Raw genomic sequence first — 144179 nt, 5'->3', positions numbered from 1 at the left:
TCGATTCTTCCAATTGAATCGTCAAGAAATACATTCTTTGAATTTTAACAAAATTACCATTATTTTTAAACAACATGTTGATACTTCTAATGGAATCGTACAGGAATATCCTTTAATGTTAATCTATATCGTCTTAATATTAATTTGAATTTCTTTTGTCCGTAATCCCATTTTATTTCACAACGACACAGTCTGGTATGATAATGTTGGTTCAGTGAGTTTTATCTTCATCCCCCGAAATCTCGTCGAACATCTCGCTTTTCGAGTCCAGTTGAGAAAATTTCCGTCATGGCCAGATGAATCGAAGGACCATGGAAGGGCGATCAAACGAAAAAAGCACGTGGACTGATCGAACGGTGTATTTGGGACAGAAAATCCGATCAATTGCAATTTGCTCGTTCATTTCCCGTTGGCGATCCTCCTCGCGGCGAGGGTCAAAGGCCAGACGATAGGGGTAGGTGGCAGCACGCGTAACTGTTGCTCGAATCAAACAAGAAAAACAGAGACCTCGTACGTCCAGAACGTGAAAAAAAAACAGGAAAACTAAACGTCGATCAGGTAAAACGCTTTTCTCTGGAATTTCTAGAATAGGTAAATCTTTGGAAGATCGAAACCATCTCCATGTCCTGATAGTTCAGAGTTTTCCATTCCTCTCGAACGCGTCGGGGACGACGATTTACCAAAACGGATTCCAAGACTGAGAAATGGAGTTCTATTTGCAGGTAAAATGCTAGATTGTATTACCTCCGGCATTTACGACACAACTATTGCTATTCGAGATAAATATTAGCTGGATAAGAATTTGTAATTTGTGTCTCATAGATCCAGTAATAACAAGTAATACACCGTTTCTTTAATAAACAGGTAACACACTTTAAACCTCATCCGTTCCTTGTGTCAATTCGACACATCTTTCGCCAAAGAAATGATGTTATTCTGTCCGGTATAGGTAAATTTAGCTGAAGTTCCGTGATTTTTATTTTAAAGAATGTGCAAATTTTATCTATGTATCTCTTCATTATATTAATTATTTACCACTGTGGCAATTTGAATGAAGGTTAACACAGTCGTGTCGGATGGAATCACCTTCGAAACAAGATTCTTATTATCGTATCTTATTTCGTACGTATCGCGATCGTAAAAGGGGTAATACGACTCTTCTCCACTGATTTCTGTAGAATCAATATCTGTCCCCTATATCAGAAACATCGTTCAACGTTCTCCAAGAGAATGAAGGGGAGGAAAACGCGAGAAGAAAGGGCGCCAGGATTCGAAATGCGTGTTCGTGTTCCCGTTCCGCCGCGTCGTTATTTAATATTCATAATTCTCGGCCCGGGGCGGGCGTTTCTCCGATCCATGAAAATGCAAAGGAACGTTGTACCCGTGCGGTCGGGACTCGTAAAGCAACTTTTAGACTCGACCACGATAAAATCGTGGTGACTCACCCTCGAACTATTTTCCGAGCGGTCGGCGGTTGTAACGTTTCGAAAGTCCCGCGGACGACCTCGATTTCACGCGTTTCACAGCGACGAACGGCCGACGACTCCAGAAAAAATAAATCGTACCGATCTGTCGCCGCTTTCGTGACCGAAAAACCGGGCACGGACGACTAAAAAGAAACCCCTGCAAGACGAATGTGTCGGTGTGATTGATTTTCTGTGAACAAACTTCTATGGACCGTGGTCTAATGTAATAGGGGGGATGAATACGAGAAACGAAGTAGAAATTGTTGTTCGAGCCTTTCTGATTTAACCCTCCATTGGAAGATGTTGCGTCACGGTTACTCTCGATAATGCGATGTATTGATATTCTTTAACACGTTGACTGTCACAGTGAAAAATGCCGTTCGTAGTCAGACACACTTTATTTCGTTTCTTAAGTCATAAACCATCGAAAATGTATGCGTTTAGTTAATAGATGCTATTGGTCTTATTTTATATTAAACGGCGATATTAATTTTACATGAAAATTTTCTGACGGTATTTAAATAATGCAGCCACTTCGTAATTAACATGTCACCCATATTTAGTTGACGAGGCAGTCAAAGTGATCAATGAAAATCTGTAGATCATCGAAGATTTTCATACCAACACTGCCGACGTAAATGATATTGCACGGTTGAAAGAATACACCAGGAAGTTCAATCGGTCCCGTTTATTAATCATTAATTTAACGAAACAGAACGTCGCGGAGACGTAGTCGGGGTCGGAGCGCTCGGCCAAATTGGCAACGTTCCCGATTTCACGCCGAAAAAGGGGACCGCGGCGCTCGTAGACGGGCCGGTAATTAAAACAGCGTATTAATAACCGCGAATTAAACGCAAAAGAAAAATAACAAAACCGTAATATCGAGCGTGGCGAAGAGGACTGGATCAAAGGTTGTCCGAGGCACCGTGTGAATCGAGTCGATTAATTCGCGTCGAGATGAAATCCGAGCGAAAGCGTCAGGGACGCGCATACACACGCGTGTCCTGTCACTTGTCGTTGACACAGATTTCTGCGAGTCGCGTCGACGATCAGGATACCCCGTATCGTTCAATCTGCTCCTGACAGCTTTATCCCTCCCACATGAAATTGCATGCCAACTCGAGCTATTACATCCTTGAACAGGTTTGTATTATTTCGCAGTTTTATCGTATTGTCTTCGAGCCCGTTCCTCTCTCGGCCCGCAGGAGATTGTGTCCGTATCTGGTCAGACACAGAAGCTATTGTTCAAACAAGCGTCGATTTCTCGACGTACGGTTTTACGACTACTATGTAAGTATTCTATAGGAAGACGATTCCAGTTTTTTTCAAGGGTAATCCTTCTGTTTGTATTTACTGTCTTTGGTCTCGCGAATGGAGCTGTATAACTGTTTAATCTTTCAAAAAATATTCTGTTACTCGATTGGTAAATCATATCAATATCCCTATCTGTTTCCTCTCTATCGTTTGAAGATATTCATGTAGATTGATTAATCCTCGGAAGGCGGATGGTCGGGGACAGACATGGCAGACGAATGCAAGGTCATTTTGACCCACGATAGAATTTCGATTGTACATAAGTTTGAAGAGGGAATTATGCACAAAATTTGATGTACATCTTCAAGTTCATATACTACATTTACATATAATTGTAAAAAATATAGCAATAGCTACAGATGGGTCAAAATGACCCTGCAATCACTGTACAAGGGTTAAATGTTTCTTATAAAGAGGATTAATCCCCAAGGTAAACAAGCAAATTAACCTTTTGACATAAAGTAGAGCAACCAACTTTTCTGCTGGTACTAATGGATCTAGCATGAAAAGTGTTAAGGGCAGCGAACAAACGCGAAGGGACGATATTCGTAAATATTTAAAAAGCAAGACTCACCACTGTCGGCGTACGTCTCCGAGCCGTAGCCATCCTGAAGACCGCTCGCCCACGTGCCCTCGTACCTCGCAGTGGACGTTGTCGATAGTCTGACACCGTAGCGACCTTTGAAACCCTGTGTCCATTCCCCGCGGTAAATCCATCGTCCACGGGTTTCCATGCCCAGACCGTGCCGCTTCCCATTCTGCCACTGGCCCTCGTAAGCCGACCCACTGAAATCGAATATCCACGGTGACAGTGGGAAACGAATCACGCGAAGGTAGCTTCCAACCCCTATTCCAGAGGGTACTTAAAAGAATCGGATCTATTTCGAACACTTGTTGCGTTCGTCGATTCGATCCTTTCCTTTGCTTTGTTTCTTTTTCTTTTTCAAAGATAATCTTTTAACGCGATGGTTCTTGATTGTGAAAAGATCATTATTTGTCATATTTCATAGATAGTTAAGTTTTAGGAGACCTCTAACTGATCTTAATTAATTTATAACTTGACTTCTAAGAGATCTCTAATTGACCTTTACTTAACTTCTAACTGAACTTCTAAGAAGCCTTCACTTGACTGTTAACTTAACTTCTAAGAGACCTCTGACCTGAACTTAACTTCTTACTGAACTTCTTGAAAGCCTCTAACTAACTTTAACATATCTTCTAAGAGACCTCTAAGTGACTTTAATTTATCCTCTAACTTAACTTCTAAGAGGCCTAAACTAATCTTAGCTGAACTTCTAATTTAATTCCTAAGAGACCTCTAACTGCCCTACCATATTAACGAACAAAAAAGTCTACTATACTTCAATTACAAATTCTTACTGTGCGTGACAGTTAAAATTATTCTTCGAAAGTTTCAGTCCTCAGATTTGTTAGGGATCAAGCGAACGAATGTTTTGACAATTTCATTTGTCGAATCCTGGGGTTTCATTGGATAGCGTTTCACTGAACTCATTACAGACGGTCATACAGACGGTCCTCGTTATTTTTTTCAAATAAGTCGTACGATTCGAGGTCCGAGACAGCTTCGTTCTAGACGCAACCTCCTCCCTTGACCCGCGGATAAATCCTTGAACCTGAAGGAGTAATAATTTTCCTTTCTACGTTCCAGGGACCGCTGGTAATACACTTTTCTTCCGTGGATATTGCGTTTTCCCGGGGAAAATGCCCGGGAATTCGTGTACTTTCTGCTTAGAACTGTATAAAAATGGCGTAACTTACATTACGTTGTTACTTTGTACCAGAAAATATAACAATAACTTACACTTAATTTTCTCTGCTGATATTTGTCTTCACGACAGATTGACTATCACCGCAGAATCTACTTTTTCTCTGTTATAAAATGTACTTAGTGTCGTTAGCACGTTCCACCTTTAAAACTTCTTTTACGACCACCACTGTGAACGGTGGATAAAAGTTTGTCGTTAATGAAATACGTTACTACGATGTTCGTACTCTCACGAGATATTCTCTAGACGTTACATTCAGAGGTGCTCCTTTTCTCTCGCTTTTTCCTTCTCGTCGCGTCGTTAATAGTTCACCGGATATTATTTCCCCGGGAAATAACGGTTGAACAATCACGACGATGTTCACGCGCCAATGCCGTCTGTAAACAACACCGCCGGCAGCTTGTTTTAATTAATAAGAATCGTAATTGAAAGTTCCCCGTCGACATCGACGAAGGAAAACTCCGCCACCTAACTCTCCCCGCCTACCAGGATGTATGGACAGGTGGATCGATCGAAACGGAGGGCGAACGATTCTGCTCTTACGAGGAAAGTTTCGAAATTTCTGCTCGATACGTCGTTCTCGAAACGCGAAGATGTGACGTGGAGAAGTTCGAGAAAAAAAGCTATCAATTAAAGCGACGAACGAACGATAGAAACCTGAATGTAATTGTAGAAAATTGTGAATGTTCGAGATAATTGTAGAGAAGTTAAGTTTCGAACGAAATTGAATTAGGGTCTTGATTTTTCAGAAATTATTCCAATTGAATATTATTTTGTATAATTCTGGACATGTTAATGTGTACCGTACTTTAAACACTATGGAGCACATTCGATTCTTCAAGAGAATAATATCTTTTAAATAGACTGCGGATTTTGATGCAAAATGATATTTTCTAAAGTAATTCATAAAGAAGCCAGACTTTGTTTACTTTTCAAGTATCATATTTTATTGGGTTAAGAATAAAATAGAGAATTCTTCAAAACTTTTTTCTTTAATTGTATTCCTCAGAGCCCTACAGATTATAAATGCATAAAGTCTGCAGTCTACTCGTAAATAAAAAAGCTTTCCCTTCGATTCTAATATAAATTCGTAATTTCAGTTGACCAGTCTGATCCACGAAATCATATCCAAATCTACTAAACGATTATGAAAACAAAATCACACGTGTATACCTTATACATTAAATTCGCGATAATTATCCGGATTTTGGGCTCTAAGAGAGTTAATACTGTGGAAACATCCCACGCAGGATAGTCGATGTACTTCGTTAAGTGTTCCACAAACACGAAGAAAATATTACAACACATTAAACGCGATACAAATGCAGCGAAGTGTACAGAAGTACGGCAGAAATTTACGGCACGTCGAACGCGATGCAAATTCAGCGAAGTGTGTAATTTGATTTTCCACTATCCGAGGAATTAAACGATTTGAGAAAGACGAACAAAAAAATGGAATCATGACGGTACGAAGCTAGTGTTTGATCGTGATTCTCGTGCATCAACAAGGAACTGATCCTATAATCCCCGGAATCACCCGACTCTCTTCCCTTGTTTGCGTTCCTCCCATCGACGAGCGTTCGGAGTTCCCGCGATTCATCGGGTCGTCCCTAGGAAAACGTGACTTGACGAAGACCTTGCTCCAGTTTGGACGGGAACGGAACGATGAAATCTCTCTCTCTCTCTCTCTCTCTCTCGGCCCAGATACGTGGGTCGCGAGGAACACAAGTTCCCCATCTACCTCCTCCTTTTCCTCCCCCTCCCACCGTGTTCCCTCTTTCTATTTTCTTTCCACGGGTATTTCCACCCTTCCGGCCTCGGGAACCCGCTCACTTCGATCCGCAGAATCCGTCAAAAGGGAATATTAAAAAGGCTGTCGATCGTGATCATGAACCATCGAATTGTTAACCGGTTAACTGAGTAAAACGAGTTTTCACGTCGCCGGAAAAGGACTTCGTACACTGATGGGATGAGTTAAATCTTCGTGGAGGTCCATTCTGAGCATTGGGACGTTGTATTTTTTGCTACTATAATATTTATAATTCTTGTTATTCTTGTCGTGTGTAATTGAGAAGGTAAAATAGGAATTCTGCGATGGTAATCGTAATATTTCGCAGATGTGCAGTTTGTTTGTTAATGTGAGAAGAGCAGTCCTGAATTTTGTATGATGTTCGTAATTAATGGAGAGAGTTTTCGTTGACTGTCGACAGGACGAGATAATTCGACAGTGGAGATTTATAACTGCACGTATAGGGATCGTCTTTGGTCGACTAATGGCCTAGTTAACAGGTTAAATGCGCGTGCTAGTAGACTGATAAGGATTAACGATGCATCTTCCCTTGATGAATGTCGGGCTAATTGTGATCCATGCTTCGAGATTCTTCGATGACACTAGTAATAATTTATAGAAATATTATAGCATATAATGCCTGCGATGTACTACGCTTATAAATGTTTATCAGGATATTTTCTTGTTGACTGGAAATAATTAAAAATTTCTAGTTGTGTCAGAAATATAAAACAACCTACGTGAACTTGTCAAATTTGTTAGAAAAATTATTGCTTTCAATATCTTTCCCTTTAGATGTACTTATCACGTTGGATCAAATTTGTGAAAATATTAAATACCTTCGCTCCGATTAGATATTAATGCTGATTTGTAAGTGAATTATAAATATGAAACAGAGTGTTTTCAACCAATTACAAACTCGTTTTAAAATCGTCTAATTTCAAGAAAACTCTCACGACCAAGGTTCTCTTTTCCATAAAAGAACGGATTTAGAAAATTCGGTTTCTAACCTGTTATCAAATTTCCAACCCTCCATCCCTAAAACCGTCGAGGCAGTTTACGCGAAATCGACTGGCCTGGGGAGAACGTATTATTACGTCTCAATTAGAGGCTCGTTCGGGCTGCGTGACTTTCGACCACGATACGATCCACGCCTCGATCCCAGTCGGCTACAATTTTTTGTTTTATCACGGAATCCACCGAGTGTTCGCGTAATTGTTACATGGCTGTTTGATGTCGTTGCCGAATCGATACGCACAGAACGCACGAGAGACTCTCGTGCCTTCACGCCAAACTGGAAATTTAACAGCGAAAGAATCGGAATAGGTCATCGTGACACACCTGTACTTGTTCTAAAAAATTCCATTCTACATTATTTTCTTTTTTACTAAATTGAGTATTTTTGGGGAATTAAGTCCCGCAAGAAGAATTGGCGAACTTGAAATTGCGGTGGGCAATGTTTGTCGTGTAACGGCTGTCCCAGAAAGCAGTTTGCGATTACCAGAGTCAACGTGTTTCCAGACAAAATTGACCTACTTCTAAGTTTCCGCGATTTGACGGAACGTTCGACAAAATGAAAGACGTAGCGATGCTCGAGAAGAAATATAAGATCGACAGACACTTCAGACAAAACTTTTTTAATAAACAGATTCTTGTTGCTTCATCAATGACTTGTAATAAACTTTCTTCAAAAATCTGTAATATAGAAATCAGGTCCATCGATCGTTAAACGTGGAGGATCCTCGAGTATTTCGAATTGGTTAGGCATTCCAATCTCTGCGACATTCGGTAATTCTGGAGCATTCTCGAAGAATTTGAGTCATCCACGTGACCTATTATCCGAGTATTCGAGTCTCGATGATTCGAAGAAATTCTTTCGTGAACGCCCTTCAACATTCTCCAGACCGTAATTAGGGATATATCGTAGAATTTATTACGCCTAGGAGAATTCCAAGTAATTCATTCTTTATTCATGGGATCGTCGGAGTGGGTTGGGTTCCATTGATGAAACACGACTAAAAATATGGAAAAATGTAGGTCAGTTCCCGTATTCGCAGGAACGCGTGTGTCAGCGGATGTTAATAACAATTATATTTACGAGCTCTGGTTGCACGGGGACTATTTAAAGTCGCGTGACAGAATTTTCTTCCGGAACGATCGACGACTCAAATATAGTCGCCCGCGAAGCCGCCTGGTTTCGTAGGAAGAACACCATGTGGATTTTCCCGTTCAAGTGCAGGTGCACTCAGAAATACGAAAAAAGGGTTACCAAACAGCTAACGGAATTAAAAATATTTCCTTGATTGATATACCTTGTTTAAAGTGAACACAGAAGACTAAAAATTTTCTCACCGATAATAAAAAGTTTTTTATATTGTTCCAGTATCATTGTGAAAAAATGTTTTGATAAATTCTTTTTCGTGTATTAACGTATTCATACGAGAAAATGACTTAAATCAAGAATTGTTTTTTTTTTCTTGTTCGTATAATTAAATATTCTGGAATTTCCTTGCCCTGTAATAATCGTATGAGTGTTAAGTATATTATGCTCGCGTTTATAGCAGATCTAGATCCTATCAGCTCCCATATTTCAACGTTTATACGTTTCTACGACCATTTATAATCGAAAAATCACTCGTCTATCATACTCGTGAATACTACTTAATTTCCAAATTACACTGATTGCCCACCAACGCCGACCGCCGATATCCATAATCCATCGGAATTGTGCAACAAATCCTGGGTTCGTTAACGCGTAATCATCCTATTCCCTTGAATTCCAATTATATCACGTACCAAAATATCGACAAGTCATTGCGTTTCCCGCAACCGCAACGACCCATCCGTCATCTCGAAATTAAACAACAGTACCCACGTTTCGTCCATGGATATCGATACTTCGAACACTATTCCAAACTTCTCTGGACAGAAAAAACAAAATACACTATCACCCTTAAAAAATCATATTCTCTGAACCCTTCACAAACTTTTTTTTTTCGAACGAAAATTCCTTACAATACCGATCGTCATATAAATCTAATCGAACATAAACAATTTTATGAAAATGAACCTCTAACATTTACAGACCAATCGATCGATAGCTTCGATTCTTCCTCGATTCACGCGATATAGTCTTCGAAGATAAAGATTCGCGTGGAACGTTCGTCGTTTTGGTATCTTCTAAACTTTCCTATCCGTACTCTGTACAACGAGGGTTGGGTACGAACAAGCAGGAAGAGGAAAATTATTTTTTCACGCGAACCACCACCGCCTCAGGGCGTCCTGGATCCTGAGTAGATTTGGGGAAGCGATTGTCTGGCCGTTTCCATGAACTAGCTCCTAAACGCTCGGATCCCAGTGACCCGGACTCGTTGTCCTTGCACTCGGTGACCCACTTTCAGGATCGGGAGATTCCCGCCCGGCCCCGCCAGGTATACAGCCGGGAATATACGTGTCAAGGTCCCTCCGTTCATCTCGAATTGACGCCGTTAGAGGTGGTCCGCGGCGATAGAAGCGAAATCGGCCGCTATTTCGGGACCTCCTACTCCTCTTTCTCCGACTCCCGCGAGAAAGAAAAAAAAAGAAGAAGCTCTTCCCCCCCCTGTTCGAGCTTACGACCCCGGTTCGATGAACGTTTCTACCGGAGAATTCGAACTGACACTGATGTCTGAGGATTAGACGGGAATAGAAGGCCTGATTTGAGGATCTTCTGGGTATTTTTTACTAACTGGTAGATCGTGAGACTAGGATGCGTTTATAATATATGGAAATATGCGGTATACTAGATCAAGTGTGACTGAATTGCCATAACTGTAAAGATGACCGTGTGGACATATGATATAAGTGACACATGTATTCGTTCAAACTTCTGAAATAACAATTAGGCGTGAAAGCTTTATGCAATTTGTATTTATATATTCTTCTTGTTACTTTTATCACCCTCTCGTGATACATTTTTCATTTTGAAATAAAATTTGCATTTTGGTAAACAATTTGGTCAATAGAAGTGACAGCCCTCGGTGGACGAACTTGTTAGTCACTGTATATGTGTTTGGAAAGTAAACTTGCAGAACAAATCATGATAATTGTAGTCGATTTTAAAATGGTTATGGGATGAAAAGTGAGAGCCAATCTGGAAACTGAAATGGAAGAAATTTAACGAGTTCTAATGAAGATGGACAGTTTATTGGTAGGTTTTAAAGAACATTTTACGATGGAGATGTTCTGTTCGTTGTTAATCTACCGTTTAGATTAATTTGGCGACGAGAGTAATGCAAGTCGATTTCATTTTGGAGATTACTAGAATCTAGATGGAAGTAATTGTTCCGATGACATTCATTTCTGTTCTCTGCTAAACCATCAAAAGATTTAGATTCGTCTCAGTATCGCTGTCATTCCTCGACTAATTGTGTATATCCTCTTAGGGTCAAGTCGTGAGCAGGTTTAGTTCCCTAGATAAACGTTTGAGAACGATGGATAGTTCGACGAAGCTTACGCTTATCCCTAAGACGTACGTGATTAGTATAGTATTAATGATGTAGAGCATCGTTAACGTCAATCTAGATCACTATTAATTACCATAGAAAAGCTCTTATTGCTGTTAACGAAGTTAACTAAGAACAAAGCGAATATTTCTTCGTAGATCACAAGAGAACAAGATAAAAAAAGTTTGTAGAAGTTAATTAAATTTACGATCCATCGAAATATCCAATATTAACGCGATGTTAATGGGACAAGAGCTATTTACTCGTGGAATTAACAATGTATACAGAATCTGGTTCAGGCGAGATCTACCTTCATCCGCAACAAAACGGAGAGGTTTTGTGTAAATCGCGAAAAAGCCGCCTGGACTAGAGAATTCCCACGTTATGATTTCAGGATCACTCGTTACCCCTGTAATCTTATAACTCGTGACCTGCATATTGTAACGTTTGAATACATTTCACCTAAAAATCATCGTTGAATAATATATTGAAAAGTTAAATTTTAAAAAATAATTAGAAAAAGCTCCCATATAAGACCTTGGAAAGCTACCGAAGATCTTCCAAGTAGATCAATTATACACATATTTTGATTTCCCCTCGTGCACCGTTCAATAAATTGTTGCATTACTATTCCTTGAATTAAACTTGGATAAGCTAAACCCCAGTCAATAAAATATCTTTAGTACTGGTGTCTAATTAATTCATAAGTTTCTTTAACAACGAATATAATGAAAAATTAAAGTCTGAGTTTGAGTCAAACATGGCTCGAACAGTGCACATGGGTTAAACTGGAACAAGACTAACAGACCAAGAACCATCGTTATAAGTTTGCTTTATCCAGCGCAAGTATGGAAAGCATGCCACTGAATTAATCCTAGATTAGTCAACTATCCTGTGACTTACGTTATTACTAATCATTCGTAACAATTACGACAACAAGAAAATACGTAACATTTTCGAAAAATATTATTTGCGTTGTGATAGAATCTTACGATGTAAGTATTTATGATAATCGACCTAAAAAGTAATGAAAACTTTAACCCTCATCCATCCCTTGTGTCAATCTGACACATTTTTCTCTTAAGAAATGACGTTATTCTGTCATATGTAAGTAAATTAAGTTGAGTCTTCGTGATTTTTACTTGAAAGAATTTGCAAATTTAACTATTTATCACTTCGTTATATTAATTTTTGCGACTCGGTGAATTTAACACCAAAGTAACAAATTAAGTTGGAAAAACTCAGGACGGATGAGGGTTAAACAGTGTCGATATCTGAGAATCGGGAATTCGAAGTCGTAATTCTTACAATTATTAATAATTCAGTAATCCAGGATCAATAAGAAAAAAACAGAACGTCTTATCTCACCTAGGCCAGGTGTAGACACCGGATACCTCGAACCCATAATGCCAGCTACCGGAGTAAGCGCCTTGGCCTTTGGGTCCTGTACAGACCCCGTGGCCGTGTGCCTTTCCATCCTCCCAACCGCCGCAGTAGGTGCCGCCATCGTCGAAATCGAATCGGCCGCCGTTAACCTGGGCACGATTTGACGCCGCCGTGGCGGTACCTGTCGCTCCAGGTTGAGCGGAGCTTATGCCACCTGTTTGCGGCAATTGGGCACCACCTGCCACCCCGTTCGGTGCCCCGGACTGTTGGCCAGACTGTGGCTGTTGCTGCATTTCTTTGCACCGTTGCACCGCCACCTCCTCCTCCTCCTCCTCCACCACCACCACCGCCGCCGCGACAGCCTCCTTCTCGTCTCCCCACCGCCCACGTCGTCGTCGTAATCCTCGTCTTTTTCCTCCTTCTCCTCGTTGTCGTCGTCGTCGTCGTCGTCGTCGTCTTCGTCGTTATTGTCGTCGTCGTCGTGTTGGCCCGTTAGCAAAAATCGCACGCGCGTACCCCTGGACGTTGCTCCATCCTTCCTGTCCGCCTCCACGTTTCTCGTCTTACGCGTCGTCCCACCAACGGACCTCTGCAAGACCACCGAACACACCCTCTGTGTTGATCACCTGTGTTTCACCCGGTACGAAGTCGAGCTTGCCACGATTATATTCGATCACGAAATATCCTCGCTGGTCCACGTTCGCGGATAAGCCTGTCGATCGTAGGATCGTGTCGAGGCCCGGTACGTCGCCGTGGCTCTGTATCTAGAAACACGACCACCCAATTTCGAGCAGACGTCGTAACCACTTTTATCGTGTCGATCCCGCCACACGGGGAGGACCCGGTGTCAAGGACGCCGGATTTTTCTCTCTCTCTCTCTCTCTGTCTCTCTGGCGGCTCCCCCCGCCTCGTGTCACCGGCTAAAAATACGAAATTCAGGCTGAACCGAAGCTAGATGAAACTTTCTAGGATTCGACACGGGTTAATTTTAGTCCCCCTCCGAGTCGGTCGGTCGGTCGAGGCGACCGGACCGGAGGAGCGTGTGAACCGTCCTGCCTGGCTCACGGCGACGGGCCGAGTCTCGTCACGAACGATCGTTGTACGTCTTGTCCGAATCTTGGGAAGCGTCGACGGTCGGCCTTGAAACGCCAACGGACCACGCGGAGCAATCGATACAACCGTAAGATTTCCCTGGGAACACCTTGTGTCTTGTCCACGATCCCGTCCCTCCCTTTCTATCGCGTTCTCCACCACCTACTCCACCTCCTTCGACCGTCAATCGCCCCACCTCTAGCTCACTCACACTCTGACCCGCACGCACGTGTGTACCGTGTTTCGATTCGATCCTCGGGAACGGTCGTATCGCGGCACTTGGATCCTCGCGAACGTACCTGCGAGGTAACATTCGATTGCGTGTGTGTAGATCGAGCACCTGTATATATAGACAGATATATATATGTGTGTATATATATATACGTGTCGACGGCACAGAACGAAGATACACACACACACAAAGGAGCACACAGAATCCTTCCCCCGGGGATCAGGAGAGTATCCGTCTCCAGGCGTTCGTTGATCGTCTCGACACCAGAAGAGGACGACGCGACGACGGTAGCAACGGCAGTAGCTTTCCCGTCGAACTTATCGAAACTCGACGGCCGAACAGCCGCGGTTTCGCCGTCCGTCTGACGCCGTTACGCAACGCTTCTATAAGCATCCGTGATCCGCTCGGAATGTGGCTCTCTCTCTCTCTCTCTCTCTCTCCCTCTGTCTCTCTCCCTCCCCCGTTGTGCTTCTTCGATAAATATCCGTTGGAACACGAAGGGCGCAAAAGCTTGGTCGAATAAGGATCCACCAGGATATTATCTAGATCTCCCTTTCGAGAAGCACCAGTTTACACACCCTCTGAATAGGACAGCATTATCTTAAGAGACGTACGTTCCCGGACAGATCCACCTACGTACGAGAGAGAGGACCAAGTGAATCAGCCCGTCTCTTCCTACATGCGGACTCTCTCTTGTCGGTCTTAAAATATTCACTAGACTTCACAACGAGAGAGAAAGAGAGAGAGAGAGAGAGAGAGCGGGAGAAAGAGAGATCGAGTAGCTTCACGGGCTGCCGGTGGTGCCGTTCGGGCCGGGTACGTAGAAACAGATTCACTGGTGGACCCCCTAAGTCTTCTCCTAGCCCGAGCAGCACCCAGGTTTCACTGAACCGAATCCAGGGATCGGATCGAAGTAGAGACAGTCCAAGAAGATCAATGAAGAAGAAGACGAAGAGAAGCGATTTGGATCGACACATACACACACACACATAAGCGAGCACTGGTTTATTTGTATCACGGGCGACGAGGACCAGTCCCGGAGGCAACGAAACTGCTGCTATCAACGAACACCAACATTCACCGTGATCGTCGTCGTCGTCATGATCGTGTTGTCGATGCCTGTACCGCCGGTTCCGTTGATCGTGTTCCGTTTACCATTCCCCTAAGCTTCACACACATACACACACACACACACACACACATGCACGCTCTAACGCGTGCACCGTCCGTACCTACGTCCGTCCGCTCTAGCGATGCTAGAGCGGTGCTTCAGCTCGTTCGCGCACTCGTAGCTCTAGCCTCGAGCTTCGGCTAGCTGGCTAGGAGCTTCTATTTTTACCAATGGGGTGGCGAATTGTTCCCCACGCCGACCACGACGACGACGACGACGGCGGCTGCCCACGAGGCGGCAGCTCGAGCGGACCCGAGAGGTTCGCCAATGCGACCGACCGGGTTCAAACCATTTATAAATAGTAGGGAGTTGTTCGCGCCGCGAGCCGCGGAAAATCGGCGAGGATTTTACGGAATTACGGGGATAGAAGTCGCGGCCGAGTTCGTATTCCTAACTGAGACTCACCACTAGATGTATAGACGTACGATGATATGGGGGGAGGTGGTGGTTCAGGGGATTTTTATTTGGAATTTTAAACCACCGTGATACAATGTGGTTGTTGACGATGACGTTAATATGGACTTGTGGAATGGAGTGTTCGTGGGGATCGTCGGATGCACGATCTTGACGATTAACCCCTGATGTTGACCCCTGACAACGCTTATTATGCAGTATAATCTTTACGAAACTTAAGATTTTCTTTACACGGACCAGCTGTTTTTATACCTATAAAGAATAGTGTACGTATGGTCTTGGTCGCTCAAAAGAACCTTCTGCTCGATAGGTACACTCCCGCTCATAAGTATTAGGACGTTTATCCAAAGAAATTACTGAAAGTCTAAAACAAACGTAGGGGATATTAAATCTTGATAGATAACGCTCATGCTACTATAAAGTAATAAGAGTGGCCTAATATATATTATTTTTACGAAACACCACATTTTTACACGGGATCGACTATGTATCTCAATTACTCTAAGTACTTTGTTGCCAAAGGGTGTAGATCCATAAATAAATTATTATTATTATTTTCTTCATATAGACCAGTTCTAATATTTATGACTGCTAGTGTATATCGACTTCGCACTGAACCTGTTAACACCGTGCATGTTGATCCACAGGTTCTCTGGCAGGTCGAGAACATTAGGGGATGATATTTCATGGAACTCCAGGTGAATAGATTCACTCGGAAAGACGACGATGTTTGATGTAATACGTCTATATATGTGGTAAAAGTAATGAGCATCTACTACTGAGGTCCCAGAATGGTAATTAATTCTGGAAACTCGATCTCATTAATTATTACACGATTTGCGGAACTAACCTGTAGAATCAATGAACGAACGCGAAATGGATGGTTATCGATTGTATGATTGATGAAGCCAGGTGTACGGACATTGATGTATTTCGGATAGTTCGCTGGGTTTGGCACGTATCTAATATATGAACGCGGTTCGTGTGTCTAATTAACCTGAGGTGTCCCGTAGAACCTATCTAATCGAACGCGATATCCAGTCCCCTACTATTGATATTAAAAACCAAAAACTACGAACACCCAATTACTGATTCGAAACCCCTTATTGTTCCCACTCGATATAGAATAAAAACGGAAACTCGAATTTCCACGTACTTTACAAAGGATCCAACAAACGTGTCTGGTGAACGTTATTTTAAATGCACGCTATAAAAATGCGGGACACGCACACACTCCAGTCATAACAACGCTCAAGAATAACCGTAAACAACGCATCAATTCCAAAGCGGTCGAGGGAAAAAATAAATCCCACCTCGAACAATCAAGGATGAAGAAAAAAACACACGGAATCGAGAGTCTCTCTGTCAGTGTATTTTCCCGTTGAATCCAATCGAAGCGTCGTCGTCGTCGACGGAACGCTCTGTGCGATGGTGAGTTCGATCGACGAAAAGGAGGGAGAAAAGACACAGAAGAGGGGAATCGCTGGCCGCGTCTATAGACGGCGTGCACGCCGGGGGCTGCATTTTTGATGCTGCACATGCGGGCCACTGCCGATGTCGGTCAGTTACACTGTCTCTCCCGGCGGCGGTTAACTAGGCTTTGCTCTACCTTTGGCACAACGGTGAAACGCATTCGACGACAGGCTCACGGTGTCAACGATCCACGGGGGAACAGAATAAATACGAGCGTTCTCTCTTGTGGAAGAGGAAGAAGAAGAGAAGGTGGAGGAAGAAGAAAAGAAGATGGAGTAGGAGGTGGAGGAAGAAGAAAAGGTGGAAACAGAATCGAGCCGTGAACGCAATGAGGAGTCTGCGCGCGTCTTCTGCTTTTTTTTTATATAACAACAATCAATTAATCGATATCGTTTGCACGCAACAACGAGAAATAATCCACGCGGTACGCGCACGATGATGCGACACCGACGTGTCGGGCGCGAGCGCGCGGCGAGGAGGAAAAGAAAAGAGAGGAGGGCTATACAAAGCGCCGGTACACCCTCATTATTAAAATAACTCCTATGAGGATGTTCGGTCTTGAAACCCCGCGCGCTTCGGTTTCGAGTGCCAGGTCTGGGTTAGCTAGCGGCGGCCCCGAAAAACCACTCGATTCCGAGGGATCCAGTTTCTTCTCGATTCTACCGCGTATGGACCGATTTTCTTGGGTACCTTGGCGGGGTTTCGAATGACGAATAAATTGATTATCAGGTTGAATTGGAGATCGAGGATTTTAGAGATGAGAACAGAGAAGTTGCGTTTTAAAAAATTGTTTGTCCGAGCGATGTTTGCGCTATGAATGGCGAGGGCTCTTTTCTTAACGAGATAACGAGACGAATGGATTGTGTCCACGTGGAAAACAATGTCAAAAATGTGAAATAGTATTCTCAAATTTGAAGCTTCGTTGTCGATTAAATGGATTGCACAAGTTTGATCTGTACCAGAGTTGTACATTTGTAGCTAAAGAATTAATTTACGTTGATGTTTGGAAACGTTGTTGTAGTATGTCATCAATTTTCTATTAATAGGTGGAAGACAGCGAAATAAATGGTGTTCAGACACGACCGTTCCGTCGTGAATGCTTACCGTAAGTAAAAACAGTGGGCAATAGTCGGACAAATTACTAGCCATGTTCGGAAGCACACGCCTGCTCGACCAATTTCAAACTTGACTCCTTCGAAGACTCACTACGACCTGAACTCTTTCTTCAGTAGAGTAAAAAGAAGTTATTATTTTGAACTTATATTTTTGCTTATTTATATAATAAGGAATAATAATTGAGCTATATAACATACAATAATATGAGTACTAAACGTTTACTAATCAATCAAAAATATTTTAAAACGAGAATAATATAAAAAATAGAATGGGAACAACACAAGAGGAATTTGGGGCAAATACGATCCAGACTTTACCATTATAGGGTTCAAAATATTATTCCATAATCTCAATTTATCTTTTAATGTAAATTCACCCTTATCCATTAATTCGGCGATAACTTACAGAAGTTATTAAACTGTAATACATGCTTCATAATAAATGGGTAACACCGAACGAAGACCAAGACATAATTTTTCAAATGTAAATCAGAATTTACCAGTGGAGGGGTAGAATCGTATAGTCTATACGATTCTATAGTATGGATAATCTTAAAATGGAAATACGTTTGCACGTATCGACGAACTAATCGGAGAATATTTCCTCTTGCGACGGTCCCTTTGCGACTTGCGAATATTTCCTCTGTTCGACTCTGCGTCGAACATTAGAAGCTAGAGCGACGCCCTCGTTTCACGCATGCCTCTTGCACCTGCATCGTTCGGCCGCATCGTGGCCGCGAATCTTGCACTTCGGCGAGATACGTTGTGTCACCGGAGCCCGACCATGCCGATCGACGCGATCACGAGATCGTACGAAGAAACCGTGGATTATAATGATCGCAGGTGCTGCTCCCTGAGTCACTTGCCGCGTACGTTCGATGAGTAACTCGGAGAAAATAGGAATCATTCGGAACGATTTAACGCCGGGGAAAATTCGACACCTTAAGTAGTCGCGTATGAAATTCTTCTTCGAGTTGGCTGGTGAAGACACACCGATTTTTCAAGCATTTTTCCTCGTATATAATTAGTTGAGTTTTGAATTTTATATTAGAGGCTTTACTACATTAATGATAACATATGAATAGTATTAAGCTTCGCTAAAATCGTAATTTGATTGCATTTTCCAAATTAAGGATATTTATTCCTTTTTTAATCACGATCACCAAATTTGAACATTCAAATTGAACATTTAGTCCATATAACAATGAAATTCAGATACGCATCAGTTTAAGAGAAAACTGGAACAGATCGGGAAGTTGTAAAATGTAGCTACGATGATAGAATTTACGTCTCAAAATTGAATTTCTTCAGGAGCATTTATCACAAAGAAAAAGTCAGAATTGTATGAGTAGATATCCACGTTTCAATATCCCCTGAAACGTACTACCATCGATTGAATCTACAGTCGTAGATTCGAAATCCCTTAGGAGCAGCCCATTACAAAGAAGAATATAGATCCTCAATTTCAATATCCAAGTACAGTTCCATCCTACGAATCCACGTCGTCGAGGGAAAATTCTTCAGAGCCATTTATCACAAAGAAAAATCATACCCCATAGCAAAATCTTGAAATGTTAAATCTCTGAACCACCTTTTTCTCCATCGCAAGGAAACCTGTGTACACTACGAGCTAAAATTATGGGGCCAGGTCTGATAGTTAGAGAAACCGAAAAATATTATTCTATAAAGATGTGATAAAACTATTTTTGTTAGAACTGATTGGAAATGATTTGTGTATATACTGATTCCGCAAATTTTATCATATCGCAACAGAATACTGTTCCAACCAGAAAAATTTAAAATTTCACTATCCCCTAAAAGATACATTATCATCATCCAACTCTACAATTATCGAGCCCAAATCTTCCACGCGACTCCATCACGCACCAAGAACCTAGATCCGTAGTTACCATGGCGCCGCACAACCCGTTCGAACTCACATGTCCTCCGAGCCCATCGAGTTCACCGAAAAAACCCTATCGAAATCCATCCATCGGATACTACTTCTTCATATACTTGCCGATTGCAGGCATCGCGAACGAAAGAGACACGGAAATAGAGATCGAACACTGGATCCCACGGTGCTCACGATGGCCGTTGTCACTAGACAAAGAAGGAAAGCTCTTGCAAAAAAAAAAAAAAAAGAACCAAAGGATCCATATAGTACATATATCAGGATCTTTCTGCCGGAGGACACACACACATGCACACGCGCTCCGCCTAGAGCCGACGTTTTAGAGGCCTCCCGGTTCACACTTCCGGCGGATCGATCGCGTGGGCACGTGCGACTCGGGACAACACTCCGGCCGTGCCGCCGCGCGCATTACCGCACTGCTCCAGGAGGAACGAAGAGACGAATATAATGGGAACACGCGTTTTTCCGCACACGTGCATCTGGGCCACACGACACACTTGTCGATGCACTGTTCCGCAGCTGCGCCGCGACGGTCGAATCCTCCTAGAGACCAGGCCACCGCATTCACGCATTCATCCCCCTGCACCAGCCACGTCACACACGCACATTCAACCGTACATTCATCGATAGCCACTCTCACCACGTTCTCTCTATCCCTCTTTCATTCTCCATCTCTCTCCCTTGCACTCGATCCGAACACATCGATTCGATGAGTTAGCGACGTTCGATGTCTAACGATCAGGCTGTACCGTTGTTTCACGGTGGCGTCCCGACGCTCCGGCATCGATGGGCCACCGTGGACGCCGTCGATCGAGTTCCTCTTGGTCCTCGAGCAACCTATCACCGGTTTACCACACACACAATACACATACACACGCGTCTCCCGAGATTGTACCCACGTTCTTCGTATTTTATCGTTCCGTTGACACCCTATTGTGTATTCTTTTCTCACGGTTCTGTTAATTATATAATTCGTTTCTTTTCGATCGTTCCGTTCTACGATCGGCGTATTCGGTTCGTTTTACTCGCGCGCGAGACCACCAACTACTACTCGTTTCGCCCGTTTGCGTCGTCGTCGAATGTCGTACACGCAACCGTTGATACGGGAACGCGCGCGTGTGTCAGGGTGGAGGCATGATTGCGACTATTCCACCTCGCCGTACGTCGACGTCGGCGCTGCCCTCGACGCCGTGCGACGCCGGCGTCGTGGCGCCCCTCGACGACCGCCGCCACGGCTGACATGCGCTGTTCGATACCGATGGCCGCGATTACGTCGCTCGCGCCGCGTCGTTCCGTCTTCGGCGGGATTCCCTCGAGCGCGCGGTGTGTGGAATGTAGTAGTGTAGGTATCTGTAATCTTGGGCGTAGCGTAAGGTTTTATGGTTGGTTAAATAAATTTTTTATTTATATCACACTTCACCGCTTGATTCACGAAGCACATTGGAATTTCACCACTACCGTCACGGACCAGGTCCTGATCACTTAAGGAGCTATGTGACGGCTATTTTTTAATTTTTTAAAGAAAAACTATTGTACTTATCAATTTGAATAATGTATATATGTACTAAATAATATTTTTAAAGTATGCTATATTTTTATAAAGTAAAAACAATGTACTTTGTAAAAGTTACAGTTCATTTGTGAGAGCGTCTTAACGAAATTTCCTTTCCATGGCGGCCTTAGTATAGACTCTTGTGGTTGTGTGAAATAAAAAAAAACAAATATTTTCTTAATTTGTATGTGTGTGCCTATAGCCCGTACCAGAATAATTTAAAAAATTTGAGAAATAAAAGAATGGCGCCTTCCCAAACAAAAGGTTTAATTTATTTGCATAAAAATCAAAAGAATATCTGGATACAAATTGTGAGCCTCGAGAGAAGGTTCTGAGAATAAATTGGAGAATTTCTGTTATAGAGACATTGATAGAGAGGATAGAATAAATCGTTTGCCTTGTATTAAGGGCAATGGTCAAATATATTTCACGTGTCAGGAAAGGAAATTTTGTTATCGATGAAGGAGCAATTTCTTGTATTACATTTTTAAAAAGGGAAACATTGAACAACAGAAGCGAGTATGCTTAAATATTCTTCGACACTCGAAGTTTGCATCGTTTAAAATTTAAGTCTGAAGTTTAAACACACCCGAAGTATGAAGTTCTCGCGTTAAGTAATCACAGGCTCCGGACTGTCTGAAATAAAATACTTCACGAAGATACCATTAGAAGAGACTCAGAAATCCTGTTTAAAATGCTCGAAGGGTGTTTCTCCGGGGAATATTTTGTCATTGTGTCCCCGTCGTTTTCCCCGTGATAAAGCAAGATTTCAGATTGAAGAAAGTTATCTCCCCTAAGTAACGTATTGTGTATAAATAAGAATATAAAATAGGGGGAAGACCGTTCGTACGCATTTACGTGCTCGTCGTCGTAACCCATGTAGTACATATTTCGAATGTAGGGTAGAATATGTGCGCAACGGTCGGAAAATCGAGGCGTGCGCGGGGCATTTACCGGAAAATCGAAGGCGACCACTTCTCTAATGTGCTTCGTGAAATTCAATAGATTTTATTGTCGACAAGGGAAACGGGTCACTCGTCACCCCCGTACGTCTAGTTTATATAACAATTTCTCAATTCGAGTAGATCCATCACCAGAAATAAATTAAACATCTCCCTAACATCGCATTTAAAATAATAATTCCAGAAGATGTTATTCTCAATCGTGTAACTTCTTTATTTATAATTTATATTTCTTCTCTTTTGATTCTTTTCTCTTTATTATGGAAAAGGAAAATTCTACTATTTATTGTCCTTTGAGATTTACGCGTCGATTTTAGAAATTACGAGTTATTAGATTTTATCGTCAGAGTGTTTTTTGAATTGTATACGAAAGGATTATTCTACTAATTGCATGGAAATGAGAATAATTCTTTCCGAATGATACCGTTTTATTGGTTGCTGTTAAATATTGCCGCCTGTTGGCAAGATGTCAGCACGAGGCGACGTGGAACATCGTCTGTATCGACGGACAGTTACGTATCGACGTTGTTGCAATTACCACAGACAAGATATAAATCTCGTCTGTGGTTATAGAGGGCTAAATTTCCCGGTATACTGCATTAAGCGAGCTCTAATTACGTAGACTACGTCTTCGACGTAGCTATATACAGAGTGGGCTGGATATACACACTGTTCAATTGTTCGTTATTAGTTATCTAAACAGACAAACTTATAACAATGTCTACGTTAGTCATAACCTCTCTGGGCATAAGAATGATAAATATCTTTAGGGTGGTTAATCATAGAATTGAAAAGCTGCAAAAAGCTAAAAATACATATGTAGTTTATAAATGAGATGAGTACCTATTTAAAAAAATGTGTCTAGGCTGTGATAATACATAACTTATTAAAATAATACAAAGTAAAACTAAACCAATAATAGAATTTCAAATGATTATTCCTATAAATATTACATATCTATATGAAATAATTAAAAAACTCAATCTGTATACAATTGTACAACTTTACATAGGAATCCTAATACGCACAATCAATTACCTTTTGGCAATTGGTGAATTTTTATATACAACTTTATTCACACATCATTTATTTACAATAATTTTATTTATTGCGAGTAAGTAAATAATAAAATTCGATCCAACAAGAGCTCTACTAGCCAACCTTCTACAGGATATTACTTCAGTTTTATTTCAATTGTAAGGTATGAATTTATTAAAATAGTCGAATATATACGTGACAGCTTCACGTATTCATATAATTAACAAAGATTTTCTACCTCACATTTAGTCTTAAAATAATCTAAGTTTCATGTACGATGGAACATTTATCAAAAATATTCGATCTTACATTTATTCTTCTAATTAGAGAAATTAATTTTAAGTTCGCAGCCATTAGCTCGGTATTACCTTCAGTTTACAATACTTTACCGAAGATAATACCAATTGCCCGGGTCTCACCACGAGGAGGTTGCTGCGAGTGGAGACCCAAAGAAAGCTAGATGGAACCCAATCCCATCTATGTAACCGTAGTTACATCGATGGAATCATTAGTTTCATCTACCTCCCTTTTTACAAAGTCTTACAAATAACTTAAAGGTAACTGAAATTTAGACGCTTTAATGTTGATTTCCCTCGGCGGATGGCTTCTTTCTTGAGTCTACCTGAAAATAAAATGAAGATCCCACGGCGGATGATCGATGTCTTCTTTCTTCAACTTATACTAGTCTTACAATCGACTTAACTTAACTTACAACTATCCCATTTAGCTGTATACCGAGCAATTATTACAGACAAAAGGAGTGCATATTCTCTGAAGGAGAATATGTTTCGGAGAGTCGATGCTCTCGGAAGGAGAGCACCGATTCTCTCTGAGGCAAAGTGTGACTCGAATCGACGCGTACCGTGAGTAAAGCCCCTAGTGGTCGGCCCCGTCACCAGCTACCCCCTGTCAGAGGGGTCGTATCTCGCGCTCCTCCGTACGGGTCCCCATTTCTCCCAACGTACTGCCTCCAGGCGACTGCCGGGCCAGTCGAGGAGACTCGGTACGGATGACAAAGAGAGGGACCCGGTACGGAGGCATGCCGCGAGACGGCCGTGCAAGCACTGACACCGCCTCGCGGTGCGAGACATAGACCCATGATTAGGATAGCTAGTTAGGGAATCCGATTTTCGGGGCCTACAACACGGCCGATCACCTGCACATTACAGAGTGACCGGAAATAGCGGACCACGCGAGAAAAATAATAAGTACTCGGTATACATTACAATTATTTTGCAATGGGTTTGCAGCCATTGGCTCGGTATTATCCTCGATTTACAAAACTATCGAGGATAACACCGATTACCAGGTCTCACCACGTGGAGGTTGCTGCAAGTGGAGACCCAAGGAAGATAGATGGAAACACAAGTTCCATCTATCCACCTTTCACATTAATCTTACAACCAACTTAGATATCTACATACGCTTATACTATAAATATCGAAATCCCACGGAGGATGGCTTCTTTCTTGAGTTTACTGAATTAAAATAAATCAAAATAAAACATAGTTAATTAAAATAACTTAAAATAAAGCATATGTAATTAAATTGAATTATATTAAACACAATTAATTAAAATAAATTAAAATGAAACAATTAAAATGAATTAAAATAAAACACAAGTACCTAATTATAATAAATTAAAATAAAACTCAATTAATTAAAATAAATCAGAATAAATACATATAATTAAAATAAATAAAAATAAAACACATATAATTAAAATAAATCAAAATCAAACACAAGTACCTAATTATAGTAAATTAAAATAAAACACAAGTACCTAATTAAAATAAATTAAAATATAACCCAATCAATTAAAATAAATCACAATAAAAAAAAAATAAAAAAAAAACGAACCCCTGAGTCGAGTTCGGATAATAGAGAGGACCCCTTGAACCCCCCTTGACTAGTGTCCACCAGTGGTCAGCAATCGTGGGAAGACCTCGTCGAGTTCGGATAATAGAGAGGACCCTTTGAACCCTCATTGATCAGTGTCCACCAGTGGTCAGCAATCGAAAGACCTCGACGAGGTCCGCGGACGCGAGTGAACTGAGGATTTTTCATTGCGCGCTCGTATTTATGGGCTCGCGGCGACCGTGAATTTGCGCGCAGTGGTGCGCGGTTAGGTGCGCGAACATTGAGTGCACTGGAAACTCGAGCACACCAAAAATTATTTCTCGATTAATTTATTATTTCTAATAAGGTAATTGTTATAACAATTACCTCTCTGAGAAATATTGTTAAACATTCTGTCAGCTGTCTTGTAATGCAAATTGTTATTGTTTATAACAAATATAAATCGAAATATACAGAAACTTTCAAGATATGAACCGTGTAATGAACTTTTACGTGTAATAAATTTTACTTTATTGCAAACTATTAAACAATGACTATGTCTTAATGTTTATGACGATTGTTAACTAAATATTATTTAATGAAAATGTGCCTTGATAGCGTTTTGAACAAGGAATTCATAAAAATTTGTAGAACAATAGGAATTCTTTGATCGACATTTGTCTTATTGCTTTTGACTTATTTCATTTAACTTATTTCACAATAAGTTTAATATTATAATGTTTATAACAATCACATCTTCGGTGGAAGATGTTCAACATTATATCATCCCTTTTACAATGCGAATTGTTAATAATTATAACAGATAGAAATCGAGATATACAGAAACTTGCAAGATGGATCGTTTTATGAAATTTCACGTGGAATAAATTTTATTTTATTGTAAATTATTAGACAATGACTATGTGTTAATGTTCGTGGTGGTTGTTAACTAAAAATTATTTAATTTAAATATACCCTAGTATAGTTTTGTGCGAGAAATTCGTTGAAATTTTTATATTTTTATATAGATTCTTCAAGGAGTTTGTTAAGTGTTACATTCGGCTTTTAAACTCGAGTCGTGCACATGTTTTTTCCCGCCAAGTCGATTAGGCGGGAAGCTACCGCTCTGCCTGACCAATCAGCTACTCGCAATCACCCGAAGATAGCCGAATGAACTGCTCGAGACCGGCCGAGTGTGACCGAAGTGTCATTCGTCTCGGAGAAGTGACGCAGTAAGACGTAGGAGCCGTTTGCTTGTGCTAAAGTGAGTCTTTGACATTTACTTTTCATCTTTATTCATATATATTGATTACTAGTACCTTCATTAGCTCTCTATCGTTACTGTCCTTCAATATTTATTCAATATAGACTAAATAATCCCAAATTAATTCGATTACTTGTTGGTTTCACTGTGTACCAATAAATATAATGTTTACGTATTTCTGACTCAATTTGAAATCTTTGCGATACACCATGAGTTCAATAATTGTTCATTTGTAACGTAACTATTCTTAACGTAGTGTAATTACTTAATGTTTGTGTTTATTTTCTGTTTCAGAGTTTCGGTTTGAAAGTACGCATTACCGTCCTGAGCATCGCTGACTGCCTTCAAACGGAATTCGGCGGGAAATTGGTGAATTCTGGTAAGATATTATAATATTTATTATAACATTTATTATGACAGCAAAGTGACACTTCATTACGTATTTTTATATTGTTTTTAACCGTAAGTGAAATAATCGTGATTTCGTGGTTTGTACTAAGATCAAATGAGATTTTGTTTGAGTAATTTTTTCAATACATGTAGTTATGTAGGTGTAGCATTCAAAATGGCTTCCTTGAAAGTTACAAAATTTGAACTACAATACTTTGACACATTCAAATTGGAAATGTTTGTGATTTACGTATCTCGGTCATGAAATTGTATTAAAATAGATTATAGATAATTTCTTGTGTCTTTCCATATGAGATTATTGTATTTTCATTTATATACAGTTTTTGGTGTAAATTTGATTAATACAATCTGCATAGTTTATCATGCCTTTTATCAAAGCATGCATGATAATGCAACTTTGGTACTTGTAATGATTTTGTGAATATGTAGAAAAGCGAAACATTGATTAAATAAAAAAACAAACATGATAGCAGCATAGTTATGTATTATGCTACAATGTAATTCATAAACATTATAAACTGAAGAATTGTCGTTTTATATTTATCAGTAATAATGTGTGAAATTCCACCAGCAAAGAGTGTAAAGCCTTCTATCATCGGGTGAGTCCTTGCATGCCTTTTTTATTACTCCAGTACCCAATTATGCCATAGGACGATTAGTCCAATGTGGCACAGGCAACTGGTTGTATATATGCTAAATTTGACGAGTACAGTGAACGTGGGTATGCTATCATACCTTTGAGTAGTAGGGTAGGGTCTTCGTATGCATAGCATTTTCTACTACTGATACAATTAATAAACATTTTATAATTGGACAAAGCAGTATTAATACTCTTAATATTCAATGCGTATTCTCGAGTGCAATGTATATATGAATCTCTGTAGGCTAGAATATATTGAACACATATATGATGAATGAAATATTAGTGGAGGAATGTAACCTCAGACTTCTTCCTTGCATATACCAAATAATCACACAATGATAATACAAAATGGTATCCAATGAGAATATCATTGAATAGCTTGATCTAATTTCATATTTTGCATGATTGAAAAATTTGATACTTTGCATTAAAAAAAAGTGTTCGATACACACATTATATTAGAGATCATGTATAAGAAGATATTTTGCGATGGGTAGGTTTTTTAGTCAAAGTGACATGTTTGCTAGACTTATGTTATGTGTCTTGCAATGGCTTTGACAATGGAATCACCCATGGGTTGTTGAATATGTAGAGTCAAATATCTTATTAAAGAATCATGATTAGTCTTTTTGTCTTTAAAAATGAATTTCCAGTAGGGTCTTTTTCTTAATGACTGAATTCTATTAAATTAATAAGTATCCAATCTTTGCTTTTCAATTGTTATTAATACAAATTTGAATCATTTTAATTACAAATTAAATGAGAAAGAATCAAAGAATATTAACCTGTTAAAAGAGTAGCAACTAATAATTTTTTTCGTTGGATTTTCAGGATAATGTCGTCCAGCAAAGCTCACATTCATCACTGAGTACTCAATAAGATGTCCTCGGGCAAAGCTCCACTTGATTCAACATTCTTGTCTTATACGCAGCCCTTCTATCATCGGGTGAGTCGCATGCTTTTTTATTCCTCTGGTCCCCAATCATGCCGTAGGACGATAGGTCCGAAGCGGCACGGGAGACTGGTTGTATACGTGCTAAATTTGGCGAGTACAGTGAACGCGGATATGCAATCATATCCGCGAGTAGTAACATTGATCTGTTGTGTTCCTTAGCTAGGCTAGGGTCTTCTTGTATGCCATGTTTACAATTAGTAATGCAATTCATAAATATTTTATATTAAAAGTATATTTATGAGTTCAACTTTAAAAGTTTGATATAGAGGTGAATGTGATGCGAACGAAGTCACATTGCTTACTTATAATTTCAATGTCGTCGTCTGGTATCATTTATGAATGTAGAATGAAATACGATTTACATAAGGAAATTTACAGAATATAGAAAATACAATAAATTCACAATAGTCTACAACTACAGTCAGCTGGTACAAAAATAGTATTGAATTCATTAATGTGTAAAAGAAATTTAGATAATAGATTTGAATATAGAGTAGAAAGAACGGAACCATACCGGTATGTTTAAAATAAAGGGGAAAACATAGTGGTGCCTTCTTAGATGAGCATGTTGTAGCAGTTAGCGCAATACCACGAGACGCGACAGCACGTTTCAAAAACCGGAACCAGTGTCGCAAGACACAAAGGTATCATTCGTATTTGCAAGTTCCATGAATAGTGGAACACGTGTACTGGGAATCGCAATAAAGTATCGGTGCATAAAAAGAAGACGTATTAAGTTATGTCACCTGTGCATCGATATGCACGCCCTAGTGAAAAACCGCGTGTTATGGAACAATTTAACACGTTGTGCATGTATGACCATTGAAAAGTGCATTGCGATTTCCAGTTATCGTGGCCGGTGTTTTCGTTGCCACTGGCAAAGAACGCATACGGTTACGTACACGGGTAGACTACCGAGACGTACTGGCGTGTACTCACGACCACTTTAATGGAGTGTGAGCGTTAAATGCAGGGAAGGTACTACTGTGTTTCACCAGCATGTATTGTGTCCCACAAACATATTTGTATGGTAGACGTATATACTCAGAAGGAATGAGTATTCTGTCTTTTATAAAGGGCAGAGCAGAGGTGTCCATCTATTGCTTATGAGCAGCATTCTTTCCCTCCGGAGGTACCCTCATTATGGGTCTTAGTTTGACTCGTTCGAGTCAATCTGAGGTCGGTAGTGGAGGAAACCCACGAGGGGAGGCTCGAACAGCTTGTGGCTTGTGAGCGACATTTGGACACCTGTGTTATAAATTATATTTTTATGATAGTTACTTGTTGCATATCAAGAAAATTTGATTTTACCCATTAGTGTGTTAATTATTATTTTCAACAGTTGTATTGTCACTTGTAGATAAATAAGAAAATGAATGGGAGTTGAATGTATTTACTAATGTAATTAGTAATACTATTTCTTACTACTTACTATTTTATAATTTGATTAATAAATGCAGGATTTAATATGATACCAGACTACTGGAAAGAAGTTTAAGATTAATACTTGTGAAGAATATATATTATCAGATTAACTATGCGTATTGAAATATATCAGAAATACGTACTCTCACGTTTCTCAAAGACAGTTATAAAAATTAAATAGTGCATTTTGATACACATAGATTGAGTTAGAACGTAACGTTCTGGACAAATGTGATATTACAGACCATGTACAAGAAGGCATTTCGCGACGGGTAGATTTCTGAGTCAAAGTGACATGATTTGTTACGCTTATGTTATCTGTCTTACATTGACTTTGACGACGGAATCGCCCGAGGGTTGTTCAATGTATAGAGTCAAATATCTTTTTATATAATCATGATGTAGAGTCTTTTTGTCGTTAAAAATGAATTTACATTAGGATCTTCTTACTTGCTAATACAAAGTCGAGTCATGGTTGTTGCAAATAAAGTGAGAACCAATGAGAACATATTAGACCGTTAGAAGAGCAGAAACTAATAATTATTTTAGTCAGGATTTTCAGGATAATTATTCCGTGTTCGTTGCTCAAACCCTTTCACGTGCCCAGGTGCTACTTGATTGGGCGAGAGCAGCGGGAAACGATGATTTGATTTCATATATAATAACAATAACATGTGTATGCGACTGGCAATGCGTTAACATACCGTGCACGACGTACTTTCCACTTGTGTGTGTGGTTATTAGGCAGTGGAATTGCGTCGGTTAGATTTCTATTCATTAACATTTCATGTGTAGTTGTTCCTTGGAACAATTTCTCACAACTCCGGTATCGGTCGTACATATACCTTTGCTTTATATAATGCGTAAAATAAAATTTCCATGGAATATGTACTGGTTTCGTGTCTCTCGCTATCAGACGAGAAAATTAACACATAATCGATATAAAATATACCAAGTATACGTATATTGTTTAAACAATTTTTCTATTTTCGCAATGGATGCTAGCCTTTGCCAGTTGATTTCAGGAAAAACGGTACGTACCTATTAGAGTGTGCATGTTGAAAGTCGCGCTCGGGTGTCGGAGACGTCCCGGGACGTTCTCCCTAGGTCTTTGATTGATTTGCACCCTGGCGTATGCTTGAGAACCGTGGAGTGTTGTGTGTTGGTGAGAATCTGTCTTTTGCCATTTCTTTTTAAATATAGGGCTACGTAGGCAGGTAGCATACTTTCTTCTGTGTGAATGTCTACGATTTGACTGTAAGTAGGTAGGGGCCGGGGCAGGCTATCACATTCTCTGATCGAGTAAGCTCGCGTAGATTTCGCGTGATAGTCCTGCTACCGGGATAATTTGTAGCGTCGATTCGAAACTGGTCCAGACGGAGCATGCTGTCTGCTTCCGATTTCGATTTCGATTCTTCAAATTCGACGAACCCCAAGGGGGTCGTCGTCGCGGTCGCGGTCGGAAGGATAGGATTGTCGAAACGAACGACCTGCTCGATTGCACTCGTGGTACGATCATACAGACTCTTGGAGTTGTTGGTCGTCCACAACCGAGCAGCTTGAGGGTTTCAGGTGGGTGGACTGCCGAAGAAAAGAAGAGGCTATATGCCGAAGAGGCCCGGCACAAATTGTGTCATTGAAAAGGGCAACTACTAATGGCTCTGCATCTTCGGATGGGGAGTCATTCTGTTACTACTTTGTCACTGTTTATAGCAATTGTTAACTTAATATTGTTTAATTTAAATGTGCCTTCGTAGAGTTTTATTCGAATAATTCATAAAAATTTGTAGGACAAGAGGAATTCTTCGGTCGACGTTTGATTGATATTGTCCTTGAAAATGACTGTTACTTATTTCAGAATAGAAACGGACATTTTTACCTTATGTTTATCGAATGGAAGTCTAAATTTGTTTCTTATTTTATTGAATTTAACAATGCCAAAAGTGTTTACTTGTTACTATTCTGGGACACAAATTGGTATTTTTATCGTGATCTCATTAGACTCGATTTCATGGCGCAAATAGTAATGGATTTTTAAAAGAAAAACATTCAGAATTGAAACATTCTTGTTTGAACGATACAACAAATATTCGCATCGAAATTATTATTAAAATTTCTTAATGGACGAGATTCAGTGAAACGTAGATAAATGTTTTCCTCGTGAAATTCTCACGCAACGATTTACGTTTCAGTTGTCATCAAACCGATCCTCGTTACATTACGGTTACATCAGAGCAGATACCATCGAGTTTTGCAATCAATAACGTTAATCGATCACCGCAACGTGTTACCTTGACCCTCGAAAACATCGTCTTACGATCGTGAAATCGTGAATTGCGTATCATGTTCGTGGAGTGTGTTGACACGTGTTACGCGGTTTGTAATCTGCTTTATATAGAAAGCTGAAAAAAATGTTCTACTAATGACTTGCCGTTTGTTGCCACAAACTGCCAATAAACTATGAGCGATAATGAACGCGAAAGCGACCAACAAAAACATCGACCGAGAGTATTAACAAGTTTAGTCGAAGATTCATCTCAGTGCCGCTTTAATTCTCCTTGGATACGTGTCATCCATTGAGACAAAAACGCAATGTAATTGAAGTTTAATAGAAGATTCATTGTTAGACGCATTTTCTGTTAAATATCGTTTCTTGTACCAGTGAATTATCCATTTTGAGAGAGAACACCTGCATTCCTATTTGACTTTTCGTAAGTAGTTAACGCTGATCGACAACATACACAGTAAAATAAAATTTGCTCTTGGCAAAACATTTGTTAGACTCTATTTAGACATTTTGTTGATACCAGTCTTATACTTCACTAACTTTCGACATCACATGGTACTCCATTTCACAAAGAAATGTATAATCTTTATTACATTTCAATGACACCTCATTGGGGTCTATCTTTGAGCGTGTATAACAGTATGTAAATTATTATCCCACGTACGCGTTCCAACGTAAGCATGCGTAAATCAAGCTTATCGTAAGAACGGTAATTAATAAATCACTAACGTCGCAACAATGTTCGTGTTGCCAGTCACGCAATATGATAAATAATCAATAAATGCGTCTTTTCGAACATATAATTCTTCGAATTCGTTAAAAATGACACGGATGTAAAATTTAAACTCAATTATTTCAAATATTTTCGTCATATTCTTTCACATTGAATCACTATTTTTTCGGTTCTACCACTAGTCCAATTGAATTTCACAATGTGTTAAATAACTAAAAAGAATTACAAAAGGGTGAAGTGTCCAGTTGCATTTTTTCCAACTAAAGAGGTCGAATTCCCATTATCATCGAACATTTTTCAAATGATAGCACATGCCTGACCAGCAAAAATTTTCCGTTCGAACAGGTAACTCGGTACAAGAAACAGATCAATTTTTCGAATTTTAATTGGATTAGCGAGATACTCCACGACATTGGGAGAATGTCCACGGACAAAAGTCGAGGTTAAAGCGACGATGCAACGATTCCAAGCCCGCGACAGCGTTGGATTACCGAGATAGTGCGTGAGCAGGGAACACCTTGCACGCACGCATCGGGTTTCAACCGGTAATAGAATTATTTTCCGTTCCCCCAGCTGCGGTTGAATTGATTTCTCGATGGTTGTTCGTTCGCGATGTTTCTTCAGTGAGATCGCGGATAGGTAGCCGAGGGCTCGTTGTAAAATGGAGGAGAATCGCGAAGACGAACAGAAGTAATCGTCACCTGATTTTTATAATCGTAATTTCTGTGTCTCGGTGAACATGATCCAGTGAGACAGAGTGAGACAAACGGTTCGATAGTGTCGATAGAAAAAAGCACAACATAACAGAGTCCTCGAAACAAACATAGTTAAATTGTGATGACTAGACTGCGAATTTTATGCATTTAAGTACAAACTTTTCGAATTTTTTTGACCCTTTAACGCCCAGTGTTGCTGGGCTACTTGTTTTAAAAGTACGTCAAATTTTTGTAGTTTCACTGATGTGAAGTAAATCTACACGTTTTCAACGGTTTATGATTCGACTTTAACGGAAATTCGACTTTAATAGTTACAAAATCTCCTAAGTGTTCGTTCATTGGTGTATTTACTTTGTATGCCTATTCCACTGTTTCTCGATCGGTATCGTGATTATGAATCGATTGCATGTACCACAAAATTATTGACTGTACAATACAAATACGTTTTAGTGGTTCGATCACTGCGAAAAGGAAGTCGCTAGTCAATATATCCGGGGATTCGATACAACTGCTCGGTACCGTAGATGTAATTTCAATTACAAAATGATGCGTACACGAACGTCTCACCACTGAATAACCTCGAGCGTATCAATGTTCGATTGTTCGCGTATATTTTCGTAAACAAACTTATCCAGTTCTAATCTGATGCACCAGGACTTGCGCAATCTTTCGCGATTCCTTTAAAGACGAGACCAAGAAGCTCTCGAAACCCAGTCGAATTTTTACTTCGGATAATTTAGTATTGACCGTGTCGAAGGTTAGTCTCGGTGATCAGAATACGGTTTCTTTTTACAAACGCCTGATTGACCGTCGTTCGGTTAGGTAATCGTCCACGATCGATCGCCGTGGAAGACAATGCTCGGTCGCGAGTTTAGAAACTGGATCATGAAGTTAGTTTAACCTATCGAGACCCATACTTTCCTTATCTACTTCCCAATGGACTTTCCCGCCGACGTTCTGACGGAATTCCGAGTGCGGGTGTCACCCACGATCGACGATTATTCAAACGGTCGACATTCGCAATTTCCTCCGCGAGCCTTATCGCGGCGACTGTCACAATTTCTGTCGCGTCACGACACTCCGGATCGATGTAATCGATGTAACGCTTCGCGACTCGACACCAGTCGAAAATCTCACGAACAGATGAAACGAGCACGATGGCACAAAACGCCGCTATTTTGAACGATATCATGGATATATCTGTGGTTGTCAAGAAAAATGCTGCATGTCACATTGTTTCACTTTTTAGATATTGTTGTTTGAAGTTCCGAACACCAATTCTTCTTACTAACAATGTTTACTTGATTTCTTTTTTTCTGATATGAATGAGTATTTCCTTCAGTGTGCATAATATTATTCTGTGCATTGCATTGTTTTTTTGTTAAATACAAGTTACATACGTATTTATCACTCGTATATAATAGCGTGCTATTTCTGGTAAGGCAAAAATATGGAATATAACTTTGTTCCTTTTATTTCGTACAATACAAGTTATCGTATAAGCAGATTAAGGGATCATGCTGAATTAAAAAAAAAAGTATGGAACGAAAAAAAAAATCCTTCGTTCAAGGACAAGTTTTTCTGATTTGAAATAAAGCACAAAAGGTTTCATGTAAATCGACAGAGTAGTTTTCTTTTAAAGTTCAAAGTCAAGCTTACACTTATATAAAATGTTCAATTTTTAACGCCTGTAACTCTGTCATTTTTAATTGGATTACCTTGAAACTTGCACAGAATATTCTCGAGATATTGTACTTAAAAAAATGTAGAAAGTGAAAAATCGATTTTTTATTATTTCTGACTGAGCATGACCCCTTAAGTTAATGCGACGGTTTTCCTTACATCCACAGATATACACAAGAGATAAATAAAAAGAATTTACTTTTCATTCGACGCCGTATTTTCATTTTTAGACCAAGCGACGTCGAGTCGAAAGACAGCATGGATCTTCTCAGTCTGACCCTCCGATCCATCGATCTGAGAGATTCGATACTGCAGAACGACGATTTTCTTGATTCGAACAGGGAGGTTGGTGCAGTTGAAAGATTACCGAAACAGATCAAAGAGGAGCCCAAAACCTCGATCAAAGAGGAATCGAAAGAATTAAAGACTATCAGCCTGGACGAGGTCGCTTGGCATGACACTGTCGATAATTGTTGGGTCGTGATCTACGATTTCGTCTACGATTGCACCGATTTATTAACGGAACATCCCGGTGGTTCGGATGTAATCCTTGAATACGCTGGCAGGGACGCCACTCTGGCGTTCATAGGCACTGGACACTCCAGGGCAGCTAGATCTAACCTGGAAAGGTATCTAATCGGCGAACTTCCGCCGGAAGAGAGGATCTTCCGCGTTCCCGATGGCCTAAAAATCGATGGGTTTTAATCCTTCAAGAAAAACTGTTTATTATAGATCCTGCGAAATAAGACTGGTTTTCTCCAGTGATTCGTGAATGAACTTTCGAAATTTTTTTTTATCGTTCCAGTAAAGTTTGTTAAACTTTCGTGGAACACGACGGATTCCCTCTGTCCAAGTGCCGTCCTTCGATCCTAAGATCTCTTATCTATAAATAATTTAGAATATCGACGAAATAGTCTTGTTTTAAAATACTTTTATTTCGAAGATACTTATTTATTCTATACGGTGTTTCATTCGCTTGTGTCGACTGTGTATTATCATTTAATGTGATTATGTTTTTTCTGGCGATTAATTGTTGCTGACAGACGTGATTATGTTATCTGGAGTTTAATATAAGAGAAACTGCGAAGCAAATAATAAAGAATTTTTCCATGAAAGATTACTCAAAATCTCGCTTGACCGTTTCTGTGCTTTATAGAATTAAGATTTAACCGTTAGAATAATTATGTAGATTTGTGCTTTGATTTGATATGGGCAGGGTTTAATCTGCTTGTGTATTTTGTTATAAAATACACACTGCATAATATAATTCGTTTTGTTGTAACGATGTTAAATTTCTTTTCGGGAGCATTGTCCTAATCGGACCGACACGTGTGTGTCGTGAACCATCTGGGTTATCGCGACGCTACCAGACCGTCATTCCTTAATTAGACACCGCGAAATTAGATACATTTCGGTGTCTGCGGTCACAAGCTGAGGTATTTGAGTCACGCCTTCGTGATCACTTTACACTATTCCGCCTGCTTGTCCTTTTGTACTCGTTTCGCAAATCAGTCCTGTGTATAATTTAATCTTCAACTTACCCTCTCGAATCCAGATCGCTTGAGTAAAATAAAAGGAAATTTTTCATTTTCTTAAGAATTGTATTAATACTTACCTTCGTGGTCTGATATTCAAATTTTCTATTATTCTAAATTTTGTACACAATCCACTCGGATAATCGAAATGTCATAGTGAATGACATTTTCCTTGCTCGAACAAAACAGAGGAAAAACAGGGGAATGAGAGGAACATTATCGGAGTAAACGATCAATCTTTAGCAACTCAACGCAAGAAGGGAGATCAAAGGAGCAATCACGTGACTCGTTTTTACACCGGTACAGTATATTTCTTGGTCCTCTAAACATTCATAATATACACAACATACAATATGACATAGCAATTCAGCTTTTTTTTTTAGTTCCTCGTTTAATGCGGTACCGACAGATCGTTAATAATTATCTTCGCGTTGCTCGCGAACGTTTGTTCCTTGTTTAATCCCCGTTTCTCTCGTAAATATCTAGAACATGTCATTGTGCTCGACGGCAGGAAATAGTTATCGACATCCACGGTAATTAACACGAGGTACACGACGATGAGAAAAATATTTCTATGTCATAGTAATGCATCTACAAGATACAATCGTAGTTTTCTGTTTTTTTTTTATTATTATTATTATTAACTTTACTTACATCGCTACGCCTTTCGTTCAATCTTTCAATATGGAAAACACTTTTCCACCGGGACATTTCCATTGCATCCTCGTCGAATAATTATATCGCCTTTCCATTGAACGCAGTTTCAAAATTTAACGATCGATCTTGTTAAAACGGAAAAGACATTACAAACAATACGTGTGTATATATATATATCGGTTGTTTCATTTTGTAAAGTAAATACGAATCTATTCGTATCGACTTTCAAGGTAACCTACAAAGTTTTAGAAATTTCGCGCTCTTTGGCAGTCCTGGATCCCGCTTCCATGCGATCATTAACGGTGGAAACCGACATACGATCCTCCTCGATCCAACGAATTCATATACATTATACATCTTTTATATTTATTATCCGTATCGTTTAAACGATCGCCCGTGTGCGCTTAGACGTACGTCAGCTCGCAAAGTGATTTTCCTGTCGCTGTGATTCTTGTAACAATAATAAAAAATAAAAACAATTTTGCATTTGAATGACGAGGAAACGGACCAGGCCATACGATCGAGTAACATTTTTATACTTCATACTTTTAGAGTACATACACCGAAAAATCGATAAAATATACACTGATAAACATTGTCAATGTCAATGACCATTGAAAGTCGTGTAGAGTTATAGAAATACCGATAACATAGTCTAACAATCTACAAATATATTTCACGGACGCGTCGTATTATTTACAATCATTCAAGGGACTTCGAGGTGATCTTTCGCGACAGGTATAAATGTTCCTTTTCACTTTTTTTTGTCCTTCCTGCGCAGACTGTATTTCCCTACCACTTGAAATCATCAGAGTTTTCTTCGCAGTTGGTGTTGCGATTTCGTGGAGGACAGATCGGAGTGTTTCGTGTACGGTTTTTCTCTTTGACTCGTAATTTAGTGTCACCTTCGTGGCGAAATGTGTAAGCGAGTTCTCAAGTTAACACTGAAATCGACAGCGGACAGGAGAATCACGTGTGTGTTGCATCGGCTTGAAACTCGGCTTCAGATTCTTAGCTCGGCTTGATCCTTACTCTTTAGATAATTTAACGCTTTCATGATTCACGGTGTGTGTGTGTATGTGTGGATTAAGTGTGCCTATATCGTGAATCGATTCGAACAATAACAATTCCTCGACTCAAGAGACACGTATACGAACCTTATTGGATCAATTAAACGTGCCTTATACATTATAATAATATCTATCACGAAAAACATCAGATTACCACATATTTTTATCTCTTGTCGAGGAATTATTATAATTTGTAGAAAATTGTTAAAACCACCAACAATACGAGAAAATTATAAGAAATCGTTTAGAGGAAAGTATCGGCCAACGAATCGTAGACGTTCATTCTACAGCGCCATTTTACCATTCTTATAATTTACAGTTACACAAATAACGATTCTCTGCAAACAGAATGCGATATCACCCATTACGAAACTATCGAAATTTCTTCCGTAGCTTCGAAATCGAGTTCAATTGTTCGTGTCGCCATTACTTCCCATCGTGGCGTACTTTTAAATAGGAAAATCTTTGCGTTCCATGGTATTCGCTGTTTACGACTGAAATATCCGTTATATTCTCCACGAAATGATGATAATCGTTATATACAATAATGACTTTTCACGGATCCTTAACGAGTATGGGTGTATCCATCTCGCACGAACAAACGATTCGAAGCGATTTTTATATAAATAGAGACTCCATTTACTATTCACAGAATGCTGTTTTGAAATTTTCAATAATGGTTACTTTTCCAATCGAAGAAAGTCCCGATGAGAATTACTTTAAAAGCTGGCGTCCTTCCAGGTGCTGGGAGACTTCAACGTCTGTATAGGCGAGCACTGCGCTCGGAAAGCATGTACTGGATACAAAATATTGAAATATTTTCTTTCTCTTTTTACAATTATCAATTATACAATTATCGAAAAGAAAAGTTCATCCGTGGGCATAGAAACTCTAGGTAATAAATTCATTCAGGATCAAGATCCCTTCTCTCGAGAATCCCGAAAACTTCGCGAACAGCATTCTGTGGTTCGACGAACAATATTCGATATTTACAGTTACGCGTTAATTTTCGATGCGGAACATTCGATTGAAGGACAATGGTGAGAGGGGAAACGCTTACGTTCTAATCGACAGGCTCTCTCGGCCACTCTAAATTACAGTTAAATCGGAACAGTGTTTCAACGTCTAGTTCTACACGCTTACGACACTTTTGTTTGCTTTCTTTAATGCTCTTTTTTTAAAACACCAACATTACACGCTACTTTCTGTTTTGTATGTCATTAGGACAGCCTATTACCTAGTCGTTACTTAATTAATCCTACCCCTATCGTCTAGTACGGTAGGTCGAGTGGCTCGATAATTGTACACTGTTAATTGTCGTACACGGTGACCATTAAGTGTCACGGTTTACGGTCCACGGCGGTGTATCTCTTTCCGGTTTTAAGGGGGGGGCGGCGATTTCGTCGGTGGTTTTCGCTGTGGAGAGGTTGGAGGATGAGAAACACGAGAAGCGATTCATGTAGAAAAATTGATGACTGGACTCTTAATTGAACCGGTGATGCGGCTCGTTCGTCTGAGGTATCTGGATAATGAGTGTCTCGTTAATTTACGAATGCGCCGGAACGCCAGTTACGACGGGCATCGATCGATCCCCTCGCGGTCTAATTAGAAGTTCTCGTTCCTCTGGCACGAGGGGAATCTAAGTAAGTTTGGTGAAATTCAACCGAACGTTGCGACCTCGACGCGGTAATAATAACGGTACGACTTTATTTCTGACAGCAGAAATAGAGAAAGAAATTATAAGATTTTATACATTGTCTTATGTTCGACTTGTCTTTCTCGAATTAGGTTTATTTGTAAAAACTGAATTGAAGTTTGATTGTTTTGAATGCATGAAATAACAGACTGGTCGTAATAATGAAATTTTCTAGAAATAGAAGAATTTCAGTTGCAACTCAGTAGTTGATTCAATCGAAAACTCTACTAACTGGTCTCACTTGAATGTTTCTGATGGTTAAGTTTCATTTTTGTAGCAATTTTTTCCCATCTGCCGTTCCAACACATTCTTCTGCGAACAAAAAACAATTTCTTGATGAATTGGACATATTTATATGTATTCTACCGCGTTTTCTTTCGTTACTACTAAGAAAATAAACGAGTGATTTCTTCTCCAAGAAGTTTGAACGAACAAAATTCAGTGAAAATTTGTAAATTTACGAACCCAGTGAAAAATCTTCGAGATTCTGTGTAATTTCATACTTAACTAATATACGCGAAGAACCTACTTCCCATAGCGTCATTATTAAAGAAATAATTCATCGTTTGAAATCGATGAACTTTACAGATATAGTCTACACAATGCCAACTCCCCCGTAGGTTCTCGTCTTCTATAATTATTTATATTTATATACAGTAGGACAGTAAAGTTTTAACTCGTATCCCTACTCGCTATAGAAACGTCTATCTCTCCGCATATCCTCGTTAAAACACCCATAATCCTCTTAGATCGTACGATAGCTAGAATAAACTACGACATTCGTTCGTATGAAACGTTTACAGTGACAAAAATAAGAATTTCATACCGGCGCTTCTACGCAATTAAATCCGCTTATCTCGTTTCGATCGCTAGAAACCATACACGATCGTAATAATACCTGAACGAATGTAAAACAAGTCCCTTAAAGAGGAATAATTTCAAACATTTTCGAAGTAGAGGAACAAAATATTCGACAGAAGTGGTTCAAGAAGGTTTGATCGCGTTTTAATCATTTAATTATTCGAAAACTTAGCGTGGCGACGATGAGTATATTCGTAGTGAACACAGAGCATGGCCTTAATTATTCCCTTTTTGGCTTTATTTATTAATAAACGAATCTTCCATAATGAACACGAACGTTGAATCCCGTTTCGAGACAATCGGTGATCACGATGATCGTCGTTTATCATCGTGTTAATTATTTTTTTCAATAAATTTGATCGATTCGCGAGTCGAAGTAGGGTTTCGCGATATTTTCGAATTCATTTTGCCAGCAAAATATTGTTCGTGTTTGATTGTCTTGTTAAATAAACGGTGAATTTTCAATGAAAACTACATTACATTCATTTTGAAATGAATATAATAGTAAATTATTAAACACAGGAAACATGCTATTGAAAGGAGTACAGCAATCGAGAACAATGAAATATTTTACGATGAATTATACACCTCTATTTGCGTAAACAATTCGATGCAACACCATATACTCGTCAGCGGAATATTACATCTGTCACACATATGTCAGAGGATTGGACGTTGAAATTGCTGTTAAATTACGCGAGACATTTATGCAGAATTGTAATACGAACAGTTCGATTGTACAAAAAGCTGCGAGTCTATCAAGCTCTTTTAACTATCAACAGCGAAAAAATACAAATATTCTATGCACTCAGAAAATTAGGCCAAAACAATCATTCCATGTATTTGAGTCATTATATATCCTTTCTTCACGGGGTTGATACAAATAAATTATCGTCGTAAATAATTCGGAAATAGATGAAAACTAAACGAAATCTGTGTCTTGTTTTGTTATTTGAATTAGGCGTGCAACACCTGGACCAGCCAGGATAGACGATGACTATTCATCTACGAATCGTCATTAACCAATAAAATTCTCGTAGTTAAGTATTTGTAAGCCTAGAAACATGCTCGATCGCTCGGAGCATTTCGATTATCATTGGAATTAAAAAATCATATTCGGATAATAGAATCGTTCGAGACAGCGTTTCATTTAATTTGACGAAAGATTTGTGCGAATGACGATGATCATTCGAGGATCGACGGTTTTGGAAATTACCAGAAATGGATCGAAGCGTTTCCAAAACCGTCGAGAAATCGTCGATATTCGTGATTCGAGGACCGTCGGAGAGCCCGACGAATCGAATTCTTGTAAACTTCTTCTTTGCCTGTTCTCGGAACTTTTCGCGGCCGAGCTTGGGAAAAGCTCGAGAAATATCCAGCGGCTTTCCCGTCTGGAAAGTTTCCGAATTCCCGGGGAGCTTTGAAAATTTCGAACGTCTCCGAACATATCTACCATTTGTCGTCGATATACGACGATTTTTCAAACGAGACTCCGATTAAATCGAAATATTCCTTTATTGTTGCACACGAAACGTGTATTATAATTTCATTTACTTTTCAAATACTATTATTGCAAAAGTTTTTATCTCCGATATTAATCAACCGTTCAATTCTATCATGAACTATATTACTCTTCTTGAGAGATTGGCAAATTCATTATCTACATAAAAAGTTTCGAGTAACGAATAAAAGATAAAAAGTACTTCGTCATTTTTAATCATTAAAATGTGAAAATTTCACTTTTTACAATCAAACAACACTTCTTGAATGAATCCCTTCAGATACTGCAGCGTTTCACTATATATTACTCGAATAAAATTCTGCCCAACTCTGCTTTTCCCTAAATAGTGTCATTTGCCGGAAATTAAACTCGCGTTCAATTTCGTTCAGAATTTATCTCGATCGTCTTCGTCCTTTCGCCCACTTTAGAATACTTCACTTTCGATGATTTTCATTCCCATCGAACGAAATCGAATATTTCGAATACATGGGTCCGCCATTTTGTGTGCAACAATCGAGCACGGATCATCCGAACAAGATAACCGTGCCCGTTCGAGATCGCTCGCGTCCTAATTCCGTCGAGTACGATCAAAGAAGCAAGAAAAAGGATGAGATCGATCGTATCAAAGTCGATTGGGGGATTTGTCCGGAACTTTGATCGGCTTCGTTGCGCCCGCAATGGAATTCTTCTTTTCGATGGGCGGGTTTGGGGGTTGCGTCGATCGCGAAAAAGGGAGCCGTTCTCTCGAATACAATTTCCTCGAGGTGTTCGGACGAATCCATCCATCGCTCCCTCCCGTTCGTCGATCTATCGCACCAACGATCTTACATCAGACTGCACAACGCGATCCCGTTCTCGAACGCAGATTGCAACGCGGTCGTCTCCATGCAAAACGCCCCGTCTTCGTACATGGTCGCGAGTCGTTGCTGCTGCACCCGACTCTCGCTTTGCGATCTGAAATTTTATAGGTTAATTAATTACACACCTGTGTCCAGCTTCGTTCCATAAGGACAGGTTGCCTGAACGTTTCCTCGTTTAATTCCCTGGAGAACATAGGATGTGACCGCTAGAGTGTATCGGATCTAACAAAGATTTACTTTAAAGATCGGAACATCTAGAACTTTGTTAATCTACTTTGAAAGTTTGAAAAAAGTGTCGCGTTTAAATTACATGGCCGTGGAGTTTTAGACGTACTTCCCGGAAGCTGTAATGGATCTATCCTTCTTTTAAGGACCGTAAGATTCACGATTGGAAAAGTATTTTAATTCTCTAACAAATGAACTTTCGCGGCACAGTCCTTTTCGAATTAACCTTCTTATAGCCCGAACTTTTTACGTGATTATAAAAAAATTTAATTATTACACGAATATAAATTAGCAATGAATTTACAATGTTTATCTCAAGTTGGAGTTGATAATCACTACAAAGAATCTTATCGGTTACCAAAGAGAGAAAAAAATTAAATTAGGTCTAAAAGAATAACGATATTGTATCGGTATGTGACTTGAAAGTCACACGGGGCTATAAACGATGAACATAGCTAAACCAAAAATGGTAAATATTTATAAAAAGGTACCACCCTCCGATGTCAATAATTTTTTAATATGTTGTGAAGGTGTTTATCAACAACATATTAAAAAATCCTCGACATCGGAAGGTGGTACCTTTTCACAGAGATTTACCAAAAAAAAAAATAGCAGCTTTTACTTTGAATAAAAGGAGGCACATAAATCGTCAAGATTTCCTCTGTAAGCGGCCACGAAACAAATCTCATCTCCCCGTTTGAGAAACGCTATCTCGCCTGATTGTACTCTAGACAGTTCTCTATCTCTCCACCCTTTACTGGTCCCAAAGGTGTCGTGGACACGTGGTCGCCCAGAGACGACCGTCTAAATTATTTCGTGGCTAGGAAGAATACGGTTTCTCCTGGTTATGCCGGGATCATGGGTGCTCACCTGGGAGGCATCGCCCTCGCGCGTTGTTGCGATCTGATCTGCTGCTCCCTGGAGGCCTGTTGGTTCGACAGGTAGCTGCTGTCTCTCAGCACCGCTCCTTGCTGGTGGTGATGATGATGGTGACCAGCGGAACGTTCGTTATTCTGCGAGTGTGACAATTGCGTGAGATACTCTCTGAGCTCCGGTTGGCTGGCGAGCAGCTCGCGACGCGTTTGAGCGTTTAACGCCATCGGCGTCGTTGTCGCCGTCGTGGAGTCCGACCATGGGGGCGGTGGTGTGTGCGATCGGGACAGCATAGCGTACTTGTGGCATAGGTATTCTTCGTAGGTTGGCGGTAGACCGGACTGAAATCAGAGATCGATCGATTGTTTGAGAAAAGAAAATCTTTTGGATTGTTTCTGGTACGTTGTTATGTAATTTTTTGAGTGGCTTGTGTAGAGGAATATTGAGAGTGTCTGTCTTTATGGTAAATAAGTTGACGACAAATCGTATACTTCGACAATTGTAATTTATAAAGTGTGTTCTGTGGAAAAATGTTTTATTTAGAAATTGCAGGGTATCGAAGGGAACGTATTTAATTGGCTTATTTGGTTAGGATACATCGTAATAAAATGTAGAGACTACTTCTAGTTAAAATAGTTAAAGGGAGTTTTAACTTACTTTCCGAAAATCCGTATGTACTTTAGAAATCCTTTCTTCATTCGTCGTAAATAGAGAGATGTTAGAAAAATGGTTTTTACAATTCCTATTATTCTTTATTCGTACTCTTCCTTGCATTCTTTAGACGTCTATCTCTTCTGTACAATATTAGTAACAAGTGGATTCGAATTCATGCATAAGCACAAGTTTAGGAAACTATTAGGCAACCCTCTCTCTCAACTCGGAACCACTCAGAATTCCCTGAACACACAGGAACCATCCACGATATCGCAAATTACTAGTGCTGGTAGTCGTCTTTTTCGTCGACCCTACGGAAATCCTGTACAGGATACATCGTCCATTCTCTGTTGTCGAAGGCTTTGCCCGGAATTTCTACCCGAGCATCGCGAACTACCGAGAGAAATAATTCGATAACGGTTTTAATCTTTCGATCCGGAGGAACGCTGCCCTCTCGCCCGGCTTTGCCGTTGTAATTTACCTAATTACGCTCGGCGAAAGTTTTAATCCCGCTACGGGAACACGATCCGGATTTTAATGCATTTGGTGCGGTCAGATATAAATCACATTCTTCCGTTCCAAATCTACTCTTTTCCGTGACAGTTTACGATTAATGTCAGTCGAACTAAATACATGTTTCATTAATCATTAGCGAATATTTAAGCATTTATAGCATTCCTTAACTTAGAAAATACAATAAAACAAAGATTTTAATGAAGTTCAATACTATTTAATTATCATTACAAATGTAGTGAAGCTTCTAGTACAGAATTTAGGATTATGTCCCACTGTAATTTTTAAATATTCCTACCTAATATTGTGAATTTGCATAAACTTCCGCAGTCTACTTATCAATCACGGAATAGATTTCATTTATTTTTCACTGTTAACTTCTACAATTAAATTCTAAATAAAGAACATAGTCTTCCATCGATTTCTGGAATAAGAAATATTTAACGTAGGAAATTATAGTTGGAAATTGAGCGTTGCAGAAGTACAGAAGTGTTTGTTTGAGTCGAAAACCACGGATAAATCGGAGTTCCATCGTTCGAAGATATGCAAGCTTTCGGTCAGAGTCTACGGTTTCAGGGGGTGGAGGGATGGAAGGGGAGGAAGGCTGCGCTGTTTACCGGGTGACAAATTGCGGAAAACTTCTGAGGGCAGATTTGAACTCGAGCCAATTGTTTGAAGAGCAAAAACGCTGCACGGTGCGACGCCGAGACGCCGGGAGCGTTCTTTTTTCCTTTTCTGGCGTTCTCTTTCTCCCCTCGCGTACAGCTGATGTAGCCACCATTGAAATTCTGATTCGCCGGTGGTTCTCTTTTTTGGAAGTCGAACGTAATGTTTTGCAGCGAAACTTCAGCGGCGTGTTCTTATCTCTCTCTACTCTAGTCCATTCTTTTTCTTGATTTGGGTCAAGTTCTTTTCGTTTTCTTTTCTCTGATTGCTAGACTATGGATTTTATTATGCATTTACAGCTTATAGTGCTCTGTGAAATCTAATAAAAGACGAAACTTCCATCAGACGAGACGGGTTTCCTACTTTATTCTGAACCCAATAGAAGATAACTCGAGAGGAGGCAAAAATTCCTACATTGACCCTATTTTTTTATAAATTACTTTAGAATATGTTATTTTGATTAACCTTCTTGGACTCGCTTGGTTTCTCAGTGTATAGTGACTCTCGCTGGTCACCCACAATGGCGTCAATTGTTTCTAAAAAAACTACAAAAATCCACAGTCCACTGATTTGATAACAGAACGATTTATTTCGTGCTCAGTTTTTTTTTTAATAAAGATTTAACAGTGCTAAGATTACATCGCTAATTTTTTAATCATTTAGACTAAACGTTTTGCGTAAGAATTTATAAGTCATCACCACGACGTAAATTGGAATAATTCGAGAGCGAATAGTATTCATATTCACGCGATCGATCGGCAACGAATTAAACGATTCTTCCGACGCACGCAAGCCGATCGAATTCAATCAACCCCGATAATATCGCACGCTCAAAGAACGCCGATCGCCGATGTCCGTCACGATTATCGGTAAAATTTTTCGGGGTGGGGGGAGAAGTACCGTCCGTAGGGACGATCGATGCCGATAATAAATGAATTGCACGGTTTAATTAAACCCGCGAAGGGACCGAGGGAAAGGGGGCCTAGTAATTGATTTCGCTGCTCGGGAAACTAGAACAGAAATCAACTCCCATGTGACGTTTAATTTCACGATCAGATTTCGATGCAGTCAATTGAATTCATAGCCGGTTTACTCGCTTACGAAACCCTCACCGGGTGGGCAAGCTTGTGCATCAAGGACTCGAATCCAGCGACATCCTTGTATCGTATTTCTTTCGATTTCACAGGCTTCCTTTATCGAATTCTTCATTATCGTAAATGAATTGGATCGGTACTAGTATGATTAACCCTTTCGTTACCAAGAGTGACTATATTCACCCCCACCTAAACTCTTCTTCTATCCTAAAGTTGACTACATTAAGATTTGTGTAGACGGGATCTACCAAACCTTCGGGGGCTACCTTGGTTGAAAAGCGGGGGCAAAAATTGGTTGAAATAAAACATACAATAAAGTACATGAATCTGCAAAAATTAAAAGTTATTCTAAATAAAGTTACCTAACATTTAATCCTATGAATTTCTAAATTCACTGCGATTTCTAATTATTTCAAAAGGGAAAAAATAAACAAAAATTCATAAATGGACTGTTTAGATTGTGGTCCCCTGTAAAGTGGGGCTGCAGTCCCCCGTAGTCCCCCTGATCCTCTACTGACTACATCAACCAATTAAAATTTCACGTTAGTTAAGAACTCACGTAAATTTAATTAATCCCATTAATTACATGCATCAATTAAACCGATGTTGCACCGTTCGCAGCATAAAATGTAGTCTCGCGACTCAACTATCCCCGTAAATTGGTCTAGCATACTTGCAGCCAATTCCGCCATAGCGAAAGGGATAAACTTCTAAAAGCCGACTAGAACAAGTTCCCTCTGGATCTGGGATCTTTTCGAGCAATTTTCCCCGCGAATTCGAAACTCCATCGCGTCGACCGAAACGTTGAAAGTCTGAGAGGTCTCTGAGGGGGTGGTGTGGGGGCTCTTTTCACCTGCGCTCAGGTAACGCGTGTGTCGGCGAATCAATTCGAAAAAGGAAGCACTCGCGTTCGAGCGGCCGCGCGTCGAAAGTAACGTTACCGTTTCCGCGTTAATTAAGAGCTCGACCCCTCTCCCCCCCCCCTTCACCCCACCATTTCTCGGTAATCGGATAAAGCGATCTGAATGAGCGGAAAACGTCGGCGTCAAGCGCTCATTACTCCCGGCGTCGGCTTTCCGCCGGCTCGCGATACTTTGCCCGCCTTTGACGGCGACTCGTTCCGCGGTCTGGGACCCTGAAACCGTCGCTAATTCGATCCCCGGCTGGAAAAACCGATGACTGACGTATTTATTCGGGTTTATTTCGTGTGACAGAGCTAGCGAAAAATGAATGTGGTCGATGACTATTTTATGCGTGATCGGAAGGCTGCGGATTTTATGCAATTATCGTGAATGCCTCTGTGCAAACGAAAATATAGTAAAAATCGTTGCGAAGATTAGTATGAAGTTTACTTTGGACCCAAGAAAAATCTTTAACCCTCTGTGATATCCCTGGGTCTTTTATGGCATATACGAAATGTCGAGCTCAGATTTCTCCGAAACGAAGGGATTGTTAAAAAACAATATTTTGACATTTAAATTTGAAAACTATTTGATCGTGCACTAGAGACTCTGGGAAGTATCACTGAATTTTTTCAGACTTTTGGAAATGTATAAGATACAAGAACTAGGTCTGGACATAGAAGGTTAATAAAGGAAACAGATCTTTGACGTAATTATAGTTCTGTAAATTGATCTTTAAGAATCTGAATTTGCATAATGAAGCGCAGTCCAGTGATCAGAGATCAATCAACTATGATTAGATCGTGTTCGAAGTAAATATTTCACAGAGTCGATATATTCGAGATATACATTATTCGATATAGGTGCCTCGATATTTACAAACAGTCGATTCGATGATGGCCGGTTACGAAAGAACCCGAAGAAATCGTATAATATCGGTGAACCTTCGGACACAGACACAGACATTTTTATCAATCGGAGAGGTGATCGAAGTGGAATCAGAAATCCATTAGAAGTCGACGATCGCTCAACGTTCTATCGAAATACAGGAATCGTAAAGTGCTCGGAGCTCTTTTATCGATATTTCCATCGAAGCCTTCTCGATCGCGAGGAGAACACCGAAGATCCCCGGAGCTTTTGACCAACGGCGGCGCTCGGTTATTGCCCCATTTTTGTCGGTTTCCATCCGAGGAGAAATCGACGAAGAGAAAAGGGATATGGAAGGAGGGGGAGAAAATCGAGTTTGAAGATCATTATCCTGGCCGATTCGATTTTCAACGCGACACGAGTCAGCCTCCGGGAAACTGTTCCCCTTCTATTTTCTGTAATTTTAACGAGATCGCGTGGAAGCGGTTACATGATCGTTGGCTCGCGAACGAAAGTTGTTCACCAAACGAGAAACTCGAGCGAGAACCGGTCATTCCGAGCGATCGAAGAGATATTTCAACGGTTAAACGACAGTTCTTATCCTGTTTATGATACTAGGAGTTAGTTTTATGGACTATACAGGGTGAGCCTGGGGTTATTTTACACAGAATAAAATTTAGCCCAAACACAATACATCTTAGATGAACTTTCAGAATTAATTATCCTAAAAACAAATCACCAGACAAACAAAATTTATTCCACATTTTCGACTTACTTTTCCATGTAGAATAACCCAATGCCAGCTTCTACCACCCAGTGTAAACCTCGTAGCAGTAAACCGAATGTAAACCAAATCTCCTGTTAAACCGATACGCGCAACACGCTTCGGAGATTGATCAAAGGGATCTTCTGGCGGGTCTTCTCGATGACAAAGCAACGGAGAAGGTCTTAACGGTATCCAAAAACACGGGGGCTGGAATACAGCCAACGTGTAACCGCTTCCGGTCTCCGTCCACGACCCTCAAGACCCGCTTTAATCGTATCTTCTTTCCCTCCCAGCCGACATCTTAATCCGCTCTCGGTTGGCCGTCGTAATTCCAGAAAAATATGGCGAACCACTTGGTAAACATTGTAATATAACGAACGGGACCAAGAACACTGTTTCATTCCAGTCCCGGAATATGTCGGCTTGCCTTGTGGGAGGGGTTCGGAAACTTTTTAAAAAATTATTACCACCCCCTTTGATGAATACGCGCCTGCTTTTGTTTCGCGGCAACAACGGCGGGGTAATTTAATCCACTGCGCCAGTGAAGCATTGTTATTTATATTCCGTGGTCCTTTGTGGCTCATTGACGCGTTATTCGGACGTATCGATTATTGCAAACCAGCCGGTGGGTGTATAAACTAAGCAAGCGATTCAGTAACGTTCCATTATTGTCAGAGCTTATTAATTTTTTTCTCTATTTGTCGAAGTATTAGCAATGCACTTTATAAACGTTCTTCTTTTTAACACTAGAATTACCGACGATAAACGTTGTATTTGTGTCTATCGGATTGATAAAGATAACCAAAGAATAGAAGAATATAAGAATGTCTGACTAACCAGTCATTTTGCCTGCGTGGATAGTTCTACTATTAAAAAACCTAAATCGAAGGCTCTTTCAAATTATTATTTCATCTACACCTTCTTAATGCTCTCAATCGAAGAAACAAATTTCTCCCTGAATTTGTTACAAAATTCGCCTGAAAATGTGTGATTGCTCATAAAACATAGCCGTAATCTAACGATAACAATGAAGATTATATTTTTCCATCGTTCCATCGTGTTTGCTCGAAATGCCTCCGAAAATAGGTACACGGGGCCAGAGAAACGAAATTGTTGCGCGGGTGCCTCGTTAAAATCCACAGAAACAGTTGTCTCAACTTTCGAACGGGAACGCGGGCAACATTTCGCAGCGAGTGTTGTCGGAATTTACCAGGGAGAAAGTTTCCGTATCAATCCGTTCGGGGAGGTGGAAAAGTTTCGCGACTGGTGCAATTTATATTGTTTCATTCATGCGCACCGACAACATTAATCTCCGATGAAGATTGTCGCTCGCCCCCACGGTTCACGCGATATTAAGACGCGGTCGCGAGAACTTTCGGACTTAAATCACCGTGAATCGTGTCGCTTTCGGTCGTTATTCGTCGCTTAAACTTCCGTCGAGCGTGTTCCGACGATTTTAAAGACCGGAGACACCGACAAGGCGTTGGTGTCACGGATGAACAGCACATATTTCTAAGAATACTCATTTTTTATCGAATAATTTCCAACTTTCTTCAACAATAGTTGATTATACAGGGTATCTCACCCGATTTTGACATCTTGATTTTCTCGCTATTGTTACTCGTAGCAAAAAATGTTTCAGCGGAGACTTGAATGGTATCGAATATATAATATAAATATTATAATATTATAACAGTTATATATAAATATTAGTTTTTTCGTGAGTGGACCCGTAAAGGTCATATAAAGGTCAACTTTGTTTTTTTAAATGGAATTAGGTATTTTTTATTACATCAATCGATGCAGCTGGACATTCGTTATAAAAAAGTACTAACCTATGTATGTCGAAAAGTTCAGGAGATATTTCCATTTAAATAATTCTAAATTACCATTACTGTCGTACTTTGCCACCATTCCTGTAAATAAACGCTAACGTCTTAAGTAATAACATTGTCCCCTCACATTTTTTTGTATCTTCAAAAACAAGTAAGATATTACAGATGCTCACGTTAGGTGGGACACCCTGTACACATTCAAGTGGATTAAATTGTGCAGTCTCCTATAAAAAGGACGTAATTATTCACACAGCCACTCGTACTCGTTTATTCAACAGAAAGATCCATGGTTTACTCGAATCGCCTGGCGGTTCCAAACGGGCCTGGATGAAACGCTTTGGGAATAGAACGACGCGAGCTCAGCGAATTTCGAAGAGTCCTGGCATCGTTACCCGGGGACTTTGAAGTGGGTCGCCAGCAGGGGTAACAGTGTTTTTCGTCCGTGGGGGTGGTGGACGACGACGCGATGTGCCACGAAAATTTATGTGCTGCTCGGCGCCGCAAAACTATGCGAAACGGCGAGCCAGAGGCAAAGTGGTTCTCGGAGCTTGGCGGGTGACTCGAATTTGCCTGTTCTTCTCGCCCCCTCCCCACCCCCTCTCCCTCTCTTTCACCCACGAGGACGCAGAATATTTTCTTTTTCCTGTATGCAGCCATTTTTCTATTATCCACGACACTCTTCCCTATTAAATGGAAATTTTTTCTATTAAACCGTAGATGCACTATACATGGTTGGACAATTTTCAGCATCTACAATGCTTGTTGGTCGTTTTCACCCTCCTTTCTCGTGGAAGATGAGTATTTTCCTTTTTCTATATCGAATCATCTACTCTTATTTTGTGTAAGATTCTTTCCTGTTTACCATTTTCCATTCTGAACCAGAATACATAATATATGTGAATTATAGTATATACAGTGCTCATGTCGTCGTCGCTCTGACTCTCTCTTTGACCCTCGCGAAGGAAAAATATTTTTCTCTTTCCCCTATTCAGATATTCGTTCACTTTATATGAAATTCTTCTTGGGAAATGCTAGGTCCTATATTATACTTTGAGGAGACACGTTGTGTAGATATTTGAATAACATTCGAAGTTCACTTTGTCTATTGGTCATTGTTTTCACCCCTTTATTGTTCTTCATGGTTCTGGAAATTATTCTTCCATCGACGTTCAGCTTCGTACCTCGATTTATGATCAGTTTATTCTTTAGAACCGTAGATTTTCTTTTGTATCCTGTATAACTTTGACAAATATTCATATAAATATTCAATGTTCGCAGTTACTCGTTTGTCCAATGTCTTATCACTCGTTTTAATAGATTCTTACACGAAGAATATCTTTAATCTCTTTATACCGAGACAAGTATCGTATCTATTGTAACGTTTCTCTTGAATACAAATTTATGTGAATCTTCGACCTCTGAAATTGATCAAGCGTTCAATGTTCCTAGTGATTAGTTCCTCCTCGTTCCAATCTCCACTTCAAGCACAATGAATCTTCCCAGGGACAAAGACGGAGTCAAAATATTCATAACAATTCTTACCTTTCAACGAAGTTTGAATAAATATTCAATTTTTAAACGACATCAATGGAAACACACCTTTCCTCGAGATCATTTCGTATTACACTGAATACATGTATATATCTCATTAGTTGCACGATTCTCGATTATTTCTAACTTTACCTTGAACCCCCTCGGAGGCGAAGAATTTTTTGTCGGTAGCTGGCGGGATCCTGAGGATCGAAGGATCACCGAAGGGTAAAACGAATCGCGAGATTATTGTGGAAAAAAGTTCGGCTCGCAATTATCGAAGAATTAGGACGGCCACGGGATTGCCGGAACATCGATATTTCACGGATTCCATTGCTCCTCCCCGCGGTTATTTTAATTCGGTACACTGAACTCGGTTACCAGGAGCCTTGATTTCTCAGCCCTCGTTAACAATCACCCGTTTTATCTCGCGTAATCTTCGTTTGCTTGACTTCATCGACGAGTAAATATTCTTTCTAACAAACAATTTCATTATCTTCGATAATTTTATATTCCGCAGAAATAATATAACACGTTGAACGTGTTACGTTAAAAAATCTAAACGAAACATAACATTTATTCGTGAAATTTATCTCGCGTACGGGAAGAAAATTAAAATTCATCCGATAAACAATTTTCATATCTGAAATTCCAGCACGAGAATTAAATTGCGAATAAATCACGATGCTCGAGATAGACAGAAATGAAAGCCGACGGACGATTTATCAAATATTTTGTACGCGTAAAAATTTGTGTTTGTTCATCGTGTAAACGTAGAATTAACGTTTCAATAATTTGTTTGTTCTTCGTTTCGAAATCTGTAATTGTGATTCTAAATTGGATTTTCTTAGAATGATCGCACGATTAATAGAAGTATCCACTCACCTGCCACGTTTTCGAGATCGCCACGTCGTAGGTGGGCGGCGGCGATACCATAGAGGGGATGGCGTAAACGGGTTGCGATCTACTTTGCGCGTTTAATTGACTATTTCCGGTTTCGTTGGCGCTCGCGTTCGGCGTGTCTGGAATGGTGGCGTACAGGGCCTCCGGTATAGCGTTCTCGCGGATCCCTCCGCCGAGTATACTGGATCCCGAATCTGCGCAATTTTTTCAGGCAAATTCACCAATCAATATCTCTCTGATATTAATCCTTAATCCGAGAACAAGATTAAAATGTAACAGAATGACGGATGTAATGTTGAAACTGCGAATTTTTATGCAAAATAGCATCTTCTAAAGTAGCTCAAAAAAAGAATAGCAAACGTAGGAATTTCTTTCTTCTCCTAAGTATCTTATTGTGTTCAGAATAAAATAGAAACTCGTTGCATGTGATGACTGTTCAATTCTTTATTGTGTTTCACTGAACTCTGTAAGCTATAGATGCATAAAACTCACAGTCTGGTAATCATAAATGTTAACGTACGAGGAAAGAAGACAAGGAAATTAATATACAGTGGTTCACTTTGTATAGTGAGTATTATACGAACCGATGTAAGTGTAATGCGATTCTGCTCGGTCAGCGCTTCGGGTCCTCCTCGAGTGATTCAGTCGTTTCTCGTATTTGCTACTCTTCGTGGCTGCATTTGCCTGATCCGTGACCGAGCTACTGCTTCCAGTCTCGGAGTCCCTGTTCTTCGAACGTGCTTCATCTTGCTGTTGTTGTTTCTTCGCGGATCGTCCCTCGGATTTGCTGCTCTTCGTTTTTGGCAGTCTCAGTAGCACCTTTCTCGTGCCCAGAGCGCCATTTCGTGATTTCGGAAGATCGACCACCACCCCGCAGCCGCAGATTGGCGCGTTCTCGTTAGGCATTCTGGAAACAAACGATAAAAGACCACGTTGTATTCGTTTATCTAGGTTATTCTTTACTTATTAGAACATTTTAACGATGAATCAGCAATAGTTGAAGGAACTATACTCTTGTTGTTTATGCATTCTGCTCGGATATACGGTAGAAATTTTGATTCGTTTATACAGAGAACCTTGAGAAAGTTACAGTAATTGGATCTAGTGTTCTTTCTGTTTGTTAATTATAATAGGAATCAGGCGGGGGTAAACTTTGTACGGTAAACTCTGCAGTAGAATCCTGAGTGGGCAAGGTTTAACAATTTGTGTAAGTTTGATTAAAAGTAAACAGTATAGATTGTCTGCCAGTAGAACGGAACTGCATACTGTCGGACAAGGAGGTAAATTCGGTGGAGTACAATAGAACTGTGGTTCGAGTTGTACAACAAGACTGTAAATATGGCGGAGAATTCCAATAGGGGTAGTAATTTTCTGTTCGAGAAATACACCTACATGTATCCAGACAAACCGAAACAGTATGAAAGTAATAGAATAGAAACATGCAGTCAATTTTATTAATCAGATTGACTTTCTACTTGTAAATCATTGACGTAGACTACAGTGGAATAAACCTGTGTGTAGTCAGACAATTTAGTACAGACACCTGCGATTCAATAAAACAGAATTCTACGCAATATGACGAACAATGGAGGGAATATAAACCAGCAAACAAATTCAGAGAATCAGTAGGAAACATATTTTCGATCCAGAAAATTAATTCTGCGGGTCTGCCGTTTGATGTTATTCGGAACTTCGTAGGAACGGAACACGCAAATCGAGATAGCTATCTGCCGGAAACTCGAACGAATGCATGATATCAAGACACGTCTCCTCCCTGATAATGGCGTTCTATAATCTACCCGAGTAACACAACGCGTTTCATGCAATCACGTTATCCATCCCACGGATCGAGCGCGCCCCATTACTAACCAGGCCATAATGGCCTTTAATTAGAGTCACTTCGAAACGTTTACCCTCGAGCACGAGACCAGGTGTGCACCGTTCGATTCTCAGTGAATCTGATTAAACGAGGCTCGAGATAAGAAAAGTTCGATGAAATCTAATCGAAAAACGGTGTACCTGACACGGATAGACAACACTTTACAAGCACTTAATATCTGCAGTGTAGTCGATCGCTATTATCGAAGTTCGCAATCTGACGTGGGATAAAATACCAGGACGATTGATCAAAAGTAAAGTTTCCAACTGGAAACAAAATATCCGTGTGACAAAATTGGTGTCTCGATGGCTACCTGGAACGTCGTCGGACGAGATCGATAAATCGATAATCGCCGATAAAGATCGCGAAGCCAGAGAGCACGGTTGGCCTCCTCTGCTGTCCCTGTTCGGTTAATTATTCGATTCCCGGGAAAGCCCAGGGTTCCCTCTTTTTCATCGCGCGACGAGTAACGCTGGGAATCAAACGGAGTCACTTTGATCGGAGATTTAAAGGCGTGATTTACTGGAATTTCGAAAGGAATGGATTTCTTTCTTCTACCTTTGCCCGCGCTACTTTTCCTGGAACAATGGCTTCGATCCCTTTACATTGCTTCGGGTGCTTTCTTCCCTCTTTCGTTAATTTCTCTTTGAACGGGGGAACTCGGCGCAGCGTTGGACCGTTATCGTGTCTCGCAGTCCACCATATCGGAATTCTGGTGGTATTCTTGTGTTCTCGAGTCGGTCGAACATTTTATAGACAGAGCAGTAAAAATTCTGATAATGTAAAAAGTTCGGCTCAAAGGAGTCAATTCGCTGTAACAGTTTGAGCACCGAGGTGAAGCGAACGAACAACAGTCAGATCGTAATTCCACGCTCTAACAAGTCCGTTAAATCGAAGGTAAATGTCTGAAAGGAAGCATCCAGTCGATCCCGCGGTCCCGAAGGCAACGAACCGTAGACCTCGAGATTTCTCGAAGAAGCTACATTTTCTCTCTTTCACGTGAGAATTTCATTCCCTTCCGTCCCATCCTCCCACCCCACCAGTATATACACATGTATTCAAGTTTCTACGCGGGAAAACGTTTCGGTTGCCGCGACATCGAGCACATCCTCCGCTGGTAGCACAATCCAATTTTCGTATCGTCGTCGAAGCGAAAGGGGATACCTATTTCTCCCTCGTACATCACCTTTTCCTTCTTTCTCCCTCTCGTACGTCACGTGTCCTTCTTTCTCCCACGAGAGATTAAAAGGAAGTTACTCGGCTCGTCTTTAGTGCCCCTTCAACCATCCCCCAACCCCTATTTCGTATCCCCTTTTTCGTGCGAAAACTGAATTCTATGCTCATTGATTGATGGCTTCACCTGCTTCTACGCCGTTACAGGAAAATTGTACGGGCTTATAAAGTCTGCAGAGTGGACCACGAAACACGATCAACTTAGATTATTCTACTGTCAGCTGTTCGATCGAAATTTTTTTGGATACTTGACCATCAGTAGAGACGTCATGTAAATAGAACTAAGCAGTCGTATTGCAGCTGGACCCCATTTTGAACATCGTTTTAATTAAGGTAAACGACATTTTCGTAATGTTTCTTCGGTTAGGAAAAAAAAAATTTGGTATCATACTTACCAAATTCGTCTCAGTATCCACTAAAAGAAGATCGTGAAAAAATTGTAGGTTTATCTATAAAAAACTACAGGTGACCTTGAAAACTGCCAAAAAAGGGTTGACAAGAAATTTGGTCCAATCATCTTGAAGCTCTCCTCGAATCATGTTATATTATCCAAAAAAAATGTTCCATCGAACGGCTAGCAGTAGAATTCCTGGTCCACCCTGTATATTCCAAGTACCCTTGGGCGTGTGTTCTCTTTCTGAGAAATTTATCCCGTCATATTTCCCCGCTGATAATGCTGCACATGTAATTTTAACGATGTAACAGGTAGAAGTATCTCCTTTCTCGAGGTAAAGACGAGGAAATCCCAGAACGTCTGAGAACCGAACGGAACCAATACCAGGGGCTGATCGATGAAATTAATTTTACCGAGCGAGAACGCGATGTGCCGCCGCTTGCCCCGGGTATAATATTTCCGTGTGTATCTGGTTCCGATACAACGGCGGTAAGATGTGTTGTAGTTTCAGAGACGACGGGGGAGATGAGGAGAAATCGCTGCACGGAAATTAAATTACGCGGCGCGCTGCGAAATGAGCTCCTGGAGACCCTAGTTAGCTACGACGACAAACTACTCGCTACGGCCCCGTTATTATTCATTCCGGAGCTGCGCGGCAGCCTCCCGGGGCGAACTTCCGGTCCCGTGCCCCGGCCACGGGATGGAACGCCTTCCGTCGTTTCGACGACTTTGACCGAGTGGCGACTATCCATCAAAGGGAAGCCGGACAGCGTGCTAATCCCTCTGTTTGTTGCCCCGTTTCCCACCACCCCCCGTCGATTCTTCTTCTTCAGGTTCGTAATTTTGTTGCTATGTGAAAAATGAGTTCCCTAGTATGGTATCGCGAGTGGTCCTTCGAAGAGAAGGTCATCGATTGTCCGACTTCGATTTTAACCGAGTTTTGTGAGATGATATGAGAGATATCTCGCGTTGCAATAAAAAGGAATGCGAGATATTCCGTACATAGCATCGCATGAAAGACATTGCGTTTCAAGATATCTCGTCCAAAGCATATCACAAACGAAATCACGTGGCGAGATATCTCGTCCTCCGATGCTAAGGGGTTAAGTGATTCACTTACAATCGAAGTTAGTATTTTCCACCAGAATTTTCGTGAATAATAGTACAAGAAGTCGTCTATCATTTAAGAATATATGAGAAATACGAATCTTCTCTGAAAATTAAACTCGAGAATTCTCGATGCAAAGCTGGATCACGTGGAGCTTAATTAAAGCGGGGACCGCGTATGTCGCGTGTCAGTGGGGTATCGACACGCTTTTTCGACGACGTTCGCCCGCTTGAATTTCAATTAATTCCGAATTGGTCCTGCGCGTCGCACGGAACATCGTGTCTCGTGTGTCGAGTGTATGGAATTACATCCGTGCCGCCCAGCTTTTCGAGTGAATCGCGAATTCCGGGCTACTTTGAGGCCCAGCTCCAATTTGCAATCAACGTCTCAGGCATATTCTCGAAGCGAATATCAGTGGGTTCTCGATGATTACGAAGGTGAATCGCGTAGACGACGAGCTTCTCCGAAATTCACAGCTCGTCCCGATAATCGTTATCGCGAGAAGGACAAACAGCGAGTCATCGACAAACGACGTGCATTCACGAGTGTCCTGTAGCAAGCATAGCGAAACGTCTTCCTTTCAGTAATGTTTCAGATTATAACCCAGACAGAAGTGATTATTGACTTCAGGTCTAGAACAACTTATTCACAGAAATTTGAGTATTCGGGCATTTATCTCTTCGTTAACTGTTGAATTAGATTGAAAATGATAGGAAGAACTGATTAGCAATGGTTTTGAGCTTTCGTTGTATTGCATTCGATGTATTCGGTGGTAAAATAGCAGAGAGAATCAACGAACGGTGGTCTCGAGGATCGAAGGTCTCGAGTTTTCAAGCCTGTTATCCAGTGAACCGATAACGAAGCGCCACGCTGTTTCGCGCGCGTATCTAATACCCATTGAATAATGGTTTATCAGTTAACGTGTACCTGCACCGGTTGTTACGTCGCATCATCCGGACACAATGAACCGAAAAGTAATGACAATGGACACAGGAAACTCTTGGAAAATCGCGGAGAATTTACTCGAACTAATTTTCATGTGTATACAATAATATTGCGAATTTTCATAAACTTTACTGATTAGAAATGCTTCCTATATGTACCGATTCGGTAACCATTTTTATATTACAACAGAACAATAAGTTACTGTTCTATCAATCATGAATTCTGATCCACTTTTGACGGATAGTCTATTTACTCCCAATTTTCCTCCAAGGGAACTTCTTCCATTTCTTTCCAATATCTTAAATTCCTACGGCATAGCAGAGACTATTCGTGGAAAGTTACGCGAAAAAATACGATCCTCAAAAGTTAAGTATTCCATAATACGTCGTAGCCAGGACCGGCTTCCACGAATTCAATTTAAAGTTTCGGGATCCACTTCCGACCATGTCATCGTCTCAAGCCTGGGCATCGAAGATATATCACGGTCCTCTTGGTAATCAGTTTTTCGTTTCATTTTCGGGCGTCGATCGAAAACGGGAAAAACTTCGGCCGCGAGAAACTTGTGGATCGTCGGTGATCCGTTCGTTATTATTCTCCCGCGGTCTCTCGCGTCCCAGCCGATCTTCCTTTGTCGTTCGACGCCCGCGTGTATAATCCCACTTGCAATTAACTTATGCAAAATCTCCGCCCGCGGAATAATGTTCTCTCTCCTGCAGCCAAGATAAGAGTCTGGGGTTGAAAAATCGTGCGTTTTTACTAAAGCAAGTACAGAGCTCTCTCGATTATTGTCCCGAACTTGGGTCCGCGCAGAGACTATAATCGTGGACTACACGAAACGCTTCTGACTATTAACTTATGCAAAATCTGAGCCAGCAGAGTAATGTTCTCTCTCCTGTTGTTAATGAAACTTTTAACAGTAACAGTGTCGCAGTAACAAAGTATGCAGTTCCCGAGTTCCACGGCCTTCCCCCTCCCCCCCAGTGGTGGGGATGACGCCTGGACAATAATCGCATATCAACAAAGAGTCAATAATCGCGACAGCTCTGTAACAGCGACGTTGAGACTGAAAGCAGGGCTCAAAGCAGCTTAGATAAGGTCCCTTCGTCGTGAAAACAAGTAAGGAAATAACGTTGAAAACACGTTTCTAATTAATTCCGTTCGTTAATTAGCCGTGCTCGACCACGTAATGATGTTGCGTTCCGTGGGGTTGCTCGATTTCCCAGCTACGTTTCGTAATGTCCTGATACACGACCCCCACAAAAGAACCAGACTGGCAGGCGATTTTGTTTGATTAATAAATTACCACCAGCGGGCTCGTCGATGCCGCGTTGTTTGTACCCTTCGTCTCGCGCTTGTTCCGACCGGATGGAACACCGCCATTAAAACCTCGACGACTAATTAATCTTTGGCTTGTAACGAATCGCAGGTCGGTTTCGGGACGAACGACTGTTGTTATTGTGATTCACCGTTGGATCGTCTGATTACATACGCGGTTGTTCTACCGATGTACCTGCGTATGTTTCTGGTACCTATGTACACGGAGTGTCGATAGCGATGCGCTGCTTATACGATTGATTACGCGCGACACTGTTTCGCTGGCATGTCGGACTCCATTCTGTGTTGTTCTACTGGTACGTTTGACCTACCGTTGTTACACTGTTGGCGTTGCTTACTACGCGATACCATATTGTTAGGAGGTTGTTTATACAGAGAACTGAACTGACCTTTCTATTTCTGAGCTGCTAGATTAGACCGGGTGTCCCACCAAACGGGAGCAACTTCAATATATCACTTGTTTCTTGAACACAGAAAAGTATGTGATGGGACAGGGTTATTTGGTTGAAAGGGATAAATACTGTGATAAACAAACAATTTTTCTGAAGGTTATATTTTTCGAATTTTCGGGGTCATTGGTGTTTTTTTAAATGTAACTACATATTTTTATAATCGTAGCGTAATAGAGGTCAAGACCAATCCAATGACCGTAATTTGACCCTATAGTATGAAAAAATCTACAAATATAAGGTAGTAGATTTATATAATAAAGCAACTACGATAGAGGAATTACTGCAAAAATGTGTCAAAGTTGATGGATATCACTGAGCATTTGTTAAAATAATATTTCCGAAAATCAGAAATAAGTGTACAACAAAGTGTCAAATATCATATGGTACTAGTGCCATGTCTCATTTTATGTAGTCCTTTAGTACTACCAGCCGCTCTATAATTTACATCCTCGCGGGTGGAACGAAACGAGAGGAGAAAGGTCGATAAAAGTGGTAAAATGGACCGAAAAGTATCGAGCAAGTCGCTGAATTAACAAGCAAACGCGGTACACAGGCCGAACCTCGGTAGTAAAACGCAAAGCCAGTGGAACAAGAAAATATATGATCAGACAAAGGGTGTACTTCACAAAAGGGGTCTCGGGGAGGCAGTTACAGTTTCATGACGCGAAAAAGGAAGTTCCAAGGGACGCTGGGGATTTCGTAAGGCGTTTTCCCGCCGTGCATCTATCGTTCTGGTCGAGGGAGGGGTTAGGGGGGAGAGGGAGAGATCTTTCGTTTGAGATCGAGAAGAAAATTTTAAGCCGGTCGGAGGGAGCGATTCCTTCATCCTCCTTCGGACTCGTTGAACCGTGTAACCCGCGTTATGCATGCTTCGATGGCCCCGTTATTAGTATATGGAAATCCGCGTGTAAAAGTGGGGCATCGGTATCCGTCGGCGTACCCGTGTTTCCCACGCTTTGTTACCTGCTTTTCATTATGGATCGGGAATCCCCGCGCCTGGCCGTAGGAGAATAATACGGGAGAGCCCCTCCTGCATCACGATACGCCACCCCCGCCGTCGCCCTTGGCGAAATTACATGTAATTGGTGTGAGTCGCGATCTACGTGTTCGAAAAAATTGGGTCGGTCCAATGAATGCGAGTTCGAGCGTGGTTTTTGTTATGCTGCGCCTCGTTGACTGTGGTTCGCGGTTGGTGAAAATTCTCTGCGATCGACCCACCTTCCGATGTAGACTACATCCGCCTGTGAATTATAATTGTTCCGTCGTACGTGCCCGATCGCGCTTGTATTCGTAAACGACAATATGGTAAATAGTATAGACTCTATATTATAGGGAATTTAATGTCAGTTTTCGAAGCAGATATAGTGAAGGGAATGGGTACTGTGAATCATGTGAGTAGAAACTGAGTATAGAAGAAGTAAAAAGTCAGTAGAATGTGTGTAGAAATTGAGTAGAAACTGGGTAGAAACTGAGTAGGGAGTGAGTGGAAGACTAGTTATAAAGTGAGTAGAGTGAAGAAAATGATTTAAGAAAATGAGTAGAACGGAAAAGCGAGTAGAGTGAAAAAGGAAAAGATTATAGAAATGAGTAGGCTGAGTAGTGCCATTATAGTAAAAGATGACGTCCACGATAAACGCACGATTTCACCGTTATCGAATCACGACATTGTACCTTGTGCTTTCTTCTGACACCATGTATCGTAAACGCGCACGTCCAGTTTAACGAACGTAAATTACGAAACTGTCGACGGTAACGAGCCGTTGACGAAATTACGTAAACAGCGAAATGGCAATACGGTTGCTGATTCAATTGCGTTTCAGCGCCAGCTAAGAAGCAATATCAGTGTTTACCATCCAGGGAATAAAAAGTTATTACATCTCGTCGAGGTATAACGCTTTATGGGTCGCCCGATATGCATCTCGATTACCCGGCCGGCTCTCTAATAAAACTCAAATTAAGTGGATTTTAAAGGAAAACTGAGATTGCAGTCGGGGGCTCTTTTATGCCGAGGTCACACGATCCACGCTTTTGCTCCACCCCAGTGCGGCCCGGTTGCTTTCGGTGATTCGGCAGGAAGAATCGAGAGAGAAAAAAAAAACTGAGTCGTCGTGATTTCACGAAAGTTACGGTTTGCGCGGTGAAAAGTTTACGTTTCGATAAAACAAAGGTATAAATTTCAAAGGCGTCTGAATTAAAAGAAAATTAAAACCGGCTACGCTCGCTTCCAACTTCGAGGCTCGTCTTTTGTAAGTCCACGATGTCATTAGCTGCGATTACACGCGCTAACAATTTCGAATAATCCCGTACGTGAGGCGACCGCGGATGAATCGAGGCGTTGGTCCGTGAAAAAAGCTCCTTTACCGGGTAGTACCTTTGAGACCAAAAGTTTTTGGGTACGTTGCTCGAAATAAGTAAAATGATCCATTTCTAATCGATAGTTTGAAAATTGCTCCTGTCACGGAATATTTTTCAATGTCAGAGCACCAGTTCGAGAACATTTAATTGTTTTTTTTTTTGGACGTCATGTTGGGAGAACAAAAGCAGTGCTTACGAACTGTAATTTTATCACCATAGTAAGAATATTAGTAGAATATTCCAGTTTAGGTCGGAAAAATAGAACAGAAAACTACAAGTATCACTTAATATTAGAATAATCTATCATAACCGAGCCCTCTGAACAATTTAAAGATGTGCAGGGTGGTCAGTAACTGGTGGTGCAACCGGAAAGATGGTGATTCAATATTACAAAACAAAGCGACCAGTTACCAACCACCATTGATAATAATCCAGAAGAAGAATGTAATTCTGTTCTTCTCTACATTATTATTCCACTGAAAAAGCATTTTATATAAATATATCAAAGTTGTTATCAGCAGTATTTAACTGGGCGGAAAACAGCAGTCTGGATTGAATCCTCGATAATTTCGACAGAACAACATGTTTCCCGGATCAAAGAATTGAATCCGGTTCTAACGAACCGAACAGAGAACCAATCGAGACCGGAAGACGTCCCGTTTTAGACCGATACGTACGGGGCTGAACGTGATGTGACTCCGTAGCCGGGTCAAGATTAATTTCTGGGAAATCCTGAACGTGCCCTTAGGATTTTCTTGGGTAAACCCACCAGCACCTGACTGGATTAATTATAGCAACTCCGGGCCGAGCCTGCTGGCACGTAGCGACGTGTGGACGCTAGTATTGAGTAAATCGTCGATAATGTTGCTGACAGTTTGATAATTGGAGTCGATTGAAAACAATCTGATCTATATTCACAAAATATTGTGTTCTATGTACGCTTAATTTTTTATCCACTGAATATTTAACGAATCCAGACATCAAATTTATCTTCAATGAGGATGAGTCAGTACGTGACCAGACATATTTTACTGCGGTTTATCGATGCATACTGGAACCATTGTGTGACTTACAGCTCCCATAAAACCCGCTCGAGTTCAAAATTAATCGTATTAACTTTTCGGTTCATTTCCGACGGGTGCTAACTTCATTGCTACATCACTAATGAAATTCCTTTTTTTTTTTTTTTCATAGCCACAGTTCGTGCACGTGGATTCCGCATGGAGGCTGGTAAATTAATTAAAATAAAAGGTAGCTAAAGTTATTTCACGTTGAAATTGACCCTTTCCGCAATTCGGGAATTTTCTGTTACGAGCAGCAGCAACGCCCGTGAATTAGACCGTAAAATTAGATCCGTACACGTCGACCGAGCTTCCGGCTGCGTTCTCATATTTCCCAAGCCCCGGGTGCCACGAGTCATTTGAGCGACAAAACGGGTAATAGCTTTTTCGTTCTGTCGCATTGAATTCGTTGATTCCCACGGTTACACGCAAGCTGTATTTTAATTATCTTTACAAGAAATTGTTTTCAACTGAAGCTTTCAGCTTTTCGGACTGAATTTCTATATATCCGCAGGCAGTGTTTCTGTACAGAAAAACATTTTTAAAAAAAGTAAAAACAATGGCGAATCCAGTTGTACAATCGCTTTTAATCTCTCCAGGAACAAATTTATTATAACTGGAAAACATACTTTTCTTTTAGATGTATTTATGTGAAATATATTTGTAAATTTTAATGACAATCAATCGGTAGAATATCCTTTTTTTTTTGTTTAGAAATTTCCTCGTGAATATTCATTCGTAATAATGTTCTTTGTATCTTTTGAAATCATGCTTGAATCGAAGAGAAACTCAATGTACACATATGTGCCAGTATCCTTCGTGAAGTTAACTACTGCATCGTTCTGCTTATGGGCATTTGTACTTTCCTTCGTAAACATTGACAATATTAGAGTATCACTTGTTCTCTAAACCAATTCTATATAAACAACTGTAATAAAAACTACTAATGTAAGATCCTTGGAAAAATTATAACACACCGATATCGTGAAGGTTTATTCCAAGTAGAAACAGCCAGTAGTAAACAGACACATTAGTCAGACATCTCTCGAGGAACACGCGATTCAAATCGAATTACGTCGTCCGGAAAATTCGTATCGTTTCAGAACGTAAAATTGCAATTTGCAATTTCTATCTCATTTTGTGAAAAAATATAGTTTCCACTTTCTTTTACAGCTTGTTCTTCATAAAAAAATGTCACTGTAACGTTTGCAAAAATGTGTACTTCTATGTACATAACACGTTAACATATTTTCCATTAACTTCTATACTTCCGACGATTGTTCCTGGCATAAAATACCTCGATAACCCATTCAAATGATTATCCTGACTGTGTTATGTCTGCTACATAAATTAAGTACTATAATATTTCCCAGTCGGAATAGTTAGATTTTGTAAGTACTGGGTCGTATATTTTGACTCGTATATCTCAGAAAAACAGACTAAAAGTACTACCCTTAGTCTCGCACAACGCAAACATAAAACGTATATTTCGAAGCCATCGTATGTTCACCGTCTCGTAAAACAATCCATTTCTCCAATAAAAGTAGCAATAAAGACTGACAACATAGAACCCCACGAAATTTTCCGTACGACCTGAATACATCCACCAAAAACGGAAGCTTCCCACGAGACCATTCCATTCTATCCAATACAATCGCACAAAAAATTTTATCACACCACGAATTACAACCCCTCACCATTCCACAAATCACGAATTACACCCTCCACCATCGAACTCCCCAGACGAAAAATCCGTAAGGGTGGAATAACAGCGATACCAGGGTTTCGATGCATAATTTATAAGAACCTAGTGATTACAGCGTAGTCCGTGGCGTGTGAAAACGTCGGAATTTCCGGGTTTCGGTACGCCGCTTTTCCAGCCGGCTCGAAATAACACCGTCGAGCCGAGTAAATCATCGATTATCGCATGCCTGCTCGCAGTTTTATATGTTCCACGGTGGGGCCGCGAAAGATGGGGTGGGTTGGGGGAGGGGGGGATGGAAAGGAAACCGCGGGGATGATATTTCTTCTTCGTCTCGGCGGGGTGGAACGATCGGAAGCGACGAGTCGCGGGCAAAGGACGGGAATAAGGGTAAAAGGTGACCTAGTTCCGCGAAGGGTGGCTGGGTTGGGTTCGGTGTCACTGCTTCCTGTCCCGGCGTGACCCGGATTCACCTGCTCTCCACGCCATCCCACCCCCCCTTCCCTCCCACCTTGCGTTTCTCCCTTTTCTCGTCCTCCGACCGATCCCAACCCCCTACCTCTCCCTCATCGAGTTATGTATCCACCCGGTACGAGATGGATCTGGTAACCTAATAAGCCCGGCTAATAAAATCTGTCTGGTGTATGTATGTGTAAGTATGTCGCGGCATCTGGCTGCGCGCACGGATTTTCGTAAGGTCTCCGCCGTGGATCGAGTAGGGGTTGAAAGAGTTCCTTTCCTGGAGGCGAACTCGCGATGGAGGGAGATTTTTAAAGGGTTAGGTTCGAAGAGGTCAGAAATTAATTTTTGTTTCGTTGTATTTTCTTAAAGTATGACACCTTGGAAATGTGTTTCCACAGTGATATGCTTTAATATATTGAAATGACGAAGTTATAATGATTTTAATAGAATGATACATACGGGGGACGGTGTACTGCTGCACGAGTGAACGCGGTTTTCTTGAAACCATGTTTTCTAAATTGGCTGCCACGATATCTCAATAATGAGTTCACCAATCTACTTCAGCTTTGACGTACATATGAAATAGACGTCTCTTTATTTTGTGAACCATTGTGGCATCAATATTTGCAGTAGTTTTTCTTGTATCACCTGAACTAGCAAATTTAATGAATTTTTTATTTACATGGCTGCCATTTTGTTAAAAAATTATTATGTTGCTTCATAGTGAGTCACAAGATAGTCCTTTTTCTGTAGATTACGATTATCTTTTATTTTTTTCCACGAATACAACAATGTGAATCGTGGCAGCCATTCAGAGTGATACGCTGCAATAACTGATGCAAGTAACTTTATTAATATAAAAAATAATTGCACAATAAATACAAAAAACTACAAGTTCCTAGGTCCATTAAATCGTAGTTCTAAAAGTCGTTTAGAAATGACACCTCCGAGTAGGATATCCCCTTAATATGTTTTTTTGAGGGGGAGGGGGGATGACCTCGCGAAGCCTTCGACTTTCTACCAGCCGCGGATTACTCTTTGGGCTGTTGGAGTGTTAATATGTTTGAATATTTTTCGGAAAGTCTGAAGTGGCTGGATGAGTATTTAAGGATTCTGTTTTTACGACTTTTTGAAGTTCGTTTAGTTTTCAGGGAAATGTTTGACGGGACTTTAGGGAGTGAATGTAAATAAAACGTGAATTTTCTCTTGTTCCCCCGTGGAGACTCTTTGAAGTTTCCGGTGCTTTGGGATTAAGAAACGGTGGAAGTAGCTAGAGAGTTTTGTGGGGTTTCAAGTTCTATTACATTCTTCGCGTTTCCAGGCTCCTTTATTCTTTCGCGAATTTGATCCTCGTTAAAATTCTCGAACGGGCGGAATACTGAAATATTTATAAGCACGCGGTTCTTGCGAGTCTCTGGCGCACACCGTTTCCTGGAATTGAAGCACGAAGGATCGAATTAATTGGAACGGGGAAGGACTGATGAAACGTGCCATTGTCAGATAGACGAATATGCGGTGTACTTCGAAATGTTGACAGTGTAGACTCAAGGGTAGAAGAAACCAGTTTGCAACGGGTATGGAAAACAGAAAGTAACTGGGTCAGTAGAACAACATAGATTCTCAGCCATCGAATAGAGCGCGTCAATCGCTTGTCAGACTGCATTCACTCTCAGCGAATATAAAATGTGAAAAATCCTGTAGTGCATTGCAAGTTTGACACTCTTTGTCTGAGATCCGAATATCTCACATTTGGACAGATCCATAGAGTAGATAAATAATCTCAAGGATGTGACTCTACATAAAAAAATGAATCGAAAATGTAGATAAAAATTTATTCGTACAATGCTTCGTTGCCAAGATTTAGGGAAACTTAGAAATTCATGAAACACGTTAGTGTTTGTGTTTGTAAAAAACAACTAAACATTCAAATCATTCTTCGTCGATAGAAATTCGACGGCAATCGGAGGATTCGAATTTCGAATCGAACACGTTCGCAGCCGCCTCCGACAAAGGAACTTTCTCCGAGGCGATCACGTGTCCCGGTGGTAATTGCTCGGTGAAACGGCGGGACGTTGTTCCTTGGCAAACACACGGTAAATACACGGCCGGAGGGAGGCCATAGAAGGTGTTCCCTTCCCACCGTGCTTTTCCACGAGAGGCGACGTAATTGAATTTCTTACGGCTGTCACCTATTATTGCGACACACCGATCGCGGGCACAGGCTCACACGGCTACAGTCCGCACCCTCCTGCGCCATTAGACGAAACAATAAACGTCAGAAAGGTGGACGTGATTGTCGTCGTAGCAATCGGCCGCACCTACACGCCTGTGTGCGTCAGCCTTCATTCTGTCTCCGTAGATCTTTGTTCCGTGAGCGACGTGTGTCGCGACGGTAACGATAAACAAATAGATAAAGCTTTCAGCTTTCAGGAGACCTTCATGGAATTTTCGAGAGAAACATTTTTCAGTCGTGTGTGCCACAACGAACTAATTGGTTTTAAAACCTCGTCGGTATATCTGTTTATTGTAGCATTCATATTGAAATGCTGTATGTGATTTCATAAAAAATAACAAAAGATGACGTTGTAATACTATTAACGATTGTTAGCAGATTTGCATCGTCGGGTTATTCTTTACCATGGTAACGAAGACCTGGGACTTTCTGATTGTAATAATATAACCTGTTCACTATCGTATTCGTTCGTTGTAGCATACCTCTCGCTACATCATTTACGATGTTCTTTGAAGGAATAGTGGTTCACCAGAAAATTTTGATGGTACCCCATGAAGATCAGACACCGTGAAGCGAAACGGTGGTCGAACTGCATAACTCGGTACTATGGAATTTTTCCTGGAAGAAAGTGGAACGATGCTTTCAGCCTGAACATTGTTCCGTGAACAGGTATGGAGCGGATAGTGGAGGCTACGAAACAGAATTTATATATAACAACGTGCGCAACGAAACTACCTTTATTCGCCACGAATGTATTCGTTTTATTTGGGTTTCTTCGGGTGGTCTTGCGTGATCGAAACGAATAGTCGTTCCAGGCTCCTGAAGTTTCAACTTTAAACCGAAGTGTCATCTTCCTAAATATTTTGATAATTCTTGCTTATTGACATTTAACCGTGACCAATTAACACAGAAATCCTTAGATTTTCCTCTCTTGACCTGTTACTTTAATTTTGGATTAGCTAATATACACTCGATCTTCCAACAAATCAGAAGTAAGATCTCTACAAATTCATTGAAATTTCAATACAACGCTCATTGGTATTCTACCTATTCATTTCACGAGGTCCGAAATGATAAAAGAAACCCCGAGGAAATGCCTTTCAGCCAGTAGATTTTTAGATAAAAACATCACCATGGACCGAGAGAATGGCCAAATAAATTTGCGCGGTTTCTCCGCAACATAAATATTTGAATCAACGTTTCCGTCCGCGTCCTGTCCGTTTTTGTTCACTCACGTCGCTTGTAGTTTTTCGTTTATGCAGAGGAACACTCGACGGAAAAGCAAATGGTGTCCGCGAGTCGCTTTTTATCTGGCTGTGTTGGTTTACGCTCGTTGCGAAATTCGCATAGACCGTGACGAATACGAAAACTGAGCGTGCCACTGTATAATAGTGGTTACGTTCAAAAATAAATTACCGCGATACATTTCAGACGATTCGATCTGTAAAAAATTCAGAGTGGAAAAGACTTGTAGTGGTCAGACAAGTACAAATGTTTTCTGCTTCAATCTTCGGCCTAAAATTTATGATTTGCGAAAATAGTCTCCCTCTAGAATAACTGTTTCAAAGGAGTCCCGAGTTTCGAGTATTAATCGAAGACTTACTGTATATTCTTGATGACCATTCAATGATCGAGGAAGGACAGTATAGATGAATACACAGGCATGCCTAGAATAGAAAATTATTCTGCTAGTAGAATCCACGGATATACCCAAGAAGTGGAAAAAACATTTAATAATAGCCCATTAATAATAGCCAATACGTATATCCTTGACGCCTAAGAAATGATAATAAGAGGTACCAATAGAACGCCAGGAGAGGTACAATCAATAACAACCCCACCAGTAGAATACACCACTACACGGTCAGACTAAAATTTCAATTTTCGTATGCAACCACCACAGCAAGAATGATAAAAAAGTAATGAAAAGAGACGGCGTCGTTGAAACAGAAACGAAATTAGTTCGTCAGACGTGTTCCACATATCCCCGGGATAAACATCCGCGAAGGTAGGAAAAAGGTTCCGCTGGAAACAGTTAGGGTTTAGCAATTCCAGCCGGCCATTGAGAAGGGTAGAAGTTTCCGGGGGTAAAACACACGCCGCCGTCGCCGGTAGCTAGAATTCCGCGCTGCGAACGACTCGCGGGCAAGTTTTAATGACATCCCTCCCTCGTCCGCCACCAGCCGGCGAGGGGAAGTTGCTTTTTCGTCGTCGAACCGGAGGCATTGCAGGCTCGTTCATTCGGCCTAGTCGGCCGTGCCGCCAAAGGAATTCGGGCCCCGCCTGGTGTTCGAGCAATTAACACCGTCGGACTCATTACGAGTCGTGCGCCAATGTCGCCGGGAACGTTGTTATCATTGGCTGTCGCCTGGCCTGGTTTCCCTGTGGCTCGATCAACGCTACATGTCTACCAATCGCTTCGTCAACGAGTCCTTTGTCTGATCACTGGCTCGGTAAACGACTCCGTAGTAGACGATTGAAACCGTGTGTATTCGTTGGCCGTGAAACAACGTATGCACGACTGATTCGAGGGAAAACACGAGCAGAGAACTCGTAGAACCCCACTGTATTCAGGTAGAAGATTTTTGTTATCGGACAGACTTTGACGATGCGATAACTAGTTTAATTGTGGTGGAAGAGTATAGAATCGATGGTTGATTAAAATTGTACGTTATAGACTTCGAGAAAAAAGTCCATCTAGAAGCAGATTTAAGGATCTTTTTAGCCAAAACAAGTGAAGTTCTGGGTATAGAATGTGTTCCATTTAAATAGACCCACTCGAATATCTCCGAAACTATTGACTAAAGTAAAAAATGTTTTAGATAGAAGTTAAATGGTTTCGCAGGGCACATTTTCTGATGTGACTTTCTTCTCTGTGGACGTGTAAAGGTTAGCTTGATTTTTTAAAATGAAATCGTATATTTTTTAATACAACTCGTTATTCCCTACATAAAGTACTAAGTCACTTATGGTGAACTATATTGCATTGAAAAATATACGATTCCATTTAGAAAAACAAAGTTGACCTTTACATGACCTCTACGCGTCTACGTAGAAAAAGATACTTCAGAATATATGCCCCCTGATACTATTTAACTTTTGTCTGAAACATTTTTTAATATGTTGTGAACTGCGAACAGTTTCGGAGATATTCGAGTTGGTCTATTTAACTGGAACACCCTGTATAACTAGTGCACTGAAATATGTTGACACATGTAAATAAATTGCGAAAATAAGCAGTAAATAAGAATAGTTTATATTGTATTTAGAATTACGATTGTAACTCGGACCCCAAAAGCACTACGAACATTCCAAACATCCCATAGCAGGCAAGTAGAATATGCCAGTACACGGTCAGACAACCCATCTTCATCGCCAAACACTACACCGTACGAAATGACTTACGACGTCGAAGCAATTTCGCTGTACGTTAGGTACGATATGTTAATATTAGACGATAAATCCGTAGGGAGTTGTACAGGATTCTACGGAATAACACAAGTGGATTCTCTTAGTAATCTGATGGTATTTAATAACGTGGGGGGGGATACTATGACGCAACTTCCCGACCAGAAATTCATGTTTCAGCGTGTGGCTTCCGCTCGTAATCCCTTCCCACGGGCTCCATTATCTCCAATTTTATACCGGCCTGGAACATCAGCCTTAACCAGTGTTTACGTAGCCAGTGGCGGTTATTAAAGCTTCTAGCCGGTGGCTGAGCTCGCGGTAATCTTACACCGCTGTTCCACCGGGCGGAAGAATTCGACGGTGTTTCGCATACTCCCTTTTTCATATTCTCTCACAGCCTGTCTAGAATAATTTCGACCACGCGCGGCCGGCTTTCCACGTCAGCTCGACCTTTTTTCGGTCGCAACTGGGAGCTTTTTTCGTCCCTTCTGCGTGAATGGATAAAGAATGGTTGACAGGGGTGGAGAACCGTGGCGAGCATTCGAATGTGTCGGTTAAGAACCGGTGAACACGGAAATTCGATTCAGAAAGGAGGGTGAGATGGAAAGCTCCATCAACGGGAGAAAAACGGGTCAGGGTGAGCCTGGATTCGGGGATGACCACGGGTCTGATATATTGCCGACGGGGGAAGCTTGGCCCAAGAAATGGTCCGCCGCTTTGCAAATTTGGATTATCCGCGTCGGTGTATTACGGATTAGAATCTCAGGATGCATGACCATCCACGGTTGAGAGACTGGCCCGAGTTTAACTATAGATCATTGTTGTTTCCATAAGGAGATTGTGGTTTAACGTCTCGAGACCATTTCCGTGAATTAAATAATTTGTCGTCTTCGTCAAGTTCTATTTTTCGTTCACGGTGCCTGTCAATTGGTTTCGAACTGGAGAAGTATAATAGTAACAATAGTAATATTAATTACACTTACAAGTTTCAGTAATGCATAAATTAAGATTCGAATTTGTCAGTATCTTATGTATTTTGGTGAGTGAATCTTATATATTAGGGTACGTAGTTTTCATACACATAAGTGTACCAAAAAATGGATTAATATTTGATCTGAGAAATTAACAAAAAGTGGACAACAATGGATTATTTTGGAATCTAATGATATAGCTGGGTTTCTTATAAAAACACACACTATATTGTAATTTAAGGCGTTTCATTACCTCTAATAATTTTCCAGATAATCGACCAAATAAAATAGATACATTTCATGTAGAAACCAACCGATACAAGCCTATAAATTTCAACTGAATTCCGATAGAGATTTTAAGTGATACGTATAAATGGTGCGCAACGTCCAGGCCGAAGAATCTATACAACGGCGGAATTTGTAATTTCGGTGCTCACTTAATGCCCGCGACAGAGTCGCGGCGAATACCATCAAAGTTAAATACTCGTCGGAGTTCCCTCATCGTCGGGAAAAGTTAATCCGAAGTTGCCCGCGCTCCTCTGTGCGAAACCCTTTAGTTTCACGCTCACTTTGTTCCACCCCTCTCGTCCACCCCCTTCCCCGTCGTCTATACTCCGTCCTGGCTGTTCCCGTTTCCCCGTCGCGCCGGTACTTTCTTTTTTTTTTTCTTCTGCGAGCCATGAATTCTTTATTCTCATCGAGACGACGACGGCGACGCGAAGACACACACGTTCCCAGAAAGAGAACCGAATGATAAATGCGATGCCCGCGGAGGCGCATTGTTACGCGACAAAATATTTAAGAGCTCGACAGATTTCCAATGTCGGCGTAACCGGGACTGAAAGATCGTACTTCGAGCACTACGCTTTCCTAGGACAATATTGTTCGTCCTATGCGTCCACTGACATGGTTTGAAAACAAAGATAATTGGTCGTCTACAGTATCTTCAGTTTCAGTGTATACACACTATTATTTCTTACCTACTCTATAAAATGATTCTGCAAAATGGTCCTATTTCTAATAAAAAAAACTATTATAATTCCAAGAAAGTCACGTTAAGTTAAATATGTAGTAGATATCAGATATCAGTTTTACTAATAACACCGATAGGAAAGCCAAGAAAAATTGACCTGTCTGGTCATACACCGACCTGTACCACTTCTCAGTCATTTATTATTTCATCCCGCAAGTCTGACTCCATACTGACCTACTCCATTAGTTCTTCTCCCTCGTACAATCCTCTTTCAACTGTCCCATTCGACCCGTCCCTCTTTTTACTAGTCCGACGACATACGCCATTCTTCCACTTGTCCAAGCACATTCCTGTTCTACTCGGCCGACCACACGACGACTTTTATCCCTGTTTCTCGGGGTCCCGCGTTACTTCGTCCGACCATGTACACACTGATTCGTGATTCTATCGGTCTGACCATGCGCGATCTTATTCCCCTTATCTGGTCGTACACGATCCAGTTTTATTCGTAGTTCTCGTGGCGCGACCGCAGGTCTCTGTTGCGCGGCGTAATAGAAACGGCCATAACGACGGACATATGAATAGCGCTGGTAATAAAACGGGAAGCTTGTGTCCGCCTTAACCATTCGAAGAGGGCCGCCACCGTAGTTCCTTTCATGGGCTATCGTAGCGCGTAACGTCTCCGTAGGAAGTCATCTGCGATTCCTATCGCGTGAAATTGTTGTCACGTGACGAACAGATCGTGAATTTTGCGTTGCAAACCCCCGTTGGCTTATTCAAACCGAGGCACCCTATTATTTTTCGAAATAACGCGCCTCATTTCGTGCAACGGGTTGTGGAGATTCCGTCAGAGAGTTCTATCTCATTCTTTTTTTAATGTTTACTGTTCGATAATTAGTTTGACCATTATTTCAAGGAAAAATATACAATCTACAAGATGCAGGTTGTTCCAGATGGAACGAAATTAATGTTCCGATTGAACATAAACAGTTACCTGTCCCGAGGATATAAATTGGAAGTTTAAAAATGAAATTGGGTGTGCAGATATTTCCGAATCGGAAATCAATTCCTCTTCAGGAGAGTATACAAATTTTCCATATCTTTCGCAATTTCCAAACGTTCTGAAACAGATATTCTCGCCACACGACACTGCTGTTAACCCTCTGCGGTCTAACGTATTCTTGGTATTCTCTTTTAGGCTTGCATAAATCTATCATACAATTCAACTAAATTTTAATACTGGAATTAGACAATTTAATGGATATATTTGATAATATATCCATGAAGTTAAAGAAGTATTCAAAGTAGGTAAGAACCCCTCAAAACGATAGGAATTAGAACGGCAGAGACTACTAGAGTACGTAATGATTGCACTAAAATAAAATATTGAGCCACTCTCGACATAGGACCTCCAAGGATTAAATCTTAGAAACCTCCACTTAAGTAGAAAAGTCTCCCATACGTCAGGCACGATATTGAACGTCAGAGTCCTCCAATAAGGAAATTGTACTTCACATTTTCGATTTATCTTTCAACGGAAAGCTCTCACCCTCTTTCGAGGCGTGTTATCGAGGCTCACCCTGCCTGTCGAATAAGTTGTATCGAGGAGAGGGCACGATTGATCGACGAAAGGTAAGCCCTTCAAAAGTGGCCCCGAACAAACGAGCCGAGCCAGGTGTCGGGCCGTAGCCCGCAGTGAAAAGGCGTCTTTCACCGTCGGCGTGGCGGCTAATCAAAAGAGATCAGTCCGGATTAAGAATATTGGACGACAAAAAAGAAAGGGGACCGAGAGATAGAAGTCGGAGGGGTTGGAAGGGTGGTGCAACTGCGAGAGGATACGCGACGCCCCGCTGCGACGGATCGAGGTCACATTCCCCTTTCTCCTTGGTCTTCTTCCGCGCGTACACCTGAAAAGGGAAGGAATTACAGAGGCGGGAACGCGCGGGTATAATGAGGGTTCGGCCTAGCAAAAATGAAATTTCAAGGGGGCCCGAGAAGCGTAAAAACGTTTTCATTATTCAACGGCCAAGGGCCGCGGGAAGTTTTGAAGCGATAACCATGGCTGAATGACAAATCGTGACCGGAGAGGGGTGGGGGGTGCCCGGCGATAAAAGCCGCTCATGATTAATGCAAACGAGCAGCGGGACAGAGAGGAATTCACCGTGAAACCTTTCGCGAACACGTAATTCTGCTTTAGATCCAGTCATCGATTCACTTCGTCGACCGAATTCTCGTGAAATTAATCCGGATATAGAATCGATCGAGTCACGAAAGTTCTGCGGAAAAATTCGCAATTCTCTTGGGGTACATGAAATACCAACCAATTTTGAAATTTACAATAATAATTTACTATAACGGGCGTAAATTGGGGTTGTAGTTGTGGTCAATCGAAGGCATTAGATGCGTTCGTTTTTTAGATTCTTTTTTAAGATTCCTTTCAGGACCAAAAAAACAATGTTTTTTAGTAGCGTAACAGAAATTAGATCGCGACAGATATTTCTTGTAATAGAGTTGATCGACGGAATTAGCATCCGGTTAGAAGTAGCCTAGGGACAAGTTTTCCGCTCGGGCGGCAAGGTTGAACGAGAGACGCTCACACTGCCTTCAATTTCATTCGAGGCCAGATTTCCCAGAGCTTACCGCGTCGGATTCAATGCCAGACTTATTGTGTTGCCGCGCAACAATGGCCGGAGGATTCGTGCATTCCGTCGGGTAGCGTTTTTAACGACCGCCTGGAGACAGATTGAGGAAAAGGGAAGGTTAGGGGGAGAGCTGACGAGCCGAAACTTGGTATTATAGAAATAACTGCTCGATAACCAAGAAACGATTCGATTGGTTATCCAATCAACCTAGAAGCTAACATCGATCACTGTTTCGTCCAATCCGATGGAACGATGATTCAGTGGCATATGACACTAACAGCCAGACACACGATACGTCTTCGCGTATCATTACGACGATTAAAACAAGATCGATAGGACGTTCCGAGTAGAACATCCATGTTTGCGTCAGACATACGCTATCCGCTCATGACTATTTGCCCATCCGTATTCGATTCGTACATTTGAGAAACGTGTCAAATTCGTGGAAAGGATCACTTTTCTTTATAATAAGATGAAGCAAGCAAAAATTCATGATTGAAATATCAAATTATAATAAGTACGACCTATTTTCTATCGGAGGAAAATAGTTGTGTTGCGATGATATTCGCGAGGATTGATAAACTGGATTAACAAATTAATGTTATCCAGATGGTTTGAATTATGAGCAAAAAGTTGACTAATGTCTGATCTGTTCACTGTATTTGAGGATTCTGACGAGTGTCTGAGGTCTCACTTGAATCGTTCGTACTTGTTTGCAGAATGTGACTTGTTGTTTGTTCAGTTCTATCTTGGCTTTATCTGTCGTAAATATTTTTCTTTCCATAAGAGTTGTCTTGACCTTATCCAAGTTGCAACAGCAGCTATACAGTAAAATATCTTTAATCTACAAACTCACATTCGATCATATCAATCGATTACTTGGAGGTGCAACATTCTAATACAAACTGACATAATAATATTTACTAATCCCGTTCGAGGGAAAGAAATTTCCACCGCCCTCCGGTATAACTCTACGCTTCTACCTGAACAGCTTCAAAGAACATAAATTCATTCCACGTTTCCTCAGTTCCCCTCGCCCAGCAACCCACCACGTGCTTGTTCCTCGTCGTTGCTAATAAAAACGCTAGCGCGCACCAGGTAGCTCACCGTGGCCGACCCATCCTCATATTTCATCGTCTGTTCAGCCGCCCACGCCGGGGTCGAGAATGCGCGCGCGTTCGTCAGCTTAATTCAGGCTCGTCGACCACCACCGGGGTGTTCGCCAGGCTGAGAATCCCAAATCCGTTCTCCCTGGAGCCGAAGCGAGCTTCATTTCCTGAAGAAGTTCGACCGGAAGTTGCCCAAAGACCTTCTCTGGTATCGGTGTCCCGGAATTAAAATGTCAGCGACTATAATCCTTAATGGCCAGCCACGGGTGATCCAGATGATCCTGCAGCTGTCGCTAATCTCGCGAATTCGATCACGGGTACGATATCTCGTGCGGAAAGAATCGAATCCCAACCAACATATTTACCCTTCTTTTTTTATAGATTTCTTGACTTAAATAATCCAGCCTTTTTGCAATGTATCACCCATATTCGACTGACATCGCAGTCAAACTATTAAGGATACAAATATTCAAAATAAAGTCGCTAATAACCATAAACACTTGATACAATTGATAAATACATTGCAATAACACATTGTCTCCCGACAAGCAAGCGATTCAGTCAAAGAAGACAGAAGGCTTCTTAATTCCGTATTCAAGGAAACCCCTAGACAGATTCTCGGCGACAAAGCTTCAAGGGCGATCGGTTATGCAAGCACCAGTCAATTGTTAGGGACCCGTGTCGCAAAGCCTCTGCGATTCGCATTGACTTTGACTGATCCCGATCACGGTGCTTAAACGACATATTTTAATATTCAAAGTGTCCAATCGAACGCGCAACAAACAGCATCAAAAGTCTATTGATCCGGAGAGGCCTCGAGCGACGGAAACGAAGGATGGGAAACGAAGTTACATTTACAAAGGCCCTGTCGCGAACGCGATTAACAAGGCTTTATGTATATGCTAGTTTTCTTTCCAGTCTTTTTTTTCCCACAGAAATGAACAAAACCTTGTGTATGTGTGTTGTATCGCCATTTCCATTCTGTGTGCACGTTCGATCCTTTGAACGGAACACGCGATGCAGGAAAGGAAAAGCAGCGAGCACATTGTGGTTCCGTGGCATGGGGGGAAAGTTTTGGAACCGACGGCATTACTCTTATTAACTTCCCCTAATACGCCCGGGGAAAGAAGTTAACCGAGACTGGAACACGTGCGTGTCCTTCGTCTACAAGGATAAAGGAGCCAGGGGGAGTAGTCAGGTTTCCTTGTATATTTCTTACCCAGCGTTGTCGGGAAGATACTGTCGGCCATTTATCGTGCTTTTCGAAGATTACCCTTGCGTTTCTTGCGTCGAGGGTGGACGGTCGGTCCGAGATGTCGGTATAAAAAGTTCGCGGAAAATTTCATCTCGGACGTGGATTACCTTTCACGCTGATGCATCGTTATCAATCAGGAAATTACTGAAGGAACTGTTCTCCGTGGAGGCGTTAGATCGATGTCATTTATCGGCAAATCTGGCGCGCGTTTGTCACGTGGCTACGGACGCGATGTAATCTTCACACTTTCTTTTCGGTGATAAATAGATTAAAAAGAAATTTCTATTCTTGCTCTTGTCTTTCTGAACTAGTTTATAAGACGTAATTTTGCATAAAAATCCACAATCTAATAATAAGAACGTATGTCTCTTCATAAGTACTGTAAAAGTATTGTGCCCTGAGCAAAGAAGTTGACCTAATCATACGTCCAAGTGAAATGGGTGTCCATGCGACCAGACAAGTAAATGGAAACGTACGTCGTCGTAGAAGTAAAGTGCAATCATAAATTTTGGAGGAAGTAGAAAGGAACAGTAAAAGTTGTAGATTTACCTGACATGTTCCAGTAAGTAGTAAACATCTGTATATGGTCAGACACAAACATATGTGCCCTCTGACGTGTAAGTAGTATATGTCCGTGCATGATCAGGCAAACAGAACTCCAGAACCTATGTGGATACAAATGGCTCGAAATTATGTCTGAATCTGACAAGTGGAACAGCCAAGCATTTATCAGACGCGATACGTAAACATAGTTCCACTTGTTAAGTCCTCACGGGGAATCTCACAGATTAATGAAGTCGATCCTGGACACTCTCGAAAATTACGTCGACTACGAAAATCACTCTCCAGCGATCACTGTCTAAACATCCGTTGCGAATGACAGATTTTTTCGAAAGTAGTCCCAAAAATACTTCAGTTCTCAGGCGGTGGGGCGCATTGTTTCGCCGTGAAACGAAAAATTGCGCGACCGCGCGTTTCAATCGGAACATGGGAGTGCCTCGAGGCCCCCCCGGCATCCAGCCTGTCGATACATCGCCATCAACTCGACAGGGAGGCGGTGGTTTTTGTTTGGGAGCCGGCGGATAAGCGTCGATGGGAAACAGAAAGTGCCGCGCGGCCTGAATTCGTCGGGGCGTAACGAAAACGAAAAACGAGGCATGGAGTCGGATTACGCGCTCCTTTTCCCCTGTTCCAACCCTCTATTCGGTGTCATACATTGTGCTCTGTATCCTTGTAATGAGATCAAACGCTTGTCAGTTTCCACCTATGGAAGTTCTGAAATAAAAGTTCCAGCATAGAAATTTGGAAAAGATAATGAGTACAGTAAATCAGGGTACTTATCGAGTTTCCCTTACGCATCCAGCTACTTTTTATTCAACTCGATGAGGATTACTGGCGCAGAATTTTAAATTATAATAGGACCTCGCGGCCAGGGAAACGTTCGATTCTCACGATGTGTCTGCCTCGATTCCGAGGCAGAAAAGGCGGCAACAGGAAAACTCGTGAAGAATGAAGAGTGGCTGTCGTAGCGTCACGAGTATGCAACAATAATACCGCGTGTCCCATCGGTGTCGACCAAAGGGAGCCGGACTAGCCGATGCATCGAACGAAGGAAATGACGGGAGAAAGGACGGAAACCAGGAATTCGGTCCGCCGGCGGCGGACTGGGCGCAGGTGGGAGGCGCGGAAGGTCGATTCGGAGGTTCGCAAAACCAGGTCAGAGCCAGGTCACTGAGCCACCCATGTACCACCCTCGTCCGCCTCGATGACAAATAAAACCGGAGCCCGTCGTCGTCGATCTGCTTCTCTCCTCGGGAAATTAATTATAAATATTGTCGATCCGCCGAGCGCTTGTGCTACTCGCACGTCGTTGTAGATGGAGGTCGGAAAGGAATTTGCTTTCGATGAAACGCTTGAATGGACCATGTTGCTCTTCGGTATCGTTTGATTTTGTAATATTACAGGCACAAATGGGCAAACTCGTTAACTAGATAGAGAGCTTCGAATGACACATACAAGATGGAAAAAGTGTTACATTTTTAATTGATTAAATCGTGGAGATTACAGTTTTTAGGGGAAAATAATATTACTCCTTGAATGAGTTCACACTTGGTGAATAATTAGGTAATTTTGTTAACTGTTTAAAGGTCAGGATGACGATCTTAAATACTGCTGTTTTTCATTACGTATTGTTCGAATTAAATTGTGGCCAAGTCTGATTCCAGGATTTATTTGGGGGAAAAAATAACGAAGGATGTTCCAAGTTTCGGATTGTATCACCAGTTAGTAGACACCCTGTAGCTAAGTGGTTAAGCAAGTGGCATAGGTTCACTATAGGTCAGACTACAATAGCACGATTTATCAAAATTATACAGAGTACAATGTATTCTCCCGTATAATATACATACAAGTCGAATAGCACAGCTCGGGATAGGATTCAGTCAGTAGAATACACCAATTCTGAACCGGACAAGGAAATTAGAATATAATAGGCGATAAATTGGCAATTTAGGTAAAACCATTCCCGGTTAATCAAGTGTACTGAAATTAATTAATCGATGTAACGGTTGTATCAATTAAATGATTACCCAACAGTTTTCAACGTATTCTGACACCTGATGAGGTAATCAGAGTAAATGCAATCCATATTCAGAAAGCAACATACAGACACGTAGTCGTTCATACACTTTCCAAATTACAATTAAGTTTACAAATTTGTATGCAATTACTATTTAAGTATCATGATATCATCATGCTTTCGTGGTAAATTTTTCTTAATTTTGGAATAAGATCCATAACTTAGTGTACGTAATCTGGTGAAATTAAATGTGACAGTCTTCCGTGAACAACTTTATGAGTCACTGTACAACATCACGATACTCGAGCAAGTGGTATAGAACCGTTCCAGGCCAGACAGAAGGACATGCAATTCCCCATTGGTTTCCATCGAATAAAGTAACGATATTTCAAATATTCATTCGATTTCGTCGTTAATAGAATGCAAGCGCCTCGATATTTGACGAAACGCTACCAATCGGTAAATATACACGGTCGTTCGATATTGTTACAGGCGCCTGCGCGTCCACAAATTAACCGGGAAATATTCTCGTTATTTTCTCCCGTTCCGTTCGACTCTGGAAATTTCGGTTTTTTATTCAACATTGTGCCTCGTTCGGGACAGTGGAAATGGGTAAGGGGAAACGCGCGTGAACGGTAATAAAATATTCCAATGTTTCGGTTTGTGCCTCGGTGTTTGCCTGGATGAAAATGGAAAATTTTGCGGCCTGGACGAACGTGTTCCGAAGAACCACGCCGTTCTCTCGCACGCAGTAACGGGTGGGGACGCGTGCTGTCTCTGAAATTGATTTTCCTGATTGCCCGTTGCATATTCCGCCATCGGGAGCCAATTTTTCGCTTCTGTACCCGCCTTCTCTTTTTTTTTTTGTTTTCCAAGTCCCGGTGAATTTATTGAAATATTAAAATCCACGATCGGACGGGGCGCGAGGGTAAGCTGTTTGAGCGAAATTGGAAGCGTCGAGCGCTTTGATTTCACGCTGGATTGGAGGCCCGAGTGCGTCGATTGAGGGGGGGACAAAGTTGTCCGGTTAAAACGTATAGACGCTCCGCCTAATATTTCTCGAACGGAACTTTCTCAATGAGGAAAGCTTCGAAGTATTTGGTAGAGCACTCTCCTGGCTGCGATTTTCCCAGGAAAATCTTCTCGTAACATTGGTGTCATTGATTCACGTACCTAAATAATTACAAAATTATTAAAGTGTTATTTTTGTACCCTGCTGATTTTTAGAACATCTTCCATTTTTTATGGGGAAGTATTAACTTTCTGTTGTTAATGATGTATCTCGATCATAGGCCCTGAAATTGGATTAAATTTTGTTCACAAATATACCTTTGAATAACAAAATAATAAGTTCTTGTTCGAAAAACCATAAATGGGACGTTTTATTTGATATTCCGGAATGTTATCCTATCGTAAACGGTGATCAATTGTGATTAATTAGCCACTTGGAAGCACACTCCGCCGGAAATACACGCCACTGACGCTGGTGGACGGGCAATGCAGAATATTTTAATTATGCAGCGCAACAGCTGAAGCGAATATCCCCCACTCGTGGTCATCGTGTGTCACGAATATGCAATATTCACGTCGATGATACACAATTTCACGTAGAATTTAAAGAATTCAGTGCAGAAACTGTGAAACATTCCGAAAAGATCGAACTACAAACAGAAAAATTGTTTATATTTTCATCTGCTATATATACACATATCCACTACTGTTTATAAATATTGGCATCAAAACATTATACTCTAATATAATCTAACCAATTAAAATTGAGTCGTCACCCAAAATAATTGTGCAATATCATTAACATCAAGCACAAGTAGAAATATCAAACAATAGTCAGACACGTTAGTAAGTCATGAATTTTCAAATAGAATTTCCCCCATGAACGATGCTTCCGTTCGAATATATTTTATTCTACAATTTGAATTGTCGTTTGCACCCCAAAACCATCTGTCTTCGGTGTTTGTACAATATATTCACTAGAACACACGCCGTATAATGTTTCCGAAATCGCTTGATTTAATTACTTTCAAAGAAAAAACATCGTCCGTGCAAAATATCATTTTCAAAGTGAGGAAAGTGAGAGAAACTGTTCCATAGTAGGCTGTACCGTGAGTCAACACGTTTCAGTTGGATTTCGGATCCGCGAGCACGGCGGAGAATTTATAATTATAATTAATCCCGCGGTCGGCCGGGCGAGACACTTTTCATCGTCTGTGAGTGACAGACCGTAACTACTTGCGGCGGGGTGCGTTTACGGGAACAAGCTTTGACACAGGCTGCGACCGCGTGACGAATGCAACGACACTTGGACCCCCAAATCCCGTGAATTATTCAGAAATCGAACGATTTTTTCAACAACGGAACGACAGGCCGTTTCAAACATAACCATAGAATGGTTCAGAAATAAGCAAATTGTACGTGTATATTTCTCTTCATAACGATGGGACTCTGTTTTGATTGAAATTTCCTTAACCTCACGATGCATGAATCTGGCGTTCATCAGATTTACATATCGTGGGTGAAAAAGACCCACAGCAATTTACACAGCATAAAAAAAATTTGTATTATTCATACATCAGCACTATTATAAAAATACAAATAATTGATGTATGAAAGCTTACTGACTACTAGAGTTTCAAATAATAAACATTAGTGTCCACTGAATCTATAAACCAAATCTGTACAGGGCTATATATGTATGCATATCCAATTAAGAGGTATAAAACACTCAACTTATGGAAATTGCGATAAAATTTGAATTTCCACGTTCTTTCTTAATTATTCTGCTATTAAGCTTAAGACGTCATTATTACATATATAAATTCCCAAGGAAGGAATACACAAATCCACCAAGATTTATTTCATTATACAAGAAAGCAATCTAAGAACAAATATTCAAGTGTGTATAAAATACCAACGTTATGCATCCTAGGGTTAAGAAAGTCCCTTTGTCTCTTCTCCGTTCGGATAAAATTTCCCGGCAGGAACGATGTTCTTTCCACTTTTTTATACTCCCAACGAAGTAGCTTCGTGGCAAGTTTCAGGGAACACGAGAGGGGGGCGGTTTTTATGAACGCAAATGCTCGGGAACAAATAAAACGCACACATCGAAGTTAATACCTGGAAGTAACACTCGCAATAAAGTTTCTGTATTTCGTTCCAGTGGGAACAGCGTGTGACTCGACCGTGGGCGTAACCTGCTAAGACAGAATTATCGCTTGGATAAATAAAATTCCGTTTACAATGAAACGAGATCTGCGTCCAGCGTAATGATGTACAAACTTCCGAACGGGGAGTTAGTAAAATGAACGGAGCAACAACAAATATCAATATTCACGATGTTACTTGATTCTCGATCAAATAATTGACTGACTGAACCCACTGATTTATCTGCCATTTATGGTACTAATATTTGAACTATTCATTTTTTGATGGTTGTATAGTTTGCTTAGGAAAAATAATAATTTGACTGCGTCTGGTCAATATTTCTCGTTATTACGTTTCAAAATAATCTAGTTATAACTGTTTTATAGAATTCATCAATCAACTGGTTAACCCTTTAACGCCCAGACACTTAAATCGTTATTTCAACATTATGAGACTGACATATGTGTTATATTTTATTATCTTCAAGTGAAAAATATCAATATTAAATCAACCTATTTAATTATTCTTTTATTATTTTTAACCCTTTAATGCCCAAACACCTCTTTAGGTGAAAAAATTATTCCTCGCGATTAATTAACTTAAAAATGGACCCAATACGTGCACTTCATCTGTATTTTCACGACAGAATCTCTAAAAATATGATTTTCTATATTTACAACTAAAATATTTGTAAATCATGGAATAAGTCTAGAAATATATATCTTTCGTTTCCTATAGACGAAGGAAGTCATATTTAAACAACTTCTACTAAACAGGATAATCAATGCACACGTAAACAATTCTTTCTCTTAAAACCAATCATTGATCGACCATCAACATACACGAGAAACGTCAGAAGTTCTTTGCACAGTTGAAAATACAGCCCAGTTTCCAGTCCCAACGAGCCACGAAAGAAATCGCGAGGAAGACAATTAAACGGGAGTAAGTAATTAAGAAAGTGTGCTCGACACGGCAACGGAACTTCCATCCGGACAGAACGCGATGCGCGGATAATTAAAACTCCTTTGGGAGAGGGGGGGTGGACTTTCGAACCGAGCGAAAGTTATGTAATAAATTCCATTAAAAGAGTTCTGATAAAGTACAAAGTAAAAAAAATGAAGACATATTATCTCTCTTGCAATAAAGACATATTGTGTTTACGTTCCGACAAGAACTTGGAATTCGAAACGGAAGTAATGTGATCTTTGTTCTTTCTTTTCATCTCAGGACACCCTGTATACAAGAGTTTCACGATGAATTACTGCTTCGGGAATTCATTTAGTCGACTAGAACACCAAGCGCTGCTACCTCATGGTCGCGGGTAAGTGCATTACCGTTCTTTTTTTCTGGCAAGATTTTCTAGCTTCCTTCACCGGAAGTCCTGTAAGTTCCGAGAAAAGATTCCGCCCTGGAATCTGCCCCATTTCCGTAACATCCTTCTTTTACGGGGGTAGTACGGACGCGATCTTTCTCGAGAAGAGAGGAAATTTCGTCGAAGAACGGGATCTCTGACTTCCGAAGTCGCGAAGGTCGTTCGATTTCATTGTTGCTTTCGTGACATTTGCGTGAAACTTTTAAGGCATTTGAACGACATTTGAAACTTCTTTGTGCTTGAAGTATATTGGTCCGAATCGCGAAGAATTCATTGAGAATACGGATAGAGTATTGGGTAGTTCGATCTTGAAACGTAGATTTCGAGGAATTCTGGGAAACAGAGTTTGGAGGTCTGACCAATGACAGGCATATTCTACTGACTCTCTAAACTGGAATCCATAGGTACTATTTAATTCCTTTCAAGAGTTGGGCGAGATAGAAATTACTTTTCTTTTATATCATTGAAATCAGTGTAGAATTTCGAATGAAAAGTGTGAAAATAAAATAGATTGATATTTTTTTACAGGCGAATTGATAGATAGACTTTAATTCTTAAGGCAGCCATTGACAGAAGATTAGCTATAGTATAATTACTGTTGTAATAAAAGTTGATTGGTATTTTTTTGGTTAAACAGAAAAATTGGGACTTTTATTGTTAAGAAAATCATTGAAAGAACATTATCTGTTGACAAAAATCTAAGAGTCATATGGTCCCTGGTCTAACTAGTGCAGTCACATTCTACTGCACCAGTAAACATTAGTTGAAACATTATTTATACAGTTCATCGGGGTAAAAATGAGAAGAAAACTTGCAGATGTACAAAGTAAAGCCTGATGCTGATAAAGATCTTCTCTGACCACCTATCTAAACAATATAACGCCTGTCTGACTAGTAGGATCATATTCTATACGATATGCCATAACGTATACGATAACCAAGGCTTATTAACCATTCATCGTCCCAACCTAAGAGAATCCAAACACGAACCGCAACGTTGTATCAAATTTCACGCGTGTGTATACCAATTAAAACGAAGCATTATCTCGATTTCAAATTAATTTGCCCGCGTTGCAATTAAACGTTAACAGAAAACTCTTCGTTCGTGGCTCTCTCGTGGCTCAGAAATCAACGCAGCATCTAGTCCCGCCTTTTCATTATTTCCACGCGTGTGCAGGGTTCATTTCCACGGTGAAATTCATCGTTACCAATCTGTCAAGAATTTTCATTAAAATTCATTCTTCGTTCGGCTTGTAAATCGCAGCGTGGCGGTCGTGTCGAAACCGCAGTTGCGACACGCGACGATTGTTTACAACTATGTCTGCAACGCGCAATTAAAACAGCCTTCTCGTTCGGTAATTTCGTTTAACCGTGTTCGGTTGCGGCTCGTTCAACGACAAACTGGTTTCTGTGTCTCCACCCACCACTTTATCATTTCGTTCGTTTCTTTCGGTCGAAATGAACGGGAAACAGGCTCTGTCTGTGCAACGGTGGCGGTTCGTTAATTACCCTCATTGAATTCTCGACGATCGTTTCTGTCCACGTGAACGATCCGTGCCATCGGTTCAATTACATTAGGAAGCTAAATAACGATCCACGATTAACCGAGAGACAGAGAGAGAGAAAGAGTTGTTGTTCCAACGGGTTGCGAGGCCACGTGTATCGATCAGGTGAACGCTTCGGGAAAAAATATCACCGCTAACGTGACCACTGGAATCCTTGATCAGCGTTATGAAACGCGTGCCCAATTAGCAGGTGATTATCGACGATTATTCGATGACATCGATGCTTGCCTGTTCATTAACTCGTTCATGATCTACTGTGCTTACCATCGTCCTTCTGTTGAGATCAAACGAAACTATGAGCCTCTAACTATTGATGTTTGTGTAGTAGATATTTATTTATGTTGGAATTATATCTTTCATGGTGTCCTTAATATTTTATTTGTTTATTTATCTTTCCAGGATACCCGCATATTGGAGTACGTGTTGACATATATTTTTTTCATTTGTTTATCCATCGACCCGTCTGTTTCTTTCTTTACCTAGTAGTGTATACATTTCTATTGCTTTTCTTGTCCACTTATCGTCTGTTCAATTTATTCGTACCTAACCCTCAGCCTAACCTTGCTCGAGATTAAGCTTACTCTGCCTCAATCTCGTACAGCCTAATCTTACTTAGACCTAGCCCTTGAATGTTAGTCAAAGACAGTGACTCACGTATTCGTTAATAATTCAAACAATACTCATCGACTCTCGATCTATCCAGCCAATTCCTCTAGTAACTCTCACGATCAACCCCCAAGCTTGCAGAAACGAAAAGAAAATCCCTCGAATTCTCATCGAGCAGAATAACGGACCGTCGAATCCGCGATCCGGCTGTAAAGAAAATGACGCATTAGCCGGCCTAACAACGTCTCCGCCGCGGAAAGTTCGTTATTTCGCGGGCCGAAAGCTCCGGCGAGAGTTCGCGAGAGCTCATTAAAAGTGTACACAAGCCTGGTCCGAAGAAGCGCGCAAGGACGCGCGAGAGACAGGCTCCGGAATAAATTATGCCACGAAATGTAAAGAAGGCCTTAACGAAGGATAGAATTACGGGTAGGGAGCCGGAGGAATCATAATCGGAGTCCTAAGAGTCTGCCGACCCTTTACTCTCTCCCTCCATTTCGTTTAATCACCATTAAACGACCGGTTTAATTGCTCTGTTAGCCCGATTTGCAATTTCGAACACGCAACATCCAACCACTCTCTCTCTTCGTTGTTCCCTTCGCCGTTTGAGGGGGAAGGGGGATGAATATCGAAGTGCCCGTCGTTATCTCGCCTCGAATAAATTAGAGAACATTTTTCCCTACCCCTTCCCCTCCACGCTCCAGTTCGTCGTGTCCCGAACGAGCTTCCCAGTTCTCCCCGAGGCTTTTAATTGGTAGTCAAAGCTCCTGGGCCTGGCTGAGTGGTTCCTTCGTCGTGGAACGACGCCCCTTTGTGCGATTGTTTTCTGCTTTCGTTTTTTTTTTTTTTTTGTGTAACGCTGACGAGGGATTCCCTCCGATGCCAGTCCCCCGGTGGGTTTGTTCGATTGATCACCGTGTTTCGTGGATGTTTGTCGATCGGTTAAACGTCGAGTCGGGGGGAGAGAAGAGAAGTCAGGGACACTGTGGAAACGAGCTTGCTCCACGTAATGTGTTTGGTGTTCTGTGTGTTTCAGTGTGATATATAGGGTGATAGAAAATAAAAGATGTAAGGCTTTGGGGGCTTATAGTGCTCACCAAGTGGAGTGAAAAGTGCGTAATCAACATACACTACTGTCCATAAGTATTAGGACACCTGGTCTGTGTGAAGAAAACGGAATGTTTCGTAAACATGAGTTTAGGCTTTCAGAGAGGACAATGGTAAAAATTGGCCAATTTCTACCATTGTTCTTTCGTAATACCTTGCAATATATATTATACATTAAGTGTCGTAATAATTATGACTAGATTGCGGATAGTACTCAATCACAAGTACTCAATCATACTAGAATCAGATCTCGATCGAGGAGTATTCGTTCGAAATTATTATCAAGACAGCTACCATGTCGAGTATTGATCTTTTCCAGGGATTCGAGCGAGACGTTCCGTTTCCGTCGTCCCGGGAACGTTTTCGATACACAAGTCCGACTCTTTTTCTGTAACCGTGGGGCCAGAGTTGTCGTCGTCTCTTTTCGGAGGCCATTTACGCGATGCGCCGCCGGTGAATTCTGTCGTTTGGTCGCACGGTCCTTTGCTTCCGCTCGCGAAATCGAACGAGACCGTGGAATGAAAAGAAGACCGTGAGAAACGAAAGCGTGCGCCCACGCGCTTGATATTCGACAATCGAAAGCTCGCATGAAATTTGTGTCATTTTCCGTAGATACCTCGATACACAGCTGAAACTAGATTTTCTGTTGTTTTTATTTGGAAAATTGCACGTTCGATGTACAATAGACGATTTAATCGTCTCTGATCAAGTTTGGTGTGTCACGCAGTTGCAATTGGAAGTGGCTAGAATACTTAATTGTTTATGGACATCTTCATTTTCATCGTAGAACTTATCGTTCGGTAGTTAGTAGGTAATTAGTAGTTTTCTATCGAATCACAGTGTGAAATATTACACGTTATGATAGAAAACCTCAAGGTCACCTTCATGTCTCAATAAATAAAGCGAAAAATCAAAAAATTAACTATCACATTCTATGCCTCGCTCGATATTAAACAACATTTTTTTATACAAAAAGTCGTTCATAGGTACATTTAGGTGATACAGTTAAGTAACTCGCCCTCTAATATTTGTGAATGAAAATGATTGACGAATACCGCGATATAGCCATAAAATTAATTGAAATGTATTTGAAAGCATGAGAAAAGCAGGTAATGGATTGAATAGTTCTGTTTCATACATTTTCATTTCGCAATGCAAACACGAAAGTGCAGATATTAATTTTTAACCGATGTATTTTCGAAAGCTTTCACGACGAGATCGCTGACGGAAGATACCAAAGTACATTTCGCGTCTTGTTAGCTAAAACGTTAAAGCGTTCCGGCGCCCGAAAGCTCGGGTAACGGAAGGAAGCTCCGACCTCGAAAGCAACACGAGCAAAAAGCTACAACTTTTGACGGTCGGTAACTAGAAACTTTGACCCTGGTGGTTCGGTCGACGATGAAGCTTAGGTGGCTACAAGCTCAATGATAAAAAGCTCTGTCCCTGAACGCTCAATGGTAAAAAGCTCCCCCGCTCCTGAAAGCCCAATGACAAAAATCTCCGGGCAAAATGCTCGCCGCTCAAAAAGATCCAGCCTGGAGTGAGCTTCAAGATCTAAAAAGCTCTGACACTGAAACCTCAATGTCACCGATCTCGATCTCGAAAGCTCGCGGGCAGAGACGGTTCGACGTCAGAACTGTGCTTATTTAACTTATACAGGGTGTCTCATTCAAGTGTGACCCCCTAAAAATATCTTTTTTAATTGTGAAAATGCAAAAAATATTTAATCTTTAATGTGAGTGGTATTAAGTGGTCGGTATCATGCAGAAGTTGTTTTATTCATATGGTCTTTTTTTCTCGAAGTTCCCAAAGTCATCGATGCTTTGTTTTCAAATAACTATATATGTTTTCAAAGTCAGATCAGAGTATGCATCTGTGTTTGAAAAAAAAATAACGATGACCTTGAAAACTTCGATAAAAACACATTTTAAAAAAATAACGCCTGCAGGATACTCATCACTTAATACCATTCGAATTACATATAAAATGTGCCTTGCGTTTTCATAAATAAACAAAATACTCGTGGGTCGCACTTAAACACCCTGTGTACCTAGGTTGCGAATATTCTATTTGGTACAATTGCAAGAGAGTCACCGTGTGGCATATATTAAAAACATATTTTTTTATTTTACTTACAGTACTTTTTATATTTCGCGTCTAAGTGAGAATGTTAATATATTGTAATCAATAGGTTCCAAGCACAATTGTGATTACGAACGTGTTGATTTATTTATATCCTATGGAATCATTTTTTATATCAACAAAAGGAAGCGCCGAAAGCACGGTGTAAGTAGTGGTGGTGCGAAGATAACGCGCCCTGACACATGGGAAATCATGACTATTGTCCCTGCACAATAAAGACAACCCTGGATGCGTCCAGGGGACGTCAAGTGTGTCAGATATCGGGGGATGGGACCTGGTTGTGGTGGTTGGAAACGTGAAAATGTTCCTCGATGGTCAAAGTAACAGAATGTCGCGATTTTCCCAGTCATTTAACACCGAGCGTACAATGTTACAAACGGGTACGAATATTTACCTGAAAAAAGTTAGAAGCTATTCTTTCGCGATATTTCTTGAATAACGTGGAACACAAATTACGTTTAACAATCGACAATTGTAATTATTTATTTGGCTGATAAAAATATCTTCACAATTTACGATAAACATATTAAATAGGAATTGATGTGGATAGAATTGAACAAAATATTATTTTATTTGTCTTTTTCGTTCGCCTTCAGATTTGCTGAAATGTTTAAATTTGAATGAATGAGATTCTTTCTTGTTTGATGGAAGATTTAGACCAATGTAATGTCAAGTAGAATTATTTCCCGTCCAGCTTTCTGATTTGATTCTATCGAAATACGAGCCATTCAGTTCAAAAGTACTGCAAGTCCAGTTTCTGTTATCGAGTCATATGTAACCATAACAACAATGCTATCGATCTGCACGAAACTGGAATAATAAAAATACAGGGCTCGTATATCACATTTACAACCAGAATAAATAATATTCGTATAAAATCTGAAACGATGAAACAGAAATATCCAGAAGATAATAAGATTGAGTTTATGGGATATGGTGTCGATCAATCTGACGGTAGACTCGATTGAAGGAGATGCGAAGAATCGAAGATCTCTGTCGGTTTAATCACCCACCTGTCTCCAGATTTCTGTAGTCAGAGCCTTCCGGTGCGACAGAGCTTTATTCACTGAGGATTTATTCAGAGAGACTCACCGCTGCTCCTCCGTTATTTTCCTTGATTCTCTTTCTGAATGCATGAAGCGCGGTAATTAGTAACTACGACCAAGCCCCGATCCATTCCGCGACCTACTTCGCGGTTCCCTAAAAGATAAATAAATAAATAAGAGCACTTCGTGTACCCTTCTTTCTCGGATAAACAGGACGCGGAGCCAGCAATCGATGCATTGATCGAAGACGATTCGGACGCTCATGACTCGTGACTTATTGAAATATTTATGGTATTCAACGAGGTATATTATTCAACTAAAAATTGGTCAGATTGAAGTTATTTGGAGAGCTATTAAGAGTTACTAATAGTTATTATTATAATAGTCTTTTCTAATTTAGTATTTTAAGAATACAATTATCATTCTATTTCCTATTAATTTTCGTCACGTTCGGTATCCCCCAAGGGCTAAAAACGTTCGACAATCTCCGACCATTCGGTCAAATAGGGTCCATTTCGGAATCACGTTCTGCAACATTGCATTTCCGAGTCACAATATACAGGGGCCGTTCGATATTCGTTTGATTTAACGCCAAAACCGCCAGCGTTGTACGCACACTAAATTAAATTGTATAATATATAATACAGTACAATACAAAATGCATAATAAATTAGAAGTCAACATAGATTACGATAATGGGACCTTCCCGACCTTCCATCTAGACATTGAAATACACTGCTTCAAAGATTTAGGGGATCGCTAATCCAGGCAGTCCTTTACACCAATCAAAAGAAACAAAATAAGTGACATAGGTTTGCTAAATTGATATTTTTCCCGCATAATACTGACACTATTAACACCTGGTTATATTTTTATACAAAATTGTACAATCTTGTATTGACGAGCAGAACGTCTGCGATACATGATCCTCTAGTTCATAGTTTCCCGAACTCTTTAAGCTCACTACCCTCTTTTCAAAGTTTTACTGTATACTACCATCACCTGTATCTACCTGCCCAATTAACCACTCCTCTACCGAAGCTAGAGCTTCGATCCACAAGCCCCGTGTAATTAAACAACCGAATATTGTTAACCAACAGCACAGAAAATGAACAACCGACAAAAAGCATGAGAGAACCGTGGGCAAAAGCATATCTCCCGCGCAGAAATTTTCACGGCACACAGTCAAACGAAGTAGATGACCGGGAACAGAAAAGGGTGGGAGAGAGGATGAAAGGGGTGGTAAATAACACAGGCGAGCGTGTTTCGCGGACGACTGCGCTCCCATTGAAGCCGGTCCCGGGGAGGATTCGAGCGGAAAAGTAAAAGGACAAGGGAAGCGTGGAAGAGCTGGAATAAATAATTAAGCGCGTCTGGCCTCGCTTTAATATTCCGTGCATAGTGTGACGAAGGAACGGCCACCTCTAAGATACCCCGTTGTCGTCCGCGTGGACGCATTAATTAAAATTCCACCCACCGGATAATCCATCTCGGCGCAACGTAAACCCAAAGTCTTCGAGAACGCCCTCGTAGGAGAGGCTGCACCGTCCAATTCCCTTAAAAGGAGACCAGCCGGGTTTACGATAGTTCCCCTTATTCCGTCGGTAAACGGAGACGAGGCTTGCGACAACTTTCTTTTTGTTTATGCATCCAAGATTGTACTAGGGGAGAGTTGCCTATTTTGGACCACTTTTCTAATTTTCTCTCTTACGCACGCATAGAACATCGCAGGATGAAAACAGAAACAGAAAAACTACAAGCATTATACGTAAATTGTAATGGTGTATTGGGGCGATCTAATAGTTTCTGGAAAGTTTCTGGGGATCGTTAAGACAGGCGGCGTGCTCGTAATTGAGACGAGATCGAATCCTTAAAATCCGCTCGAATTAGCAAGTCGTTCTCGCCAGCCCCCTCCCATTCCCACTTAGTCGTCGTCTTTTAAATTGTTAGTTCTGGAAATTTTCATCGGGCGCCGCGTAGTCGCGTAAGTCGTTCGAAATTTAATTATCAGCCAGCGAGCCGAGAGGCAGGAAAGTTACATCTGGTCCGGCGGAAAGTTTCACGAGCCCAGAGGTGACGCGACAGAGGCGCGCCCTCGCAATGGCCTAGTTCGATACACGTGTCAAAGTAAACGCGCCGGGCCTTTCAGCCGCTTGTCTAATTAAGGTAGGCCTTTTTAGCCGGCGTTTGATTAAACGGGGAGGAAATTAGGAGAGCTGCCGGGACCTAGAGAGACATCGAAGCGACGCACGGTGGTCCAAATGCTCGATCTATGGTTGGTTCAACGAGACGAGTCAGTGTAAAATAATCGAAACATTCACTTGCTGAGCCTAGCTACAGTAAATCCTTTATGAATGTTTCGAGGCTCATACAGAGTGAACCACGAATCGTGATCAGTAGAGATTACTCTGTCATTAGCAGTCCGATCGATTATGTTTTTATCGGGTATAGCATGGTTTCAAGAGAGCTTTATCGTGATTATAGCAAATTTGTTGTCAACTCTTTTCTTTCATGATTTTTCAATGTCACTTTCAATTTTTGGGAAATTTTCGTATAGGTGGACGAGAATACAAAATCTGACTACCTGGAATTGTTAGGGAAAGGTTAGCGGTCCTTTGTACACAGGTACCATATTGCTTGGAAGTAATAAAAGTTTTGAGGGTTATCCCCTCCAAAAGCTACTTTTCCTGCAGGTAGATAAATTGTGTATAAGGCGAATGTAAGCGATAGCTCTGTTATTAGTTGTCTATACTTCGTTGGACTGTGAAAGTGTTTCGCGTGTGTTTATTCAGTGAATTATTTTTAATTCTATCGTGGATACATCGTTTGAAGGTATGTTCTGTTTATACGATTTTTTATTTTCATATATGTAGGGTTCTTTCTAATTTGTCCACCATATATCTTGCGGGAATTGTGAGGGGTATCTATTGGCTACTTGGAAATTAAAAAATAATATCTGTAATTTGATTTTTAGTGTTACCATACGATATAGATAGAGTAATAGAAACAACGGTAAATGGTTTGAGAATACGACAAAGGAATACCGAAAGTTCACCAAAAAGTATACAACACCTAATATACAACTGTCATTTCCTTATGAAAATTATACGATCGCTTTATTGTAGTTCTCTGATTATTCTGTTTGACTTCGCTATCGAATAACGCTCATATTCCCTTTGTCTTATCAGCTAGATTCTGCTTGCATGCCAATGGCGATCCTATTCTATTTAACTGACAAGCTTTGATTCTGTTCTACTCGGTTTATCAATAACACTGTCTCTGTCTAGTCATCCAATCACAGATTGTTCTATTCTACGTAGCATAATAGGAAATGTCCATACTCGAATAATCGAGCCAGAAGAACCATTCCCATTTTCATCCCTTTACCATTAACGAATCTGTTCTACCTATTCAATTAGAAGCTGCCTTCACGACACAAAAATTCTATAAATGTATGTTATTATGAAGCTTAAACTTCATTTGTTCCATCACGATGAACCAGAAGACGAACATTAGATGTTCGTTCTAATTGAAATGTAACTGTATTAGAAGTTTAGCACACACACTAATTCAATTTAAACGTACGACCTAAGACCTACGTGTTAGGTCACGTTAAAATGAGTAGATCGAAGTTAGATCCCCGGCGAGACCGAAGTGACATTGAAGTTAAACCGTGAATCATATTACAGCTCTCCAGGCTTACATCTGACTGGGGAACATTGTGAATACATCCAGAATTTCTAACGGTACTGAAATTTCACCGAATCACACAGTATTAAACGCTTAGAGTTAGATTCAGGTTATGTTTTAATCAAATCTAGGCCAGATTTGCCTTTGACGATATCAAATAAATAGAGCTTCAAACGTTGGACAAAATATCAAACATCTTTCATAAGTAACACCACAAACATACGTGAGGTCTGGGTTGCTCCAGACTGACTTTGACTCTGCATACGTCAGATAACATAGAACTTCGCAACGAAACTCGTACCTAGCTGACACGTACCTGAATATTTCAGCTAGCTATCATATTTGAGTTGAGCCCGAGTTAGATCTAAATAACGTCGCGTGCATCTAATCTCTGTAATTAAGTTTGAACATTATTAAAAGCTACTGATACACCTTCTATTTAAAACTCGGACACGTTAGCCAAGTCTTATTCCATTGCACGCGTATCCAGCAGATCTTCAAATTCAATTATTTCGAAAACGAAGTATCAAATGAAAAAATTTTATTGTATATTTTCGACTTATTTTTTCACGTAGAAGCATATCTCCTACTCGGTTGTACCGCCAGTTACACGACATCCTGTACAGTAAATCCTTGATTAGTGTTCGAAGGCTCCTCAGCACTGAACAATTAAATGTTTCAAAAACTAATGGTTCTATGCAGCTGAAAATTCAGCGTTACACCTGGGGATCTCTTCTTATCAGTACTGAGAAGTCGTCGGACACTCATCGAGGATTTACCGTATGTTAGATCTGGTTCAGGTCAGATTTCAGACAAGTCCAAGATCACCATTACTCAAACCAAATCTAGGATTTCGTTTCCAATGGAACAATTAGATAAGCAAGACTCTGGTCCTACCGGTTAGGTCAACGTTCGTGATCGTGTCCAGGATTAGGGTCCAAGATGAATCTAAATTGAAAGTAAGATAGGCTTCGATGGCGATTACGTCGTGTTTCCCGCCGGTTATATAGGCCAGCTCGTAAGCTCGACCCGTAGTCCGAGATAGAATGTCGGTTAGGTACGTTCTCGAGGTTAAATCACGAGAAGTCCAGAGGCAGAGAGAAATCCCTTTTTATTATACGCTCCTTGCGCAATAGCCTACCTCCTCTGGTCATAACTCATCAGAGGTGGACGGCTTAATACATTCGGAAGCCGGCGTTTTCCCTCCTCAGCTAACGAAAAAAAAAAAAAAAAGAAAAATACATAACCGCCGTGAATCCCGAAGTGGGCCGGAATTAAGCCCGAGGAAAACACATTATACCGCCGCCCGGGAATATACGGGTATATTTTACGATTTATGGAAATTCCGGCCGCGTAACGTTTCCGTGTCGCTGGTCAGGTCCGATCGAAATTCGCGGAAATTCGCGCCACCGACCGCAATAAAACGATAATCCCCGAAATTGATCCTTTAAATGATAGAAACGCGTGGGCGCGTACCATCGTCGAAAATATTGCTTTTGTAATGAATTCGGGGTTTCCTTTAAACAAAGGGTATGAATATACACGATGAAATGCTCGTGAACAAATGATAGAGAGATTAAACGGACGGACTATATATCCGCTTGCAAAGGGGTTCGAGCGTTTTTCCTGTTTTTTGGAAGATAAACGGATCGAAAATGGCTAGAACCTAAAATCCTGGATGTAGGTACTTTAATTCATTAATACAACGTGAGGTGGAAGTTGGTTGAATCCAAGTGAACCTTTTAACGCTCAGTATGACGTATACGTCATATCTAGAAAATCATATTTCCAGGAGTTTTCTAAAAATACAAATGGCGTGCACGTAGTAGGACCATTTCCGAGTTAACTAATCCCGAGAAATAATTTTTCCCCTGGAAAAAGTATTCGGGCATTAAAGTGTTAAAAATAAATTTTTAAAAATGTGTAAATAGGTTGATTTAGTATAGATATTTTTGACTTCAAAATAACAAGGTACATACATATCATTCTTATACTCAGTTTTGAAATGACGATATTTCATGTTCACTGTCGAGGAGCCTTGGAGCACTCATCGAGAATTTACTGTAGTTGAATTAGAAATCTTTCTGTCATTGAAGGCCCAAATTTTGTTTCCAGCCTCAAAGTTACAGCCATCGCGCGATTTAGCAATCCGAATAAATATGTATTGAATTAAAAAGAATTAAAATTGGATGAAATTTCACGATACTTTTTTCCAAGTGTCAACATAGAAGGCGTACAATATTCTCGACCGAAAAATTATCAAGCACGCCAGCGAGTGGTCAATTTATCGAACAGCTTTGAAAGCCATATCGAAAGCAGACAGAAAAAAAGGGTAGCAACGATCGACGGTTAAAGGAAACCTCCCCCACCGTAATTTCGCGTGGATGCAGCGCGCGCTGACCATCGCAATGGAATTGAAATTGTTCGTGATGAAATCCCACCACCTCCATCCCCCCTTCTCTTCCGTCTGTCCAGAATCAAGCCTAACTAACTGGCAACGAAAACTGTGAAAGGACGGCGAACGGAGATAGGCGGAGAAGGGAGGGGAATAGTGACACGCGACACGGAGAAACGAAATGAAACTGCTGAGAGTCGAAAGGAGAAATTGCTCTTTTCAACCAATCACCCCCCTCCCACCCATACACACACACACACAGAGCCACTGGCCCGTTCTTTTTTCCCTCGTTTTCTCTCGTTCCTCCGCGAGCTCGAATCAACGTGATTAATTACGATATCGCTTTTTACTCGCTGTTGTATCCCGCCCATGCCATTCGATCGCCACTTTACTTTTTACTCCAGAACCCCCAGCCCTTTCCAAGTCGTGGCCTGTTTCAGAAAACGCCCGAGAAACGCTTCCCCTCGGCTGTTTTTTTTTTTTGCTGTGTTCCGTGAATTCGTTCGTTTGATATCGTTGTGAATGAAGAGTCGTGCTCGTAGTATATGAGTCAATGGTTGACAAAACACTGGTAGAAGGGGATAGATTCTCGAAGGGTGTGATGGTAGATTATTATTAGACACATTGTTTTTGATATACTTTTTCGTGTGTAATTGTTATGGTTCTGATGTGAATTCGTAAGAGTTTTCTTTTTAATTTGCATCGAACAGAAAAAGTTGCGAGGTTAAGATGAGAAATAGTTTTTACTTTAACCACAATACAGAAGAATGAAAAATTTTAGGGTAGTTTTGTAGATATATACACAGGCAGTATATATAAAACACATACAGAAGTTGATGTTATGAAATAATAAAAATGAAACAAATTGAAGAAGTGATAACTTTTTTATCCGCTACAACTTATAATACTATCTATTAAAAGACCTCGATTCCTTTCACTGCACAAGCTTGGAACCATTAAACAATTAAGTATCGTGGAACTTATTAACGTCGAAGATATAAATATTTTATATACGCGTCAGCCTAAGATCACATAATGACTGAAACGTATCCGTTATTAAAAGAAAATTCATTTCGTCATTAAAACATCATAAGCTCGATAATCCTTTTTCCGTGTGAACCAAAATGGCGTCCGTCGGAATTTCCCTGGTAGCGTACCGCAGGATCGCATCGTCAAATATTGATTAACAATCTCGTCGAGCCATCCCATAAACGACAATAAATTCTGTTAAATGGACAGGAATAAAGGGGTGACGCGGTCGAATTTTATCGAGGCCTTAAAAATATTTATACAGCGAAACGCGACGCGGGTGGTATCCCCGGGATAGAATGAAGCATTAAACGGAACGATCGGGGGAGAGCGAACGACCGGCCACGGTTATTACGCGTTTCTCGTTCGTTCGACGTGGTAGCCGACTCGTAAAGCCTCTACCCCCGTCGGCAAATTAATCATAAAGTTTCCGAACAACAATCCCTCCGCGTTGTATTTCGAACGGCCATACCGCGAGATCGAACTTCTGTTATCCGTACTTATAATGAGACACGATTCTCATGATCACGGGTTCATCAGAATTATACAGGGTGTTCAAAAGAAAAATATCTAGAACTTCAGAAGCTTCTAACACTCGTTGAATATGAATTAAAATTTCTAATCAACATTAGCTCTTAAAATCCATCCCTTCGATGGGAAAGTACAGAAGTTTATTGTTACATTTCTTACAGATGTTCCGTATGTTTTTCTTCTATTTCAATGGAAAACTCACATCTGAGTCGATGTATGTTTTAAAATATTATTCGTAAATTGTATATTTACCATTTCTACTTTAGAATGAGAGGCGAGCATTGTTAACGACGCGGTGATATCACTGACCATATTGTGGATGAATAGCGAAGACTAGGTGTACGTTTGTCAAGTAATCTCTGTTGATATGAGCAATACTCTCTGGTGTTGACATACAATCTTGAAGTAGTGTGCTTCTAAACCAATTCTCCTGTTTACATTCGATGCGTCGCGAGGTGACTCACATACGACATCGAACGCTCGTAAATAGAAACTTTGATTTTAAATCGATAGGATGTTTACAATAAGAACCTATGATTAGATATCTTTTACTTCACTCGGTGAATACTACATATAAGCCTCTAAAATCTTAGTCTCTTTTTTTAATACCCTATAGATCCTAAACTTAGAAATAACAACCTAACTCAGACCTCTGATAAACACAAATTACACTCTACATTTACATACTAATCCATTCAAGTTCCCCAAAAGTAAACTCATTAAATTACTTCGTAATTTACGCACGATCAAAGTTTCACTTATAAACATACACACATCACGTTTTGGTTCAGGATGTTTTATCCTTATCGAGGATGTCTTATTTGAAAGGTATTTCGAGATACAATAGTACTAACGAGGACACAGCGTTGAAATAGATCGATATCGCCAGATTTCGAACGACGCAACGGCCGAAGCGAAAGCGGCTTTAAAAGCGCAAAAATATGTCATCCAAGGGGAAAGTTCATTTCCGTTCGGACAGATTCGTTCAATCTCGATAGAATTGTTCCATGGCCGATGAAATTCATTCTCCAGCTACTCTGTGGAGACTGCACTGTCAAATTGCGCGATATCCATTCAAGTTTCGCCCTCCCCCCGCCCCCCTGAGCGGGATTAACGAATTCCACAAAGCGGCCCGAGGGGATCGCGGTGAACTTCTCGATTTAACGACTGGGAACAGTGGCGGGAAGAAATTTCGAGTTTTACGGTATCTTCATTGAATAACTAAAGAGAAGACTTAAGGCAGAAGGAAAGGGGTGGAAGGGGTGAAGTATCGCCCGGGAAGATACCGGATCTAATTCCCCGCCAACGCTCACGGAACTTTCGCAAACTAAATTGCTCCAGGGCCGAACGAAAGTTTTCTATCGACTCTGTTTGCAACAAAGTATAAGATAGAGCAACCACCTATAGTTTAAGCACACTATAACACAATTATCCAACTTTCCGATTGATATACAAAAGACAACCGCCTAATTGTTACCGCGAATCTGGTGAAAAACACCTCTCTAACTGAACCAGAAAATTATACAGTAAATCCTGGATCAGTGTCCGAAGGCTCCTCAGCACTGAACATTAAATATTTCATAAACTAATGACCACATGTGGGTGAAAGAAATATTATTGGCTTCAGAATTCCAAGCTCTATCACTATGCTAAGCCTGATTAAGCCAAGAAGCCTTCGAGCACTCATCGACGATCTACTGTATTTCATATAACATCGATTAAACAAAGGATTCGTAAGAAACCACGAAAAGAGATCGATCTCCTTAACCTCCTCGAATTCACAATCTATCCACCATTTACCAGATCCAACCTCGAATATACATATATCGAACCACTTGAAATACTAAAAATTCCAGGTGGTATTTTCAAAATGAACGAAAATACTACACACAAGCGACAAATTTATTCTACATACAGGATCGTTGATCGATACGGAAGCACGAGCACTGGCACGAGAAAGACAGAGAGAGCAAAGGCACGCGGCCCGTCAAAACAAACACCGAGAGCACCGGAAACCACGGAGCTTACGATCTATTTGATCTACCTTGCGATCGTGGCAGGTCGCGACGAGACGGGGACATCGAACGCGTACGATCCACCACCTGGGCCCCTCTTTTCTCGTCCTACCCCAGTGATTCTTCGATTTTTGGTCGAGGTGGATGTGTGCGTTCGTGCGGTAAAAATTGTTTCCGTTCGAAGAGATGGTGGCTGACTTGCGGCGTCCGATCGTCGAGATTTTTGGGAGCTTGCGGTCGCACGTGAGAACACCACACGGCCGAGTGGCGCGACTGAACTTGTTGGGGAGGGAGGGCGGGGAAAGGGTCGTAGAAAGGAAATACGACGGAAGATCGAGAATACGAGAAGGGTTGAAGAATATCTAAGAACAGGGGGGGTGGTGGAATGGGGATGAAAGGGTTTCACAGAGAAACGGGCAAGATTGATGCAGTTCGTATGGAGACAGTGGAATTATTGAGGAGAAAAGAAATAATGAGTGAAGGGTTGGGGAATGTGAGGGGGTGGAAAATAGGTGAAGACTGAATATTGAGGGCTGGTTGAGTCACAGAAAGTAAAGTATCGATGAAAAGTGGGGAAACAGAAAGGGTTGAACTGTATCTGAAAAGAGGGTGGAATGTGAGATTGGACGTGATAGAATGTCATGGGTGTGGGAAGGAATGAGGGCAAGATTGATGCAGTTAGTATAGTGACGGTGGAATTATTGAGGAGAAGAGAAAGAAGGGACGGAAGGTTGAGAAATGTGAAAGGATGAAAAATAGGGAAACTGAAGGTATAACATATTCTCGAACGAATATTCTTTGCAACTGGTCGTCAAGAAGACGCGAGAAGGGTTGTTGAAGGGTTAAAAAATAGCTGAAAACTCGATGAAACAGAAAGTGAGTATAAAAAGATGTTACAGGAGGTACAAAAAAATGTAGTGACATCAGAGACAGGGACGTATAAAGATCATTTATTTTTCAAATTATTTCCATTGATACGGTTTTTAATGCCCCAAAGAACATGTTTCTGAGATTGAAACGATTGAAGGTATCGGAGATTCGATACGCGGGCTGCCGCCACATTTCAGCACGCGCGAAGATGCGGGGAATTCCCTGGGAAACATGTATATCTGACGTGAGTAATGATCCTGGCGTGAATCGCGATACGTGATCGTTACTCCCCTACATATAAACGCTTCCTTCTTGTGGCTGGTGCAACCACGTATCGTTCCAGGTCGCCAACGATGTTTGTTGCACCCTCAGGATCGTGGATATAACCGAAGCGAATGTAACTCGTGGTGAACGAAACAGAAAGGAATATTTCTCTTGATTAAAATCAGCACAATGTTGATTTGGAAGTGAAGAATAATGTGATCAGCTATCTGGAAAATTAAAATTGCTTGCGGAGTATAATAACCCTTTATGGACCAACGTACTAGGGGTGTTTTCTAAGTTCTGGGATTTACGATCTGACTGAATAATGGTAACGACTAATGATTTTAGGTACAGAAAGCCCTGATGGACTGTCAAAAAGTTTTTTCAGGTGACTTTAAAAAACTAGTGTCTAATATGGACGGAAATTCATAAAACAGACAATTTATAATACAATTCTCTGGACTTTGGAAACACCCCTCGTATATTGTACTTGCAAAGAGTATCGTACAATTTAATTTGAAACTGAGTGAACGTGAACAGCATAGAAGTATAACTCAACCGTTAATTAATTTGAACTAATTGAAATGTGAATAAAATAGGAAATTCGAATTTCACGTGAAACTATTTGAAAAAATGTTCAGCATTGCCAATCGACAATGAAAATTCAACGTTTCGCTCGAAGTAGAAAAGAAAATTATGATCAGACACGCTGGGATAGCTTCGATATTAATTTTCGTTAAAATTGTCGATATTTTTCACGATGCGACGGTTAATAAAATGACTGAGCGTAAGCAGCGAATTTTCGAGGTTCCATCGTGAATTCTCGGCTGGACAAACGCACAGATATTTTAATACCTCCCGCACCAAACATCGTAGAAACCTACCGTTTCGCTGACGTCAAACAGGCGTTCGCCGATGAAATCTCGACAAAGACAGGGGGGGGGGGGAAATTTCTACGCCTAGAGTTCAACACGCCCTTTCTGTATGCACTTGCCGCGCACCCCTTCTTCGCGGGGGAAACGTTCGCGGTGCGACGTTAAAACGCAATTTCATCGAACGATGCAATGTTTCCTTTTGGAGGAATGAATGATATTTCGATATGAATCCACGGGACATGACGTGTAGATACACATTCATGCTCGAAAGCTTTGAATCCGTCATTCAATGAGGAACTAATTTAGATTCTGTGATTGAAAAATATTACCCATTGAATTCGATTTAGTCGACTAAACGTTACAGTGACTCACATATGCATTCACAGACTTCTGAAATAACAATTAGCTGTGAAAGCTTTTATGTAATTTCTTTACTTTATCATCTTTTTGTGATTTTCCAGTGAACTTCACATTTTGTCAAGAAGAAATTAAATTGGCTCAAGTTCAGTTTACACTGAATTTGGAATCCAAACCTTGGATTAAGGTAGATTAGAATTGTTTCAAATAAATTATACAAATATCAATTAGAATTGCGTGGAGTCAGGGTTAGATCCATGTTAACTCACTGACGACCAAATAACACCTAGGTTATATCTACATATTATAAATCTTCATTAAAATCGTGACAATTTTGCATTAAATTCCCTCATTGGTCCCTATTATCAACCCCACAGAAAATTTCTAACGCCCAAGAATCGATTCGAAATTCAAGAAATTCATCCATCAAGACCACCCGGGGATGAGCTTTCACGATGTGGTGAGGTTTCAGTGCAAGCTAGGTCTAACGTCAAGTTTCGTGACGTAAGGATAATTCAAAGTTACGGAAACTTGTCCCTCGGTGGCACTCCGGTCCCGCGGATATTACGCGTCTGGGGATACGCAAGGGAACAAGACCGAAACTTCGCGGCCCCGTGCTTGTAATTGAAGGAAGATTCACGGGTCCGTAACCACAGGGTGGTGGTGTGTACCTGTGCGCGTTCGAGGAGAGGAGGAACCATTCATCGCGAACAAAGGGGCTCGAGCACCCTTCTCGTGTCTTTTTTCTCCCCTGGGCCTAGCCTCGTCTAGGGGTGGTTTGGTGGATGGATGCGGGACGGAGGGGGAGGTGGAAGTATCATCTTGAAAGCCGATCGCGCTACTTCGAAGTTGGCAGAGGCTCGTTCAGAGTCGGATTCTCATTAAAAATTCACGCGAGCCAAGCGAGAAGAGCGCTCGGCCGGGCTTAATCAATCAGGGACCGCTTAAGCATTCGGCCGTCTTACTTGTTCTTCGTCGAGGGGGTTAGAAAGTCAGCTGGAAAGTCTTCTGGGCGTTCTTACGTGGACTCCATTATCGCCGACTCGAGACACTCTGTCTTTGAGATCCTCCGACTCCTCGATCGCGCTATCCTTTCGGAGGGGTGGGCGGTTCATTAAACCGTAGGATGGTTCTTTAGTTTTCATACTCGCCAACGGTATTTTATAATTGCAAAGAAGTTACGGAGAATTTTTGGTCAGTGATAGAAAGTTTCGTGAAAGGGTGCAGGTCGTGGAAATGTATGTTGATAAAGAGAGACTAGTAGATTTGTGGAAGTATCAGGTGTAGGTAGTCCACTATTTTTTGTGAAACATTCATTTCGAAATAATTCAAATACTTATCCTAAACATACTAACTTTAGAATTACCAGCGTTGAATGTATACTAAAGTCAATTGTATAATACGTCAATATTTATAGTATCTATACATTGTTGTAAAATATACAATGAATTCCAATTCGCAACGACCCATCTTCTGAAATTTACACAACGACTGCTGCAACGAGTTACCGTTTTTCCTTGCATCCAGTAAAAACAAGCACGCCATAATCAGCGCCAGTACTAAAGAAGCGTACAAATTACCGAACAATCGACCCATTCTCTTCTCAACAAGCAATCTTCTCCGTATTACTGCGAATCGAATCGAATAATACTGCACCTCCCGAGCATTGGGATATCCCATCGTGCCGGAATAAATTATTCTCGAGACTGTTGTCGCGATCCTGAATAACGTTTTTCGTCCCTTCTGACTAATGAGCTCCTCGAGCACAGTGACAGCAACAGCAGCAGCCGAACCGGTGCTAGCGAATCGAACGTGGAAAAAAAATCTCATTGCAACGGGGATTCGATGATTCATCGAGAAATCGAGACGGACGGGTCACTCAGCAGATTACATGTTTAAATATGAATAAGCCGCCGTGCGCGCGTGCACAGAGAGGAAGGGAGCGGCGGGATACGCGCAGGGAACGTCGATAATTTAGCGCAATCGTGATAATTCAGCCTGAAATGCAATTCCCCCGCTGACAACGGGCATCTTCCAACCCCCCTCCCCTTCCTCCCATGACGTTATAAATTTTCGTTTGGCGGCCGATATTACCGGGGAACGTTAAAAATTCCTGTAAAATACGGCACCCCGTCAAAAGTCGGATCAGAACTTCTTCGAGCCGATAAATCTCGCGGGAGATATATCCGCGCCCCGTCAAAAACAACTCGCAATCCCCTCCCGCGGATATATGAATCATTATTTACGAAAAATCCTGCTTGGGCATTTCCGCGAAGTGAATCTCCGTTCGAATATCGGAATTGTATTTTTCTGGCCACCCATTCCCACTCTGCATGGGTCTTTTTTCATTTTAATTATCGATTTGTTAACAATATATCGAACGAGAACTGTGAAGAATTTATCGCTGGTGGTTTTCGATTTTCATTCTTCGAACGGATACTGTCGTGCGGTTTATCGGGAATTCTATCATGTATTGTGGTCGCAAGGGGGGGGTTCTACGGAGAATTACAGGTGTATTTTTGTTTTACAGTGGAATTGGTCTCTTGTTTCTTGTTTCTTTATCTGGAAAAAAGAATGGTATGGGAGTCTGTTTACTATTGCACAGAATCCTATCGATTTTTGTTATTTGAGCACACTGTAGAATCAAGTTACAGTGAAATTCTGTTTACGTGAACGAAATTCCAGTAGTGCCTGATTAACTGAACTCTAGCTGAGTAGGAGGAAATAGGTGAACTCCTATTATTATATACGACCTGATTACACGAACTACCTTGGCCCCAGACAGGAGTTCTACTGCACTTGGCCATAATTACGGTGATTTATAGGAAATGATTATAATGTAAGTATCAAGAGTATATAATTCAACGATTAACAAATCGTCAGATTTGAGTTCAGTTGATCTTCAATCGTTACATCTGTAGTGTATCTGAATTCATAATTTTAATTACCAATATAATTGGACAGAACTTCGTTTCCCATTCTAAAGTCTTCAGAACATTAACAATCGTCCATAAATACAATCAAATTTCTTCAAAACTCTATTTTACTATGCTGTACGAACCAGAAGATGTAAAAAAATGCATAAACATCCGCAGTCTAATCATCAAACCTTTTCCCATACTTTTTGCTGGTAGTATAGTAAATTAACCCCCTCCACCGTCCCCCCAAAAAGAAGTATCACGAGAGATGAGGAAGATTCAGGGTCCTCGAGGTTCCCTAATGACCGATGCCTGACTCGCCGCGTTTCAGGGACCATCGGGCTCAATTACCCTCGGAATTAATGTATGAATCAGGTACATACACACGTGCTGGTAGCGTCTCTGTCCAAGCCCCCACTCCCGCCCCTCGTATGTACGTGTTGCCCCAGATTTCGTCTTGCTCTCGAACACCGGCCCATTGACCTTTCGTTGGGCGGGCGGCCGAATCGCCGGAAATTCGCGGACCACGCGGAACGGCCGCTGAGGAGAAGAGAGGGAATGAGACAGAGAGAAAGAAAGAGGGGTACCAGCGTAAAGGAAAAGTAGCTAGCGCGCGGGAGGCGATAGAGCCACGGCCCCGAGATCGATGGGGTCGTATTAATTATAACAACCCGGAAGAGCACTCGAGAGCCAACCCCTTTCGGCCACTCGACCGCCTCCGTGGACGAAACGGAATTCGCCACGACGGCGGAAAAAAATCTTGTGACTCGGGGAACTACTCGTTGCTGCCGGAACGAGTATCCGAGTGTCGCGCGCAACAACCACCCCCTACAACCCTCCCTCCCACACGAAGCAACCTCCTTCGTTCTACGAGTGGTGTGTACATGGTCGTGAGTAATTATACACGCTGGTATATCAACTAGTTTTGGATTTTAGTATCTGCTTTGGGGTTGGATAATATTCCTTGGAGTTGGAGGAATAATTGTGAACTTAACCATTTAACAGTTCAAGGGTTGTGTCGATATTGTACAAGTGGTTATGTCAGAGTTTTGGCGAATTCGGTGTTCATTGTTCGTTTCGTGTATACAGGGTGAACCACGAATCGTGATCAGTAGAGATTAGTCTGTTATTAGCAGTCCGATCGAAAATGTTTTTATCGGGTGGTCTCAAGAGAGCTTTTACGTGATTATAGCAGATTTTTTGTCAACTCTATTTTTTTTCATGATTTTTCAAGGTCACCTTCAATTTTTTGCAAATACACCTATAATGTTTTTACGCCTAACACATGTTATGTTATGATACTTACCGAATTCATCTTGAAATCCTCTAACAGATAGGCATGCTTCACCCTCAAACGACTGATTTGACATTTGACCCATACCAGAATTTTCATTACATACTTTAGACCTGGCTTTTCGATACAGAAATATTTTTTAATAATGCTTAAAATATGAAGAGGAAGGTAGAGTGTATAAAGATAGATTTCGTTTGACTTCTGTCGTTCGTAGAAGCAGGCTATAAATATCCTCAAAAACCCTCACCCCCTTATCTAAACTGATACATATCATGCTTAACATAACACCCCCGAAGAACACGATGTTTACAGCTACCAATCAGCAACACGTGTCGTGTGTGTACCAAGAGGAATGGGACTGGAAGGTAAGCCTCGATTTGTATTGAAAACGTATAGAACGCTGAGAATAGCACAGTGGTGTGCGAACGGAAAGCTCTGAAGCGGGTTACATTTCATTCTCGAGACGTGTCTGTTTGTCTTCCGACAATACTCGCGAAAAGATTTCGAATCGATCGGAATAAACGCTCGAAAAAATCGTTTCACCTATTTTTAAAATAACAAGGAAGATTAACTCGATGATATTTCGGAAAATTTTCATCCCTTTATTTTTAATAAAACTGGGTTGCAACCGAATTGTCGTAGATTGTATTCAACATTTTCGCATAAAAGTGACGCTTCTACATTTTCTCTCGTTTACCTCGCAGCTTGGCCCAACAACATCTTCGAGGCCATTTGCAAGCCCTGAAAGATGTCGTGGCAAGGAAACAACCCCTGTGTCCCGTGTGTTAATTCACTGCCTAAACAGGCGGGGGCGGCTGCTGGATTTCTTTTTTAATTAGTACGCGCTAGCTTTTAATTAAAACACCCGTATTCATTGACACCGGGGAAAGAGAGATGCCTAGAGATTTTCTTCGTCCGGGCGTCGAAGAAAATTCTGAAGGGGAAAAATAATACGGGAAAACCGCGCTCGGGCCCGTCCATTGATAGCGCGTAATTTAAACACCGTTGAATATTCTGGAAGTTACGGCTTCAATATTATAATGTGGATCCACGGAAATTTTGCTCAAGGCCCCTTAAATATTCCGTCACTCGCTTTTGGGATTGTCTGCACAAAGATAAAACTCCTGTGCATAACATTAGCTTGATTCGATCTTTTTGCATTTTTTCGCGTATTCTCCCCATTTGGACAGGTTCTACATTTTTCTGAAACATTTATTACATACTTGAACATATATTATACACATCGAATACCATTCCAGTATGTTGAATTCATTTTGCTGAAAATATGCTGGAAGATTGATAAACAGGAAATCGAATAATATTTGAGGGGATTCAAAAGTGATATAAATTGGTATGTTATCAGACGGGCAGAAAATTATTTACTTAGCACAGTAATGCCTCTATCGAAACTTGGTTTAATTTTCGAAGCAACGATAGAAAGAATAAAATAATCAGAAAATGTAATGATGTTTGTGCTTGTCACACAGTAACTAATAAACCACGAAAATCGACAAGCTTAGAATGAAATCGTACGAAATTTCAAACGGGAAAAAAAGTGGCTATAAATCGCTTGTCTGTATCCATTTTTCATGACCAGTGTTTCGTGCGGGCTAGAGGACGAAACGTTTCTGCGTCTTTTCCGTAGAATGAGTCGAAACTACGGGGCGAAAGTTTCGGGTGGGTGAGTCCCGCGGGACGCTGTCAAGCACAGTCATCAGAACTGTCCGACGAAAACGTCGTCGGTAGAGATTTTGCTCTGCTTCGCAGCCAATTCGAGAAGTATCTTTTCAACACCAATGAACAATTCAACTATATGATAAAAACATTATTTATTTATCACTTCTTTCGCAACTTCTAGAGTAGATGATGAAAAAGAAAACCTAATAATCATGGGTACAAAAATTAATATTTTCGAAGTTATAAACAGTTTTGTTTCGTTTAAGCTACTGACTTTCTCATTTCAGAAGCTATCGTACCATATACCTTATCATTGTTTCTTTTTTTAGTTACAGAGGATTTTTCACAATTCTTATTCCTTTGTTTTTACAATTTCCTTCATAGTTTCTATACGGTACCGATAACGCCCTAAACAATTAAGTCCTTTAACCTAAACAATAAATAGTTAATAGCGTCGAAAATATTAATCTTTTGACCATGTGTATTAAGATCTTTTTCATCACTCGACGAGTACTATCAACCCCAGAACTTACGAACCCATTTGTTTCGCATCGCCCTCTACAATAATGTATATTGCAATACAGGTGAATAAATAGGACGCCGAAACTAATTTGAAAACCAGTTGCGTACATTACGGGTTGTTTTCGTGCGGCGCGCAAAAAGGCAAACCGATTCCTCGAACGCGCGACAGCGTGACACGAAGAACGACGGCGCAAAAGGTTGGAAAACAAGGGGAGAGGGATGATGATGAGCGACGTAGATACCGTGGGAGGGGATAGGTATCGCGTGAGTTCGCCGAGCGTCGACCAGAGGGCGGTGGATATCGAACAACATGGCCGTCTGAACACCGACACCCCGTGCAAGTCTTCGCGAAGCTGACCAGCCGGATTTCCAGATAGCAAGTCAAATCCCACCGACGCGGCCGACACGTACGCCTAAAGTTCGTGAGTAATTAGACATTTTCTTCGCGACTCGCATCGGGTTCGTTGTTTCGCGGCAGGGAAAACAGAACGAATCGGAAAATTTGTGGAAAAAAACAGTATCTCGGTGTCGATCTGCGTGCTTTGTCCGGCGAAAGGACACGCACCCGCCTCGCGTGTGTCTACGCCACCCGTCTGCGCTGGTGTGCGTTGACATTGGCGATCAATAGAGCCGATGGCTGACAACGATAGGCTCGATCGGATCGTTCGTTCTGTATCGTTGATCGATAGAGTTGATTTTATGATATTCATCGTCGATGAAAGTTCGGAAATTGTCTTTAATCTCGGGGAGAGGAATTTATTTGGAGTAATCACTTCGTAGTGTGTGTGTATTGGAATGTGAATGGTACGTAGTGTCATGCAACAGTTCCTGTCATTTCTTTTTTTCTTGAACTTCGTTTGTTTTAATCATCTTGGAAAGTATGGGGTTTTTATAAGTATGTATGACAGAGGGTATTTTCTTCTTTTAAATTACACTTTTAACTGTGCAACTTTTCTTTATAGAATAATAGTATTTCCTTCGAGTGATTAGAAACATTTTGTCATTGTACTGCAGTTACATCTGAGTTCCCTATTAATTTTTAAAATTCGTTTGGTTCATCCCAGTGGTAATTTAGTTCATACTTGGAAGAGAATGGTACGATGTTTCCATGAATTATTTTGCATTCACAATTAACTGGCAAATATTCAGTGTATGGATTCCTGCCGTTCTTAATTGAGGGTTAACGAATCGTGGGAAACTACGAAGAGTTAAGGAATTGCGAGACAAGAACCTAAAACCCCTCGATACAACTACACGCGAATTGATCGTCGATTAGTGGAAGCTTGCTTGTTTTTTTTCATAAACAAAAACAAAGGTGTACGTTCGGTAAACAATTCACCGATCCATCACGACAGACCTTCGGTTTCGATGACACGTGTGAGTGTTTTCTGTCTGTCACTGAGACCTTCGTTTCGGTCGAGCAACCCCTCGCCTTTCCCCCACCACCCATCCACGACGAACTCCTGTGAACGTTTCTGCGTCGTTGACTTTTTTCCGCTGACCCAAGGAGAAGGAAAAAGGTACGACGATAATTTCTCTCTGTCCTTCACGGTGTTCTTGCGTCTCGCTTACCATTGCTGCGCCATTTTGTTCATGGAATTTTCCCATTCCCCGACACTTACGTGTCTGTCTCTTTTCTTGCTGATTGAAAATCGATAGTATTTATTATTATAATATTCCAAAATTTCATAGATAATATAATGTATAATTTACATTGCAATTTATTCGAGAAACAGCTGGCACTCGAGCCTCCATGTGCCGCTAATTTCGTCGCTAATTAGAAGGCTCTGTGCGTTCAATTAGTAGGACTAATCTGATTGCTTTTCGTGACCCACTTCGCCCCTCACACGTGTTTACACGTGTAAGATCGTCAGGGTACGAACACTGGTCTCACTTTTTGGTAGTTATCGACCTGGCGTTGTTTAAAAGTTTCAAGATCGATATTCGATTGAGTTAAAGATTGAGTGAATTGTTTAACGAAAGTTTGCGCTTATGAATAATAAACGATCGTGTTTTCGTAATACTGTCGATTGCTTGGATTTTGTTTGAGTATCCCCGCAAGTTATCGAAGTACGAGGGAAAATTTCGATCAAGTATAGCCGACAACAATGTATCTAAGTAGTACGAGTCAATATTAAATCGACCGTGCCCGTTGTCAGGTTCAAAGGCATTCGTTTCGCGTGTTTGCCGGGCTTACGATTTGACATTTCACGCGATTGTTCGGAGGGGGGAGAAGTGTTAGATCGTAGCGGAACGTGTTTTGACAAAGCCACCGAATCCTGGATATCGCTTTAATCCGACCGCACAGTTTCATACATCAACAGGTGCATAAAAGTACGCACGTGTTTCAACGAACCACCCTCTTATAAATATTAATCTGCCAGTTTTCGCGCCACTTGTAAGAAACTTGTCCCTATATCCTGTGGATGTGTCTGACCAGGGACAGTCGGTTTCCACTTGTTCTCTCGCACCAAATACTATAAACCAATGAATATTAATTTATCAATGGAATAAATATCCTTTAGTACAAAATTATCGTCAGAATAGAAGGACGTGCATAAAAATGAGAACAAACAATGTAATAATATTAATTATTACCAATGTGAAAAAACGAATTTCCTTAATGCTAAATATCAGTTGACTTCAATCGCGTTTCACCTATCCTACACTTGTACTCTCCGAAGCAAACTACCGTATGTCTGACTCCACACGATCTTTTTCTACTTCCTCGGTATTTTATTCTCATTCGAAAACCAGTGATCCACTTGCTCCTAGAAAGGATTAAAATTATTAAAATTCCCTTCCAAGCATGATGTGTAAGAAGCATCTTCGATTTCGAAATTCACATGGACGTCTCGAGAAGAAAATATATCTTCTGCCAATTTCGGCAGACAATTTCAGCCCTCGTTTTCCGAGCAGGACGCTAAAAGGCACTGGCACGAAGGGAGTGGCTGGTACCCGAGACGGGTCAGAAGTTTGTTTGTCGATTTAGGATCACTCATCGGCGCGGATCCGAGCCGAATACTGTCGAGATTGATGTCGAGGTCTCGAAAAACTTGTCCGGTTCGACGATCCACTCGGCCTTTCCGGCCGTCGAAATTCGGCTTTGTGCTTCGTCTTTCTTCTGGTTGTGCCGCGTCGGCGAAATATCGTATATCAACGGTAAACGTATCCCCGGCGTCGACAGAGTAGTATATCGATGCCGACCACATTTTTCGGTGGATCATTGGGTTATTTTTCACGCGGTGAAACAGGACCGCGCGCGACCTAAATCGTTTTTCAAGTGACTCGTCCCGCGGAACACACTTTTTTTTCACTTGATATTTATAGACCGCCCTTCCGATGATTTGTGCGATTCGCCAGCAGGGAAATGCGTGCTATGTTACTGCCAACAGATGTATCTCGTTACATTGTCGACTAATACAACAAATTTTGGGGTGAGACATTAAAGGGTCATGCTCAGTCAGGAGGCCGAAAAAAGAGTGTTCTTTGGGAATTTTTTTCTCATAAACTATAAGACCTTTTTCAAAAAATGTGTTTGTGTTTCAAAGAATGTAATATCTAGATTATAAGGTAATTTTTTCACGTGGGGTTTTCCGAAATATTGGTTAGGAACAAAATGGTGGAAATTTTCCTGAAAAAGTACGATTTTCACCTAAATTTTTACTAATAATAGGAATACGTTAACATTCAGAATCAGCAAGTCCACCGTTCCACGAGAAGAAAACAAAAGATTAACGGCTCGGAAAGTTATGTCCTGTGGAAAAGTTGTCGCTAAACATTATACCGGATATGAGCGCAGAATCCGCAAGTAGTACATGTCGGGAATAAATCGGACACCGGGCAGAACTTGCCGACGGAAGTTTTCGTCTGTCCAATTCCCCGTGTAACGGGGTTAATTACGCGTGCCGCGTAAAGTTTCCCCCGTGAATCGTGGGGTGACGACGACGTGTTCCGTTAACGGTCATTTCTCTTCATCTTCAGTTATCACCGGGCATTATCTTCAAAAACAGGGCCGATTGCTTCCTGCACTCTCTCGGCACCAGACGGAAAATTCCCTCTTCCGTGGATTTCGTGCCACTCACCGTCCATAAAACTCGCCTTTACTGTTCCTTCCTCGATCCTCTTTATCGCTCGTTCGACGTCGTTCGTATTTATTACAACCATCCGCAACCCTCGTTTCCCAACCCTCCAACCCTTCGCCCTCATAAGAAAATCGCGACCATTTCTCAGACGCTTCTGACCTATCGGAAATCGTTTTTGTACACGTTCCACGAGTTACACGCGTGACCATTGGCATTGGGGGGTCTACGTCCCGTGGACTGTTCGGGATTTTTTACGATCGTTGGTAGCAGACTGGAGGGGGATGAACGAGCTGTTGAGAAAGAATGAAAGCAGGGAACTGAAGTAAAAATGAGCAGGAAGTGGAGATGGATGGATTGAATGGAGATTGTTTTTAGTAATACCCTTGTCTGACCATGAGAATCTTCGTTATGCTTGTCTGACTAGGGACGGTGGTTGATCTACTTGTCATATCGGTCAAACAACAATTACGTGTCGAAAGTTCTTTCCTATTTTTAAATTGAATGATTATCGTGTAAATCTGGTGATACGGTAAAACTTAACGAACTACACGAACAAAATCAATGTTTCCCTATCCAAGAGTGCCCTTATAATTTCCGATGGCATTTCGTGCAGAAATAAAAGGTGTAGAACACGTTCAGGCAGCGTTGTTAAAATAAATAAACCATGCAACCCGAAGGTTTTCGATAAAAAAAAAGGGCGCACCGTTCATGCACACATACATTGAACTGGTTCGAAATCGTTTCGAAAATTCCACTTCGCGAATGAAAACGATGTAAACCCGACGAGCCTCATTGTTCGCCGGCTGAATGCAATCCTTTTGCCCGCGATGTTGAAAATTCCGTTTGAAAGGTTCGGTTAAAAATTTCACGGGCTTCGAGCGTCACATTGCGCGCGAAAGTACCCGTGTCCGTTTATTAATACGGCCACGGGTGACCGTGTACCGGGTGAACAGAATATTCTGGATCGTTAAAATCGATACGAAAAGCGTGGTCCAGAATTAAAATTTATCAGTTCGTAGGAGGCTTATTTATCCAGAGAAATAAAAAAATTTGAAGCTGGTGATTATATTTACGTAGAATTAATGACAAATATTTTATCGACTTTTTTTCTGAGAAGAACAATAACGCATAGAACAACCCTTCCATGGTTATCAATAAGTTGATATTAGATTTTTTTTTAATAGAAGAAATTTGTTCTTGACTATTCGAGCTGTTGAATTTTGATTCTGGAACACTGTGCATCGTAGAGTCAGCGAGACTTTCGATAAATACCGTCTACCAAGTCGTTCTGGCTCCTTTTGGACGTGGCTTTCTACTGGATAGTTGACAGTATAAACTTTCCACCCGAAGTCGCCAGATTATCTCGTCACCCCGGGATGAGGATTGCGGCTGATGCAACCAGCCTTGTTCCCAAAACTCCCACGAAAAGTCACCCCAATGGTGGATGGAAGTTCTTGCGTGAAAGGATATGAAGCTGGGAGTGTTTGTCGTCTTCGAAACAATGCAACCCCTTCGGGCAGCAGTCCGTCCGTGGGATGGGGGAGTAAGAAACTACTCGGAGATTGTGGTGTTTAAGGAAAAACCGAATAAATGGAAACTGAAGGGAAAAACACACTGGAATCGTAGCATCAATGAATGGAAACATAGAAAATTGTCATAATAGCCAACAAATTCATCGAATTAATTTCAGTTTTTCTTTCATTCAAGCATGATTCCAAAGGTACAATCAATATTATTATAAATAAACACTCACTGAGAAATTCCATACCACACGAAAATGATAATCTGCGAATTGATTATCATTAATATTCATAAATATATTTTAAATATATACAGCAGAGAAAGAAAAAAACATAATCCTTTTCCAGTCTTAATAATATTACTGCCTGAAGAGGTTAATATCCATGAACCAGAATCTAGGTCAGAATAAACTGCGCGGTCTTGAATTTAGTAACTATTTCCAATGCGGTAATCTTGACAAAAAAAAAAACGATCAACACTGGCGATTTCACCGAACTGCAATTAAATACTTTCCGTTTGGGTAGTAGGAACTCTATCCAGTTTCGGAATAGAGCCTACCGTAACAAGATACTCGAAGCAATTCACCCGAGTAGCTCGGGGTATGCAAATCAACCCCTTATTTCCCCATCCGTTCGAGAGGCGTCGAAGGAGCAATGGGAGGGAAAGGATTCGTTGCGATTTTAAATCGTTGCTCGGTTCGAGAGCATCGTCGTCGGATACAGGTTGTCGAAATAAGACGACCACTCGACAGTGGGTGGCATAGGGGATAGCAGGGTAAAGGGGAGGAGGCTAGTGGAACGAACCGAAGTAGGTGGCAAAGTAGGTTGCGCTTGGTGGGGGGTTGGGTGAAAATCCAGCGGATTCAATGGCCGTACACCCCTCGATAGAAGTGGACGGTCTCATGTCAGTGGCCCCAGCTAGTGCACCGTCATCCTGGGCTCGCACCTTTCGTCCCAGTTTCTCCGTTCTTACCCCCGTTCCAGGCCCACCCTTTCTCGTTCCGCGCTCCATCCCTTCCGTTACCAGCCTCAACCATCCCACTTTCATTCTCACTCTGTCTCCCTCTCTTGGATCTTTACCCCGTAGGCGCGTGTACGTTCATCTTCTTTCGTTAGAAGTCCATACATCTGGTCCTACTCTGGGGTCTGATCGCGTACGTCTGTTTCTACTTCGAGTCCCGGGAAAACGAGGCTGCGAAAGAAATTTCCTTTACCTCCAGCCCCTCCCCCTTAACGACCCCGAGCACCTTTTACCGAGAGCCTGAGAAAAGCGCTTGATGTCTTTCTGGGGAGTGGGGCGTGGGAAATTGATATCTCACTTTGGCTTTCCTTGGGTGCTGGAAAGGGCCATTTGTGGATATGAACATTATACGGCAGCTGGTGTCGTGAATTCCTTTATATTTTCCTTATGCTTATTAGTTTCCTTTTATGTCTTCGAATTTATACATGAAAGAATTTTTTATGGTACGTTAGCAGTTACGATTGGTACTTATACAGGGTGGTTCATTTAACGTGATCACCTCAATTACTAAAAATACAAATTATATCATGTTTGGTATCATTGTAATCAGAAGAATCTCACCAAGTTGTTAAAAATATTTACTGATATCTCACAAACTGTTCACTGTAGACCCTATATATGATATAATATTTTTCATGCAGTACTTGATAATTTTATCGAAATTAGGTAAGAAACATTAGGCATCCCATTTGAAAACCTGATGGTGACCGTTATATTTTGATAAAAAATGTGACATTATTACATTATATATTCCTCTTAATACCATACAACTTTTGTTTAAAACATTTTTCCATACAGTCAATAATTTACGAGTAATGAGATGGTCACGTTAGATGAACCACCCTGTATATCGTGATAGCAATAGTGTTCGATTGAAAACGGGGGTAGTTTCGGGTATTCCAGTTCCAGAACTTCGTATTTAAAGCTACCTGAGCTTTACGCCAATATCGAACGTGTTATTTGTCCTCGATGCCTGAGCTCCAGACACTCCTGAAGCAGTATCATCCCTTCGAAGTGGGCCATTGCAATGTCTCCCCTCCCCATACCCCACGCACTTTCAGCTTATACCTATTGCCACCCTGCTCGGTAGATTCCTCCGTCTTTCCTAGCAGAAACCTATAATCCCAGAATTTTTAGTCTGGGCTCCAGGAACCGGAAGTTAAACAGAAATGGTAACTGCGTCGTGCAAGAACGAGACGCAATGACTGACTGGCTGCCTTTCGTGTTTATTTTTTTTCCCACCCTTTTTTCTCTCTCTCTCTCTCTCACACACACAGTCTTTTCACTCGCCTGCTTTTTAGTGAAGACATTCAGAAATTCCGCGGGCGTCCTTGCTCCACTTCAAGCGCGATGGAGCCTCGGCTGAATTGTAACCCTTCGTAGAGACTTCGCCGTGGGATTAACGAGTAAGGTTGCCCGGTCTTGTTTGCCCTTTTAATTCTTGGACAAATTCTGCGGCGAATGAGAGAACCTGCACGCCGCGATTTTAATTGCTTCTCGCGGGCATCGCTGAAAATCTTGATTATATATGTACATTTTTCATGGTCGAGGGGTGAATTTGACCTCTGTGATATTTTATATCGTTTCGTGTTTTGTAACGTATTGTCGCTGTGTGAACGAGGGTCGTGATGTATTTTGTTAGTAAAAGAAATTTACAATCCGTGTGCTTATATGAAATTTAGCGTAGAATAGTAAACCCTTGATGAGTGTTCGAAGGCTTCTAGACATTGACAACTTGCACCAAAGTGTTGACACCTAATTGTTGTTTTACAAATCTGTGAACGAATGTGCGAATCATTATATTTGCCGCGGTAATATTCTCGAAATGTCTGACCGTGACAACTGTACACTACTTTTTTCTACCTGATGTTATACCGTCTTACGCTATTCCATCATCCGTACAAAGAGGTTGTTGTGTACTCGTTAGACCGTGTACAATTCTATTTTACCTCCCCTATTCGGCGTTGAACGCTTGTCCGACCACTGACTGGCCTATTCTACTTGTCTAACAATACACGGTAATGTTCTACGTGTTTGCGTAAGCAGGGACACATTCTACTTGCTCGATCATACGTGGAATGTCGGTTTGATAGATTTATCGGATAGTAACTCACCATTCTTGTGCAATCCGATGTGATTACGTTCCGCTCGTTTAACTACGAAATTGTTATTGAACTACATATTTACATAAACTACCGACGTCGCGTTTGCTTTACCGGCCGTCTGCCCTTCCGTAAAGTTATTTCACTTGAAGCTACGTGATGTTACACTGCTCGGTCCTCAAACAAAAACATTTATCCAACCGTAGATGGTCCTCGTGTCTGCACACAGACGGTCACACTCTACTTGCCCAGCTTCTTGTTGACCTACATTAAATGGATTCTACTTATTCAATAACCGACTGCATCTGCACGACCTTAAATGGTAGCAAATATTTATACTATTATAGTTGTCTAACCACATATGGACTTACTCTACTCACAGAATTTCACTGAACGATATAAATTTCTGAACCTTAATTAAAGGGAAATGCTACTCGTCAACCCATGTACAAGCCAATTCCACGTGTCGGTTAGAAATAGATCACGTTCTACTTGACTAATGACGCGTACTTTGGTTCGCTGTACCTGCTCGTGCACATTCATCTCTTCATGGTCTGACCTACACTGGTCAATTCCACTTGCATACATAAAAACCAACTGTACTCATACTTCGACTGTCTTATTCTTCCGTGACCCCTCTGAGTCTTTTATAGTACAAGCGAAATTTCGCGGTTAAATGTATCGAAAACGAATGGATTGCTATTTAGAAAAATCTTTCAACACCCAACTTTAAAAACTATTGGTTCCTGTAGTAGAGACCCTGGGAAGTATCCCCGAATATTTTCAGTTTTTTTGGAAACCCATAAGATAAAAAAAGTAAGCATAGACATAAAAGACCCAGGGGGTGACGGAAGGTCATGGAGGGATAATTGCACATCTCACATTATTTACACCTAATCTCTTAAATGGGAACAGCGGATCTATCCGCCTTTGTTTAAATTTTAGTATACAATTTGACGTCACAAAAGTGACCGTCAGGTCACATCACTTCAATGATATTATATGAAACAAAACCATTCTGTTTGCTTTGAATTAAGTTTAAAAATTGGCATTTGACCAGTTTTTCAAGTCAAATACTCCACAGGCAGAGTGCGAACATTTTTTCTCCCCTCAAGGGGTTAACATTCTACTTCCCAGAGAGCGCAGCCTCTTACGATTCACGGAAAATTCCAACAATACCTCAGTCGAGTTCTCGCACGTCGAGGCCCAATCAAAACTCAAGAAGCGAATTTCCCAAAGACCAGACTGGGTAGAGACGTTCCTCGTTCAATTTCCAGTCCGTTAAACTTCCGCAAAAAGTTTTTAGCGACCGCAGTTCCGCTCGTCCCGCCAGTTACGTTTCTGTAGCGAGCTGCGAGGTTCAGTTTCTCCTTCGCCCACGCGACGTATTCTACCTAATTGCGCTTTTGTCGATAACAGAGCGCCTCCTCCTCCCCATATCCTACAATCTCCCTCCATGCCCGTTTTCTATGATTGCATTCCCGTTCCATTAAAAAGGATGACGTGTGCGGTCGAGGCTAAGTTATCAATGGTACACAGTTAAACCTACTCTTTCCAAGAGAAATACTCAAAATTCCAAGCTCTATCACTGTACTAAACCTTATTAAAAAGTCAACGTTACACCTGGGGACCTCTCCTTCTCAGTGGCGAGTAGCTTTCAAACATTCATCGAGGATTTACTGTATCTCGAAAGCAAAGTCTGAAATGGAAAAATGTTACTCTACTTCTCAACTTAATTTTGCATGTAAAATCACCACCTGATGGGTTGTACTACGATTTTCAGGACATCTTGCATGAAACATCAAAATGAAAAAAAAAACCATGGGGAAGGTTGCCGAGGGGTGGTTTCACCCCCTAAAGTCGCGTCTCAGCTGATAAAAAAAAAATACGTATCCCTTATTTTCGACTGCTTCGTAATCCACTCATACCGTAACACAGTTCGTTCCGTTAATCGGTCCTCCCTGCACAAATGGACAGACGCCAAAATGTTCGAATAATATTCCTGAATTGGTTACACACCAGAGAAGATGTCCATCTCTCTGGATGGTTACGTCTCGCTTTAAATATGGTGTCTCTCGTCCCAGTTTCCCAATGATCGTTCCAGCGACCGAAAATGTAGTTCAAACCACCCCCTACCTCCCTCGATTTTACATTCCACGCCCTGCACACCGACGTGTCCGGTGTACCGAAACTCGACGAATCGAGAGGGGGTTATGGACAGAGATATAACATTCAAAACAATTAAGACACTGGTCTAGGAGGTCGTGGATCGGTACAACAACGGTCGCCTCGATATCGATCGTTGTACACGATCGAGCACGGATTTCGAAGGACCACGACTAATTCCCCCTAGTTTGGGGATCCATGTGAAACGGGGGAAGGATCGCTAGGTGTGTGTCAGCCGGCGCACAGACCTCCTGGAGGAGTCCAGCGACTTTAAAGTCAGCTGCAGCTGCGCCAGGTCAACCGATAACACGAAACTCGGCCAGTGGGTCAACGACAGATGAGGCCGGGTGCACCAGCACCGGAACACACACATACACAGACCTCCTTGTCCGTGTGGGGAACGAACCACTTTTTTTTTAGTTCTTTTCTTGTTTATTTTTTTATTCGAGGATTCCCCACTTTCTCCGCAACCTGACGGGCTTCTCTGACGTTTCTCCGTTGGTAAAAAAGTTTTCTCGCGATCGAATCGTTTTGAGAAACTTGATAATTTTGCGGTTCTCGTGGCGGCCCCGTGGTCTCGTCAGCCGAATTGACCCGATACACCCGTAAATATTGATCCTCGGTTGGAGAGCGGTCGGAGGGCGGTGGTTGAATTGTTCAAAGTGTACAGAATTGTATTATTCAGGTTTTTGTGGTATTTTTGTATTGAGTTGGGTTTTACAGGTCAATGTTTATGGGTTTATTTAGGGATTTATGGTGGGAGAATAGGAATTAGCGGATACGAAACGTAACCTTGGTGACGTCGAGCGATGAAATTAAAGGTAGAGCTTCGAGTTAATTGGAATTTTCGTCGAATGTGGCACGAGATAGAACTGATTGCGATTTGAAATTCATGTATCTGGGACACAACCCCTAGACATTGTGACCAACTGCTTTTTCCACTCCTCTCTACGTTTCTTCAATCTCGTTCTTTGTTTCTTCTTTAACCCTTTAGCGGAAGACATATTTAGGCGTAAAGGGTTAAAAATAAATTTAAACAATATGAAAAATAGGTTGGTTTAATATCGATATTTTCGACTTCAAAATAAAAAAAAACACAACACATATATATATATATATGTGTCGTAATTTTGAAATAACGATTCGAGGTTCTAGGCGTTAAAGGGTTAAAAGAACTTCGCCCAAATACATTCACCGTTACCGATCGCGCAGAATGAAACTCAGTGGTAGAAAATTGACCCGACAGACCAGTGAACATGTGTCCTTATTGGATACGGGTTGAATATCGAGCCGTCGAAGTCGTTCGATGTATTATTCAGATCGTGGACAATAAATTCCATCGATTCTCCCGGAATACACCAGAATTTCGTTTCAGACCGTGGCACGCCATTAGAGATTTCACTTGCACCAGTCCTCGGAGCACCAGAGTATAAATTCGAAAAATCCAAAAGATACATATTAAATTTCCCAAACGAAGCATTCGAAAGCCAATTAGTTTCCACGAGTCTTTTGGCTTGCAGACGGACAAGACGAAAGGGAAGCTAATCAAACTGGCGCCGTTCAAGTTCCCGTTCTCCAAAATGTCCAAGTCGCGCAGCAGCGACGAGAAGGACAAAGAGAAGGACAAGGAGAAAGAGGCGGACAGCGAGGCGGAGAAGGACAGGGATTGTGAAAAGGAGACGGAGAAGGTGGACGAGGAAACGGAGACAGACGGTGAGAAGGAGGTCGTCGCGAAAGACAACAAGGAACGAAACGACGAGAACGAACGGGAGGAGACGGCGAACGGTGGAAACGTTCAGCTGTCCGTGAGCCAATTGCAATTGGACGACGAACCGGAATCCAATTTAAAGTCACCGGTTTTTGGCGATTCGAACAGCCTGATGGTGAGAAATGAACCGGCCATACCGAGCTCCCCGCCCCCCTCGTACGAGCACGTGATCGAACAGGTGAGAAGATTTGGGTTGTTGTTCGCGAAATACACAAAAACATTCGTCCCCACTAGATATACAGGGTGAACCACGAATCAAGAGACCTTTAACGTGATTATAGCAAATTTTTTGTCAACTCTTTTCTTTTTCATGATTTTTCAAGGTCACCTTCAGTTTTCTTTCAAAATTCAATTTAAAAAAAAAGTAACACGTGTTATGTTATGATCGAAATGCCACGTTGCTGGTATTAATATTTAACTTTTACAGTAAAAATGTTGCGCAAAAAGTTGTAAAAAGTTGCGCTATGTATAGAATTCTTTTCGCTTCTGAGGATCTATCGACAACAATGTAATCCTGGAGTTTGGAGACGTCAAGAAAATCGTAGGACAAAGGGTTAGGTATTAAAACTGTCTTGACCCGTGTCTCTCTGTAGCCATGAAAATGTCGGCAAGAAGGTGGTTGAAACTACGAGAAACTGAGAAACAAACAATGTGTTTTTTTGATCACGGTAAATCTTATTCTTGATGCTAGAGAAGGGTGAATGATCAATTGGTCTCGTGTAAACTTTCCAGTCGTCCGTTTGAAAAAAGAAAAAACGAAAGGCATACAATTACTCTTTCTCTCTTCGAATCACGGTGAACGAGTGAAAGGGGCGGTGGGATAGGGCGTGGTCAAGCGTAACGGGGGCATGACCTTGAGAGCGTTCAGTTTCCTCTGTGATAGGAAACTGTTCCATTTTAGCGTAACTTGCCAATAACAGACGACACAAAAAAAAAAACAAATTATCTGTATGTTCGAATTTGAAACGTAGATACGAACAAGTGTATCGAACGGTAGAAAATTGATTTCCGAATTGTTATTTCGAAACGATATAAACTGCAATAATAACGGATGAACAACTTTATCGGATGATTTCAATATCACTAAATGGAGGAGGTAATTAATTAAAGAGGGATGTATATTTTTTTTTTGTAATAATCTATTTGGGTACAGTGTATTTCGATATCGTGAGTTCTGATTAATAATTTACCATGGCAGATCGATTAAATCTTCTCCGTAGGGGATCGAGTTCTCAGTAGCCTTCAACGATCGTTTAGCATTGATTGAACTAGAACCATCAAATCAATGCTCGAAATAACTCTGCTCCATCTGTATAAGATAAGATTATGCTGGGAATCAGTGCCACGTTTCGTCATGATTTTAGACGCGATTGGAGCACGCCGCCGAGGCGCAGAAGAACGAGACTGACAAGAACAATGGCAGCGAGGCATCGGAGGAGAACAAGAGAACGAGAGGGCCGCAGATCCTTCACAAATCGAGCAAGGAGTTTTACAGAGCCGTGGCCAAACAGTGGGGCATCACTTGCAAGATGAGCGACCACTGCAGGTGCTTAGATTGCCAGGTGCGATCCCCCTGAATATTTTAAACAACAACCTATCAAATAAAATTTCAGGACAACAAACATACGAAATATCATTTTCAGAATTGTAACTTCAGCCAATGAAGGGTTCCTGGGGTGATTTGAAACAATTTTTTCCTCAGCAAAAATGTTATCCGAGGCTTTGTTAACGAGATATTAACGAAAAACCCCGACCAATTAGAGCGCGAGTCTACTAAGTCTACAGAGCGCTGCGATTGGTAGCCAATGCAACCGTGGGAACTCGGCCAGTAGACACACCCTCTTATTGGTCAGGGTTTTTCGTTAATATCTCGTTAATAAAGCCTGGGATAACATTTTTGTTAAGGAAAAAGTTGTTTCAAATCATCCCAAAAATATAGTCATCTAGTTTTAATGTTGATATAGTTGGATATAGCATCACTGTTGCATATCATCGTATTGTATCACCATGCGATACATTTTCATACACGAGGCAAAGCTTGCCCGTCCACATTGGTACAATTGGATACGCATTTTAATATTTCTCATCAAGATCCCTTCTCGAACAAATACTCCAGCCCGAAATAAACATTCCAGAGTCGTTATTTCGACTGCGAGTTCGACAAGAACGAGCACCAGAAGACTGACGGCGGCCTAGGCGCCGGTACGCCGATGTTCATCTCGGAGGTGATGCAAGGATCCGGCTGCGTTCTCCTTTAAAACGCAGTGGCATCACAGGATAACGAGAGAGGATGATGATCCTTGCGACACCGTTCGGTGCTCTCGTGCAAGGACCAGACGTTCACGTGATCGCGCACAAAAACCAAGGCCGACTGTTCCGAAACATGAAAATGGACCAGAATATAGACGCAAAACGAACACACACCAGGACCTTTCTACCGTGGTCACATGACCCTTCGAAACGAAACGACGAATCGGTGATCGACTGCTGGATGCTTTGAGCTTGTTCGATTGTTCGAGGAAACGGTCTTCGTGAGTTTTCCGTTGGGGGGACTGGGTTAACGAATTTATACAGTGGATGGTGTTGGAGAGGCTGAATAATTAATAATCATTCCTTTCACTGGGGAAATATTAGATATATATATATATATATTTTGGAAAAAATGATGGATATTGGGAGAGATCTTGTACTACGTTGGGATGAGTCGCGTTTGAAACCGTGGATGTGATCTTATGGAAGTCGATAATACACGATAATCGCGAATAAATTGCCCGAACGAGAATTCACGAAGATTTTCGAGTGAGAAATTTGTATAAGCCATCGTGAGCATCGCGATACGAAGGTGAGTTTCTCTGTTTCGAACAACTTTAACCGACTAGACGCACACTCCGACGACAACCGTTGATGAATCTTACGCGATGATGTTTAAGCGAAATTCTGTCCGTCTGCGATAGCTCGTTAACGAATAGTTTCGATAAGCGTCGAATTTGCACAAGGCAAATGGATGAAGCTGATCAGGCAGAGGAGGATTTCGAAACCTATTAATTGCAGTCCGCTCGTTACATGTTTTCCACCGCAACAATAAAACAATTTAAATGATACTCGACTAATTTTGTATAGTTCACGTAGATCGAACCCGTTCGAACGGTCGAGATTGTACAAATATTTGTTGCCCTTTTGACACCCTGGTTAAAATACGATGTAACTCTCTTGACAGTGTTAGTGCCCAGTCGGTTGTTTATTGAACCGTGTTTTCCATAGGTAACACACATTCCCATCGGAAATTTGAATAATTAAACAGTATGTTAATTGTTGGTTTCATTCGTTGAATTTATTATTAATTAGTGAGCTGAATGGATTTACTGTCAACTTTGGTACAACAATTATTTCGAGTGTTTTACCATTCTGGTTAAAATACCTTGTTAAATAATGTATAATATGGGTTTTGTAAATATTGATTTCGTGAATTATCTGTTACATATTGCTTGCAAAATTTCTCTTTAACCGGGGAAATGGAAGAGTAGCATAAATATTAGAAAATGTAACGCAGTGTATAAATAATCGGCATAGGACTCGTCTCGAAATTTCACCACTCTTGTAAATGACTGTTTTCCGACCTGTTTGATCGATTCGTATTGATGTTTCTACGTCGAGGAATGAAGGTAAATTTAACTTTGAAGCACATGCAACGCAAAGAAAGTCGTTGAACGATGTGTAAACTGTAACATACTTTATAAATTGAATGCAAATTTGTATGGAGTATTCGTTTCCCAATTTATAATGCTCATAAGTAATATCTTCCCTTTAAACTTTTACAACGAATTTCGTGTTTCGACATAGGTTCTTCAACAACGACAAAATGGCCTATAATAAAACACTTCTGCCACAAGTATACTCTTTTACTCGCAAAAAAACACAAATTTTTCAAACATTTTCCGTGTAAATTTTCTGAGTGCTTGTCTCCATACAAGATCATATATTTGAGAATTCTATAAACAACACAATTCTTTGTTCTAATAGTAATTCTGTGTTCCCTAAACTATTTCTTCTTCAACGAAATCGTCAATTTCTATATACTTGCCAGCTGTATTCGAACAATTTCCACATATTCCACGCATCATTCTCGTGAAACATACTAAGAACAAGTATTTCTAAGTAAATTTTTCTACAAACTACTATAATATGTAAAATTTACAATTATTCCTGTTCTAAAACCCATACGATATATTCTACATTTACTACTTCAACCTATTCTGATGATTCAAACGAACAATTCTTCTGTAATTTTTCTACACATTAATAACGAGCGTGATAACAATCGATTCTGTCAAATTAGAATGTCAATAATATTTCCAACGTATATAATTTTCGATTTTAAAACCGGCCTTTTCCGGTCTCGACTTTCCTTTCCCACTATTTTCATGTCATCGAAATGTAGAAACTTCCACATGATCTATTCGTCGATCTCGTTCCTCGATGTAGAAAATCACTGGATCGGTTCGAGCGGTCCCTTTGATTTCCCCCGTGCGACCGATGCACGCGTAGGTAGATGTGTAATTAACGATTTGTAAACTACCGATTTCCGGCGGGACTGGGTCCGAGGAAATCGCGAACTCGTAAAACACATGAAAGTATTATAGATCGAGGCGTCGAGTACGCGTACTCAAACGTCTCGCGGTTTAGCGGAATATACACGCGTGCCGTAAACATTATTTGTTTTGCAGCTATACGATGGATTGATAGAGTTGATGCTTTCACTCTCGAAAACTGTTCGAAACGATCATTTCGATCGAACGGTTTTTTTCCGTCACCTTGATTCACTTCTGCTGACGCTTTCGTGAATCCGTGGACAGGAAAACGAACAGAAAATATTACGTTCGAGCAATGGACTAATGATTATATCAGTAGCTCTCTATATAGAGGATTATTCAACGATTAACGCGATGCGATTAATACTTTTTCGATCGTTTGCCGATTTGAACGAAATATACGTACGAACCTTCCTGCATCGAGGAGACGGTTGAACCTGGACGAACGAGTTCGAAGTGTTTTCGAAATGTTTCGAATCGAACACTTCGTTCCTTGAACGGTTCTAGAATTTATGCTCGCTTCAACGTCGAGCAATCACAGCGACCGAGATGTTAGATAGATGAGAGAGAAACGACGAATTATAACGCGACTCGATCGTCTGGTATACGGAAAGGGTACAGATCAGTGCAACGAAATATAATAGAAGTGAATAGTCTTATTAGACTTAATACTTTTTCATCAGAATGTCCATTAATAGACTGCTTGATTGTCAGTATTGACAAGGAACTCATTAATTGACCTTTTGGATTGAAAAATAATTTATTACATTAGGCCTTATTGCTTCATGATTGTAATTTACAATTGTCAGCTGTTCAGCAATGGATTTAAAGAAACGTATTCATAACCCACCTATAGGTGAAATTAAAGGTGAATAAGTGTAAATCGTTGAATTGATCTGACTCTCGCTGTTGATTGGACATCGGTCGATTAAATGCGAAACATAATACAGTACCTGCCTATACTTGTCTTTTCAAGATACTGTTCTTTTGTATCTCGCGCCGAAAATGATGAAAAATGGAACACGAACAATACACTATTCCCGCGGTGTGTACAAAATAGCGAACCCTGTGAACTACCCCCGACGCTCCTTCCCCCAACTATTGCCAAATATCAGTTCTTTTTTCTATTGGTGAGAAGAGCATACTTTTTGTACGACCTCCAATCTTCTTTCCTGTTCTGGTGCGATGAGTGATTCTTGTCGGTCAATGGCGAAAAAAAAAACAATTATTTCACTGTGATTTATTTGCTTCAGAATAATGACCTGATTGTGGAAACAACAGAAATACAATTATTAGATTCTCTGTGGGTCATCGAAATCAAAGATTGTTACGGGTGAAATTCGTTCTTCTATAACGCAATTTTTCACTTTAATATTAAATCACGAAACATATTGATGTCTGCAAATTGGTTGCAGACAGTTAGTCTGCTATTTTGAGCAACAAGAACAACTCGTCGCTCTGTCATGAGATCTATTTCACTAACGCCCACGGTCATTTGAATTTTTACACCCGGTACATGGTGCACGTATTTCATTTACGATTTAATGAAGTCCTTTGAAGCTTGCGTATGTGTGTGCGTGGGAGGAAATGAATTAGAAACTAGGAGAAGAATAGAAAGAAAGAGATACTGTGTATGCAGCTAGAGAAAGAAGGAGAAAAAAGGTGAGATGTGTGTATAGTATTTTTTTGGGCCATGGATTTTTCATTAAAGTCGTCGTCGGAATTCCGATTAGACGAGTAAAATTATATATATAGCGACTGTTAACACGTAACGCATATATAACTGGTGTAGTGTAATGATAATTGTAACAATTATATTTATGGGCACATTAATGTCGTGATAACTGACGATGTAAATTGTATTTATAACCAGAAGAGTTGATAATTATTAATACATGGGAAATAAATGGAACCCTCGGCATTGCAACTGAACTGAACAATCCACAAATTCGAAACAATTGTCGCCCGAACTTATACGGGATGCCATTTATTTCCTACCAATCCGATAAAGTATAAAGTATCGTCAGTCGTCATTTATACCGAACTTGACGATATTTAAGAATTACATTCGACCACAAAGATGAAACATAAATGAAACACACGAGCCTTCCTTTGAATGGTAATCCCTTTTTAATCTGACGATGAAATTAATCAAGAATCCGGCCATATTTTGAGACTTCTTGCGCGACCATAGACTTTAACGATTAAGATTAACGAAACCGAGGTAGAAGTTCAATGGTAGAAGAGGTCTCCTAAAGAGGCTGTAAAACGTCGAAACAAAAAAAAAAAAAAAAAGTATATTACAAAGATATATTTGTCTTTCGCTGTTGTAAAATGTCAATTCCTTCGCGAGAAGACACGATCATGTGAGCGAGAAACTAATTAGATATCTATCGTTAAATTAACGTTTAAGCTGCAGCCTCCGTGCTAGGCGTTACACTATCTAGCTATCCGTTAAGATTTTTCTATTCATGAAGATGTTCGATCGTCGGATATTTTGCGTTTCTTTCTAGGGATAGAGACACGACGTTTTTGCTTTCTCTGGTGTTCGATGGATGGTTGAACACCCTGTGTGTGTACGGTCCTCTGATTCGGCCGTGGCACACGATTCGCTAAAATTGTTACGTGCGTGTGTGTGTATACATTTATTCTTGCGTATGTACGGTGTATAGAGATCGAACGATCGTCCAGCGTGCGACGTTCCATAGAGAATTTTGACTGTAAAACTCGATGTATTCTCGTAAGTCCGCACCAATAAAGACAGGCCTAACGGACTGCAGAATTTTCTTCTCTTGTTAGCCGTCTCTCTGACAATAGGTTACATTGAAAAATATGTTATTCATTCGAATCTTCTTTGAAATTCAAATTTTGCAATCTTCTTCTGCAGTATCATTCGATTCTGAATATTTTCCATAATTCTGTTCTTCCATCTGGTTTTGTATTGACTTAACTGTTATTTATCAATGTATGTTACAGGATTTTTGTATTGTTTAAATTATTGGATTGTGTTACTTGTTTATAAAAAAAAACCTGTTGCACCCTTTGTGGATGCAACACGTCCGACAGAAGCTTGTGGTTGCCTATATTCAGGCGCTACGCTCTTTTCCTTAGTATTGAACGAATTATTGATCAAACATCATCCTTTACAAAAACAATTTCCATCCAGATTGTTGGAGATTTATTATCATGGACTAGAAATTTATTTAGCACGCAAAAAGGTAAATGTTAAACTGACGACTGTACTGCCCTACTAGGGCTGATTGACGTATCTGCAATTTTTACATATTTTGGGTTATGAGCAGTTGAGATACTAAATATTATTTTGTAACTTATTCCTAAAGGAAGAGAACGTAACTATAAAAAAAAAGAAAAACGTATCTGGCATATTTAAATAATGTAAATATCTTTAACTGACTTCATTAAGTCGCAACAAAATTAGCCTAAGTAGGTACTTTGTTTATTACAAAAAAGATTTAACATATAGTTGGCATTATTAAAACTACTAAATTGCTCTTTCCTCGGAATAAGGTTTTTTCAGACACGTCAATTTGCCTTAGGAAGCAGTGTATCATTTATTACACAAACTGTATTTACTGATTTTTAGGTTCAACCGATTGAAATATGAAGGACCGTTAACCGAACGAAGATTCAACGGCTTAAAAAAATATATACTGTTATATAATTGATTGGTAAGTAAATTTATTCCAGTTCTCATTGATAACTCGCCACATTCAGATACGAATATACTTCCTGTATTACGTCAACGAAGAATAATATTATAAATGACGTGATTCCAGGAGCCGATTTAGCATCTAAACCAACGCGATCTAAAATAAAACCATTAACTTTATCGTTCTGGTTTTACGACCAGAGGAAACGCAAACGGAGAGCTCGAGCACCGTGAACGTTGAACGATCGCGCAATTATAACCGCAACCTTGCTCCTTTCCAACAATTTGTACCGTTGGATCTGACGTATATATAAGCCGGTTGCAACAATTCCTGTCGCGTTATTCACAGTCCACAGTGTCCTCTATACGATCGTCTCTACCTTCTCGATGTAAAATATCGCACAAAAAGAAAAAGAAGCAACTGCAATACAATTTATAACGTCCGATCGATTTCCTTTTCTGAAAACGATTTATATAAAACGCTATAGAAACGCGACAACTCCTTTTCTATAATTTAAAGGTTCACCGAGAACCGAACGAATAAATCCCAACTTCAGACTTTCTAATTCACAGTAGAAAAATCAAGAAAATTCCTCAGTTCAAATGGAAACAAAATGGCCGCTCTTAAAAGCTATTCCGCCATTTTGGTGTACTCCTACTCAAGTTCTTAGTAAAAATAGATCAATCTCGTTCTCCTAGAAAGATATAGACAACAAAAATATTATATACTTCAGGTTGGAATATCAGATTGCTAAAATTCGTGTCGAATTAACAGCTTTTGTCAATAGAGGTATGATTTTCTTCAGAGGTATTTTTTTCTGTGGAACTCAATTCCATTGACATACCAATTTTGACTGGAATCGAATAGAGTAACTAAATAGGATAGGATAGTTTTCCAAGAAAATCAGAAATCCATGATGTGGGTTATGTTCTTTACGAGACGAGCAATGCGACACAATCGTCACAGCTGTCCTTGGCGGAACGCTGCTGCAACATCCTCGAATAGACACGATGCATTCCGGTTTTTTCCCCGATCATAAATAAGCGAATAACGCGACGAACAAGCCGCGACATCGCCGTTTAGCTGGAACGAGTCCGGGATCACGATGACGACAACACCCGGGTTCTTTCAGGCGTTTCGGCGCGTGTGCGAAACACTTGTCGCGCGTGTGCTCCGGATCTCTTTCGATCGACCGTCTTTTTACGGTACTTCTTTCTATCCGGATCGTTCTTGCGCCATCTTTCGTTGCACACGAGTCACCGTGCGTGTGAAACGAAACTTTTTCAAAAAAGAAAAAAAAAGAAGAATTTTTCTTTGGTCATTCATTGATCGAAAATATTCCACGAAGACCATTCACTTCCAAATTGGAAGTTCCAATCTTAACCCTTGGGTAGGCAACCGGGTACCCAAGTACCCATTTACAAATTTCCTTTCACAATTTTTTAATGTGGAATGGAATGGAAAACTAAGGGTTTCGGAAAAGTATGAAAGTAAAATTATCTATGTTTATCTAATCTAAGAAAATAGGAGTATTCAGATTGCTCAATAACCGTAAATATTTTGGTTGCCCACACAAGGGTTAAAACTGTTATGTAAAAATTGTTTAAGGATGATAGAAACGAGGAATCGATGAAAATTGGTCAAAAATCAAATTACCAGATCAAGAAGATCATGATTAAATTATGAAGGCTGACAAGTGTTTTTAAAGTTTTGAAGGGGGAACAGTCGACGTTTGTTGAGAGGTTGCGCAACTTTTGCACACGTGGAGGGTACGCTAACTTTGAACAAGGGTAGGGGAATGTAAAGTGAAGGAGAGGGGGAAAGATAGGACCGCGATTATAATGTATATGCATATGGTACGCCACTGTTGTAGATCGAGAGAGAACAGGACTATTAAAAGAAAGGAAAGACGAAGAGGAACGACGAGATAATCAAGCGACAGAGGCAAATGTTTAATAAGCGATATCGATAAAACTGTAAACAGAGGAAAGAATCTGTTAATGCTCGAGCTGTTCGCCAGTCGCGTATAGAGGAATATTAATCACGATGAAACTGGCTTGTGACGAAATCGAGATGAATAAAAGAAAGTTTTTAATTTAAACTACTGAAATAAAAAAAAATTATACTCAAACATATTAAATTTAAAGGTAATCTTTCGTCTTCTTCTTTTTCATATTCTCTGTAATCAACAGAATTTGCTGATAATAACCACAGGTTGTTGAAAAATAATTCATTCTTGTCTTTACGGATTACTTTGTAAAATGCAATTTTGCATAAAAATCTGCATTCCATGTATAATAAAAATTCAAGTTGTGAAATCATACAATCAGCTTGAACTAGAAATCAACCGAAATAGGCTTCACGATGAACATGTTAACATAATATTCTCATTAGAATCGTCTCCTCAACCCCTTTACCAATATCTCAACCTCCACCCTTCGACTTCATTATCTCGATCAAAGAACCTGCTTCAACTTCAGTCATTAAAATCTTGGATCGTGTACTTATTATACTCTAGACAATCTAACAAAACCTATAAATACGCGCATAACAAAATTAATTAAACAGCAGAGCAGCCTAACATAGTATCGTTCCCAACGATCCTCCCTTCATTACTTTATCGATCACTTCAATTTTACTCATAAAAATCCTCGTCTCCCTTTACTAACAACGACGATTAAAATGTTATGACAATACATTTTCTCAGATCTTTTGCACCTTTTATTACGATATGAGAATGAAGAAATTAGTCAATTTCAAAATTTTCAAAAGTTTTCCATGTTTATCCAGCGATCGAAGCAAATATACGTTTATCGTCGGTAGTTCTAGTGCTAATAGACCCCAAAAGAAATGAAAACGCGATTGGTCCACTAATAGACCCCCAAAAAAAGGGTTAATTATTGCATCGACCGAAACCTCGTGTTTCAATATTCGTTCATTAATAATGCTGATTGGATCCCCCTCCCCTAACCGCCACCTCTCCCCCTCGATCGTCAAGGATCCGTCCGCACACAGCGGTCTCCCCTCTTCCTCCACGAAACGACACTCTCTCGTACAGTTCGGTTGGCTGAGCCGTCGGCGGCTGCCACCTCGGTTGTCCATCGGTTTCGTCCGTGTCCCTTCGCCTCGTCTGCTTCGTACATACGTTTCGCGGCCAGTCAGCTCCGGTATCGCATTATGTTACGGTCACACCGGTGCCCGTCGCTTGTTTACCGCCGGTTCAGCCCCGTCGACGTGCCGCTACCTGGAAACGGCGCAACGTGACCAACCGATGGGCCTGGTATGCGTCCGCTAGAAAAATGGGAAAAACCGCCAGCAAGCTAAAATCGAAACGGAGCCAGAGTCAGTCTTATTTTCTTTTTTTTCAATTTTCTTTCAATTCGTCCATTCGTAGTTTTCACTTTAAACACAGTTACGTCCACGGGACCGTTTAGTTTCTCGGCACCTGTTGAAGCTCTTGGAGTTCCTATACCATTTTTCTTTAGATTGTGATGATTAATTTGGGGTGGGAATTTTGTGTCGTTGGAGGTGAAAAGTGTGAATCAGTGTTTCTAGGAAGATCTTGTGGAAGAATGTTCTGCGAGAAATAAAACGTGGAAGTTGGTGTTGGTGGTTCGATAAAGTTTTATTTTTTTTTTTTTTTTTAAACTGACGCAAATAATATTTGAAGCAGGTCGTTTTTTTTTTTGTGGTGTTCTGAAGAGGTTCTGAAAGTGAGTTGAATAAGTTTCGTTCGATGATAAATGGTACCATCTTCGTTTCTTTTATTTGTATATGTGGTGGTTGGTTCATGTGACAGTTATTAATTCCGTGTATCACGTTCCGTCACGAGGTGATGCGGTTTGCGCGGTGAAAGGACGGCGATGAGTCGATGAGGTCCGAGGAGCACGTGCTAGATGCGATAGGAGGCGTCTCACGACGCTTTTGAGGCTTCGTGGATCGCAGGAAGGACGACGTTCGATCACGTATTTCATCATAAGAATTAATAACAAATGATTCTGGCGTGAAATCTCCGTGAAAACCGTGTGTCACTTTCATCTAGTATATTCCAAAACGTTTCCTTCACGCTCCGAAAAATATCGCAACGAATCAACACGAGAACTCTTCTGTCGGCACAATCATTCGATCTACACCTGAAAATATTGATTTTCTTCGAGAACTCAGTCGATCAAAGAAACTACTATTTCATAACATTAACCCACTGACGACCATAAGTTTACCAGACCAACATCACATGACTCGTTTTGACACTACTATTTGAAATATTCATTTTTTCTCAGTTGCACAAGTTGCTTAACAGAAATTGATTAGATTAAAATTTCTTATTGAAACTTCTAGGTTAATCGTTTCGATAAAACTGAAACATCGATCTTTTTCATCCGACAGAATAGTTCCAAATAACAAACTGTTCGAAACCATCGTTTCACAAAGAAACAATCCTTGCTGTGTTAATGCAATCTTAGAGCACACAAGCTTTCGATATTCCCGGAAATTCAAACGTTTCAAGTTCAATCATTTCGAAATCGGCGGCGAACGAATTAGTCTTCAACGATTTTTGTGTGACCAGTGACGCAAGCAATGACGCAAGAATTGTTGCAAACGCGGCCGGTGTGTTTGTCAAACAGTCGGCCCGAGATAATGCAGAATTCCCATCGCGGAGAAACGGTATTATCTTTCAGCGACGCCCACGGGTACCGATCGGGCCGGCGGGAATCGCGGATCGATGTTTTGTATTTCAAAATCGAGACTGTCACGAAGTTATGCTAAACGTGGGATGTAGGTCGCGAACGTGATTCCCCTCCCCGTTTTTACGCGACCTCGACGTACGATAAATCAGCTGCTACCGCGGACAGATTGAAAAATAAAAGCGTTCTTTCGAAAACATTCACCGTCGAATCGAATACAAAATAGTGTTCACTCGAGGAAAGTAAAGAAACCGTTCTTGAATGACTTTGGCATTTTTTTACATCGTTACAATTTAAATAAACACAGAAGAACGATCTATAGTTACATCGTGATCGGTATTTCGGCGACTTGGACGTTGATCGATGAATAAATTTGCATAGAAACTCGGGAATAATCGTTAAACTGTTTAATACGAAGATTCTACGACGGACATTTTTATGGTTATATTCGTAACTTGGGAATTTTTAACGATTAAATAGTTACTTATCACTATTAATATTTTCGTATACTGTTGTCGAAGTAATATTAACATAAATTATGTTTTTTCAGCGATTCGTTACTGAATAGTTAATTTTTTATACGTAAAATCCTGTGTTAAATCAACCTTTTCGTCATAGTTAGTGAAATGTACGTGTATGGTGATTACTCGAACATAAAAATGATGAAAGATCGGGCAAAGTCTTGATCGAATCCATTAGAAGGGACTTTCAATTGAACGATCTTTCACCCGGCATTTTGTATGTTCGTGGTTTCATGACTGGCGGATCAAAAAAAAAGACAAAAAAATCCCGGTGACTCGTTTGGCTCTGTCAGCTGTGAGCAAAGTGGGTCCAATTGAAATTCCTGTCGCGAGGTAAACGCGCATATAATTACGTGCCCACGGAGGAAACTGGGGGAATCGCAACGCGCGTTTCGCGCACGTGAATAAAACTTTTTCGAGAGAATCTCATCGTGAAACGAAAACTCTTGCCAGAAACGCGAAGAAAAAGTTCTCCAAATACATTCTGTTTAAATCAATAAGGAGAACGTAGACTTGCAAAGCTAATATTCATCCGTTATAAAAAAAAACACACGTTCCCAATTTATAAAAGCAAAGATATCATCTAGAACGATTTCTTTTTACGCATTCTACACCACAGATGGACAAATTTATCTATTTAGGTAAAGAATTCCGTATAACGAATAAAAGAGAAAAAGTAACATCAGAAAAGGTGCCGCCTGAAACTATTTAACTTTTGTCTAAAACATTTTTTAATATTACCAATAATTTCATAGATATTCGAGTTGGTCGATTCAAACGGTAACACCCTGTACATAATCGTAATCGATCGCAGACATATTATATGCTACAATAATTCCACAAATTATTCCCAAGCACTTTTTATCGAAAATAAATACAAATTCGTAGATGACAAATAAATACAAACCAGTATATAATCAATTCATCTTCCTCCAGGTGTAATAACACAAACGCAACGACGTAACGACCCACGAAATCGATAACCAAATTCTGTCCAGATAATAAAGCTTATTCGATATAGATTAAAAAAAGAAAATATATTCCCAGTCACGGCCTCTGTTCGTGCGTGGGCCCGGTGTCGACCTCGGAAAAACGGCATCTTTTTCAGCGGCCGATAGTGCCACTCCAAACGTCGCATAGTTATCTCTGTAAACCGGCGCGACCTTATCAGTCTTGCCAGGTATATTATGTCGACGGGTGAGCCGTGAGCCTGGCGTGCGACGCAAAACACACCTGCATTCCACGGTTCCGCTTTTTGAATCGGTCCCGCCACCGCCGCACACGGAGTCGCTCTTCTCCCGTCCCATCCTCGAGAAGCCACTTTTTCTCCCGATGGGGTGTCCTTTCCTTTCCTTCCCTCCCTTTCTTCGTGTCCCCAGGTATATACTACCGTGAAATTTTCATCCGGTGTTCGAGTGACCGACGTTCAGCGTCCTGAACGTTTAGACAATCTCGAGGACCTAACTGCAATGCTCAGAAGAATTTAGAGAATCATGTATTGCGATTGATCTGCTCGTCAATAGGACGTGTAATCCTGGGAGAGTTTTTTTTACGCAAATGTAACTAGAATAAATGTCTCAATTATTGCTAGTGCCCCTAATACTGCCACTTTATTTATTTTACTTAATAAAAACGTAACGTGTAACGAATTGGGTGCAAAAAATATAGTATATATATGAGACTCTGATTTGCATAAAAACAAACATATATTTGTACTTGTTTGTACCTGGTATTTAAGAATTAATGTTGCAAAATGAAAGTGGAATTTGAGCATCCAAAACGTGACTATACAATTAGTAGGTAGCGATGGCGATAATAATTTACTATTTCTTAGTAAGCACATATAGTTATATGGCAAAATTATCTCAGAGAAAGAATCGTAATTTTACGTTGTTTAAGTATTATATACATACATATAAGAATTGCTTTTGGTGACAGTTATATTAATTATCAATTAATTCTTCATCTTTAATTTATTTTTTGTAATTAATTGTAATTTCTAAGTCTAACGATCTACCAAGGATCCACGCGACGTTTTTTTTTTTTTTTTCGTAATCATTTCGTGAAACTGAAACGGGAAGGGTTAAGGGGCAACGCTCCGTATCCCGGCAACTGGAAAGGCTGTCGAGGGAACAGGTTTATATCTGCTTCGCGCTAGAAGGCGAGCGAAGATAAACGAAAGGATCGAAGCGAAAGTGAGCCGCCGTGGACTTCAGTTTCTGGCGAACCGTTCGAAGGATCTGCACATGGTTGCAACGGAACACGAAAAGATTCACGAGACTGCGTCGACTGGCAAAAGATTAAAAAGCGAGGAACCCTCTTCGATCCGTTTTGTGGTCGGTGAACAACGGATAATCGACGTCGAAGATCCGTGGGCGGTTCGTTTGGATCGTACCCAGGGGGGTATCGCGAACGATTCCGGGACCAGTTGTGAACGCGCGTGGTCGTTTCGCCTGCACCTGTGCGAGATCGCGTTCGGTACGAGCTCACGGAATTCCAATGGATGATATATGCGTGTGTATTGTGTTCGTCGCGTGGTATTTGTTTTCCTGTGCACGCGAGCTCGCTCGTGAACGGAACGTAAAATGGCACTTTTGCTTGTGACGTACTTGCGACATAAATAGAAAATCATCTGGTGAATTTTACAGTGATTCTTAATTAAAAAAAAAAATAATTATTGTAAATTGCTAGAGATTTAGGGTACGTTTATTGTTGGATGTGCGATCAGAGCGAAGAGAAAGAAATATTTTTCTTTGATCGTTCATCGTACATAGCGTTGGTTAAACACTTCCATTATAAAACGATAGATTGTATTTCTACTGCTGTGATAAACGTATCCTAAATGCATAGCAATTTACAATATATGAAAATATAGATGATGTACGTGATTTTGCGTGATTGAGAAGGAGCTCGAGGTAGTTAAATGGAACGATGAAAGTGAATGTTTGTTCGTTTATTATAGACTGTTCAGTGTACACGGTGTAGATAGACTAAATTGGCGTGTAAACGAACAGGTAAACGGGGGACCGTGAGGTTGCACGTAAGGGAAATGAAAGGATTGCAAGGAAGATATTACCACAGACTGTTTGATTCTGTTGAAAAACAGAAAAGTATCCTCGATCGGTGGAGTTAAATCGCGAATGTATCTCTGAAAATGCGAACATAAAAAAAGGAAAACATGTACACAGAGTATGAGTATTCACCTGAATAAACCATTCAGGGAACGGTACAATGTCCTGAAGTGGAAGAATGTCTCTTTCACTTCGAACAAGAACTCCTTTCTGCTGGTTGACCTTCTGCTGAATACCGTTTTACAAATCGTTACAAGAAGACACATACACTTGCGTTACAGAAAAAGTATCATTTATACCGCGAGAAGGATTTCTACATCAACGAAACCAAAATATATTCAGAAATTCTTGATTGATCAAAAGATTTCCAAGAAGCAGAGTATCCACTGGAAAGAAGGCTTCTCGATGATCCATGGATCGTGATCGACGAAACATATGCTCGAAAAGAAGGTGATCCGCGAACGAAACACGATCCAGCGATCGTTGGACGACTAGAAGGGAGCTGCCACGGGGAGAAGGGGACCAAGCTCAGATAAAAGGCATTAACTGCACCGGTCGTTCGTGTATTTACCGGCTTCGATAAACGTTTCGCGGGATGGCGGTGGGGGCACAGTGGTATCCAGTCTCGATACCAAATAGCAGCGGGTTAAACGGCACCAATCGATCGTTGTCGTCGCGACGATTCGCGGAAGAGACGCACTGGTGAACGGTGGTACATCGATCGAAACAATTAAAAATCACGCGTGTGCTCCGTGACGCATAGCATCGCGTTGACACGATTTAACCCCCGGGTAACACCGAGTGCCCCGCCGGGATTGAAATGATCGAGGGCGAGAAGGATCGCGGGCAGAAGAGTAGCGGCATGCGTGAGTATCGTGGATCCAGAGGGATTCAGCTGTGAAACGTATCTAGTGACGAGAAAATAGAATTAAAAAATTTCTAGGTTTCTTGTGAATTGTAGAGGGATGTTGTTTATTGTTTTCTTCTCGTTGATCTTTTGGGATATTAATTTGGCGTTGAGCAAGGTGTTTATAAGTTGGTTAACTCGATTTCAAGGGGATCTATTTTATTGGAATGTGTTAACTGTGAATACATAGTGTTCACAAATTCGAAGCAAAGTTTCAGTCATTAATCCTTTCGTTCCCACTGTAACCATATGATTGCATCTTATAAAAGATTATGTGAGTATATAATACCATCTACAAGTTTTGTATAGATGGCATGATATGTGTAGATTTCGAATATGTATTTAAAACGTTTATCAGTGTAATATGACTATTAGTGCCCTTTGGTTCATTCCTTTATTGTATGTAGTTCTCGGGGCCGATAACAATGATTAAAAAGTACTCTATTTTCATCGAAACAACGCTCGAATATGTACAATTTTCTTATAAAGGAACCATGACGTTCGAATAATTTTAAATAATCAAATTGACGCTTGAATGTAGTTCTTTTTTCACGTTTTAAATCGTTATATTTACGTGCACGTTCGTGGCACGTACAGCACACGGAGGACGGATTTCGAATTGGAAAAATAATAGTTGGTTGGTTATTCCTCAGGCATAACATGGAGCTTCCGGTTTCCGTCTATGGGCACCCTGCAAAATTTAGGCGCCAGCGGCCGTCGTCGAAAGAGAAACGGCATGTCCTCCTCAGCCTCTTGTAAGGATCTCCATCAGAAGCGACACACGATCCATCTACAACAGGAAATAATTATTCAGAAGGAGCCCTCCCTCATCGTGACGCCGCTGTCACCGGAAGATCCGAGCGACGAGAGCCGGAGGTATGTACAATAATATACATACATATGTACAACCGCAGAACACGGTTTACTCGACCACGAACAAATCCATTCGACACGTGGACGTAATTTAATTCCTGTGTCTGTTGCGAATCGTCATCTATTTCCTAATCTACAAGCCTATAATCTCCAAAATTTATGCATACTTCTTCCACAGTATAAAATTTGCAGATTTAGAAAACATAAATAGAAACAAAATTTTCAATCCTTATGTATTTTGGGTAAAATAAAAACGAACCACTTTTTTTTCTAGGGAATCCCAATCTATCCTTTTCTGGAGAAACATTATTAATTTCTCAACGCAATTTCAGACATGGCATAGTTGGTTCGTCTTTATTTTGACCAGGATACATAAGAATTGAAAATTTCAGAGTGGTTGTACACTTATGTCACGCGGTTTATATATTTAGAGAAACATGTTGACCCAGCAAAAAATCCATTTTTTTCATAAATCGTCACCTACTATACTAATCTACAATTTCTAAAACCTTTGTATACCTCTTCGAAAGTATCACATTCGGAAACCGTGTTGACACATCTAAAAATCCGTTTTTGTCGTAAATTGGCATCTTCTTAATCTACTTCTTAATCTACCAAATCTATATACACTTCTTGCAAAGTATCAAACTTGCAGATCTAGAAAAACTTCATTTAGAAAAATGCGTTGACTAAAAATCCATACTTCTAGGCTCATACCATCAGAAACCCATAAACTTAAGAGGCATAAGCCAAGTAAACCATCGGTTTCTCGCCACTTCAGGAGCCCCTGAGTCACAAAGAGTCCAGAATTCTCGAGATATCGATCGACAACACATTTCCTGTAAACCCACATGCAATCCACACGATCGTGAAGAGAAATGGAGAGGAAAGCGGAACGTAGACCTTCGAAAGACTTTTCCTTCGAAGTCGAGATTCTCTCTCTCTCTTGTTACTTTATGAATTGGCCTGAGTCGGTCGGTATACCCGACACGGGAACATAATAGAGCGGACAGGTCCCTAACCGGTTTTCCTCGATCCTTCGCCTTCGATGCGTGTGTGACGGTCTTCACAGCCTGAGACCGCTGGGAATCCCCATGACCGTACGAAAACGATAATAGGGGAAACTATGAAACTCTTGTATACCTGTTCCGTAATCCCATTCAGAATCTGTGTCGGACACTTTGAACCGACCCTTGTCTCGTTCGCTGTTCCTGGTTGGGACTTATCTTTTAGCTTAAGATACAGAATAACAAGGTTCAATTTAATTCTCACGTTTCGGGCGATCGATTGGAATCTAATGAAATTGGATGCTTGTGTGGCAAAAGGTATATAACCGGGTACGAGGGTCAAAAGTTCCCCTTAGATTGAATTGGACGTTTGTTGGACCATTGGTATCGCTTGCCAAGAAAAAACTATTTGTACCAATTTTCACCCCCTCTGTCCTGGATCAGGAGGGTTATAAAAGGAAACATCCAGATTGTAGATTTTTTTCTCCGTTTTCCCTATTTAATGACATGCTA

At 40.8% G+C, this 144179-nt stretch overlaps 5 protein-coding genes across 5 annotated transcripts in view; 3 read left to right on the top strand and 2 right to left on the bottom strand.

Annotated features, from left to right (window-relative positions):
• The window catches only part of LOC107191043 (junctophilin-1), a 53009-nt gene extending 40490 nt beyond the window's left edge, over positions 1-12519 (bottom strand). Inside the window, exons 1-2 of the mRNA XM_015579990.1 lie at positions 12209-12519; positions 3355-3566 (exon numbers count right to left, since the gene is read on the bottom strand). Of these exons, the coding sequence (XP_015435476.1) occupies positions 3355-3566; positions 12209-12519 (523 nt within the window). The remainder of the gene's footprint in view (positions 1-3354; positions 3567-12208) is intronic.
• Positions 12520-34348: 21829 nt separating this feature from the next.
• LOC107191042 (cytochrome b5-like) lies at positions 34349-35851 on the top strand. Its single transcript, XM_015579988.1, has 2 exons — positions 34349-34353; positions 35377-35851. The coding sequence occupies exons 1-2, from the start codon at positions 34349-34351 to the stop codon at positions 35849-35851; spliced, it is 480 nt and encodes a 159-aa protein (XP_015435474.1).
• Positions 35852-43077: 7226 nt separating this feature from the next.
• LOC107191085 lies at positions 43078-102951 on the bottom strand. Its single transcript, XM_015580038.1, has 5 exons — positions 102933-102951; positions 54739-55061; positions 54137-54348; positions 44422-44765; positions 43078-43420 (listed from the first exon to the last, which is right to left on the bottom strand). Exons 2-5 carry the CDS (start codon positions 55058-55060, stop codon positions 43291-43293), a joined length of 1008 nt encoding a protein of 335 aa, XP_015435524.1. The 5' UTR covers position 55061; positions 102933-102951; the 3' UTR covers positions 43078-43290.
• Positions 102952-112042: 9091 nt separating this feature from the next.
• LOC107191104 (splicing regulatory glutamine/lysine-rich protein 1-like) lies at positions 112043-126804 on the top strand. Its single transcript, XM_015580057.1, has 4 exons — positions 112043-112102; positions 124095-124520; positions 125707-125904; positions 126478-126804. The coding sequence occupies exons 2-4, from the start codon at positions 124155-124157 to the stop codon at positions 126598-126600; spliced, it is 687 nt and encodes a 228-aa protein (XP_015435543.1). The 5' UTR covers positions 112043-112102; positions 124095-124154; the 3' UTR covers positions 126601-126804.
• A 14757-nt stretch (positions 126805-141561) lies between these two features.
• Positions 141562-144179, top strand: part of LOC107191076 (SH2 domain-containing protein 3C) — an 11150-nt gene continuing 8532 nt past the window's right edge. Inside the window, exons 1-2 of the mRNA XM_015580028.1 lie at positions 141562-141745; positions 142440-142662. Of these exons, the coding sequence (XP_015435514.1) occupies positions 141700-141745; positions 142440-142662 (269 nt within the window). The 5' untranslated portion in view covers positions 141562-141699. The remainder of the gene's footprint in view (positions 141746-142439; positions 142663-144179) is intronic.

Source organism: Dufourea novaeangliae, unplaced genomic scaffold (assembly GCF_001272555.1).
Source record: "Dufourea novaeangliae isolate 0120121106 unplaced genomic scaffold, ASM127255v1 scaffold221, whole genome shotgun sequence".
Classification (NCBI taxonomy): domain Eukaryota; kingdom Metazoa; phylum Arthropoda; class Insecta; order Hymenoptera; family Halictidae; genus Dufourea; species Dufourea novaeangliae.
Note: the sequence above shows the minus strand (reverse complement) of the source record. Positions and strands in the feature narration are given on the sequence as shown.

Bases quoted from the DNA above. Each gene is read 5' to 3' on its own strand.
- LOC107191085 (XM_015580038.1), bottom strand. From the start codon at position 55,060: ATGCCTAACGAGAACGCGCCAATCTGCGGCTGCGGGGTGGTGGTCGAT. The intron at 54,349-54,738 runs GTTCGTATAATA...AAAATTGCGCAG, and splicing joins ATCGCATTACACTTACATCG to ATTCGGGATCCAGTATACTC. The intron at 43,421-44,421 runs GTGAGCACCCAT...ATAAAATTTCAG, and splicing joins GCGAGGGCGATGCCTCCCAG to ATCGCAAAGCGAGAGTCGGG.
- LOC107191104 (XM_015580057.1), top strand. From the start codon at position 124,155: ATGTCCAAGTCGCGCAGCAGCGACGAGAAGGACAAAGAGAAGGACAAG. The intron at 124,521-125,706 runs GTGAGAAGATTT...TCATGATTTTAG, and splicing joins ACGAGCACGTGATCGAACAG to ACGCGATTGGAGCACGCCGC. The intron at 125,905-126,477 runs GTGCGATCCCCC...TAAACATTCCAG, and splicing joins GCAGGTGCTTAGATTGCCAG to AGTCGTTATTTCGACTGCGA.